General features: G+C 41.1%; 3 protein-coding genes across 4 annotated transcripts; 1 reads left to right on the plus strand and 2 right to left on the minus strand.

Moving 5' to 3' along the window:
• The first annotated feature begins 203 nt into the window (after nucleotides 1–203).
• On the plus strand, nucleotides 204–62480 carry mbd2 (methyl-CpG binding domain protein 2). 2 transcript variants are annotated; one of them, XM_070989813.1, is made up of 7 exons: nucleotides 204–734; nucleotides 8296–8455; nucleotides 22075–22215; nucleotides 24387–24477; nucleotides 24554–24731; nucleotides 38638–38774; nucleotides 62140–62480. In XM_070989813.1, exons 1-6 carry the CDS (start codon nucleotides 622–624, stop codon nucleotides 38753–38755), a joined length of 801 nt encoding a protein of 266 aa, XP_070845914.1. In that variant the 5' UTR covers nucleotides 204–621; the 3' UTR covers nucleotides 38756–38774; nucleotides 62140–62480. The 2 variants fall into 2 exon arrangements, with proteins under 2 accessions (XP_070845914.1, XP_070845913.1); XM_070989812.1 differs by having other exon boundaries at nucleotides 255–734; nucleotides 38638–38765.
• LOC139349219 (E3 SUMO-protein ligase ZBED1-like) lies at nucleotides 26473–28881 on the minus strand. Its single transcript, XM_070989815.1, has 2 exons — nucleotides 27983–28881; nucleotides 26473–27034 (listed from the first exon to the last, which is right to left on the minus strand). Exons 1-2 carry the CDS (start codon nucleotides 28523–28525, stop codon nucleotides 26876–26878), a joined length of 702 nt encoding a protein of 233 aa, XP_070845916.1. The 5' UTR covers nucleotides 28526–28881; the 3' UTR covers nucleotides 26473–26875.
• Nucleotides 62481–79255: 16775 nt separating the features above from the next.
• LOC139349220 (lysozyme C-like) lies at nucleotides 79256–120561 on the minus strand. Its single transcript, XM_070989816.1, has 4 exons — nucleotides 120435–120561; nucleotides 80001–80159; nucleotides 79439–79517; nucleotides 79256–79322 (listed from the first exon to the last, which is right to left on the minus strand). Exons 1-4 carry the CDS (start codon nucleotides 120559–120561, stop codon nucleotides 79256–79258), a joined length of 432 nt encoding a protein of 143 aa, XP_070845917.1.
• Between the last annotated feature and the right edge of the window lie 23618 nt (nucleotides 120562–144179).

A 144179-nucleotide genomic window follows, 5' to 3' on the forward strand; every position in this document is an offset into this window, starting at 1 on the left:
TCAGATGTGCGTGTTTGTGTGTGTATGTGTGTAAATACAAACAAAAAACAAAACGCAGCCTCGACCACTCTCGGCTTCTGTGTAATTGGGACTTAATGGGTCAATTCTTAGACCACCACTGAGTGGATAATCTTTCACAATAGACGATCTAAGAGAGAGAGCGAGAGAGAGAGAGAGAGAGAGAGAGAGAGAGAGAGAGAGAGAGAGAGAGCTTGTGTGTGTGTGTGTGTGTGTGTGTGTGTGTGTGTGTGTATGTATGTGTGTGTGTGATATCGCAGACGTCACAGCCTGCCGTTGATCCACTTCAGTTAAGATCAGATGAGCCGCTGGTTCCCTCCAGAGGAAAAACTGAACTAAATCCGGCAGTTTAACCCGGGACACCAAAGCTCACAGTCTGAACCGGGACACTTTCTATTTTCGATTAACTCTAAATAACCACCATAAACAGACGGGGCGGAGAGAGTGAGAGCAGCCGTTAAGTAACGTCCGTGACGTCGGTCCGCCCGGGCTGCTTCTCCCTGAGTGAACTACCACGCTGTGCTCCAGGAGGGTCGTCATCGGTGTTTACAGAGTGATCAATTGATCCGATCGGAACCTAATCGTGGGGTCGGCAACTGTGTGATGATGGAGAGGAAGAGGACGGACTGTCCCGCTCTGCCGCCCGGCTGGAAGAAGGAAGAAGTAATCAGGAAGTCCGGACTGAGCGCTGGAAAGAGCGACGTCTACTACTACAGGTAACGTTAGACTCTCTGTCACACTTATCGATCAGTCACTGATCAGACCGCTCCCACGGTAAACTGTTGATCGATCAGCCAAACTGTGGTTACATATCCTCACTGTCACTGTCATCATCACTTCTGCACACATTTCTGCAGACAGATATGTTAAGTTTCTCAGTTACATTACTGTCAAACACGTTACAATTTAGCGTTCATTCTATCATTTCTCTGCAGTTGTTGACAGCCTCTATGTGATGGTCAACACCGTGTCAGTGCAAAACAAATATGGTTAAGATAATATACTTACAACCCTCTATTCCAATATTCCATAAATATTTCATCCCCGCAGTCCTGTCGCGGTGTTCATAGTGGCTCTGGTTGGTAACTGACACTGACGGTTCATTCAGGGCCATCGCCAGGATTTCAACTGCTGAGGTCAGGAGTCTCTACCTAATGTTTTATTCCGCTTTTCAGTTATACTGTCTGTAAATTGAATTTTAGATCATAACTGAGTCTATTTCTTAATTGTTCAAAATGAGTGAAGCTGTGCTTGAAAAGTGGCTGATGGTGTGCCACTCTAATATTAGTGTCACATATCAATTCTGATTGGTTTATCATGATTGCGTCTAGGCATGCTGCTGCTGGTCTACAGACTTATGTCACTTGTAGACTGCACATCGCTCGTATTCACTGACAGATACCTTTTCACCAGCATATGTTAATGATATACCACTTTGGGTTTTGTGTCATATTGGTTCTTAGTACTTATCCCCCCATTTACTGTGTTGCTACTACTCAACTGGCATGTACCACTGTTCTCCTGAATGACTCTTCTTATTGACATGTGCCACTGTTGACTATTGTTATGCGACTGTTGTATGCCATATAAAATAGCTTGTTACTCATATTTCACTGACAGAACTTTTCACCCAGGTATTATGTAAAACTGGTAGCTTATAATGTAACAGCGGACACTGGGACTAGCTGTAGCTACATATTAGTCCTGAACAGGTAGCATAGAAAGTGCAGCCTTGGGCAAAATTAAACCATGAAGCTAAAGTATCATGTCTACACTATCATAAAAAAATGTACCACTGTTATTCTAATTATTACGACAGCCTTGAAGACTAGTAGCCTGCTGTAGATATAATAGAAGTGTTCTTTGTTTAACTAATGGCCTAAATGGTAATCATTTAGGATGATTAATCAAGTCAAGAAATTGGACATTGCATTGATTGGAGTTTTCAGTGTTCTTGAATCTCTCTCTCTCTCTCTCTCTCTCTCTCTCTCTCTCTCTCTCTCTCTCTCTCTCTCTATATATATATATGTATATATATATATAAAATTAAGTACACTCAGTTGCCAGTTCATCAGGCACACCAAGCTAAAACTGGTGCAGTCCAACAGTCTAGCAATAAATCCCAACTTCATCAAAGTTATTATATGCAGTGTTTTTTGTAAGCTGTTTCAAAGAGATGTTTATTCAGCTTTGTGCTGCATTTTGGCAGTTGTAGTTTGTGGTGCAGTTGAACTGTATTGTGTTATACTGACCGGTGTTTGATATTTTGTCCACCCTATTCATATCAAAATGTTCTTTTTGAAAATATATATCTAGAAATATATGCATATTTTGATATTGTTTTCTGCAATGCAAGCAATCATAATTATTATCAATATTGTATATAAAAAAGAAAAAAACAATGTACTCATACTATAGACTAAAAGTCAGGGTACCTTGGCCTCTGCTACTTCAATTCTGCTCTTTTTTTCAATCTGTCCCTCTCACGTCCCCCAACTCAATGGAAGTGCAGACCTTAATCACTGGAGTTCTCCTTTATAACATTTGTTTTTCCACTTTTCCTCCACATTACATTTGTCCAGTGAAACTTCGAATAAGTTTAATCTTATTCCATAGGAACAAGAGCTCAGCAGCATGTCAGCTTTTAACTACCTTCTGCCTTTCTGTCTGTTTATCTTTCTCTGCCTCAATAACTTCAACTACTCTGAAGTATTAGCTTGTACATTTCTCCTCATTTTGTTTCTTCACTACCTACTGCTGCGTTAGATCATAAAGGAAATGATGTCAATCTTGATGCCGCAGAGCCGTCGGCTGTTTTTTCACTTCCTGTTGATCAGCAGTGGAGGCATGGCTCAATCAGATTAACAGCTCAGAGTCAGAAACATCTGAGCCCCATCACAGTCTGAACCTAACATGAAGGAGATCAGCAGTTCAGAGCTGAGGCTCGCCTTTACTTTCAGTTTGCTTTGTAATGTGACTCATCAGTTCCAGTAAGGAGACCAGTCAGCAGGTCGACTTACTGGAAGAGCAGCAACACCCTGCTGAGGCCTGTGCTGGCTCCATTTTTACAAACTCATGTTGTTTATCAGGAATATTCTTCAGACACACATTTTATATTCAGTTCTAATTCACATGACATCTAGAATATTCTCAGAATGAGGCATCAGTTTGAGTATTTCACTCACATATGATACGCACATGCACACAGATATGCACACACACACACACACACACACACACACACACACACACACACACACACACACACACACACACACACACACACACACACACACACAGAGCTTCTGATCTTTGCATGGTTGCTGCTGACCTACATGTCAGACACAGTCATGTCTGTTCTTGTACCTCTATCTTTGTGGGGACCAATTACAGTTTTAGAGCTTTAGATATCTTCAAAACGTATTTTTTAAATTGAAGACATTTGAAAGTGACATTAGAAAATGAGGGCTTTTTGTCTGACCCTTACTTCTTCACAAGGTTGTTTGAGGCTTACATAAGGCTTGGCTTTATGGTTAAGGTTAGAATTAGTTGTTGATTAAGGGTAGAGGCTTGGGGATGTATTACTGTATGTCAATGAGTCCTGAATTATGAAAGTACTGAATTATAGATGTGTGTGTCAGTGCAGAGCTCTGGAAGAGGAAGTGTTTGACAGTTGCCGCTGGTGTCAGATGTGATGTCATAGCTGATTGATTCTCAGTACAGAGTAACTTCAAACTTGCATCCTTGGGAGTTTAAAGTTGCAAAGTGGAGCAGTAATTTTCTGGAGCCTCTGCTGGTTGTCTGGCAACTGTTCAGAGCCAAGGTATTGTTTGGCACATAATTGTTTTCTGCACTGGGGTCTTTGCACAGCTTTAACAAATAAGATATAATGTTTTAATTAGTGAGCTTTAGAATTTCTGATAGAAGAATTTTACCTTTGGACAGAGCCAGGATATCTCTATCCCTCTGCCTCTGGTCTTTGTGCTGAGCTAAGTAAGTAGTAAAGCTTAGTAAATTTAACAGACAGATATCAGAATGGTATCAATCTTCTCATCAGACTCTCCACCAGAAAGCAAATAAGTGTTTTTACCAAAATGTTGAACTATTGCTTTAACTGTGCCCTCAGGCAATCCAATTTGGCAACAAAAAAATGTGTGTTCCAAAGGGAATCATGTCTTATGTCAAAAAACTAGAGGTGCCTGAACTTTACTGTCCTTTGTCCACATCAGCCTGCTTGTGCAGCAGAGATGCTGTCCTCTAAGACAGCCTGCAGTGGGAGCATTTCATTTGTACGTGAGTGAAACTTGGAATGTGTGAATATGAAATATGAATTGGCCACACTGGAGCGTCTTTGAATCATGATATCCAGATTGGCAACATACAGATTTCCAAAGGTCTGACTCTAACTCTCTTCTAACTCTCTTTTCATTGTCAAAGAATTGCACTGTACAAAACATTCACCTAGCAGCTTCTCATTTTAGCTGGCCTTGACCATCACTTTCACCCATTAAAATCAGATCAATTTCAGGATTTACATTCTCCCAGTGAAACTTTCATTGGTATCATATCAATAATTGAAGCTGATGAATGTAATAGTTCTGGACCAGGACCTTCAATTTTTGGATTAAGTCAGTTATGAAAAACAAGTTGGCAAAGTCAGTAGGCCACACCTGTTATTTTCATTTGCCAGATGCATATTTAATCAACATTTCATATCTTCTGCTGCTATGTAAATGAGTATCATGTCAGACTTGACAGACACCTAATATTAAAGGACTCAGATCAGGATTGGGCCATTTCTAATCAAAACACTACAGAGACAGAAGAAACAGAAATAAATGGCCAAAGGGCTTACTGAGATGAGACTGTTCTGATCAGGGATGGTGTTGAGAAGCAGGCCATCATTAATACCTCCTGGTGGTAGGTGATATTTCCATCCATCAGATAAGTGGAGATGGTAGCTGTCAGTGTTTATAATCATGAGTTTATTCAAATTTGTATGAGAGTTAACATTAAAAACATCTGAAAATAAAATGCGACTTTAATTCAACTTCACTGGATTCTCCTTATACACATCTGCAGTATACTTATGACTCGTTTGAATACAATACTGTAGGATATGTGCAGTCACAGTTTAATATCTAATTAGTTCTGAGCTGACGGCTGGGATAGGCTGCAGCACCCACCGCAACCCCGAAAGGGATATGGAAAATAGAAAATGGATGGATGGATGGATGGATGGATGGATGGATGGATGGATGGATGGATGGATAGTTCTGAGCTTTAGTTTAAGATTGCTACAGTTCAGTTTGGACTATGTGAAACATGGATTCAAGATATTCCCACTGATTATACTCCACAGTCAACCTCCAAACCTTCTTGTAGTTGTTGTTCTTGCTCTTGTTCTCTTGTTCTTCTTCTTCTTCACCTGTGTGCTAAGTGCATTTTTGCTCATTTGAGACCTAACACACTGCATCTTCAGACTGACCTTCACAAACGATCCAACCAGATTTTTGAATAATTGAGGCCACAGTGCATCAAAATGTTTTGCTGTTAACAGCTACTGCCAATTACCATTAAATAAATCATATATGATATCATGGCAGTGTGGTAATTTTGGAATTGTATCTTAAAAACAGAATTTCTGACAGTGTTTTCTATCCTTGCATCTTTAAGCATCATTTTGTCACTTCTGGAGCAATGATTTTTTTTTTTTACATTGGTTGAAATCACCCTTTATGTGCAACCCTAGTGATTGCTGAGGTCACAGTGTGAGGCCATCTGTGGGATTTCGCTTGTTAGGTAGCTCAAGAAGATCATGACTTGTCTTTGGTATCTGAAATTGTAAATTAGAGCCCTGGTGGATGTAGAATAAACATGCTAATCCCTGTTCAGACATTGTGTGGTGTTCAATGTTTGATTTAAGAAGTTTTAAATAATTATGATCCAGGACGTTCTGCTGATGGACCCTCATGTGTTTGTAATCTGTCTCTTCCTGTTCCTCATTTTCTTCATCCTCCATAGGCTCATTTAGCTTAGCTATTAGCCTTTCCGCACAGTTTGTCTTTCAGAACTTCTGTATCTTATTAGTTTTACTTTGTTGTATTTTACAAATGTATTGCAGTTTCTGTCACTGCAGAAGTTGGAAAACGTGTAGTGCATCTTTAAGCTAGATCAGATCAGCCTGTTTATAATTGGTAGCAGCTACTGTGTCAGTGGTTTTCAAAGTGGGGGCTGCCAGGGGGCACTAGGGCACTAAGAAAATTGGAGGGAAGTTAAAAAAAAGGCAAAAAAGCAAAACATGTTAGTTAATAATATTCTTATGCTAAACGAATGTAATAATTATTGAATAGTAAACACACACTGTTCTTGTCTGTCAGCAGTTTGTTGAGAAGTTCATTATATTAAACAAATGTAATAATTATTGAAAAGTGAATAAAAGTAAGAAAATCATTCTAAAAGTTGATGTTTCTTTACATATTTTGTAGCATTGTTGGTGGGTTTGCAAAGGGGGTCCCTGGCCAGGAGCTAGTGTTGTTTGGGGGGCCATGGCATGGAAAAGTTTGGGAACCCCTGTACTATGTTACTCTTTCTTCATTTTGTTCTTTTTTTTTCTTTTACACTTTTATTGCTTTCATAAATCAATCATGGTCAATAAAATTTGGCTTTTTTAACACAAAAATTTATTGGAAAAAACTCTTTAATGTCAAAGTGGAAACAGATTTCTACAAAGTAATGTTAATGAAAGAAAATTATATAAATGAAAATAATTGTTTGCATAATTATTCACCCCCTTCAAGTCAGTATTTCGTAGATGCACCTTTGGCTGCAATCACAGCAGTGAGTCTGTGTGGATAAGTCTCAATCAGTCTTGTACATCTGCCCACTGCAATTTTTCTCCATTCTTCTTTGCAAAACTGCTCAAACTCTGTCAGGTTGCGCGGGTATCGGGCATGAACAGCCCTTTTCAAGTCCAGCCACAAATTCTCTATAGGATTGAGGTCTGGGCTTTGACTCGGCCACTCCAGAACATTTACCTGGTTCTTTTTTAATCATTCCTGTGTAGCTTTTGCAGTATGCTTTGGATCATTGTCTTGCTGGAAAATAAATCTTCTCCCAAGCCGTAGTTCTCTTGCAGACTGAAGAAGATTGTCCCCCAGGATTTCGGTGTATTTTGCAGCATTCATTCTGCCCTCTATCTTTACAAGCCTTTCAGGTCCGGCTGCTGAGAAACATCCCCACAGCATGATGCTGCCACCACCATGCTTCACAGTGGGGATGGTGTGTTTTTGGTGATGTGCAGTGTTTGGTTTCTGCCAACGTCTTGTCTGATGGCCAAAAAGCTCAATTTTGGTCTCATCAGACCAAAGAATCTTCTTCCACTTGACCATGGAGTCTTCCACATGCTTTTTGGCAAACTCTAGTCGAGATCTAATATGACTTCTCTTCAACAGTGGCTTTCTCATTGCCACTGTCCCATAAAGCTTTGACCGGTGAAGAACCCGGGCAGCAGTTGCTATATGCACAGCCTCTCCCATCTCAGCAACTGAAGCTTGTAACTCCTTCAGAGTAGTCGTAGGGGTCTTGGTGGCTTCTCTCACTAGTCTCCTACTTGCACGGTCACTGATCTGCCTGATCTAGGCAGATTCACACAAGTGCCATATTCCTTCCATTTCTTGATGATTGATTTCACTGAACTCCGGGGGATGTTCAATGCCTTGGAAATTTTTTTGTATCCATCCCCTGAATTGTACTTCTCAATAACCCTTTCCCTGAGTTGCTTGGAGTGTTCTTCTGTCTTCATGGTGTAGTGGTAGCCAGGAATACTGATCAACCAGTCTCTGGACCCTTCAGACACAGGTGTTTCTTACCTCAATCACTTGAAACACACCCACACCACTCAGATCACAGGTGATCTTCATTTCACCAATTGTGAGACTATTGGCAACAATTTGATGGACCTCTAATTAATTAGACCATTAAATTAAAAAGGGGGTGAATAATTATGCAAACAATCATATTTCTTTATATATTTTTATTTCATTGACATTACTTTGTAGAAGTCTGTTTTCACTTTCACATTAAAGAGTTTTTTCCAATAAATTTTTGTGTTAAAAAAGCCAAATTGTTTTGACCATGATTAATTTATGAATGCAATAAAAGTGGAAAACATCCAAGGGGGTGAATACTTATGATACGCACTGTATCTTTAATTATACTATACTATGTTCATCTGTCTGACCATTTCCTGCTTCCGTCCTTCCTCTTTTCTTTCAGTCCATCAGGGAAGAAGTTCAGGAGTAAACCTCAACTGTCCCGTTACCTTGGAAACACAGTGGATTTGGGATGTTTCGACTTTCGGACAGGGAAGATGATGCCTGGAAAACTGCAGAAGAACAAACAGAGACTCCGACATGACCCGCTCAGCTTGGCCAAGGTAACACTGATGGATCACACCTGTGGGGGAGGGCTGCGGCTCTGCTGTGTTGTGTGGTGTGTTCTCAGATTATCAGATTAACACAGCTCTTCTTTGTAGCAGGTTCACAGTTCAGCAGCTCTGTTGACAAACACTCATTCACTACAGTGGAAGTGTGACGCGTGCATGAAACCCTGCCCACCAACTGCTGAACTGTCTGTCTTGTCTCATTATTTATTCAACAGTGTATATATGGTGTAAGATAGCTGTCAAAAAGACGTGTTCATAATGAAAGTTTTGTATTTGTAAAGTTAGCAATTTGTGTGTCATATACGTGAGTCTGTGAAATTGGGTTCGGGTTCCGATTGTTTTTATATGAGTATGAGTCTTAAAGCTGTGAGTGCAAAGTCTTGAGAATACAACTCATTTTTCTACGACTACGAAGTCTTCACTGTGAATACGAATTCAAGTTTACGGGTACGACTCGAAAAGTGCTGAAATGATGTCACTGAGGTCACAGTCAAGTCGCACGGGAAAGTAATCAATCGGCGATTCCTCCAACTACGCATGCGCATGCCCCAGACACAAACATGCATGAGAGACTTCACTGGCAAAGCTCTCAAGTCTCACCCATCGGGCGTGAGACACACACATTTCAACCCATTCACATGCTCACACGCCATATCTTGTATTGCTTACACAGAGAAATTACCAGGATAACGCCCACCAAGTTGCGCCACTATTTTTTAAAACAATGGAACAGGTAGAGGAATTGGTGTTGTGTTGGTTGCGAACGAAATGGCTCATAGAGCCGCTCTTTGAAGTGAACGATCAGAGCCATCTCCTGCCTAGGAGCCGGAGCGGGAGCCGCTTTGTTTTTTTTAAGCACTGAGCAGGATGGGGAAGGGTGGGGGTTACAGACACAGCACGCACGCGCATACACACACACTAGCACTAAGAAATGCTGAATTGAATAAATATTTTTATTTGTACCAATTTATGTGTCATTTGTCAGATCAGACCCCCGTCCCCACCCCAACTCTCAGTGCCACTGCCAAATCTCACTCTGAACTCAGTTCAAAACTTGAGAGCCCTGCACAGGTAATGTCAATAATAGCGTGCATAGCCATTATTTATTTCATAAAATCGAACCATTTTATACAATATACATTTCTTGAACTCACATACTTATTGCTTTAGCTTGCAAGATAAAGATATTTACATGTTGATGAAGCTAGTTTAGTGCTATCGTTACTGGGATTAGAAGTGGGCCAGTGCTAATTAGTTAGCACTAAACAGCATAATATGAAACATATAACGTTACCCCTCAAAAAATGCTCTGTCCTCATAATTTTCGACCAGAGCATTAACAATCAGGTCAGATTTGGGATGAGTTAACGTGAATCAGTAACTTATTGTCTGAAATTTATAATTTCACTCATAAACCGTGCAATAAGCAGGATGATTCATCATGTCCGGGTTTATTTCTCCATATCAACCTTCTCACTTTCCATGTTAACTTTACACAAACTTCATTGGCATGTAAATATCTTTAGCTTGCAAGCTAAAACAATAAGTATGTGAGTCCAAGAAATGTATATTGTATAAAATGGTTCGATTTTATGAAATCAATAATAGCAATGCACGTTATTATTGACGTTACCTGTGAAGTCTCTCCGGGGTTGGCAGCGTTGCCCTGCATGTTTGTGTCTGGGGCATGCGCATGCGCAGTTGGAGGAATCGCTGATCGATTACTTCCCCTGCGACTTGTGACCTCAGTGACGTCATTTCAGCATTTTTTGAGTCGTACCCATAAACTTGAATTCGTATTCACAGTGAAGACTTCGTAGTCGTAGAAAAATGAGTTGTATTCAATTGCTCAAGACTTTGCACTCACAGCTTTTAGACTCATACTCATATAAAAACAATCGTAACCCGAACCCAATTTCACAGACTCACGTATATGACAGCAGAATTTTGTGTAAAACAACTTTTATGACACACAAATTGTTAACTTTACAAATACGAAACTAATTATGGACACGTCTTTTTGACAGCTATCTTACAGCATATGTATACAATACATATGTTGACTGATGATTTGTCTCAGTTTTGTGGGTGTTTTTGACTTTGACTTGTTTCAGTCATGTGGACATTTGACACTCACTTGTTTCATGGGTATTTTGAGTTGGACTCGTGTCCATAGTTTCAGTGTTTTGACTCTGACGTCTGGGGTCCCGTCAGTGTTTTGATATGGAATCATCTCAATGTCGTGGATATTTGATCTCTGACTTGTTCTGTAGGTGTTTTGACTTAGACTTATCTTACTCTTATAGGTGTTTGAGTCAGACTTGTCTTGGACATGGCTTCGGTGGTCTTGACTACAGCATTGGTAAATAGTGTATTTAGTCTACAGTTCTTCAATCAGCTATATCAAATTTAGCTTTTTTAGTTGCATTTTCTGACTTCTGACAAATAAATCTCACTACAAGCAGATGGGCCTCATTAAGTTCTGGAATCCACCTAATTAAATTCGACAATCCCTGCACACACATAGGACCCAACCTGAGTGTGATGATAAATGCCCAAAAGCATCAGTACTGTTGCTTTGGTTATCAGCCTTCTAATGTACTTTGAGCTCTGATTTAGAACTGTGGTTAAACTGATGACCACAGCAATATTTTTTTTGTCCACTTATACGATCTGTTTTAACAGAAACCAGGATTTTCTGTCGCAGTTGTTAGTGCAATAATATGCTCCGCCCACACAGATCAGATTGCTGTGTGCTTTGGTTTGCGCATGTGCATGTGTGTGTGAGAGAGGTCAAGTGTGTGTGCTGGCATGCCTCTGTGCACGCATACATGTCTGTGTGTTGTTTTGTGTTTATGCTGCAGTCTTTGTACCAAAGATAAGAGGTGCAGTGACTCCTCCCACACAGTGTGTAGAAAAAGGAAACTTGTCAATGTTCTTTTTAGGTGAACACACACACACACACACACACACACACACACGCACACACACACACACACACACACACACACACAGTGACAAAAACAGGAACAATAATGGAACAAAGTAAGGAAATAAAGAATGAATGGGAAAAGGAGAAAGTTCAACTGTGAGGAAGGAAGATTTGACCATCAGGTGTATTTTTCTGTTTATCGACACTCACCTGACCCTCATGACCTAAAGGAACATGGAACACCACTGGAGTCCAGCTCCCTGACATACTACAGTGTTCATGACAGCCACAATATGAAAGTCTAGAACAGAACAAACAACACACTGATGATTTAGTTATTCAAAGGGGCTGTGTCCACCAAAGCATTTTTTTTTCCTGCTGAAAGTGCCAGACACTTCTCTGAAAACACCCACCTATGAGCACTTGAAGCACTTGTTTTTTCAGCTGAGACGCTTTGTTTGCTATGCTACGGAACATACATTGAAGTAAAAGTAGTGCTGTCAAAAATAACGCGTTAACACAAATCAATTTTAACGTCGTCATTTTTTTCATCGCGAGATTAACGCTCTTTGTGACCTAGTGAACTTGTTTTTTAGAAGCTGTGGCCACTGCTAGTAACGTAAGAAAAACTACAGGAGCCGATTGTAAACTGGAAACAAAACAATAGGCATGCCTCACGCACGTGTTTGGTCTTGTCTGCTCGCTAGCTGTAAAAGAGTAAGCCACCGGTTTGTGTGGATGTCAGGCGTGAAACACTGAAATGGATGCGAACAAGATTCTGAATGGAAAGTTTAGTTTCAAAAAGTTGCCAGGTGGTTTGACAGACAAGACCAAAGTTATCTGTGTGTATTTGTTTGTATGAAACTTAAGAAAAAAAAGTTTAAGCCATGGTTTAACTGCACTATAGCCTGAGTCCTAGTTTACAAAGATGTGCACTTTGTAACTTTATCTTGGATCACCCTGTTTTGATCCCTTAGAAAGGGTTGTTGAAGGGGCTTTTTTGTAACAAAGTATTTATTTTTTGTCATCTGTTTATTGACAGTGTTAAATTGTGTGAGATTTGATTCATTCAAATGTGAATGACTGCTCAAAGTGTTAGTGTGAAATATAACACTACACGTTGTTGTTTTCAATTAAAAAATATTTGCACAAAGCAAGCCTATCCACTTTTCCATGTTGATAACAGTATTAAAATGATAATTCAGGGGACATTTAGAATAGATGAAAACGTGCAATTAATTTGCGATTAATCGTGAGTTAACTATGACATTCATGAGATTAATCGCGATTAAATATTTTAATCAATTGACAGCACTAAGTAAAAGTAAATTTATGTGTTAAGAGTACCTAATTTTGTGGATAGGTTGTGTTCAAAGAATGTAAAAATGTCGGCACAAGGTAGAGTTCTTGCTCTGGCCCCTTCTTTGGATGAAGGGATGGTTGAACCACACTGGGAGAGAGGACAGGAGAAAGGACCCTGGTCTGTGTGGGTTTGAGTTTGAGATTTTGTGGGGGTGAGGAAACATCAGGCATGGATACTCAGAGATCAGCAGTGTTAATTTGTCCTCCATTGTTGTTGTTGTTCAGCATTTGAATATGTAGGACGTGAAGGTTGGTCTTTGTGGTATTTGTCCCACCGCTCCTCCACTATGAAAGACAGTGATGAGCGCAGCATTTTATCCGAAGTTGACACTTTTTCAACTCTTATTGACAAAAAACAAAAAAAGACAAGGTGCATCAGCAAGTGGTCCAGAATGAATAGAGAGCTTGTGTTGAGAAGGAGAGGTCCAGCAGAGCAGTGGGAATGAGACAGCAAAGCACCAGGACTAGATGGGAGCAAGTTGTGGAGAGGAAGAATTTAGGAACTTACATCTGGAAATGAGAGCCACACTGCATCAAGTTCTTTGTCCAGGCTGTCTATGGTGTCCTTCTCAGCCTATCCAACTTGCATTACTGGCACTTGGTGTGTGTGTGTTAAGAGAAAAGGGACTCTTGAGTACATTTTGAGCTACTGTCCAAAGGCTCTGGAAGAAGGCATTGCTGGTGGCATGCAGAGATCACCTACAGCTGCCAGAGATGAAATCCCTCAAAATGAACCATCAACTTTATCAGAGCCAGAGAGAAACTAAGGGCAACATCAGCACTCAACACTGCACTGGACTTGGGTAGGACAGTGGACCTGAGGAGGCGACTGAAGTTCCCTCAAAACATTGCCAAGACCACCCTCAAACCTGCTATCATTCTGGTGTTAGAGGCATCAAAGAACGTTGTCATGCTACAGCTTACCTTGCCATGGAAACATGGTATGGAGGAGATATTTGAGTGGAAGAGAGAGAAATATGAGAGCTTACTTAGCGGCTGCCCCAGCCTAGCCTGGGAGGCAAGATGCATGCATGTGGAAGCACTGTACTGTATAGAGGCTTTGCAGGACAGTCCCTCTGTAGGGCTTACGCTGCACTCGGCATTACTGGTGACAGCAGCAGGAATGACATCTATAACAACACAGAGGCTGCAGAGAATACCTCCAGGTGGCTCTGGATAAAGAGAGCAGATACAGGAGAGTGCAGCCAGGGTGCAAGCTGGGGCTTGATCAACCTCAGCTGGGTCACCTGAATGAGGGTGTCAGATGTTGTACAGATCTGAAACACCGATAGCCTCAGGATATATCACAGATGATGTGCCGTAGTTTAATCAGAAGAAGTTTAATTCCAACTTCACATTTGTGCTTTTCCCACTGTCAAATATCAAAATGTCTTCTGTGAAAACGTCCTGTTTAATGTCTGTGCGTTAAATTTGAAGCAAGAGTCATGGTGTGGATAGTCTAGCCAGGCGTAAGACTGAATGCAGGGGGAGAGCTAACCTGGCTCTGTCCAAAGTTTAAAAGAATAAGTGAATGATGTGCTTGTATCGCATAAGTACCCCTTGTGTAGACATTTCTGTTTGTGCATGGACTTAACAAACCAGATACAAGGGGTTATTGAGCTTTAAAGGTGTAATGTCAGGCTAGCTGTTTTCTCCTGCTTCCATTCTTTATGTTCAGCTAAACTAATCACCTCAAAACACCAGGGGCCTCATGTACAAAGACTTGCGTGGATTTCCTACTGAGACATGGCGTACGCTCAAATCCAGAAAACGTTGTACGCACAAAAATATCCAGATGTATCTGTGCGCACGCACGAATCTAAACACATTTCCTTTGTACACCCCAATCAACGTGGAATTGAGCACGCATGTTGGAGTACCCGACCCCTCCCTGTCCATGCCCCTCTTTAAATATGCAGATCATATTTAAATGAGACCTGCACCTGGGATTCCCCTTTCTGCATGATATAAAAGAAAGAAATAAAAAAAAGAATTTCATCGAAAGGGAATTGGAGGCGCTACTCGCTGAAGTGGAGGTGCGCAAAAATGTGCTCTTTGGAGTGAGTGGGAGAGTGTGAGAGACTGTCAATGCTGTGGAATCAGAGAAGCGGACACAAGCAGAAGTGAACAAGAAGTGAGTCCGACATCAAGGTGGATGTGAAGCGTCTGGTGGGGGGATATGCTGTCTGGCAGTGGTATGGTGTGCCGGTGTGCCACATAGGACGCCGCACGCCATCACAATGCGACACACCTTCTCGGGACTATACAGCAGCATACCCCCAGTCCTGTACAGGCAGCGCCACCGTCCCTTCAGCAGACCGATTGTCCTCTCAACGACTGACCGAGTGCGGTAATGGAGGTCATTGTACCTCCGCTCTTGGTCAGTCTGAGGGTTGGTGAGAGGGGTCATCAGCGAGCTCTGAAGTGTGTAGCCACGGTCGTCAACTGGATTTACAGTTTCCATTCGTTAATTTTATACACTACATACATGGATCACACACTATTGTTGCAAATTAGTGCAGAAGTGCGCCGAGGAAAAGGTGATTCAATTCAATTTTATTTGTATAGCGCCAAATCACAACAGAAGTTGTCTCAGGACACTTTCCATATAGAGCTGGTACAGACCAAGCTCTTTTTGGTACTCATTAACATGAGTACTTTGCACACAGAGACAATCAGGGGCTTGTTAGAAAGATCTTAAGCTGTAGTTTAACCAGCAACAAACAGCAAGTCACTAACTTTAACCACTGACTAGTAATGATGCTGTGAAGACCGGATCGAATTTGGCGGCGCACATGCTGAATGCGCATCACGGGGATTAATATTAGGACAATCACATGAATAAATTTACGTTTATGCTTAACGTTATGTTACGTGATGCAAAGTATCATTTTAGAGGGCAAGTGCACCTCTGACCTCTTGTGTGTCTTCAAGATTATCAAATTCACCAAATAGGTTAAAGGAAAATATAAAATCACTCACGTTGTCTACTGTCTTGCCGTTGGGATAAATACAATGTAAAATCCATCCATCCATCCATCCATCCATCCATCCATCCATCCATCCATCCATCCATCCATCCATCCATCCATTTTCTATAGCGCCTATCCCTTTCGGGGTTGCGGGGGGCTGGAGCCTGTCCCATCAGTCAACGGGCAAGAGGCGGGGTACACCCTCGACCAGTCGCCAGTCGATTGCAGGGCAAAAAATGTGAAATAAGCCACTAAATCCCCTCTGTCTCTGAACACACGCTTTCTTCGCATTGCACCATTTGCAATATCTTCGAATGCTGCTAAAGCATCCATTGTTTTTAACTGTATTTTTTGCACCACTTTGCACATACTTTTATATCTGCTCATGTAATTGCAGACACGTGGGTGTGTTAATTGTTCATCAGTGTTAATTGTTCATGTGTCTCTGATGTGCACATCCCAGCATCACCTCTAATGTCACCAAAGGATCAACAGCTGTAAATGTGCTTATACCAGCCATGAAGTTGGCGTGAGGCACCGCACATTTCCACGGTCATTTCACTCTTGATACATCTGAACTTTGCCGTGAAAAAGAGTGTACGCCACGTTTTTGTGTGTACGCACCCTTTGTACATGAGGCCCCAGCTCCACCAGAGCAGTAGTTGTTGTTATTATTGTTGATATGTTGTTTTAAATATGACCAAACAACATCCTACAGCAGTGCAGCACGGTAGAAATAATGCAGCAGTGTGTGTGTGTGTGTGTGTGTGTGTGTGTGTGTGTGTGTGTGTGTCTGTGTGTGTGTGTTACATCATTACAATGGAATACACACACACACACACACACACACACACACACACACACACACACACACACACACACACACACACAACACACATAAACAAACAAACCTATGTTAGGTTTTGATAACTTTTGGGGACATTACATAGATCAATGATTTTGTGTTTTTGGTTGTGAGGCAAATCAGCTGGTTCCGCATTAAACAGCTCTGCAACTAGTTTCAGTTCCTTTTATTTACTTTTCTTTTCCTGAAACCTCTCACCAAGGGCCTGAAGGACATTTCACACACAGCAGCATATTCAAATATCACAGCAGCATTTGTTCTTGCAGAGTTGGGAAATGAACAGTGTTACCCCTTTCCAGTTGCACTTGCAGATGCACTGACTGCTAACAGGTGCTCCGTGTGTTGCTTTCAGGGACCACTTGGAAGGACATGGTGGTCCACAATTTTATATTATTTTCTTCATTGTGGAAAAAGATAATTCTCTCCAGATCACAGGGATGGAAAACGCAATTTGACAGCTGAGCTCAAATGGGTAAAATGATTGGTGTAATTTTAAATGTAATGGGTGATTATTGTAATGGTAGGTTTACAACAGTGGAATAATTGCAAAATGAATGTAATGTTAAGTAAAACAATTGCACAATGTAATGGCAAACGGTCTAAACATAACCTTTTTTTGGCAGTTAAACAGTCTGAAATATAGAGTACCCTACAATTCAACAGATTTTGTAATCAAGATGACATTCACCTTTTAAACTGCTATTCTCCATATAAATGGTGAAAAACAAACAAACAAACAAACAAACAAACAAAAGCCAAAAAAACAAAACAAAAAAAAAACAATAGACCTGCAGGCAGATATTAACAGAGTCCACGCCCCCTGTGCAAGTCACACTTGGCCTGCAGAGGAAATGCAGGCTGGACCTGCAGGCCCGCGGGCATGATGCAGGTCACACATTGAGAGCAGTGCAGAGATTGGAAAGATGTAACCAAGGGTGAAATCTTCAGTCAGACATTGGTAGGGACCAAGTGGGTATGGGGTGGTAAGAATTGTCTTGGACAAAGCTATGGCTGCTGTGCCACATGGGTAAATGTGCACAGCACTCGCTCTGTGTAGAGATGGACTTATGGTTTCAGCTGCTGTGTGATGCTGTTTTATAGACTCGGAGGAAGGAATCTGACACAAAATTGTGACTTTTCATGCAGTGACAGTGCTGATGTTTCTGAAATCTAGGATATATTCAGTGACAACGGAAGGACATTATTGTAAGATTTACACATCAGACCTGCCTGGGTCACATTCTGCATTTGGAATTTAATTAGATTATGTTATAGACGCGATACTACAGAAAAGTAAAAGGTGCAGAACACTTGAAAATTGGTTTGTTGGACTTGTGTGCTCACCTCTGCTGACTAAAACCATACAAACTGAGGCCTTTGTGCTCTCCTTCAGTTTTCATGATGCAGCAATCTCCAGTCACTGAAAAAATAACTTGAGTGATCTTATAATAGCTACATCTATGGCCTGCACGATGAAACTTATGTGTTGCATAGTTTTCTTGCCCTTCCTCTGATGGTCCATGTTATGTTCCACTTTGTGACATTAACATACCAGGTCTGAGGACCAGAAATATGCAGGGCTTGGCTCAGAACATGTGGGGCTGAAGCAGCAGCAGCCTGCAAGACCTATAGGATGGCTTTGACACCACTCACAGTTTCTGCGTTTTGGCATGAACTCAAACGAGACACAAGAGGTTTTCTGTGAAATATGCACATTCAGTGCATTTTGGAGTCAGTTTAGCTCTGAATATTGAGCGGAACAAATCAGCTTTCTTTCAGCTTTTTGGGGGAATCTGATTTTATGTCGATTACAAATATTGGGGGGGTGTGATCTCTAGTCTCCCATGGTAATTATGCACATGGATATAGCATCCCTTTGTGTACACAGTGGAAGATATTGCTTTAGTTGACTTGAAAATGGAGCCTCAATAGGTGCTGATGCGAACAAACTGGTAGAGTTCAACATTTGAATTTTGATTTTCTCAACCTCTCATTTAAACATATCAGTACTTCTTTGTTTATAACATCCATCTATCCATCCATTTTCTATGCCGCTTATCCCTTTCGGGGTCGCGGGGGGGCTGGAGCCTATCCCAGCTGTCAACGGGCGAGAGGCGGGGTACACCCTGGACCGGTCGCCAGTTGATCACAGGGCAACATATACACAAACAACACTCACACTCACACTCACACGTAAGGGCAATTTAGAGTCACCAATTAACCTAATGAGCATGTTTTTGGTCTGTGGGAGGAAGCCGGAGTACCCGGAGAGAACCCACGCATGCACAGGAAGAACATGCAAACTTCACACAGAAAGGCCCCGCCCGGGAATCGAACTGGCGACCCTCTTGCTGTGAGGCACGCGCACTACGTGCTGCCCCACCGTGCAGCCCTGTTTATAACATTTACACACAAATTAAATATAATATGCATACAAATTATATAACTTTTAGAACCTTGCTGTCTTGTGCAAAGTCGATAGTCAAGCTGAATAAAAGCACAAAATTATTTAAATACATGATTTCTAAATCAGGGGCTGCACGGTGGCGCAGCAGGTAGTGCGGGTGCCTCACAGCAAGAAGGTTGCCGGTTCGATCCCCGGGTCAGGCGGGGCCTTTCTGTGTGAAGTTTGCATGTTCTTCCCGTGCATGCGTGGGTTCTCTCCGGGTACTCCGGCTTCCTCCCACAGACCAAAAACATGCTCGTTAGGTTGATTGATGACTCTAAAAATTGTCCGTAGGTATGAGTGTGAGTGTGAATGTTTGTCTGTCTTTGCATGTGGCCCTGCAATCGGCTGGCGACCGGTTCAGGGTGTACCCCGCCTCTCGCCCATTGTAGCTGGGATAGGCTCCAGCCCCCCGCAACCCCGAAAGGGATAGGCGGTATAGATAATGGATGGATGGATGGATTTCTAAATCATTTAATTATTTATTACTTCATTAATTTAGCACTAGGAATAATAAGGGCAGATTATGAATGGGTTAAATTCGTGGCTATAAAGGTATGAAATGTCACATCAGCAGCAGCAGCCTCCTCACCAAACCCCTCAATAGAAGCTGTTCAATGTTCCCCATCAGGTAAAACAGAGACTAATTTTGCTTTGCACTGGCCTCTAACAGATATATGAGGTGTGGACAATAATATGGTATGTTGTGATTCCATGTTACATTCTTTATGAATATGGGTTGCTACCATTCAACCGGTTATATTGCAAGGTATGTTTCTGTATGGTGTTTCAAATTCGTGCTCCATGTGCCCCCTTTTAACTTTGAGCACCTGTCCCTCCAAAGGTCTCTGCACGGCCCTGCTCTGAAATGATACTTCACGTAACATAACGTTAAGCAATCCTTTCACTTCCCTCCACTGATTAGGCCTAATATAACAGCTGCGGCCTACCGAGCTGCAGGTTCTGTGGCCAGAGTCGGTTACCTTGGCAACGCATCACAAGGACAGATATTAAACAGTCCACTCAGCCGCTTCTTGTGAAAGACTTACGATTTTAACAATAAAAAACAACATTAACGTTTTAATAATTGATTAAATATTTAATTCTTTCGTAAGTGACCATGGTATAAGGGGGATAATGCCCTTTGAGGTGTCCATTATCAGAAATGAAAGCGAAGTCCATTCATTCGTGTCGGACGCTTTGCGACGGACGGTTCACGCCTCCACGTCGTTCATTAATTTCTGATAATGGACACCTCGTCGGGCATTATCTCTTACGTAATGTTGCACTATTCCTAATGTGAAGAAAATTTTATTTTATTTCTGTGTTCTGTTCTGACTTGAGACTGTAATTCAAGCTACCTCATAGAACTTTACAATACACTGCACTACATGCATGCACAATTGTGCACAAGTGTGACATGTTAATACAAGAGCCATTGGTAAAAAAAAAAATAAAGGGACATCCTGGATCTTATTCTTTGCTCTTAGTTCATTTCATAATGTTTTATTGAAGTATCGGATCGGGACTTGATATCGGCAAATACTCAAAATCAAATGACACGGACTCGGGGGCAAAAAAAAGTGATCAGGACATCCCAAGTTAAAGGTATAACGGTTTAATTTAGTTGTGAACATGCTCTGCATTCAGCAGTGCACTCTTCCATAACATGTACAGATAATTTGCCAGTGTCCCATTAATTAGGAATTTACTCGAATTACAACCCTCTGCAGTGCACATGGGCCGCCTACATACCAACACTACTGCACTGCCTGAGCCAAAGGACTACAGGCTTTCAATCAAACTTGGTTACACAGTATTACCGGAATGAATATATTTTGTATAAACCAACATCTGCTGTTTTTGCTGGCTAGCTGTTACCATGTTGGATGTAGCTTGATTGAGCATGCTAACTGAGGAGTTTTGATTGATCTATTCCTTCTTGTTAAATGCGTCATCTCATGTAACTAAAATTTTTAGATTTTTCCATTTCTATAAGAACACTTTTCAAATATGTCTGTCTATGTTATGGTAAATGTTTTGTTTTTATACCTGCATATATTGTTGACATAAATATAATGTAAATTTCATTGTGTATTGCCACATTTTTCTTTGTTTATATTGTTTATTTTTGTACTACTTAACTTAATGTTCAGTCTTGTTTTTTGTGTCTTTTTTGTTGTTCTTGAGCTGTGTATCTTTTCCTATGCAATGTTTCAACGAGAGTCAAATTCCTTTTTATGTGTACACATACTAGGTCAATAAAGCTGATTCTGATTCTGATTTTGATATGCACAGTAAATAAAGCATCAGCAAATAAGTTCATATTTCCATTTCTTTGCATTACTTCCTGTTCCCATGAAAAATTTACTGCTCAAATATTCCCAGAATTTTGCAATCCTAGTGAGGATACAGAAATTTCAATTTCACAATATGAGTGAAAACATGTATCTACCTATGCACTTTCAACCCATGGAGGTTCAAATGAGACAGCTGTCTGCAGTGTACTTCATTCACTTGAAATGATGGGGAAAGGGCAAGGGTGGAGAGGCGTCAGCAACCTCGCCCATCACTTTAACCTCTCAAATAGAAGTCAGAGAGGGAGATGACACAAAACTTACCAGTTACGAGCAGATTCAGTAGCCGATCCAGTGGTTTGCCAGCCTGTTGTGCTAGTTACTAGCCTCAGCATGTCACCAGGCGAGCCAGTAGCTGATCCATTATTTACACACACGAGTTACCACCTTGATCAAATGTATAGTTGACTTCTCATTTCTGAGTGGTGGCCTCTTGATTACTTGTTTGCTTCAACAGGGCTATAGTTGCCGTGGACTTCTCAGTAGTCTTAATGTTGGGTGTTACCCTGCACCATATATTATTAAGAAGGTAAACCATTAAAAGAAGAAAGTAAGGATGGATGAAAAGAAAAAGGGAAAGAAGGAAGGTAGGAACAAACGAAGGGATCTGGAAAGAAGGAAAGGAGAAAGGAAAGGAAACATGTCACCAACATGTGTTTCTCTCTGTCTCATCCAGGGAGGTAAACCAGACTTGAACACAGCTCTGCCAATCAGACAGACAGCATCCATCTTTAAACAGCCTGTTACCAAGGTTACAAGTCACCCTGGCAACAAGGTGAAGACAGACCCACAGAGAGCGACAGAGCAGCCCAGACAGGTGAGAGGCTGACACACACACACACACACACACACACACACACACACACACACACACACACACACACACACACACACACACACACACACACACACACACACACACACACACACATTCTGGAGTCAGCGTGGTAATGCCTGACGTTGGGCTATTTTACAAGAGATTGTAGAAGAAACCAGGTTGTCATGGAGACTGTGGCCAGTAGAGGGTGCTGAGACATCATGGAAAAAGCAGCATGGCACACACTGCCATCAACAGGGAGGAGTAAATATAGGAGAGAGAGGAAGAGTTGTTGTGAAGAAGAATGAAACAAAGACAAAGAGATGAGAAAGACGCAAAATAGAAAAAATGAAAGAGAATCATGTGACTTGTTGTCATCTTAGTACTTCTTTTATGCATTTGTGACAGCTTTTTTTCTTGCATTATAGTAAAGCTTACAAAGTAGTACAGTAATATAGTGTATAATAGTGTAGCATAATATACTGTATGTAGTTCTTGAGCTTTCTTAAAGGTTATCAGTTTGGAACAAACAGCACGGTGTAAGTTTTTAATTTATTTTTAGCTTGTCGTTGGATTTCAGCTGTTGATATCAGCACTGCTACTATGTGATATGATGATAAAGAGGACATGAAATGTAATATATTTTTTTACGTACAACTCTGACTTTGAAATACTTGGGATACTGTTTAAAAAGTACATAAAACAGAATGTAAACATTTGCAAACAAACTGTTTACTTGCAAAGGTTTTTTTTCCCTAAGCCCATGTAGGAATATCCTTAATAAAATCATGTGTTCACAAAGTGGTGAACCTCGCTCCATCCTTCCCTGTGAGCCTTTCAAGGATGCCCCTTTCATACCCAATCATTAGTACTGTCACGTGTAATGTTCCAAACAGGTGTTCTTATTCTTTTGTTGCTCCCGTCCCAACTTGTCTGAAATGTCTTGCTCACATCAAATGCTGTCTAATTCGGCCTAATGGACTATCAATATGGAAACAGACATCTAAGGGCAATTCTACGCATGTAGTTGCTGTAGGTACAGCGTCTGCTCAACACAGAGGTAGAAATCTAAATTGAAATTGAAGTCTCTTCAACATATCATGTACAGCTTGCTTTGGTTGTATTTATTTGGTCATGTCAATAAAGCAGATATATTGTCTTTTGTCAAATCAGATTTTATGTAAGAATTCTGTATTATTGGGATACTTTTTTCACTTGTTTTCTGTAGGGCTGGATCAGCAGTAAGGGTGTTGTGGTTGTATTTTATTCCGCTGTTTATTCCTACAGTACTGATCCACTGAAAAAAAAAATGTCCAGACCTTGATATTGCTTAATAAACCAGACCTGCTTCAAGTGAGGCAAACCATTGCAGTGATATAGAGGATTTAGAGAGGGGTGCCTGTGTCTATTTCCAAAGTGGCTTTTTTCATTCATTCCTGTTTAGGACAAGTTATGGATCACAGGAAAAATAGCATTTTCCTCCAGTTTTGGGGGATCTATAAATTGGAAATGAAAACGGCAATTGGGTTTGGGCCTTTCTGATGTTAAACAATATCCACATGAATCATCAAACTATTATGGTCTATCATCCATCCATCCATTATCTATACCACCTATCCCTTTCGGGGTTGCGGGGGGCTGGAGCCTATCCCAGCTACAATGGGCGAGAGGCGGGGTACACCCTGAACCGGTCGCCAGCCGATTGCAGATGGTCTATCAGTGGATATAATTATAGTTTTTCACAGACTACTTCATAGACACACCACAGTAACTGGAGTGGAAACATTATTTTGAAAGATTTGTTGACCCTAACCATAACCCTAACCCTTTCAGTACTTTATAGCGTGGTATTGGCAACTGACAGAGTTTGCGGTACGGGCCACACATTCTCACATCACATTCTTTTTTATTCAGCCTGCATGTGTGTGAAAACCAGTGTACGCAGCCTTTTAGTATGTGCACACCATTTATACATGAGGTCCCTGGTCGTTAAACTTGATGAATTAAGCTGTATTTCCTGTGGCTGCTTCACAGTAAAAACCTTCCAGCAGTTGGCATTGGAAAGCTCTTGATGTGAAGCAACAGGAAGTGCTTTGCTGACATTAACATCATACGCACAGCAGCAGACTCCATAGCCAATACTCAACTTTCTGTTGCCTGTCTGTCTGCAGCTGTTTTGGGAGAGGAGATTGAAAGATCTGCGTTCATCAGACATCACAGAGGAAGTACTGCGGACCATGGACCTGCCCAAAGGACTGCAGAGTATGTCTCCAGCCAGAACCTCAACACACACCATACTTCAGTCTCAATGCCTGACCTCTGACTTCTCTCTCTACAGGTGTTGGTCCAGACTCCAGCAATGAAACTCTGCTCTCAGCCATTGCAAGTGCTCTGCATATGAGCTCTGCTCCAATAACAGGACAGACATCTGTAGCTGCTGAGAAGAACCCAGCCATCTGGCTGAACACATCCCAGCCACTCTGCAAGGCCTTCACCATCACTGATGAGCACATCCGGTGAGAGATCTATTTTTTTGTCCCATGGTCACTGTGTCCACAGCTTTATTTGTACAGTCACTATTTCAACACTCAGATCAGCAGGTAGGGATGTATGCTTTGTGACTTTGATAATCAGTTTGACCTGAAACTTCTAACTTTGGGGCAGAAGGACTGCTAACATGCTAATGTAAGCATTTTGGGGACAGTTTTCTGAGTGTGTGTTGACAGATTAAATCACTTATGGAACAAATTGAAATGAATGTTACCTTACCACTTCAACCAGCAGGGGGGGCTGTAGGGTCTGACAGCTGAAACTATGAGCCTTCAGCTCTGAGAATGAATTTAAAACAGGGTTTCAAAAAGTGGCACATGGCTCTCCAGGGGGTCATGGGAGAGTAAGTAGGGGAATGTGGTGTGAGGGACATGAGGCAAAATACTGCGTAAGTGACGGGTGCATGCTGGTGTTGCCCCTGGTCTGCTCCTCTGGACCAAAATAATAGATAATCATTAAAATTATTTACCTATTTATTATTTAACAGGCCTGTTTTTGTTGTTGTTTTTGTTCGACAAAATCTGTATGTTTTTTTTTTTTTTACAGGTGATTTATTCACAGAAGCTGTATGTTTCCTAGTTAACATTCTTACCATCAGCCTTGAACCTTTGTAATGTATGGTTTGGGCAAATCTTCTGTGGTACAGTTGCATTTTAATAATTTTAGTTCAGAACTTCTTGTGTTACTGCTGGGCTGCAAACATGCACAAGCTTTTGCTTTGGTTTACTTAAGCACACAACAGTTGGTGCCAACTTTAGACTGACTCACGTATCTCCTCTTCACCCTTGGCTCTGGCATGTAGCACCTTGCCCCCCTCCCCTTCACAATACACAACTAACCCCATTGTCACTGCCACCTTGAAAACCATCTTTTCTGAACCACTAGAACTGATCTTAGGTTGATGTCCTTGACAAGAAAAGGCCTGCTTTTTCTCGGACGACTTGTCAGTTTTAACCAATTGTGCATCAATTTCAAGCTAGCCAATTCAGATACTTCCAAATGCAGGACTTTGTAAGGACCCATATTTCTGCATTCCCTGAAATCCCACCTGCCACAGGCACAGGTCATATGCATATTTTTCTATTACTTCTATGATCTTTTACAATCAACAAATGAATCCGTTATTGAAAGAAGAATAAACTGCGGACTACCTTCTCTGATCAATTCTGGGAAAAAGTTTTTGAAGCTATTTACTAGGGGTGGGAATCTCTGACTATCGCACGATTCGATTCTGATTTTTGGGTCCACCATTTGCTTCAGAATCGATTTTCGATTCAAAACGATTTACGATTCAAAACAATTTGATTGGTAATGATTTCTGCTTCAATCTGTAGGTGTGCAAAGGATCGTCATGATCTACTCCAGTCTGCTTTTCAAGACAGAATGACAAATGGAGACATTAAATTGTCTTTTTTTTTCTTTTTACATTTATTAAGTTTTGAATTCTAAGGAAAGTGCCTTTTCCACAAAAACAGTCTGTGGACCACAACTGCTACTCTATGTACTGTAGCTAGCTATAAAATAAGCTGAAACAAAAATAAAGTGCTTCTGTATAATAAAAATGGTACAGTTGAACACTCATTTCACAGGAAATTGCAGTACCAAAAATATAATGTGGAACACAACTGTTGCACAAATGAAAAACATTAATATTTCTCAGTAGAAAAGAAAAACAAGTTATGAAAATAACTTTTTCAAATGAAAAATATTACCAATAAGCTAGCTGCCTCTGAATTTTTCATTAAAGTGCCTCTTGCAACAATAGAACTGTCCACAACTGTGCAACTGATTGTATGATTTTCAACAAACCATGAGACAAGAGAACTGGACATGAATTGTGTCCAAGATTACTGTGCATTTGCAGGTGCAACATCCAGATTCTTTTGTAGGAAAAGAAGCTGGTCCACATGTGTTGGTGTAAGACTGCTTCATTGAGCTGTCACTATATCCCCAGTAGTAGAGAATACTCTCTCAGCTGCAATGCTAGTGCCAGGGATGTGCAAGAAGTGTTGAGCCTGTCTAGCCAAGAGAGGGAAATCTGCTTCATGGGTTCTCCACCAGCAGAGGGGGTTCTCTGACAGGGACAGTGGAGGGGCTTCCAAATATTTCTTTAGCTCCTCTTCAGCTCTGGTGCTGGCAGATTTACAGATGACAGTGACTCCAGTAAATGTCTTGCCAAATAGATTAACCAGTGCAGAGGCCCGTCTTTTTGGGGCAGGTCCTTCTTCTGGGTCTGGCTGTGGTCAGCCTCCTCTGAGTTCACATGATGCTACAGGAAAAAAAAACAAAAAACAAAAAATCAACAATCATATTAGTCATTATGTATAATATAATCACACCACCAGTCCCTCATTTTATGGTAAAATAAAATAAAAATGCAAACATAGCGCCATGCAAGATTTAGGCTGAATCCCATTTCACCCCTTGGCCCTCCCCCTTGGCCCTACCCCTCCGTTTTGCGTGTTCACGTGGAGGGGTAGGGATGTCCCAATTCCCATTATGACGGAGGGGTAGGGGGAAGTGGTAGGGCTATGTACCCCTCCAAACGGAGATTTTTCCGAGGCACACTCCAAACGGAGGGATACGACAGATTTCTCAGAATGCCTTGCAAGACCGGTATTTTCTCCATGAATGAAGTTTTAAAATGTACGAAAACCACTTTATTGTCTATTTTAACATTGTTTCAATGTGTAGTGGTCATTTTCCTTATAAAAAAACCCCGAAAAAAATCGATAGTAGTCGAGGCTTCAGTTACGTGGTTACTGTTGCCAGGCTGAATGCCACTGGCAGTGCTCTGTGGGCAGCCTGATAATCTGCAGTGATAACGTTATCAATAATAACTTTGGCAACCTCGCTGCTGGTATTCAGTTACATTGACAGCGTTGTGGGATACAACTTGCAGGAATGTCATACACAAATCGAATGTGACGGTAGCATTAGCTTGTCGCATCTGCCTACGTAAGAGGCAGCGGCGACTACTGATGACGTACGTGATTGTCGAAGGGGTGTCCCAATTCGGAGGGGTTGACTTTCGGCCCTACCCCTTGGCACTCCGTTTCAAGGGGCAAGGGACAAGGGGTAGGGCTAAGGGGTAGGGGTAGAAAAGAGAAGTGGGATTCACCCTTAACTTTGACCTACATTACTATCCATTTTCAACATGTATAAATGTGTTACGCAGTTTACAAATATATATGTTGTTCAAGAACAGGTAATTTACCTCAAGTGCAGCAGCCTCTGCAACTACATTGGCATGGACTTCCAGCTGGTCCTCCTTGGCGAGGAAAGGCAGGGCTTTGAATCTGGGGTCCAAGAAGGAAGCAGTGTAGAGCATGCGCTTATCCTGCACATTACTGTATCTTTTTACCAGATCTTCATGGATTTTCAGATTAATTTCCCGAATAACTTGAGTGCCAGCAGCAACGCCAGCTGCTTCGGTGGCTTGCAGCGACTGAGCATGCAGAGGAGCAATAATTGAGAGTGTAGGTGTAGAATCCTCGGACATTATGTGGGTTGCATCTTTCATTGATTTCAGTGCTGATGCTATTTCCTCAGCAGGGGAGATGTCAATCTCGCTGAGTGTGCAGTCGCTTCCACATCTTCTCACCTGTGGGGACAGGAGCACAGCACAAATAGCAGGCTGCTGCTTTATGAATCGCTCAATCATGTCCAGTGCGCTGTTCCATCGTGTTGCAACATCTGTTTTGAGTTGCACCGGTAACTGCAGAATTTTCTGTTTCTCCTGCAGTTCATGATTTGCCATGGTGCAGCGGTGGAAGAAGCCAGTTATTCGTCTGATCCTCCCCAGCAGTCATGACACCGTAGTGAGCTTCAGAGCTCGTTGAGCAGCCAGGTTGAGAGTATGGGCAAAACATGAAAGTGCCAGGTTGTCAATCTGTGTAGCGGCGAGCATATTGGCAGCATTATCAGCCACAATCACCAGATCCGCGACGGTCAGTCCCCATTCATTAGCAACGGAGTGAAACATTGCATTGACATTCACGGCCGTGGCTTTCGTGCATCACACAAGTTTGCAAAAGACGGGATTCGAGCAGCCACGTATCAGTTATATAGTGAGCTGTGAATGTCACAGAAGACTGGGTTGCTCTCGATGTCCATGCATCATGTCAGTGCCATTCTGGTCATTTTGGTCAAGGCACTGGCGACTTTTCTTTTAGTCTTTTGGTAGACCCCAAAAGTGGCATTCTCCTCCATCGTTAGTGCCCTGCCATGTCTCGTTACCCCTGCTATTGTCTGTGGTGAGAATGTCTGTGTGTCTGTGTGTGTGTGCGTGCGTGTGTGTGTTTGAGTGTGTGTGTGTGTGTGTGTGCGTGTGTGTGTGTGTGTGTGTGTGAGTGTATGTATGTAGTTGAGGGTGGGTGTTTGTACATATGGAGGGTGGGAGGAATAGGTTTTTATTGTTGTTCTATTTTAATTTATATTGTTTTTAACTCTTGTGAAGCACTTTGTGTTGCATTTTATTATGTATGAAAAGTGCTATATAAATAAAGTTTGATTTGATTTTAAAGCTGTGGCACAGCTGTCTCAGTGAAAAACTTATGGGATGGTATAGCGTACCTTGGCTCCGCTGTCTGCAACATGCAGATAAACCCCTCGTTCTCCACCACACTGTAAGGCCGTAAGTCTTTGGCGATGAAGCAGGCAATAGACCTGGTTATTTTTTTGGCCTGCTTGGAGCTGGCAGAGAGTTTGGTGAAGCACTGCAGTGTGTGTTGGTCTGTCACTGGTGGCTGACTCTGCACCATGTCCTTTAACTCTGGGTGATGCCTCGTGATGTGAACCCACACATTTGTGGTGATCCCGAAGTGCTTAATCTTCATTTTGCAAACCTTCCACACTGCAAAGCTCATGCGATCCCCATGTGATCTGACACACCTGGGCTGTCTGTGTCCCCAGTTATTTAGGTTTTGGGGGTTATTCTTCAATATAGGCTTCAAAATCATACAGATTCAGATTTCATCATTTCCTCACAAAACCATCAGTGGAGATCAACAGAAGATAACTTCATAACAAATATTCAAACTAATGTAACTGCCTTAACCTCCCTACTTGCATGCAGAAGAATTCTTCTGTTGTGGAAATCCTCTCTACGCCTGTTTTTAAATCCTGGATATGCAATGTGATGACCTTCAGAAATTTAGAAAAAAAAAAACATTAAAAGGGTGCCTCTCAAAGATTCTGTTCCCACTCGCAATCATTAATCAGTTAGTTTGAGCAGCTGCCTGCTAGTGAAATTTCACAAAAGAGATATGCTTTGGGCTTGTCTGCCTTACTGCCTACTCTCCACCAAGCCCCTCTTTAAGGAGATGTGCGGGCATAGATATGTGTGTTTCAGTCACTGTCCTGTGTCAATGATAATGATGATTGATAAGTTATAGGCCTCATATTCCAAGTTTAGGATTGTCAGTAGTACTGCAACAGTCTTGTGCTATGAAAGACTGATTTTTATACTTCCATAATTTCCATTTCTTGTTTCTTGTTTGTTTCATTTCATTGTTACAATACTTATCATTCTCATCTTTATTTCTATTTTTCTATGGCAAATCATTGTTATTTTATTTATACACTTTTATGGACTTTAACTGCTATCTTTGTTATCTACTTATGCTGTCATTTTAAAATTCAAAGAGGTCAAGTTAGAGAAAATTTCCTCAAGCAAAGGTCCGGGGCATCATAATGTGCAACTTTCATTATGATTTACTGCTAAATATACTGCAGTAGCTTAGTTGTTGTATAAGCGTCCGTCAACAACTGACCAATCAAATAAAGAAAGTAAAATTCAATAATATTTCAACAATTGTTATTTTCACTTTTCATATTGAACTCATAATGATTGAGTACACCATCTGAAATTACTTTTCTCTGACTGTTGTCTCTTGTTTCCTCTCTGCCCTGTGAGTGTGCATCTCACTCACTGACTAGATTGCAGTGCTTATTGGAATGCACAGATTTGATTTACTGAGTACCATCACATGAGATGATTGTGTGGGTTTCCTGGACCACTAAACAGTGTCACAAAGGCTAGAAATAGTGCACCATTTAAAATAGAAATGCTCTGTTAAAATTTAGTAATTCAAAGGTCTTTAGCTGCAGACAGATACAGACAGACACACATGGCACACCTTGTTCCCCTTGTTGTGTTAAAAAGTGATGAGATGTGTGAGCAGAGTAATGTTGCATGTGAAAACAGTTTAATATAACAGAAACAAGGGCGATATCCAAAAATGTCATTTTTTATTTTCATCCTCTGATGAGACCCTCAAATGGGTGAATCCAGCGTCTTCCTCTCTAGCCGGAGACAGATTAGATGAGTGCAAATGACTGATGGATGCTGGATAGTGGGAGTAATAAGTTGTAGGGAGAGAGGAGGATGAGAGGCTAAGGCTAAGAAAGGACAGATGATGAGAGATCAAGACTAATGAAGCATGAAAGACAAGGTGGATGAGGATGAAGAACAGTAGCCATCACCATAGTTACACAGGGAAATTGACATCAAACATGTGATTCAAAATAACATCCAGGTAGCTGCTGAAAGAAAGGAAGCCAGTAATCAGCTAAAAATGAGCATCATCTGAAGATACATCCGGCTCACCTGCTGTAACAGACACCTGGGGCCATGGTTACTAACATTCTGCACTCTTAGTGATAATGGGCATAGAATGGACAGTGAAATTGATTGGCATAATCATATATTAATTCAGTCTCTATTAAGACATGGTGTACTTATGAATATTATTTTATGTAATGAACATAAAATAACATACACACACACTTCCTGTTTCCTGTGCTGGAGCTCTGAATGTTTGGCTCTAACAGTCCATCAAAAATCATGAAAATGACTTGACATCTAAGCAGTTAAGTGAAGTTTATGGCTTTACGTGGTCATTGAGAATCAACTGGTGTGTTTAGTTTCAATTATTTTTGATGTTTTGGGCACTTTTGATAACACGTGTCAAAAGTGTGAAACACCAGCCAAATTTAAAATGGAGGAGGTCAAGAAAGCCTTGAAAGAACTGGCAAAGAAAATTGATGGAATGGCAGAAAATGTGGGCAAAATAAGTGGTTTGGTTGAAGATGTGAGGAAACTAAACAACCTACTCGCACTGAAGGACGAGAAAATTGCAGAACTGGAGAAAAGAGTTGATGAGCTGGAGCAATATACACAAAAAGAAGATGTGATCATTAGCGGCCTGAAAACAACACACCGCTACTACTCGAACGTCATCCGAGGGGAGAGCAGTGGAGTGGACCTAACTGAAGGAGAAAAACAGCCGCTGGAGGAGCAGATGATCCAGTTCTTAAACAGAAACAACACCTCCATACATAAGGAGAGTATCGCTGCTTGCCATACTCTTCCCAAAAGAAATGGACAAATGGAACGAACCATCATTCTGAGATTTGTGAACAGAAAACACAAAATGGAGCTTTTGAAACAAGGAAGGAAACTGTAGGACACACAGATGTATGTGAACGAACATCTTCCGAAAAGGAATGCTGAGATGGTGGTGGTGAGTAGGTGTATGCCTATATGGAACAGCCCTGCTACATACTATGTAGGTTTATTACTTCCTTTTTGGCTAAGGCTGATGTCTGACCTTCTGCTATCCATATTCCTTTTCTACATCCCCCATGGACTCATATTGGACTTCTTCTGTTTATCACTACACCTGCCGATTTTTTATACCACCATTACTCAGTTTTTTTGTTGGATTCAGTTTGGATAAATTGTCTCATTATCTATTTTTGTGGGTGTGTATATGCTCAAATTTGGATGTGTGTGACTGGGAAGGCGACTGTGTGCGACCACACTGAACAATAGATATAGACCCCGAAAGTAATTTTTTTGACTATGTAACTAGTAATTGTTGTTATTACACCGAAAACCAGTTTAAGGAGAAATTCAATTTAGAGCATGGTATATCAATCGTACACTTCAATTGTAGGAGTCTATATGCAAATTTTAATAAGATCAGAGACTATCTACAGCATTACACCATGCAGATTAATTAAGAACGGATGACACCCTGAATACATTCAGAAATGATCTGTTAGTTCAAGACTGGAGGAATGTTTATGAAAAGGAGGATGTTGATTCAGCTTATAACTTCCATCCATCCATTATCTATACCACCTATCCCTTTCGGGGTTGCGGGGGGCTGGAGCCTATCCCAGCTACAATGGGCGAGAGGCGGGGTACAGCCTGAACCGGTCGCCAGCCGATTGCAGGGCCACATTCAAGGACAAACAAACATTCACACTCACTCTCACACCTACGGACAATTTAGAGTCATCAATTAACCTAATGAGCATGTTTTTGGTCTGTGGGAGGAAGCCGGAGTACCCGGAGAGAACCCACGCATGCACGGGAAGAACATGCAAACTTCACACAGAAAGGCCCCGCCTGGCCCGGGGATCGAAGCGGCAACCTTCTTGCTGTGAGGCACGCGCACTACCTGCTGCGCCACCGTGCAGCCTAGCTTATAACTTATTCCTTAATATTTTTTTGACTTTATATCATAAAAACTGTCCAATTCAGCAACCAAAGAAAACATCAAAATGTCCAGATAACCCCAGGTTTACGGGGGTCTGTTGAATGCCTGCAAAAAAAAAAAAAGATTTACACAAAGACTTTATCAAGCACAGAACTGAGGAAAAAGAAATTAAATATAAGACATAAAAATATAAATGGATATTCTAAGAAAATGTAAGAAAGATTATTATAGTAAATTATTGGAAACCAATACAAATAACATAAAGGTCACCTGGAATATTTTAAATTCAATTATTAGAAGAAAAAAAAACAAGTGCTGGATTCCCAAATGAATTTCTTGATAATGGTAAGATAATTAAAAACAGTGATGAAGTGGTGGCAGGCTTCAACAGATTCTTTGTAAATGTCGGGCCCAAGATGGCCGATGAGATAATCCCTCCACAAGGGCGTGGTGTCTCACAAATCTTTGAAGAAAGAAACTCAGCTACTATTTTTCTGAGAGATACAGATAAAACCGAAATAATTGACATTGTTAATAATTTTAAGAAGACATCAAGGGATTGTGATGATATTGATCTATTCTTAATTAAACAAGTAATTGTAGCTATAGCAGATCCCATACCACATATCTGCAATCTCTCACTGAAACTGGGCACCTTTCCCATTAAGATGAAAATAGCCAAAGTCATTCCTATCTTTAAAGCCGGTGAGCAGAATCTTTATACTAACTACAGGCCAATTTCATTGCTTCCCCAATTTTCTAAAATCTTGGAGAAGATATTTGCCACCAGATTGGACAGTTTTAGTGATAAGCATGAGATCTTAACTGATAGTCAGTATGGTTTTAGACCAAATCGATCTACATCTTTGGCTCTAATTGACCTTGTGGAAGAACTAACTACCAGCATTGATGACAAGAAGTTCGCCATAGGGGTATTTATTGACCTTAAAAAGGCCTTTGACACAATTAATCATCATATTTTGCTTCAAAAACTGGAAAGATATGGGATTAGGGGTGTAGGGCTCAGTTGGATAAGAAGTTATTTAGAACATAGACAACAGTTGGTGCAGATGGGAGAGGAAAAGTCAATGCCCCTAAATATAACTTGCGGTGTACCACAAGGATCAATAATGGGACCAAAATTATTAATATTATACATAAATTATATTATTAATACTTCGAATATTTTGAAATTTGTCATTTTTGCAGATGACACAAATATCTTTTGTAAAGGAGAGAACCTCCAACAGCTGTTAAGGATCGTCTCTGAAGAGCTAGCCAAGCTAAAACTGTGGTTTGATACAAATAAATTATCTTTCAATATAAAGAAAACCAAATTCATGATTTTTGGGAAACGCAAAATTCCAGAAGACTTAACCATTGAAGTACTGTGTGATAACACCAGACTAGAAAGAGTTTATGAAAATTCCTTCCTGGGAGTAATAATTGATCACAATCTCAGCTGGAAACCGCAAGTCAAACACATTTGCTCTAAATTGGCAAAGACTAATGGTATACTTTGTAAAGTCAGACACATACTGAATCATACATTCTATACTGCTCGCTTTTTCTTCCTGATCTGTCCTATTGTGCTGAGGTGTGGGGTAATACCTACAAATCCACCCTAAAGACAATATGCACCATGCAGAAAAAGGCAATGAGAATAGTTAGCAATGTTGGCTATAATGCACAAACAAATGATTTATTTTTAAAATTACAAACATTCAATTTTTTTTTAAATTCATGGATATGGTGGATTTCAAGACCACACAAATTATTTACAAAGCCAAAAACAACTTACTCCCTAATAATATACAAAAATGGTTTAAAGATAGAGAGAGTGGTTATAATTTAAGAAGGAGAGGGAATCTCTTACAATCCAAGCTGCGCACCACACTCAAAAGCATGTGCATATCTGTCAATGGGGTGAGGTTGTGGAATAATTTACCAAAGAAAGTGCACACATTGCTCAATTCAAGAGACAGTTTAAAATTCTCACATTAGAAAACTATAACAATTGAGGTGAAGGTGGGCCAAATGTTTCATTTCCACTTTAAGAGGTTGTACTGAATTGTTTAGCAATAAAGTTTTTTTATTTTTTGCATTTTTTTTTTCCTTATTTCAAATATTCTCTTGTATTATATGGAGTATTATATGTATATATTGTTTTTTATTTCCAGTACTAACTACCTCAGATGAATCAAGAGTTTTTCATTTGGACAAATGGCGGTACTTTGATAAAATAAACAGTAGCCGTGTTAGAAAATTAAGATGTATAAAAGGGGAAGGTAAACATAAGTTAGCTTCTTCCTTCTCCTTTTTTGAACATGTAGAGACCTTTATTTATTTTCTGTGAGAAATGTCATGTGAAAAATGCTTCCTTGTTGATTCTCATGTTCAAAAATAAATTTAATTTCATTCATTCATTCATTCATTCATTCATTCATTCATTCATTCAACATCTCTGTTGAATAAATTGAAAGCTATATTAAACAGTAGCCTAAAAAATGTTTGAAAACACAGACCTACTTGTGCAGTAACCCCACATGCTGATAGTTTTATTTGGATACATTTATTTACCATGATGGTATTTGGAAGGCCTTTTAGTGGGAATGTGGCTCAGCTTTCACAAATTTCCAATAGATTCTTTTGTATATTGAGAGATGTGAGTACATCTCTAATGAGATCGAACACAAACATTATCCCTTCATGATCTAATCTGTAGCGTTTCATTAACTTTCTGTCAGTCAGCACTTGTGTATATGTCTCCTACCTCCTTGTCAGTCCCCCATTTTCTCCTCTGCTTAACAAACTCTTCGGTGGGATGTCCCCCTCCTGTTGGAAAGTATGTGCTGACCAGCTGACACCCATCTTCACCCAGATCTTCAATAAATCACTGAAGCTGTGTGAAGTTCCCTCATGCTTCAAACGCTCCTTGACTACTACGGATCACCAAAACAACCAGACACAATAAAAACAGTTACTTCTGACTGCTGAAGGAAGAACCTACAGTATCTCTCCTTCACACACTGTGAGTGAAGCATCCTGTTATTGAAGGAGCTGCTCAGTGCTGTCTGCGTGTCCTGCCTGGGGTGGGACATGATCTCCATCAGGGATGATAGAGAGAGAGAAACAGAGTTGAAAGACCAGATAGAACTTCAACTCTGACTTCAAAATCTGACTTCATGGTTGTTCCCACAAAGGAAAGATAACGGATGACAATCCTGTTGTTGTTGTTTCTGCAGTGCATTCCTCAGATTAGAGTCCCCCAAAACCACGTAGACAATTCCAGCAACCTCACAGGCACTGTCAGGATATGTGTGTGTGTGTTTGTTTGCCTTTGTTTTGCCATCTCCTTCTTCTCCTTCTTTCTCTCATTCCAATTTACCTCTCCTCCTCTTTCTCCTGTCTCCTCCCCTTATATCTCCTCCATAACTATCTCCTCCAGCCCTCGTCCTTCCTCTCCTCCTTCTCTTGTCTCTCTCCTCCATTAATTTCCAATTCTCTCTCTTCCCTCCTCCCTCTCCAGCTGAATGTGCTTATCATCCTAAATCGTTCCTTTCCTCTCCCTCCTCTTCATCTTTTTCCCCATATTCATCCTCTGCTACATCACACTCACACATCTCTCCTCCCTTTTTGCCCTCTTTTCTCTCATTTTTGTTTTTTATTTTTGTTTTTCTTTCACTTTTTCTTTTTAACTGTGTTCATTCTTCATGTTATCCTGAAAATGTAAAAGAAGCAAATGTCATTGTATAGCATGACCACGTCTAGTGGCATCTCTCTTAGGCTGATTCTGTCTTTTCTTTGTGTTTCTTTGTCTTTTGGTTTTGACAAAAGGCATCAGAAATCTTCTCTGTGTTGTGGCAGCAAAGACAATAAATACTCACATCTCCTTTAAAGAACTAATGTTGACTTTGAGGGAGCTGTCTAAATTCACCACAAACTCCTGATATTCTTAGCAGCTTAACATCTAAGTTGCATAAACACTGTTTTTAATCACTGAGATCAACTCGCTTCTTCACTTCCTTTTTATTGTTGGTTGATTTGAGGTGGAGTCTTGGGACAGTGATGTCAGTTCAATAAACGGTTTCATCCTGAGCGAAATAGACTATATGGCCAAAAGTATGTGGACGCCCAACTCTTCTTGGCTTACATAGTAGCTGAATATTTTGTCAAAACTATATAACCTTTGAAAGTAGAAATAACAGACTGGCTAGTGGGTTTAATTTGTAAGAAAGAAGCACGCATTTACTCTGTTCAACACACCGGCAGCCGATGATGACCAATGATAGCTAGTGTGTAGCAAATTTTACTGTCTGACAATTTTCTACTTGTTTTACACAACTATTTAGGTGTCACAAGTACACATTTCAGTGATATTATTATGTAAAGCAAGAAAGAAGTTCACTGTGCCGGTTTGTTTAATGTAATTACCCCCTCTGCCCACTGTGGCTGCTTTTCAGCAAGTCTCCTGGTTGCACCAAATGTTGGAACCTGGCTGCAAAGATTATCTTCCATTCAGACACAAGAGTTTTAGTGTCCAACACTGGTGTTGGTTCGGTATGATCTGACTCACAGTTGTAGTTCCAGTTCATCCCAAAGGTGTTGGGGTTGAGGTCAGGGCTCTGTGCGGACCAATCAATTTCTTCCACACCAAACTAGAAAAATCATTTCTTTATTGAAGGGTGGAGGAAAGGGTCAAACACAAACTGCTGCCACAAAGTTGAATGCACACTGTTGTCTTAAATATCATTGTATATTGCAGAATTAAGATTTCCTTTCATGGACCTGAAGGCACCCAAACCAGGAAAGAGCCCTTTTCACATATATCTGAAAAGCTCCAAGTTGGATTGCCATGAAATTCTCTGTTCCAATTCCTGCTCCACTAAGTATGGACTTTTTATGAGATTGAAATGATGCCATGACATTTCCTTTAGAATCACTCTCAGGATTAACTATACATTTTACAAACAGTATTTGAAAGAACTTCAAACAAAGTAATTAATATTCTAAACAAAGGAGTCATTTTTGGGGTTTGTGTTTCTGTTCAGTTTTAAGGGTCGTAGTATTTTCAGTTGTGAGTGATACAGTACATGCAATGACAGATAGACAACACACACAGGTGCTATGATTTATGTTTTCTCTTCAATCTTGTTCAGGAATATTTGATGTGTCAGGTGCAGTCTTGAATTTGCTGACTGAAAAGTGTTTTAATTGTGCTTGATGTTTGTGTTATATAATTATGTAATAATATAGTGATACATGACATTAAATATGTAATATTTGGACAAATGGTAAACCAGCAGATGTAGATTAGGATTCATAATAAGACATCCTCTCTCGCCTGTGTATGTGTGTGCAGAGAACAGGAGCTGGAAGTTTACCAGGCCAGGAGGAGTCTGGAGGAAGCACTGATGGCCGATGGTTTGGCGCGGGCCGCTGAAAACACTCGAGAGCTGCTAGAGGGGAAAATGGCCTGAAGATGGACAGGTGAGTTAGGTAAATAATATCAGTAATCGTGTTGATAATAAGCAGCAGAAAGAAAAACACTTGTGTGGTCTCATCATGCTTTTAGCATCATAGTTCAAACAGAACCTCTGCACTTTCTTTACCTTTCTTTGGTTCTACTGCAGTTTATTGTCATTAAACTGCCTGCTGAAGGGGCCAGATGGGCAGTATGTAGCCATAGCCCTTCTGTTTATCATGGGATCATCATTACACAGCTGTCAGAAGCACAAGTCTAAACCATTGTGTTGAGATTGCAACATGCTAAGTAGAGGCTTAGCAAAAAATAGCATAAACTGTGAAAGATGAGTCTCGAGCAGCATACTGTATGTTGATAATGAGCTTGGTTTCTGCCCTCTGATTAGAGGGTGTTAACTCTGTTTTTGTATAGATTTCAAAATGTAACAAAATCCCAAATGCTTGAATGCCAGCATTAACCTTGCAAGGCTCAGCAGGATTTTTAAACAGTAGATGGTGTATTGACCCTTTATCAAGACATGGAATGGTGATTTTTATTAATTTGGTAAGAAGTGTCACTCTTAACACCAGCACAGATGTGTTTCATCGCAGTACACTTATGTAATTGAGTTTACAGCTCAAAAACCTGTCTAAGTGTGCAGTACCTCTTTAAACGTGTCAAAGACCCCTTCTCAAATGTGCAGATGAGATGCAGATAGAAGAGATGACAGTGAACATTAACCAGTTGTCATGGTAACACAACCTGCTTTCAGGCAGGCAAGATGAGGCACACATCAGTCTGAAACAGAATCTGTCAGAGTGAGGGAAGAGAAAAGAGGAGGTGGTTTAAAAAGTCTGCATCTATATCTAAAAATGTTAGAAACACAAGTGCTATAGTTTTGGTTTTATCATCACCATTAAAGCTGCAGTAGGTAACTTGTATAAAAGTAATTTTTTGTCATATTTGCTAAAACTGTCCCTATGCCCAGACAGCAGTACATGAAACATGTAAACTGTGAAAAAAATGGCTCCATTGGTCCCACCTACTGCTCCTACTGCGATTTGCAAGAATCCACCGTGCCCAACACAAAACAACCAATCAGAGCCAGAGGAGTGTCTGAGGGAGTGTCTGACATCTGTCAATCACTACTCACACACGCTGCGAACCATCCCCCTCCCTCTGTTCATGCTGCCGGCTGCCGCTCAGTCAAACAGCTCTGTGAGTGGCGTCAAGAGGCCAGTGAAAGCTATGGCGGAGCAACAGCCACCCGCAAAGCTAATGTGGTGATTGTTACAGTAACACTCTGCAGTGCCTACAGTATGTTAGCGACTGTGATGTAGCGGCTGGGCAGAGTTAGCTGCAGCAGAGAGGGAGGGGGAGTGACGTGCAACTTGTGTTGGTTCAAATTTTCAGGCTACTGCAGCTTTAACAGAGTAACCAACAACACAAGTGACAACATGTCACACACATCTCAACCTCTACACAAAGCAGCTTCGTGCACAGACAGATTCAGTAAGTAAAGTAAAGAACTAGAGAATTAGTAAACTAGTAAACTACTCCACTACCAAGGTGCAGAACTACTGAACTACTAATGTTCCACTGATATGACTCAATATCTGTGTTGCGGTTTGAGGAAAGTTACAGATCACACCTTGAAATGTCTTGAACGATGCAGAAGCAGAACCAATCTGCTCTGTCAGAGTCTCTGTCTGTGTGCGTGTGTGTGGTGAGACTTGTGAATGCTGATGGGATTCTTGGCGTATGATTGAAACTCAGTCATGCAGCAGACTGAGTGTGTTAATGTGTGTGTATAGGTCTGCATGTGTGTATGTGTGCCCATGTATTACTCACGTTGTGGGGGCATAAATCTGTTTACATAGTGGGGACTCACCTTACTTGTGGGGACAAAATACAGGTCCCTATAATGCAAATCATTACATTTTAGGGTGAATACTGGGGTTAAGGTTAGGGTTAGGCAAGTAGTGGTTATGGTTGTGGTTCGGGTAAGTCTTCAGGAAATGAATGTAAGTCTGTGTAATGTCTCCAAAAGTGATGAAAACCTAACTTTACTATTTCCCAGCCACTTATCCAGGTCAGGATCGTTGTGGAAACAGGGCAGCACAACAGATCAGAGACTGCTTTCAGTGTCAAAAGGTTTTGCTGCAGAGTTTGAGATCTTAAGGATTTTTTCCCACAAAAGAGGCTTAGAGAAAGTCTGATCCGATGACTGCCATCTGGATCATTTTAACTTAAGTTTGACTCCTGTTCTTGTTATGTCCAGCTTTTGCTCTCAGATGATTTAAGAACAGAGTTCAGTTTGTCCTGAAAGTGAAAGGTCATGGGGCCATTAAATGAAACAGGCTCATTCTCTTGGGAGCAGGAATGTTATCAGTAAATTTCATGTGGATCTATTCTGAGCTCCAGTTGTGAAATGTGCCTAAACTAATCCATGCTAACATTATTTCATCTAGCTAAAATGATCCTGTAATTCTCATGCTGCACAACTGGGTCTTCAAACACAGTTAGAGGACTGATTTATCATTCATTTTGGACATCACCAGAGCATTATTATTTTTGAAAAGGTGAAATATTGGCATACATTTTAAGCCAGCTTTGAAGAATTTAAAAATCCAGCTTTTGGTAAATCATCAACAGTCAAAAGTTAACTCTGTTAGCTATGTAAAGAGAAAAGGTCACTGTAGTTGAGATACCTTGATATGGACAGACTGCCATTGCCACCAGCTATAACTACTATCTGCCAACACATTAATTGTCATTGAAATTAACATTGTTTCCCAAAGCATGCAGCCATATTTTAGCTTTTGTAATGTCTTGCAAATTGTTCTGATTTTAAAAATGAAATGTTTAGGTTATACTCCCATCTTAAAATTCAGTGCTTAACCAATCAAAACACATGTCCGCACTAATAATTCACTGTAATGATGATTTCACTCATCTAATGACTAATTTCCCTGGTGGACATACACTCCCTCTGTGTTGTATTGGTATGAAGGAGTGGTACTGCTTACAAGTACCACTGACCACTGACTGGACAGACTGCTACATGAAGCACACTGCGTTTCTCACCAAAACAATCTAGATGAGAGGGATAAACAACTTTGTCAGCTTTACTGTGTCCTTACAAGAGAGCTGACATCATGATGACTTGGTGGGCGGTATACTGGTTGCGTCACTGTCATCGGTGTCATATTCTGTCATGACATACATTTTGCAATACTGTCATTACTGTGATAAATGTTTCTGTAAACATGTGTTTCACTGTGACTGTGATAACATGCAGGCAGAGGGCTACACATAAAACTGGAGTTATAGCCAGTAACTACCACTTTTCCACGCTTCATCCTGCAACACAAGCTCAGCTGGTTTTGTTGGGACATGAAAGGCTCCTCTACTGCATGCTGCATTGGTATGTGTGTCTGTTGCTGTTGTATGTAAATGTACTTCAGAGACGTGTCCCATGGGAGCGTGATTATTGTACTGATATACTTTGGGCTTTCTGCCACATAAATACTGTTGAGAAGCCTAATCCTAGCCCTTGTCTAACTTTCTCTGAGAATGAATCACATGACATTTACTTATTAACCTACATTATGGGACAGGTCACTCCTTCCGAAACACAGGTAGACCTTTACCTTATTTTCATTCCAGTTTGGAGTCAATAAACACATCTGTTTTTTTTTTCGTAAAATATTTTACCCTACATTGCTAATAGAGTAATAAGAGGTGGAATCATATTTGAGTGGAATATCCCTTTTTTTTAAATACTGTGATAACAACATCACTGTAAAAAACAAACGAACAAAAAATACTCTAAGATTTTATCAGGTGTGTGTGTCTCTGCTCTGTGATGTTTCCTCTAAAAGACAATAGATGAGACATTTTTTAAAGCACATTTGTTTTCTGTGGAGGGAAATTCAGCATTAATGTAGATTTATGCAGATTGGCTGGATGGAAGTTGTTTCGGCGAAAAGAGCTGCTGAGAGTCAAGGAGTGATTACTAATGGGTTTTTATAGATGGACCAGAGAGAGAAAGGGCAACGGCCAGCCAGTGTGTGTGTGTGTGTGTGTGTGTGTGTGTGTGTGTGTGTGTGTGTGTGTGTGTGTATGTGTGTGAGATTGTGAGTATGCCTTAGTGTACTTTCAGGGACATATTTCAGACTCAAGACCAGCTCATTGGGGATGGTTGGGGAGGGCTGGTGCAGCTGAAGACAAAAGCTGTGTCCCCTGTAAGAAAACAACTGATTTTTGGATCAGTGGTTAGGGTTAAGGTTAGGGTAGGGTTAAGGTTAGGCAAGTAGTGGAAGAAGTGACCCAGGTGTGTGTTTCTCTTGGGCTACTGTCAACCCGTTGAAACAGCCATTTTAAATCTTTGCAGTAATCTCAGACTGTTCAGCTTGTTTCCTGAAGCTGTGACTCTTGTTACTGCTTCCTGCTAATTTATTTATGTTGGCTTTATGGCTGAGTTGGTTTCTTCCATTCTCTTTCTCTTCTGTCTATGATCTGCTCTTTCCTGGAAACAATACACAGTAACACACTAATGCCAGTGTTTCCCCTAGAATTTTTTTCAGGCCCGGCGGCACCCACCAAAAAAAACCCCTAAACAGACGAGACACGTGGGATGGTGTATTGGCGCAGTTGGATTAAGTCAGGTGGCACAGCAAGCAGTCTGCAATTCTGCAATTATTATATTTGCATTCAAATTTTTGTTCACCCAGACTGTATTCAAGATCACAAGGAGAGGGTGACTTAATAAGGTGCATTTATTGCATACAAATGGAACATGCTTGATTACACATTGGCACTTCAACCACACAGTGTGCATTGTTCTGTGCTGCACTTGATTTTTCTCAGTTTAGAGAAGAACTTCACCAAGGCATTGTGGTAGGGGAATGTCCTACACATAATTCAATTCAATTCAATTCAATTTTATTTGTATAGCGCCACAGAGCTGGTACAGGCCGAGCTCTTTTATCTACAGAGACCCAACAATTCCCCCATGAGCAAGCACTTGGCGACAGTGGCGAGGAAAAACTTCCTTTTAACAGGCAGAAACCTCGGAAAGAAACAAGTTTTGGGTGGGCGGCCATCTGCCTCGACCGGTTGAGTCGGACAGGGAGATCAAGAGAGAGAGAGTGGGACAGACAGAGAGAGACAGACAGAAATGTAGTCAGAGAGAGAGAGACAGAGAGAGAGAGAGACCGACATGCAGTCACAGTAACAGTGACAGTGGATGTAATAACAGTAGTAGCAGTTGCAGTCGATGTCAGGCAGGGCCAAGGCAGGAGACGCAGCTGCAATCCACAATCCAGATTCAGCCACTGTCCATGGGAATCTGCGAGACGACAAAGCACAGACACTCTGGGGAAGGAGCTAAGTTAGTAACACGCCGTGGTAGGACATGAAAGCGTGCAGATGGAGAGGGAGAGAAAGACAGAGGAGCTCGGTGTATCTTTGGAGGTCCCCCAACAGTCTAATCCTATAACAGCATAACTAGGGGCTGGTCCAGGACAAGCCTGAGCCAGCCCTAACCGTAAGCTTTATCAAAAAGGAAAGGTTTAAGCCTACTCTTAAATGTAGAGACAGTGTCTGCTTCCCGGACAAAGACTGGAAGATGGTTCCACAGGAGAGGAGCTTGATAGCTAAATGCTCTGACTCCTACTTTTTGAGACATTCGGAACCATAAGTAGACCTGCACTCTGAGAATGCAGTGTTCGAGTGGGGTAATAAGGTACTATGAGCTCTTGAAGATAAGAAGGTACCTGGCCATTTATGGCCTTGTAAGTAAGGAGGAGAATTTTAAATTCTCTTCTAAACTTTACAGGGAGCCAGTGCAGAGTGGCTAGGATTGGAGAAATACTCTCTCTTCCTGTTTTTTTGTCAGAACACGTGCTGCAGCGTTCTGGAGCAACTGGAGAATATTCAGCAACGAATTTGGGCAGCCTGATAGTAAGGAATTGCAATAATCCAGCCTGAAAATTACGAATGCATGGACCAGTTTTTCTGCATCATCTTGAGACAAAATATGCCTGATTTTTGCAATATCACGTAGGTGAAAAAAGGCAGTCCTTGAAATTTGTTTTACATGGGAGTGAAAGGACATGTCCTGGTCAAAGATAACTCCCAGATTCTTTACAGTGGTGCTGGAGACCAGCGCAATGCCATCCATAACTGCTATGTCATCAGAAAGTGACTTTCTACTATAACTTACTACTACTACTATAACTTAAGTTTTGTCTGAGTTTAGCATCAGAAAATTGCAGGTCATCCAGGTCTTTATGTCCTGAAGACATGCTTGTAGTCTAGTTAACTGACTGGATTCTTCTGGCTTCATTGATAAATATAGCTGGGTATCATCTGCATAGCAATGAAAATTTTATTGAGTGCTTGCTGATAATCTTACCTAAAGGAAGCATGCTGTATACAAGGTGAATAGAATTGGTCCAAACACAGAACCCTGCGGAACTTTAGCTGTGCTTTTTTTGCTTTTTGTGCTTTAGCGAGCACAGAGGAGTCATCATTAACGTGTACAAACTGAAAGCGATGTGACAAGTGGGGTTTAAACCAGCTTAGCGCAGTTCCCTTAATGCCAATGAAGTGTTCCAGTCTCTGCAATAGGATACCATGGTCAGTGGTGTCAAATGCAGCACTAAGATCCAATAAGACTAGTATAGAGACAAATCCTTTATCAGATGCAATTAGAAGGTCATTTGTAACTTTAACCAGTGCTGTCTCTGTGCTATGATGCACTCTAAATCCTGACTGGATATCCTCAAATAAACTATTATTGTTTAGAAAGTCGCACGGCTTATTGGCAACTGCTTTCTCAAGAGTTTTTATGAGAAAGGGAAGGTGGGATATCGGTCTATAGTTGGCTAAAACCTCTAGATCAAGAGTAGGCTTTTTAAGTCGCAGTTTTATCACAGCTACTTTTAAGGACTGTGGTACGTAGCCTGTAGATAAAGACAGATTGATCATGTCTAATACTGAAGAGTCAATTAAAAGTAATACTTTAAACAGCTTTGTCGGGATAGGATCTAAAATACAGGTTGATGATTTTGATGATGAAATTGAAAAATGAGACAGGCTGAGTAACAGTTTCTACAATATCTGTATTTGAAGACAAAACAGTACCTGTTGTCAGCAGAAGCCAATGAATTCTGTCTCTAATTTTATCATTAAAGAAGCTCATGAAGTCATTACTGTTCAGAGCTAAAGGAATACATGGTTCATTAGAATTATGGCTCTCTGATAGCCTGGCTACAGTGCTGAAGAGAAACCTGGGATTGTTCTTATTTTCCTCTATTAGTGCAGAGTAATAGGCTGCCCTGGCACTGCGGAGGGCTTTCCTGTATATTTTAAGACTGTCTTGCCAGGCAAACTGAAATTCTTCCAAATTGGTAGAACGCCATTTCCTTTCTATTTTCCGTGACGTTTACTTTAATTTGCGGGTTTGAGGAATATACCATGGTGCTAACGTCCTCTGTTTAATTATCTTCTTTTTTAGGGGCGCAACAGAGTCAAGTGTCATATGCAATGAACCTGTAGCACTATCAACCAGGTAGTCAATCTGGGAGGGACTAAGGTTAGCATAGGAATCCTCTGTTGTATTGAGACATGGCATTGAATTAAATACTGTTGGGATTATATCCTTAAATTTAGCTACAGCACTATCAGACAGGAGTCTGGTATAAGAATTTTTGCCTACTGACTGGTAGTCTGGTAATATGAATTCAAAAATTATTAAATGATGGTCTGATAAAAGAGGATTCTTTGAGGAGACTATTAAGTCTTCGATTTCAATGCCATATGTCAGAACAAGGTCGAGGGTGTGGTTAAAACAGTGAGTCGGTTCATGTACATTCTGATGGAAGCCAACTGAGTCTAATACTGAGATAAACGCAGTGCTAAGGCTGTCATTATCAACCTCGACATGTACATTAAAGTCACCTACAATAATTACTTTATCTGCTTTAAGGACTAAACCTGATAGAAACTACTTCTACTATAACAATATTATAACAAATAAAAGTGGCTGCACTGTTTTCCATTTTTCATGAGAAAGAGTGATAACAAGGCTTTCAAATGAGGTATAGTCGAGTTTAGGTTTAGGGTTGATCAAAAGGCTTGAGTCAAAAATCGCTGCAACTCCACCTCCTCTGCCGCTGCCTCAAGGAATGTGAGTATTAATATGGCTCGGAGGAGTAGCTTCATTTAGGCTCACAAACTCTTCAGGACACAGCCAGGTTTCAGTCAGACAAAATAAATCAATATTATGGTCTGATATTAACTCATTTACTAAAACAGCTTTTTAATTAGATTTTTATGTTTCACTCCTCTTCTCTGTACTTTTGGTTCACTTAGTTTATGTGGTCGGGGGGCAGACACAGTCTCTATGGAGTGTTGGGTGGGTAACTGCTCTAATGGAGGCGCAGAGAAGCATGTAGGACTGCAGCTCTGCCTCCTTGTCTCAACTCTGAGTTGTCAGGGGTTAGGTTCATCAATAAAATCGGTCAGATTTCTAGAGATGAGAGCTGCTCCCTCCAAAGTGGGATGGATGCCGTCTCTCCTAATTAGACCAGGTCTTCCCCAGAAAGTCTGCCAATTATCAATGAAGCCCACACCGTTTGCTGGACACCATCTCGACAGCCAGTGATTGAACGATGACATGCGGCTAAACATATCATCACTGGTCAGATTTGGCAGGGGTCCAGAGAAAACTACAGAGTCCGACATCGTTTTTGCATGTGTATACACCGATTCCACATTAATTTTGACCTCTGATTGGCGTAACCGGGTGTCATTACCGCCGACGTGAATAACAATCTTACTATATTTACGCTTATCCTTAGCCAGCAGTTTCAAATTTGAGTCGACGTCAACCGCTCTGGCCCTCGGCAGGCATTTGACTATGGTCGCTGATGTCGCTAACTTCATGGTTCTCAAAATGGAGCTGTCAATAATCAGAGTTGGTTTCTCAATGGGTGTGTGGCTCAGTGGGGAGAACCTGTTAGAAACATGAAGTTGTTGCTGGTGACCCGTGGGCTTCAGCTTGGGACTATGCTTCCTTTGAACAATCACCCAGCCTCCCTGGTTTCCCCGCTGCTCTGGAGCTGTCGAGGGACGGCTAGCCGGAGCTGCACTTGGTCGGTCTGCACAGGCTACGGGGGCCTGGCTAACTACAGCTAATGGTTTGGTTTCCATGGTGTGGAGCCGAGCTTCCAATTCACTAAGCCTCGCCTCCAGCTCACTAAATAAAGTACATTTATTACACATACCAGTATCACTAAAGGAGGCATAGCTAAACATGTGACACGCCAAGCAGGAGAGAGCTGGAGAGGGACTGAGACAAGCCATCGCTAGCTGCTAGGCTAAGATGGTGTAGCTAGCAAAGCAGACAAGCACGTAGACATATAAAATTAACGGTCGCTAAATAAACAGACTTATGGGTGCTTGAGCAGAACTAATGTTACTTTAGAGCAGTCCTTCTCAAATAGTGGGGCGCGCCCCCCTGGGGGGGTGCAGTGCAATGCCAGGGGGGGCACGTGTGACCTTGGGGAACATGCTTTGAGTGTGCGCAGGGAGTATTAGCTCTATGATGTAGGGGGTTTTTTTGCACCGAGCAGGCGATATGAAGTGCAGTAAACAAACCCTCAAGAGACAACATGAAAAAATTTTTAACAGGGATGAAAAGAAAGGCGGAGAGAGACGAAGATAATGAGACAAAAGAAAGTCACCCGAAAGCTAAGACGAGGAAATATGACGAAGCGTATGTAGCGCTTGGCTTCACTGTGACTATAGTGGGAGACGAGGAAAGACCGGTGTGTTTACTGTGTCTAAAAATGCTGGCAGCGGACAGCATGAAGCCAAAAAAATTAAGGCGCCACTTAAAGACATTACACCCCAATCACGCTGATAAGCCGCTGGAGTTTTTTCAGCGAAAACGTGCTGAATATTGCCAACAATCATCCCGCTTTGTGAATGCTACTTCAGTAAACTAGCGAGCACTGTTAGCATCATAGAAGGTGGCGTACCACATTCTCAGTGCAAAAAACCCTACACCATAGCAGAAGAGCTGATACTGCCTGCAGAATTAGACATGGTCTCTGTCATGCTGGATGACGCAAGTGCTGCGAAACTAAAAACTATCCCTGTGTCCAATGACACTGTCGCCAGACGTATAGATGACATTGCTAACGATCTTCAAGAACAGCTGGTAGATAAACTCAAAGACAAACGTTTTGCCTCACAATTTGATGAAGCAACTGACAGCAACAAAGACTGTTTGTTTATTGCTTATGTACATTTTGACTTGACAAACTCCCTGTGTGAGGATCTACTTTTTTGTAAATATGTCAGAGACAGAGCCACAGCTGAAGAGCTATTCAAAATGCTGGACTGCTTCTTGACTGAGAATGGGCTAAAGTGGGAGAACTGCATTGGTGTTTGCAGTGATGGTGCACAAACCATGGCAGGGAAGAGAAAAGGACTTCGGGCACTCATCAAGAAGGCCTCACCTAATGCTGAGTGGACACGCTGTATTATACACAGAGAAGCACTTGCATCAAGGCAACTTTCCCCTGAATTAAGTGAGGTTATGACTGACATTATAGGTGTAGTCAATTTTATAAAGACCAGACCACTAAAAACAAGAGTCTTCTCTGCTATCTGTGAGGAGATGGGAGCTGAACATCAAGCTGTGCTCTATCACAGTGAAGCAAGGTGGCTGTCACGAGGAAAAGTCTTGTCCCAAGTTTTTGAGCTCAGAGAGCAGATAAGAGTGTTTTTGGAGCAGGAACACAAGTATGAAGTCGCAGAAAAATTTAGTGATGAGAACTTCCTGGGAAAACCGGCCTACCTGAGTGACATATTTGGAAAGCTAAATGAACTAAATCTACAGCTTCAAGGGAAAGATAAACACCTCCCTCAGGTCACAGACAAGATCAGCTCTTTCACTCGAAAGCTTGCAATGTGGGGCAGGCAACTTGATGAAGGAAACACTGATTCATTCGAGAACCTGCATGAATTTGTGGACACTACTGACTATGATGCTACCTCAGTGATTCCACACATTAAGCAGCATATTTCATCACTGATGGGATTCTTTAAAAAGTACTTCCCTGAAAACAGTTCCCAGTATGACTGGGTGAGAGATCCTTTCAGTGCACCAGGTCCAACTGGTTTCAGCTCTGGAGGACCACCATTGACATGACGTCTGACTCCACATTGAGACTGAGGTTCACATCACAGACACTGAGTGAATTCTGGCTGAGTGTAGAGAGGCAGTATCCACTCTTAGGGCAGAGGACTATAGGCATTCTGCTTCCTTTTGCAACATCTTACCTTTGTGAGACTGGCTTCTCTGCTGTTGCTGCACTGAAGACCAAGTACAGGTCCCAGCTAAACATTGAGCAGGAGCTGAGAGTTGCAGTATCATGCTTCAAACCTCACTTTGAAAAGCTGTGCACTGCAAAACGTGCTCATTGTAGCCATTAATCCTGACTTCCTCATTTTGATAAAAAAAGAAAGAAAAAATCAGCACAAATTGTTTTATTCATTTTTGTTTTGTAGGTTAAAGTGTTTTATATATTGTGCTCCTGAATTTGAATTTGTTATCATTTATTGATTTTATTTAATTTTATTTTTCAGTATCAAATGGTGCAATAAGTCAGTCAAAAATGTTTACAGTTTAAACAAGGATTTTTTTTTTATTTCAGGCAAATTGATGCACTTAAAATCTTTTCTGTTACAGACCAAAAAACAATGTTAATAAAGTTATTCTTTGTTGTAAGTTGAACTATATTTCTTTCTTTTTTCTTTTTTGTTTTCTTTAATGTTAATAAGGATACAATGTTATGCAGAGGTGTACTTATAACAATTTTATAGACAAATGATATTATTTATAGTCGCGGCGGAGGGTGGGGGGGCGCGAATTGTTTTCTTCTTGCTAGGGGGGGTGTAACAGAAAATAATTGAGAAGCACTGCTTTAGAGCGCGGACAATAGGCCACTGTAACAAAACACAGAGCAAATTACACTCAGAGGAGCAGGAGCGACAAACGCACGTTACTACTACGCAGCAACCGGAAACAGGAAGTGAGACGATACGCTTACCTCAGCACATCACCCTGTTAATTCAATTCAATTCAATTCAATTCAATTCAATTCAATTCAATTCAATTCAATTCAATTCAATTCAATTCAATTTTATTTGTATAGTGCCAAATCACAACAAAAGTTGTCTCAGGATGCTTTCCATACAGAGCTGGTACAGACAGAGCTCTTTTTTCTACAGAGACCCAACAATTCCCTCATGAGCAAGCGCTTGGTTACAACCTTCATCCCGTTACAACCTTCATCTAATTGAGATTCTATCAGTTACAAAGAATTTAAACATTTAACAAACATTAAACATAGAAGTTTTTTATTCGTTTAATTATAACAGAGTTACATTCAATGCCTGGGGAAAAATGACCCCTCAGTGGTTCTAGTGGAAAACTAGCTTATTGTCTGTGTTATTTTCATCATTATTGCTAAAAAGAAAGAAGCTCAATCAGAACAAAAATATAAGCTAAACGACAATTTGGAAACTTACCATGGGGAGTGTGGTACAACCAAGGGCTGTATTTATGGTTGTTAAGCCATTCGGGATCCCAGCCAGATGTTCTGTGTTTAGCTGTATCTTTTTTTTTTTTTTTTTTGGACCGGGTTACCAGTTGAACCGGGCCCACGGTCACCCGTCGGACGGGGGTTGGCAATCGGAGCGGGGTCACCTGTCGGACAGGTGTCAGCAGCAGTAATGGTCCTTGAGCAGCCCCCCTCTCCACTGCAATCTGCCCCCCTTTCTTCCGTCTCACCTGCACCTGTCATTTTTTTTAGAGTTGCGTCTGTTACTCTGCCTTCATCTATTTTCCTTGGCACTGGAGTCTGGCAGAAAAACTTCTTTATATTAAGACCCCATTTACACTTAGGGAAAACGCATATGTTTTCATGTGGTTTACACGCAAACAGAGTTTTTTTTTTTGTTGTCCCAATTGCAGAATGAGGGTCCTGCGTCCTCCCGTCCTGGAGAGACTGTACTCCCAAGTCGAACTTGCTAAGTCCGAACTGCCAAGTTCGTAAGTCCGAACTTGACGTACTTGGTATTGAGAAACGGCCAAGCTGTGTTCCAATTCAGCGGCTGCATCCTTCGGAGGATGCAATTGAAGGCCGATTACGTCATAACACTGCACGAAGGCTGTCCCAATTCATCCAAATTTGAAGGGTCCTCCAAATGCAGCTGACAAATCCATCCTCCTTTTCCTGTTTTTGGAGGATGCATTGCTACTATCCTTCGCGGCCTGCCATATCCTAAGATGCGTTGCGCACCAATCGTTTTTTTTTAACAATGGCAACCAACAGCACCAGCAGCACCATTATTATTGTTAATGTTGTTATTATATCGAACAATAATGTTGTCTGTTGACGTAACAGAAAATATGCTTTACATGTCATTTTGTGAGCAAGGAGTAGACGGAGGAGTTTATTAAACTCTGTGGTCAAAACGACCATCTGTTTACAGGGGCCAAAAACACGGCCACACTCGGATGGAGGTAACTGTTGTGGCATAAATAAATAGCCCATTTGTTCTCTATACATACTGTAATTGTATGTAAAAGTTATACATAAATGAACCCAAATCCTGTACAAAGACCATGAATGTTATTTTTGGGTGGGGGTAGGAATTGTATGTCTGTCCTGATGTTACTTTTTGTGAATATGTACAGTACATATCTGTGATAATGTGATCTTGTGTGTTTACCTTTTGTCATGCTCCACTAATGTTTAGAACAATCCTGCAAAAAATGGGATTGACAAAAAATGATTGACAGGCATTGATTTTTTAAAGATTTTTTTCTGTTTGATTACATTCTGTGTTGTTAGATTTAAATTGTTAATTAAAAATATTGTGTTATAAATTAAAATCTTATAACCTCATTACATTATCTATTCCATTTCTTATTTACAATATAAGTAGACTTTTGAACTAATTTTCAGTGACAACACAATTAGTTTATTTTTTCTGTGATATTTACAGATATTTACAAAGATACAATATGAATATTTCTATTTACAAGTGGGCATTCTTAAAATGTACAACTACTTACAAAAGATCAGCAGGAATGACTATTTACAGAGATTTGCAGATTTACAGAGAACATACAGTTGAGGCTGAGCAGGAGTCCCTGGTGGTCCTGCAAGATTATTGAAGCAAACAGTTTCCTGTTCTGATAACAGTGACCATCAGGTCCGCTTGGAGGCTTGATCCTCACATGGCAGCTGTTGATTGCTCCAGCAGCTTTTCGAAAAGCTCTGTGTCTTGCCAGCCCTGCAAACCCCTGAGTTACTGCCACCAGGTCTTCTGTGGTCTTGGGGAGATAGATGACCCTGTGGCAAATGGCCACCTCCTCCTCAGTAACTCGATGGATGATGCGGTGAACAGTGGAGCAAGGCATCCCAAACACCCTTGCCACCACAACTGTAGGATGTCCCACTCGCCAGCCAGAAGAGAAAGACCAAGGTCTCTATTGTGGCACCCCTTCCATGTCGCCTTTCCTGGTGGAGCAGCTCCAGCAGCACCGCCAGGGACTCTCTGCTCAGCCTAAAATCTGACCCGAAAAAAAATTGCAGAACAGGAACACTGATGTTTATGCAGCAGTACATCGGCCTTGCCTGGATGGAGAAAGAAGGGTAAGAACAGGAGGATTAAACAAGAGCAACTGAATTTTAGTTGATACGACAACTCTAGTGAAAGTTAAAGCTTAGACCAATAATGCTTACTTTCTCCATCTATTACACTTTGGCTCCTCAATATGGTTCTGATGTTTAATACGCAACATTTTAATAGGCTATTGAATTAAGTCAGGGTTATTTACAGGGTTTGTACACATTGAACTATTCAATTCAAGCACTTTTCAGATCTTGAAAACATAGCATTAAAATTACAGCATACAGAACCCTGCATCAAGACTCCTGGTTAAATGACATATATGTCAGTCCATAGTTTATATGGCAAGCCTTTGTCACTAAATGGTATCGTTTATTATCCCGTTTATTATCCCTGAACTGGGACACAGCTATTGTTATCAATCAATCAGTCAATCAATCAAACTTTATTTATCGAGCACTTTTCATACGAAGGAGCAGCCCCAAGTGCTTTACATAAAAGCAATACAACAAATAATAGACACAAGAGATACACATACATACGCATGCACGCACACACACACACACACACACAAATTTAAAAACACTGAGGAATTAAGAAAAACTGAGGAAAAGTGAGGAAACGTTATGATGCGCTCGACGGCGGATTTATCCGGGTTCATGTAAACGACAACATTTTTGAAAACGATGTTGTGTGCACGATCTTATTTTTGAAAACGGAGGGGTCAAAATGTCTGTTTTCCAGAATACCTTGCTATGTGTAAATGTAGGGTAAGTTGTCTGTCGCCCGCAATATTTTTTCTTTTCTTCAGCAGCGCCATAGTTGGCTAGCTACAAACCTTAAACATCCCATAAAATATGCCTGCGCTCTCAGCAGCGGTACTCGCATCGTTACTAGGCAACGAAGCAGGTTGACTTGCATTGCGCTGGACAGAGGCGCTCCTAAATGTAAATGATTATTGATTTATGAATGAATGGATAGGTGGCTTATTTTTGGCATATTGATTTTTTAATTTTTTTGGCCTGGCGGGGGGTCTCCTTGGCCTGTACAATGGTAGGGGAAACACTGAATGCTGTTTCACTATTTTGTTGTTAAAACTTTTGTTTTCAGTTTTTGTAAGTAGTAGAACTGTTTAGAGCCTACTAAAGCAAAAATTGAAGTACAACAGTGCTGATATACTGTCATAAAATCCTGTAGTTAAAATTCTACTTAATTTTTTTTTTATAAAAGTACTGTCAGCTAAATATACTACATTTTCAGGAAGAAAATCTCTCATTGTATCAGTTGATATTTATTTTTTGACATAAACACACAACATAAACAACCATGTTTTATAAGGATCCATTTAGTTATTTAAGAATTGTGACCAAGATATGTATTGAGCTGGACATGTGTATGAACGTGCAGTACCAGTCCTGTGTGTGTGTGTGTGTGTGTGTGTGTGTGTGTGTGTGTGTGTGTGTGTGTGTGTGTGTGTGTGTGTGTGTGTGTGTGTGTGTGTGTGTGTGTTTGGGGGGGGGGGGGGGGGGTAGATCTCACACAGGGCTAAAGAAGTTGTCATTTTAAGCCAAACTATGATCTTTTCCTAAACCTAACCAAGAAGTTTTGGTGCCTAGCTTGGTCTGAAATATCTCCCCTAAGACATCACTTAACACCTAGTGAAATGACACACAAGTAATGAATTTGTTCAGTCATAAAACATCCACCTTTCTCTGTTGCTCTTGTGTGTAGGCCATGCCCACTCTGTGGAAGAAGAGGATTTCACAAATGTTGGACTGTTTCTTTAAATGTGTAAAACGGTGTTTTAATCTGATCAAGACTAAAGATTCACAATGCTGACTGAGAAAAGACTGTGACACAGACACACAAACACAGCTGCCTGTGTGTGTGTGTGTGTGTGTGTGTGTGTGTGTGTGTGTGTGGGTGGGTGTGTGTGTGTGTGTGTGTGTGTGTGTGTGTGATTATTAGCTGTGTTTATTGTAATTTCCAGAGGAGCTGATTCAGACTCCTGCAGAATTTTTCAGCGGCTGGTAATTAGTGGATGCTGAGACACAGACAATTATCTGCTTCAAAGTCATTCACAAAGCTGATAACTGCTGAATGTGTGTGTGTGCTGTCAGTCAGCTGAATTGCCCTGATTAAGCAGCAGATTATCAGGATTTTCTAATTATTAGGGAATAATTGACTGAGCTGAGGATTATCAGACTGAAACATGAAAATGCTAAAACTGTGAAGGAAGCAAACATTCAGATACAGACACATTAACACGTGAAACGGTAAAACAATGAAAACTAAAACACAGAGTTTATCATAAAGACTGTTTCATGTATTTAGCAGCACCTGCAATCTCTGTGTGCAAGACTGAGGGATTCACAATGGAGTGGGTGGGTGGGTTTAGCAACAAGGGATTCAAAGAAGTACAATGAAGGATGATCAAAGTGGGGATTCAAAGGATTTGATTATCAAGAATCAATGCAAAAATGTCCCAATGAAGTATTCAAAATGCACAGAAAGGATTTTAAATGTAAATAAAGGTGTTGAAATGAAACAATGAATTCAAAATGACACATGGAAGGACATTGAATAAAAAAGTTATTCAAAATAAGGACTTCAAGTTGAATGAAAAGAATGAGGGTTTGAAAATGGAAATGAAATTGAAACAGGTTAAACAGAAAAAATAAAGGATCAGATGGCACAATGAAGGATTCAAAATAAAAAGGAGAGATTAAAAATGGCACTGTGAAAATGAAAAGAGGTTAATCACATCTGAAAAAACAGAATTTCCCACCAGTTTTTCTGACATTTTAACCATGGTTAGACCAAGTGTTAACTGTGGTCATAGCAACTATGTGTAAGAAAACAAATAGTGAAGCCACTTCGTCAGACAAACTTGAGGACAACATATCTTTGTGCGAGAAAGGCTTTAGGACGTCCGGTGATGTAGTATAAAGAGCATATGCCCAGGGACGAGGTTGTAGTGGATGAATGGGTCAAACACAGGACTTTCATCAAGGAGACTATGGTGCGAAACCTAAAGTCAGTTTTGACTTACTTTTAGACTTGGTTGTTCCATTCATTTTTATTTCTAGTCACAGTTTGGTTAGGTTTAAGAAACTAAACTACTTTGGTAAGATTAGAAAAAGATCATGGTTTGGGTTAAAATAGACCCTTTTACAACATTAACCACTTGTAAGAAAGGTCATCTGGCAGAAGGCCCTAAAGGCAAACTTCTCCCATGTGCAAACAGCTCAGTGCCACTGCTAACAGACAGTGACAGGCAGACGGTCACAAGCTGTCAAGCTGTTGCCGTCTGCCTGTTGTTGTTCATCATCGGTGTTGCTCAGCGCTGACAGGCCAGGTGCACTGACTCAGTACAATGTCTTTCTTACACAGGAATAACATAAAATAGAGACAGAGATGTACAACATTATATAAGCCTTATTCAAAAGCAGGCAGTCTGCATCACCATAGGACAAGTGCTGCGATATCGTAAACATGGAGTTAAACAACAGATCAACATTCTGATTGATTTCCTCATAACCAAAATTTTACTTAATGAACTAATTTAATTATGGATGTTTCACTCACCAGTTGTTGTCCCTGCTCACAACAGGTTCACAGATTTTGTACATGTCACGGCCCCTTTTTAAAACTTCATCCTCCTTTCCTTTATGCTGGCAAACTTTCCAACCACTATGTTTTTGTCAATGTTTATGCCCTGCTCAACACACAGTAGAATGTAGGATAGTTTGGCCTCATCCATACACCAACACAAATAGCTCTTAATGAACCTCATATGGTTGAAACTTCATTTAGCACTAACGCTGCTAATGGGAACATTTTTGTCAATTTTATGGAGAATAGTCAGATGTTGATATGTCCATTCCGTGTCGTTGACAGCGAGGAATGATAGGCCTCCATCAGTGTCAAGATCAATGGCTAATAATGTAGGACCCCGATTCCAAAAAAGTTGGGAGGCTGTGTAAAACATTAAATAAACATCCATCCATCCATCCATTTTCTCCCGCTTATCCGGGGCCGAGTCACGGGGGGAGCAGTCTGAGCAGGGACGCCTAGACTTCCCTCTCCCCGGACACTTCCCCCAGCTCTTCTGGGTGGATCCCGAGGCGTTCCCAGGCCAGCCGAATGACATGGTCACCCCAGTGTGGCCTGGGTCTTCCCTGGGGCCTCCTCCCGGTGGGACATGCCTGGAACACCTCCCTAGGGAGGCGTCCAGGGGGCATCCGATGATGCCCGAGCCACCTCAGCTGACTCCTCTCCTCTCCTGCGGAGGAAACTCATTTCAGCCACTTGTATCCGGGACCTCGTTCTTTCGGTCATGACCCAAAGTTCATGACCATAGGTGAGGGTAGGAACGTAGATTGACCGGTAAATCGAGAGCTTCACCTTTTGGCTCAGCTCCTTCTTCACCATGACAGACCGGTACAGCTACTGCATTACTGCAGCTGCTGCACCGATCTGCCTGTCAATCTCATGCTCCATCCTTCCCTCACTCGTGAACAGGATGCCAAGATACTTAAACTCCTCCACTTGAGACAGGAACTCTCCCCCAACCTGAAGGGAGCAAGCCACCTTTTTCGGTCGAGAACCATGGCCTCGGACTTGGAGGCGCTGACTCTCATCCCATCTGCTTCACACTCGGCTGCGCACCACCCCAGTGCATGCTGAAGGTCCTGGTTGAGGGAGCCAACAAGACATCATCATCCGCATCCAGTACCCTGGAATAGACTTTCCCAGGGAGGCTGAGGAGTGTGATCCCCCAATAGTTGGAACACACCCTCCGGTCCCCCTTTTTAAAAAGAGGGACCACCACCCCAGTCTGCCAGTCCAGAGGCACTGTCCCCGTCTGCCACGCAATGTTGCAGAGGCATGTCAACCAAGACAAACCTACAACATCCAGAGACTTGAGGTAATCAGGGCAGATCTCATCCACCCCCGGTGCTTTGCCGCCGAGGAGCTTGCGAACTACCTCAGTGACTTCAGCCCTGGTGATGGATGAATCGACCTCCAAGTCCCCAGTCTCTGCTTCCTCTACAGAAGACATGACAGTGGGATTGAGGAGATCCTCGAAGTATTCCTTCCACCGCCGGACAGTATCCCCAGTCGAGGTCAACAGCTCCCCATCTCCACTGTAAACAGTGTTGACAGAAAGCTGCTTCCCCTTCCTGAGGCGCTGAATGGTTTGCCAGAATTTCCTCAAGGCCGACCGAAAGTCCTCCTCCATGGCCTCCCCGAACTCCTCCCAGACCAGACTCCCAGAGTTTTTGCTTCTACAACCGCCTGAGCTGCCGTGCGCTTGGCCTGCCGGTACCTGTCAGCTGCCTCAGGAGTCCTATGAGCCAGCCAGGCCCTTCTTCAGCTTGACGGCATCCCTTACTTCTGGTGTCCACCACCGGGTTCGGGGGTTGCCGCCATGACAGGCACCGCTGACTTTACGGCCACAGCTACGGACGGCTGCATCAACAATGGAAGTGGAGAACATGGTCCATTCGGACTCAATGTCTCCAACCTCCCTTGGAATCTGGTTGAAGCTCTCCTGGAGGTGGGCGTTGAAAACCTCCCTGACAGCGGGTTCCGCCAGACGTTCCCAACAGACCCTCACGGTACATTTGGGTCTGCCAAGTCTGTCCCGCTTCCTCCCCTGCCAGCGAATCCAACTCACCACCAGGTGGTGATCAGTTGACAGCTCAGCCCCTCTCTTTACCCGAGTATCCAAGACATACTGCCAAAAGTCAGATGATACGACTACAAAGTCGATCATTGACCTCCGGCCTAGGGTGTCCTGGTGCCACGTCCACTGATGGACACCCTTATGCTTGAACATGGTGTTCGTTATGGACAAACTGTGACTAGCACAGAAATCCAATAACAGAACACCACTCGGGTTCAGATTGGGGAGGCCGTTCCTCCCAGTCACACCCCTCCAGGTATCACTGTCGCTACCCACGTGAGCATTGAAGTCCCCCAGCAGAACAATGGAGTTCCCGGATGGAGCGCTTCCCGTTCCAGGGACTCCAAGAAGGCCAGGTACTCTGCACTGCTGTTCGGCCTATAGGCCGAAAAAACAGTGAGAGACCTATCCCCGACCTGAAGGCGCAGGGAAGCGACCCTCTCGCTCAGCGGGGAGAACTCCAACACATGGCGGCTGAGCTGGGGGGCTATAAGCAAGCCCAAACCAGCTCGCTGCCTCTCACCGCGGGCAACTCCAGAGTAGAAGAGAGTCCAGTCTCTCTCAAGGAGTTGGGTTCCAGAGCCCAGACTGTGCGTGGAGGTGAGCCCGACTATCTCTAGCTGGTACCGCTCAACCTCCCGCACTAGCTCAGGCTCTTTCCCCCACAGTGAGGTGACATTCCATGTCCCCATAGCCAGAGTCGTTGTCCAGGGTTTGGGTCGTCGGGGCCCCCGCCCACAACTGCCACCCATATCACATAGCACCAGCCCCTTCTGATCCTTCCTGCAGGTGGTGGGCCTATGGGAAGGCGGGCCCACGTCGCTCCTTCGGGCTGGTCCCGGCCAGGTCCCGTGGGCTAATACCCGTCCACCAGGCGCTCGCCTGCGAGCCCCAACCCCAGGCCTGGCTCCAGGGTGGGGCCCTGGTGACGCCAATCCAGGCGACGTACGCTTCCTTGATTTTTTCTCTTTCATAAGGGGCTTTTGAACTGCTCTTAGTCTGACCCGTCACCTAGAACCTGTTTGCCTTGGGAGATCCTACCAGGGGCATTAAGCCCCGGACAACATAGCCTCTAGGATCATTCGGGTGCTCAAACTCCTCCACCACAATAAGGTGTCGGTTCAAGGAGGAGCATTAAATAAACAGAATGTGATAATTTGGTAATTCTTTTTGACATTTACTCAATTTAAAACAGTACAAAGATAATATATTGAATGTTTTACTTCATCAACTTCCTTGCTTTCTGTAAATATATGCTCTTTCTGATTTGATGCTGGTATGCTTTTCAAAAGTTGGAAAAGGGGCAGCAATAGACTGGGAAAGTTGTGGAATTCTCCAAAAACACTTGTTTGGAACATTCCACAGGTAAACAGGTTCATTGATAACAGGTGATAGTATCGTGATGGGTATTAAAAGTGCATTCTCAACATGTTTAGCCGTTCACAAGCAACGATGAGGCGAGGTTCTCTACTTTGTGGAATGTATGATTTTATAAATGATAACAATCCATTGTCATGGGAACACTTTGTAAAATTGTTAAAGGTAAACACAGTTTCTTTGCAAATGATTGCGTTATGTTTTTTATTTTCATTTTACACAGTGTCTCAACTTTTTTGGAATTGAGGTTGTACAAAAAGAACTCATCCACAACTTGTTCTGGCTTGGATATGTCTTCTGAATAGAAAAGTGCAAGCTCCAGCACTTTCTTGTTAGCATCAGGGTGTTTAAAGCACTTTGGATTGAGTAACGTGAACAGTTCAGCTTCTTTGAAGTCTGAAAATCGATTCTTAAACTATTCACAAAAATATTGAGGATTTAAAAATAAACCTCAATTTCAAAGTAACTTTTCGGTTGCATTGCTTTCTCGTGCTGTCTTTTTAGTGGTGCTCTCCAGTGAGTTACTTAGTCATGGACAGACATTTGCTTTTGTGTCCAACCAAAATGTATCTCAGTAGGAGCCACCTACTGCCACCTACTGTAGCAAGAGTAATGTTTGATATCACTCCTGTTCTCTTGCTGTGTGAATGCTTCAGTCTGATGTTTCTTGTGTGATTAAAATGTGTTCTGTGTAGGAGAAAGGCCTCCGCATATGATCTTTTCTAATTGTAGCCATGCCCCCCTCGTTAATGCAGCAGAAAGGAGGAGGTGCTGAGGGGTTAATGGAGAATCTAATGATGAGCATGGAGGCCTCCCACATTAATTGGACTTTTTTTCCCTTGGTCTGATGTTGGCTGTTCTGCAGGAGCTAGTAGAAGACCGTATGTTCTTTAGAGTTTTATTAAGTAGGTTTTATAAAACAAGCTTAGCCAATTTGAGTTAAATAAAAGAAGAAGGTAGGAGATGGGTTTTTGTTCAGAGGTCTCTGCAGGGAGTGTCACAATTATAATAACACTTAACCTGTTAGTAGAAGACTTCACTGTAGATGTGTGCTCATTAATATTTTAGTCCTTCTATTCTTGTGAGGGCCCTTTTTGACATAATTCATTCCTAGCACCTAACCCTAATTCAAACCAACTCTTAACCCTAAAAAAGTTTCTCTTTTTCCAAAATTGTAGTCATAATCTGGCATAAGCTTGGACAAAGGAGGTGAGACTACCACTTGAATCGTAAAGTAAGAAATTTGAATAAGACAAACCAAACACAACAAACAATCCTAAAAGTTATAAACCAGGGGAGAGAGACCAGTTGACTGCCACAAGTCTATGTAGGGTTGCATTTATAGCAGGTGAGCTGAATTCTCCTGCTGACTTGACTCTACCCACTATGCTCCAGCGGGGAGAAGACAAGGAGTCCTGTCAAGACAGGTTGTTGTCACTTCAAAAAGGTCAATACTTTCCAAAAATGTCATCTAAATTAAAAGGATGCTAAAAGTGTCCCCGGTTTTTGCTGTTACAGCAAACTGTAAATCTGTAAACTAAACCATTACAATGACAATAATATTTCTCTCTCTCTCTCTCTCTCTCTCTCTCTCTCTCTCTCTCCAGAATCCCTCTGTTCACCAGCCTCAGGTTTATCATCTTCTTCATCCTAACACAGACAACAATTAAAAAACAGATCACCCAAAGATTGAGGACGCATAGGGCGACTGCTTCAACGTTTCTCTGAAGGAAACCAATTTCAGGTTGACATTACACTGAACATCTTTCAACATCTGGAAGCTAAAGTGATTTTCCAGAGCAACAGCAGCAACATTGGGAGCAGCAACCACAGCAATAATGGCATCAGCACTGACAAAAACACCAGCAACAACTACAATATGACAAGAAGCAACTGCAGCAGCAACAGAATGTGCAACATGGGAACATGGGGAGCTACAGCAGCTATAGGAGTATCTGCCATCAAAAAGCAACAACCAAAGCCTTTATTCCTGTCTGTGATTTACAATCTTTACAACACACGCTTATCTCACTGTCTCACTTTTCTTTTTAATATAAAGGTCATGAAATATAATTTTAAAAAATCAAATAAATAAAAAAATTTAAAATATACTGAAGAGCAACACCCTCACCGAACCCAAAGTCAGGCTGCAAACTGCTGGACAGCTTTTGCTGACTCTACTAACTCTTATTGAGCTCTTTGATGATTTTGGTTGTTTGGTTGTTTGTTTGGTTTTAAAGAGGTTAAAGAGGGGTTTTGATTAAATAGTAAGAATTTACATGAATATGAAATAGAACAATTACTTATTTAAGACAAATTTTATACCTTGAGAGACCATACGGGTATATTTCTTGGACTGTAGTAAATAAATGAATATATTCACAATTGTTAATTGGTGCTTTTTTAGAATTTGCTGATAGATGTTTCTGATGTTGTTGATGTTGATAAGCAATATTCTACACACAGCTGACAGCTTAACCTTTAAAGGAATGGTACAATGGTAAATGGACTGTATTTGTATAGCGCTTTTCTAGTCTGAAGACCAACTCAAGTGTTCATTCACACATTCATACAGCAGCTAAGCCACCTGCTCATTACGAGTGTTATCCATTCAAACACACTCATACACTGATGGCACAGCATCAGGGGCAGTTTTGGGGTTCAGTATCTTGCCTAAGGATAATTCGGCATGTGGACTGCCGAGGCCAGGGATTGAACCACCTTCTGATAGGTGAACGACTGCTCTACCTCCTGAGCCACAGCCGCCCCTGTATTTTGAAGATCAATATTAGTCTCATGTCTGTGTTTCTGGTATGGGTAGGGGGAAATGACTAGCCTTGCTCTGTCCAAAATTAAAAAATACACCTGTCCACATCTCTGAAGTTTCCAAGAGTGACCTGGCCAAGAATGCAGCCCAACAACATTATCACAAAAAAAAACAAATATAAAACAACTGTTAAACACAAGGGTACAGGTCAATAACAATAATCAAATAATAATAACAGCAATGATAGGGGGTATTAGAAGCAGAAGAGTTCAAAAACAGTTACATTGATCAAGGGAGTTTTCCTCTCAATCCCTCATTATGTTCTTGAATTCCCTCAGAGAGATCAGCTCTGATAATTTTTATCTGATTATATTTTAATTTGCTGACAGACAGAAATGTAAAAACAGTTTGATAGTTTGTGGTTTTATATGGAGTTACATTGTGAAACTATTTTTTGTCAAATGACAACTGGGTGCAGTGAGTGTGCAGAGGTACCTGACCTTTTAGTTTGCCAGTGAGGTACATAGTGTTGATAAGTGAATTTTAGAAGTCTGGACCGGTAGTTTTGAAGTTATTAAGTTTGAGTTATTACAGTCAAAAAGAGATGTAGCATAACTCAACATGCTCTTCTGAAAAGCTGTTGAGTGTGAAGAGCTGCAAAGCTCAACCTGTCCTAGAATCACCACACCCTGCACTCTTCAAGCAGGAGGATGTCAGGCTAAGGTGCTGCAAACCAGGCAAGTTCCCAGGACCTGGTGAGGGTGCTGAAGGCCTGCACTTTAGACTTCAGACTGCTTCTTTATTGATCCCAATTTGGAAAATTATTTTGTTGCAGTAGCACAATGGAGCTCTCACCTGCTCTCCACTCACTCTTTTGAAAATCCTATATATCTCAACCATGCCACCCTCTGGAAAACGTCCAATATCATACAGGTGCCAAAGAAATCCCAGCCCCAGCCCTCAGAACTCAACTGAGCTTACCTCAATAGTCATAAACTTTCTTCTTTTTTTCTTTCTTTGCACTGGATTCTTCTCATTGCTTTTATACGTTGTCTTCTCTGTCTTTTCTTCTTCCAAGAAAGAACTTCATGGTTTTGAAATGACAAGTTCAATAGTAACATTTGGCTGGACTTGTCAGCTGTCCTTATGCTTTTGGGCATCTCAACATCTACTGTCCAGACTGGAAATTTTTTTGTCTTATTCCTGTTCCCCAGAGGATGAACCTTTTAGATTTTGATGACTCCATGATTGCTCCTTCAGTGCCATGCTCAGAATAAAGTTTATATTTTTAGCTCCACAACTGATAAGACTGTTAGAACAGCAAAATTTCCAGTATATTGCTTGCTCAACCAGATACTTGGCACAAACAGCTCTTAGTCCAGATCTTGGATTCTGTATGTATGACTGCATGTGTGTGTGTGTGTGTGTGTGTGTGTGTGTGTGTGTGTGTGTGTGTGTGTGTGTGTGTGTGTGTGTGTGTGTGTGTGTGTGTGTGTCAAAGACAGTGAGACAAACCAGTCTGCCAGCTCTGCCCTCATTTGCATCTGCTAATGGCTCTATGATGCCAGTTTCTGATCATTGCAACTACACATTTAAATTCCTGCCCCCCTGCCAGATGCTTCTCGCTCTCTCTCTTTCTTTCTCTCTCATCCAGGGATTCCTGTTTCCATCAAATAACAGCGGCTCTGTTCGTGCTCTGCATAAGAAAACTCCAGCTGAGGTTAAACTGGAGACATGAAGCTGCTGCTGGTCATGATGCTTTAGAGGAGAGCTCATAGATTTACACTCAAACATTACAGCCATGGATGTGTCATTCCAAAACCATGGGCATTAATTAGCTACAGTAACAATCTTCTATTATATATCTAGATTCAGGCTTTCTACCAATTTTTTGGAACTGGCTATAAGTATTTGCTCCCACTCAGTCGACAGTCAGAGAAATTTACATCAAGGAATTGATAGTTATACAGTTATAGTAAAAAGTAGAAAGGCTGAACTCTTTCACGGAGCTCTTAGAGTCAATCAAACATAAAATATCAAGAATGTAATGCCATACTTAAAGAGGAGGTCAAAGGAGGTGCTTGGCTGTTATAAGCAAAATAGCAAAGTACCCAGTAAGTGTTAGGTTATAATCAATTGCCTACCTCAAACACTATACAGTAAATAATGTACTGTACTCTGGTTGTAAGCCTAGATATCAGGACAGCCAAAAAGCCTTGGTCAGAATGCCTCAGTGATCCCACGTTGGACAGGGAACACAGTAAATCAGAAATATAGTGGGACCAGCCAGTGAAGTGCTTTATAAGTGATTTAAAAGAATTTAAAAATCTATTCTGCATTTTATGGGTAACCAATGTAGATTGGCCAGCGCTGATGTAATGTGTGACCTATGTTGTGTATTAGTTAAAAGTCTGTGGGCTGCATTTTGGACCAACTGGAGCCAAGACAATGAAGAACAATTCAGGGTGGTAAATAGTGATTTACAATAACAATCAACATGGGAGGAGACAAAAAGGATGATTTTTTTCCAGATCATTGACAGGATATTACAGTTTCAATTATGGCAAGGTTTCTTAGTTGGATGAAACAGGATTTGACATTTGCAGACATTTGCTGAGCTCGAAACTCTTGAAAAACTTAAAATCCAGATAGCTGATGATGAAAGTAGTTAAATTAAACAGTTAAACAACAGTTAACTAGACAAAAGTGATGGAGGAACTGAAGAATGGAGAACAGGATAGGAACAGTGCAGGAGACCTCAGGCACATAGCCTTAGAGCTGAGCTGATGGGGGAATGGCACAGGAGATCTAACCAGAGGCTGGCAACCAAGGCAACACCACTCTGGAGGTCTAGCAGGTGGTGTACATGAAGGCGAAGTCCATTTGGAGGTCTAGCAGGCACATTTGCTTCTGAAATGATTTGCCTCAACTTTTCCATTCCAGCAAGGGAGAAGTTGCTTTCATCTACCTTCTGGCTTACAGCTGGAAAGTCCACTGACTTGTACCGGGAATGGACAAATGAACTGAATCTGTCAACAGATTTGATTCTACACCCGTTCCTGCCCCAACCCACCTGAGCACAGACCTTACGCTGTTTGACTTTGTTTTTTTGTATGTAACAGATGTCAAGTCTACCTCAGTTTCTGCTATGTTTATAAAACACTGCACATATTTGAAAACATTTTATTCACCAGAAAGTGAATCAGCTCGTGAACTTCCTGGCACTAAACCTGCAGAAAAGAAGTTCTAAGGTTTCTCTCTGTTTACATTTTTACACTTTTATTTACATTTATTGTTTGAGTGTTTTTCATGGTTGTGTTGACATTTCCTTTCCTGTCTGCCTTGATAGCTGAGGAGATTATAATCAGAGGAAGGTTAAATTTAAAATGAAAATGTTTAAATTTAATGTATTTTTCTCCTGGTCCTTATTTTAAATAGGTCATAAAAAATATCAATAATTATCGATATCGACTGATATAAAACACTTATATCGTGATACAGTTTTCAGCCATATCGCCCAGCCCTAGAACCACCTACATCACCTGGTGGGAAGCGAGCTGGAACTCGTTGAAGTTTGCATATCGTCCAAGCATCGGCTTGGAGGACACGGTCATCTACCTGCTCCATCGATCTCTTTCCCATCTGGAGCATACTGGAAGCACGATGAGGCTCATGTTCTTCTACTTCTCCAGTGCTTTCAATGCAATCCAACTATCACTGCTCAAGGGTAAGCTGGAAGGAGACGGCATAGCCTGCCACCTGGCTGCGTGGACCATTGACCACCTCATTAACAGACCACAGTATGTGAGGATTCACAACTGTGTGTCTGATGTGGTAGTTTGCAGCACGGGGCTCCTCAGGGGACAGTGCTTTACCCTTTCCTCTTCACCCTCTACACTTCAGACTTCAGACAACACTGACGGCTGCCACATTCAGAAGTTATCCAATGATACAACCATTGTTGGATGTGTATCACAGGGGAACGAACTGGAATACACAGAGATTGTAACCAGCTTCGTTGACGGGTGTGGACTGCACCACCTTCAAATAAATGCCAGCAAGACGAAGGAGATAGTGAATTGATTTCCGAAGGAATGCACCACAGACTACACCAGGCAACCATGGTGGGAAGCTCCTCTCCCGGTCATATCTAGACCAAGACCTGGTTACAGTCAGCCTGCTCCTCTCGCAATGTGGTTTTAATTGACAATTTTAACCTCTTCTGGAACCGCGGGCCATTTTTTAGCAGAGATGGAATTCACGCCAGTCCACATGGTTCCCGTGCCCTGGCTGCAAATATCTTCCATGCCGTTACTGCAAACAGTCGAAACAGTGACGCATGACAAATTATTCCTGAATTGCACCTGGACACCACAACAGTCACTGGACACAACTCTTCCTCTCTGTTGCCGTTCTGCCCCAGTCACCACTAGACACACCATCAAATGGACTTCTAGAATAAATCGTAATAATCTCAAGACTCTACACAGATATAAACCACCAATAATGAATCCACCCCTCAACACCACACTTCTTATCAATGACCTGATTTTAGATAACAATATCCAATGCATGTTTTTAACTGAGACATGGCTCAGCACAGATGGTCCAACAACACTTATGGAAGCATCCCCACCCAACTATAGTTTTTTATACTCTTCCAGGACTGATAGAAAAGGTGGGGGAACAGCAACCATCCTTTCCAAAGCAATAGATTTTAAGGACTGTATATTTGATAAATATCCATCTTGCATTTGTTTTTAACTGCCCTCCAATTCTATGTATGACTGTTTACAGGCCACCTAAAAGATGTTCCTCTTTTATTTCTGATTTTTCCGAAGTTCTTTCAATCATCCACACCAACTATGATAAGAGTATTATCTTAGGCGATTTCAACATTCATGTAGACAATCAATCAGACTCTTTTACCTCAGACTTCGTAAAGATTTTGCACTGTATGAATTTTAACCAACACATCATCTTGCCAACTCACAACAGAGGCCATACATTAGTTCTTGTAATAACCCATGGCTTATCTGTCAGTGTCTCCTCTGTTGTGGATGTTGGCATATCTGATCATTACTGTGTATATTTTACGGTCAGTTGTTTTATAATCAAATCAAATCAAATCAAACTTTATTTATATAGCACTTTTCATACATATTAAAATGCAAAACAAAGTGCTTCACAGGATTTAAAAACAATATAAATCAAAATAAAGCAACAATAAAAACCCATCCCTCCCACCCTCCGTATGTACAAACACCCACCCTCAACTACATGCATACACACACGCACATGCGTGCACACACGTGCACATATACGCACATACACACATACACACACACACACACACACACACACACACACACACACACACACACACACACACACACATACACATTCTTACTGCAGACGATAGCAGGGGTAACGAGACATGGCAGGGCACTAATGACTGAGGAAAATGCCACCTTTGGGGTCGTCCACACCGAGAGACATCAGGGACTGTTAGCACAGGGGGCACCCGCACCCAGGCCCACCCGAGCCTGACAGACCAGTGGACCCCACACCAAGGTAGGGAGTCCCCCAACCAGCCGGGCCAAGAGGGCCCGAGGACAGCGCCCCCTGCAACAGATCAGACACATCTCTCAGTGTGGAGGACCCGCCGAGGAAACACTGGAATTAAAAATAAATAAATAAATAAATAAATAAATAAAATAAACATTTAAAAGAAGAAAAGTTCATAAGACAATAAGTAAAGTAAATAAAATAGAGTAAAATAATACAACATATAAAACATGAACATTGAATGAAATAAGATGAGTAAAGGAAATAAATAGTAAATAAACTATAAATGAAAGCTATAGATAAACTATAAATAAACTGAGTAAATGAAATAAATAGTAAATAGTCATGTCGTTAAAAAATACAACTAAAATATGATAAGATAAGAAGCCTGATTAAAGGAATGAGTCTTGAGCCTCTTTTTAAAAACATCAACAGTCTCTGCGGCCCTGAGGTTCTCCGGCAGGCTGTTCCACAGTCGGGGGCCATAATGACTAAAAGCCGCCTCCCCGTGTGTTTTAGTTCTTACTTTTGGTATGGTTAAGAGGCCGGAGCCGGAGGACCTCAGGGTCCGTGAGGGTTGATATGGTAAAAGTAGGTCAGATAAATAAGAAGGCCCGAGACCGTTAAGACATTTGAAAACTAATAAAAGAACCTTAAAATCTATCCTGAAACGCACGGGGAGCCAATGCAGTGATTTTAAAAACTGGTGTAATGTGCTCCCGCCCTCTGGTCCTCATCAGCATGCGAGCGGCTGAGTTCTGTAGTAATTGAAAATTTGAGATACTCTTTTTGGGAAGACCAGAGAGCAGGGCATTACAATAATCTAAGCGACAAGAGATAAAGGCATGCATCAGCACCTCCGTGCTGGCCTGAGAGAGAAATGGGCGGACCCTGGCTATATTCTTAGATGGTAAAAACCTATCTTTGTTATGTTTTTGATGTGTGGAATAAAAGTAAGCTCAGAGTCAAAAATCACGCCCAGACTTTTTACAGAATGTGTTGGTTTCAGATCTTGTAGTTTTGGTAAAAGTTTCTCTCTCTGGCCTTCAGGACCAATGACTAAGACCTCTGTTTTGTCATGATTGAGCTGAAGGAAATTTTCTGCCATCCATGACTTGATGTCTAAAATACAGTTAAAAAGGTCATCAATAGGCCCTGTGTCATCAGGAGACACGGCAATGTACAATTGCGTATCATCAGCATAACTATGGAAGCTGATGCCGTGCCTCCTGATGACGTCCCCGAGGGGTAGCATGTACAGATTAAAAAGAGTTGGACCTAAAATTGACCCCTGGGGAACCCCACACTTGATCTCATGGGTACCTGAGGAACATGCATCCCAACTTACAAAGAAGTGTCGGTCAGTGAGGTATGAGACGAACCAGTTAAAAGCAGTACCTGAGAGGCTGACCAGTTGCCTCAGTCTGTTAAATAAAATGTGATGGTCTACTGTATCGAAGGTGGCAGTTAGATCCAGTAGTACCAAGACTGTGAGCTTGTGTTTATCTAAGTTGCATCTGATATCATTTAGAATCTTTAATAGGGCTGTCTCAGTACTGTGGTTCATCCTAAAACCAGACTGATACCTTTCTAAAATGTTCTTTTTGTTTAAAAAATCATTTACTTGGTGAAAAACCAGTTTTTCAAAAATTTTACTTAAAAAAGGTAAGTTGGATACAGGTCGGTAGTTAGTAGAATATTGGGGTCTAAATTGCTCTTCTTCAGAAGGTGCTTCACCACCGCCCTTTTTAAAGGGGAAGACACCCGTCTGAAGAGAGCAATTCACCATGTATAGCAGCTGTTCCTCAAAGAACCCATAGAGCGTTTTAAAAAATGGTGTGGGAATTGGGTCTAAAAGGCAGGTTCTGGGGTTTACCTGGGAGAAAACTTGACCAAGTGTCCTTGCGTCAACCAGGGCAAAACTCTCCAGTGTTTCCTCAGGTAATACCTGTGATCCAGACGTATTGGTAGTTAAAACCTGTTGAGATAAAAGACTGGATCTGATGTTATCAATTTTGCGCCTGAAGTGGTCTGCAAAGTCTTCACACAGGGTATTTGTTATTGTCTTATGAGGTCTGTTAAAATTACTGTTTATTATAAGATCAATTGTGGAGAAGAGAAATTTGGGATTATTTTTATGGTCAGAGATTAGTTTTTTGAAGTGAGAAATTCTTGCCTGTTATTGTAAGTTTTGAGGTGATGACGTAAAATTTCATAGTGGACTGTCAGTTTTGATTTTCTCCATTTCCTCTCAGCACTCCTGCAGTTTCTTCTCAGATGCTTAATATCTTAATTTCTCCACGGAGGTGTAGGTTTTTTCCGAATTGTTTTTGTTAAAAAGGAGCCACTGAGTCCAGCGTTGACTTAAAATTGTCAACGATAAAATCACAGGGTGCTGGTAAAATCTCTGCAGGAGTGCTCTGTAAAATCTGGATAAAATTTGTAGCCACTTCAGGAGTTAGGTAGTGTTTCCTCACTGTTCTCACTGGTGCAGGATAAAACAGGATATTCCACAACAAACTGTGAGGAAACACTATCTTACCTTGGAAATGGCTGCAAATTTTATTCACCTTTTACATGACATTCCGGCCGATATTTTACCCTCCTCCTGTGACTTTATGGTTGACATTTTTAACAGTAAACTCAGGTCCACTCTTGATTCAATTGCCCCTTTAAAACTGAAAAAAATAGTCTCTAATCCAACACCTCTTTGGATAAATGAAGAAATCAAAAAATATAAGGTCAAACCTATCCCACTGTCAAACCTCGGATTTTAACACCCATGAACCTCTCTTTGCAGGTGGGGAAACACTAGGGAAATTTGTCCTTTTTTACATCCTTTTTTAAATCATTTTATGGCTCTTTGGATGAAGATTTGCTCAACATTATTAACTGTTCTCTTCAGACAGGTGTTTTCCCATCCTTTCTTAAAACTGCAATAGTCAAACCCCTTCTGAGGAGAAACAAGCTAGATTCATCTGTTCTCAGTAATTACAGGCCTGTATTGAATCTGACATTTTAAAGTAAGATTTTAGAGGTAGGTAGGTAGTTTTTAATCAGCTGAATGATTTTTTAAACTCTCATGATATTTTGGAAAAATATCAATATCAATCGTGCCAAGCACAGCACAGAGACGGCATTAACGAAAGTTGTGAATGACCTAAGGTGCAATATGGATATGAAGAAACTCTCTGTTCTTGTTCTGCTTGACTTAAGTGCAGCATTTGACACAGATGACCATGCAGTTCTCCTGGACAGACTTGATACCCTGATTGGCCTCTCTGGTACTGTTTTTAATTGGTTTAATATCTTCTTCATATCTTACTGGCAGAGAATTTTTCATAAGCATGGACGAATATTCCTCCAAAAGCTATGAACTGAAGTGTGGTCATCCTAACCATGCATGAGACGGTGGGGGGCTTAAGCAGCTCCTTCAGTAACAGACTGCTACATCCAATCTGTAAGAGAGAACACTACTACTCCTTCATCCCTACATCTGTCAGACTGTTGAATTCCAGCATCATGTAATGTAGCACTGTGTTGATGCTGTCTTTCTCAACTCTACATCATAAACCCGCTTTTGATTTGCACTACTGTTATCAAGGCTAATATATGCTCTAATGCTAATATATGCACACATTTATCCATTTCACCTGATGCAATTTCTAAGATGTATTGTTCTGTCAACTGCACAATAACACTATTTATTATCCATATTGGCAATTGTATTTTTATAAAGTGTATATATTGTGCATATACATAGACCTAGTATTTCTCACGTGAAATAGTATTTCTCAAGTGCAAAACAATACTTTCATGTCAGTAGTTATTTTTTCTCATAAGACTACTAGCAACAGTACTTTTTTATGGCAGTAGGATTCTTTGGCATTTACTATTTTTTATAATCTGTACAAATGAACATACACATGGTTGTTTTTTTCTGTTCTGTATCTGGTGTACTTTTATGCCACTGTGCCTGCTTTTTGTAACTTCCTGGCTGTAAAAAAGGGGGCAAACAAGAAGGAAACTGATTGATCTATAAAGTCTCATGATAATCCACTGATCCATAATAGTCCAACAAAAACAGTTGTTACATCAGCAAAGGTCCAGTTCATCCAATCCAGCAAAATATTTAGTTCAAATCCCATTATTATAGCCATAAAACAGCCATAAGATGACCTTCATGAAACCTTAAGTAAAGTTTAACTACCTTAAAGCTGATGGCTAGAATTGTTGGTCCCCATGCAGGAACATGTTTCATCCTTAACCTCTCTTTTTTCTGTTTCAAGTCAAAGTCAACAAAATCAGTTCACTGCACAAACATATTGTAAATAGCAAGAATGGTTTGATATGAAGTTACATGCTAAAGCACATTTAGAAATCCAGTAAAAAGTTGTTGTATGCAACAAATGTACATTAACAATTGAACTGCTTTTCACCCCACATATGCTGATTGTGGTGGAAATTCTTGTGAGCTGAAGGAGGGAGTTCACCAGGAGACTTCAGATGTGTTATGCAGAGGTATTTATTGCAGGCTTGATGCATCAAGGAGAAGTTGATGAGCAACACAATGTCCACAAGTGAACCAAGGTAGTGCCACACCAAACTCTGAAGATGTCCGATCTAATGGGGTGTATTAATACCCCCAATATCACATGTTTTCCCTTCTATTCCTTTAACTATTTCCTTATTATGGATATTCTGCACCCTCCTTCTACATTTCTGGTACTCTATTGGATAGTCAAAGCCCAAACAATAGCTCATACCATACTTACGTATGCCCTGACATCCATCCCTCTAACTGAGGACACTTTTGACCTAATTCTCTTAAAATGTCTCCTCGAGCATTCCTCCTTAAATGGTCTTCCCATGGATGTAATCTCACTGTGGGCCTTATCTGCCAACAGGGCGCAACCCAGAGTTGCCCCAGAGACCACCGTATTCACTAATATTTATTCACTGTCACCAACTGATCACTGACATTATCATTTTCAATTCAAGGAGCTTCTTCAAACCTTGTACGACTCCTTAGAAATTTAAAACCACATTGAATCCAGTCACATCAGCTCACCTAATCTTTACAATTCAGAACCTTTTAGCACTATTGATTAAACATCTACTGGGAAGTTTGTATGGCACATTCGCTCCAAACAACACTCCCAGACAAATTAGCCAGGTGTCCGGCTTAACTCACAGTCCAGCTGATACTGCACAGACACTGATTTTTGACCTTGTAAAGGCTCGGAGGTTCACAGATTAGTTCGAATCAAAATACAGTTTCTTTTTAATCTCGTCAAACACAGACATGGCAAGGCAAAGCAAAGAAAACTTTAATTTGCACTTACCAGTCCTGTTATGTTGAGATCCTGTTCGTGACGCCAAAATTGTGGTGGAAATTCTTGTGAGCAGAAGGAGGGAGTTCACCAGGAGACTTCAGATGTGTTACGCAGAGGTATTTATTGCAGGCTTGATGCATCAAGGAGAAGTTGATGAGCAACACAATGTCCACAAGTGAACCAAGGTAGTGCCACACCATATTAATACCCGTATTAATACCCCCAATGTCACATGTTTTCCCTTCTATTCCTTGAACTATTTCCTTATTATGGATATTCTGCACCCTCCTTCTACATTTCTGGTACTCTATTGGTACTCTATACTCTGTCTCCTCGAGCATTCCTCCTTGAATTGGTCCGATATCAGTCTATACAGTTTATCTGTAAGACCTTGGCTACCTCACGAGGAGAGACTTTCTATCTACTGTCTGCTAGAATGGCCTCCAAATATTATGTTAATGTGTCTGTGTCTGAGGCCTCTGTGTTGTCCAACCCTGAGACTTTTGGGCGCCTTACCATAGAAAATTCCCTCACACTGATAGTTGAAGATGATGTCACGCTTTAGCTGAATTTGGGCTTCTGGAAACACTGAAAAGTGTTTCAGTGTTTCCTGCATAAATTCACCTGTACTATAAAAACAGATGCCTGTGCAATAAGGCAACAAATAGAGTAACTTAATGTGCAGTTAACTGTATTTACATTATTACAGGCACTTCCCTTTATTATTTACTTAAGTATTTTGTTTGAGTGCATTCAGAGTCATATCTTGAATTCCCATGTGCACAGAAATATTTCTATAACTACTGTGTATGATCACAGTTAAGCAGCAAGAATGAAAAGACGGGGGCTTGTAGTGATGGGAATTCCGTCTCTTTTAAGAGAGCACTTGCCTACGCACAAAACGGGGCATAAAAGTTGCGTAGGCAACTTCCTACGCAAAGGTTGTGATTTATAAAAATAAACTTAGCGTGAGAATGTGCGCGCCGGTACGCCAACTTTGATGCTTGCTTACGAACATTTTGGAGCCAGGGAGAACTGGCGGTGCAGATGGTGAGGTGGTGAATTGAAGCCAGATTGATCTCATACATTTAATGTAATCACATATCAGACTTATAGACCCGCGTAATCTTAAACACCCAAGTCTGCAGTGTTATACATGTGTTCCTTTAGTGAGCCGTTAGGCCTACTACTGTATGCACAATGTTCATATATCATACTTCCATCTTCAAATGATACAGAACGGTGGATGGCACTGATTGATTAGTAGTAATTGTGACAAGGTGCGTAACAATCATTCAATTTGCTGAGTAAGCATATAAACAGTGCGGTGACACTCGTGCGTAATGCTGCACAATGGATGCGCTGGCACTGCTGGAAGATCACGCAAATGGTAGGATCAGGATGGAGAGAAGTTTTAGGGACCACGGAGATTTCCTGGCCCGTGATGATGACTGGCTAATAAACCGATTTAGATTCCCTAGAGCGGTGCTCTTGGATCTATGTGCTGAACTGGGCCCAGTGTTAGATAGACCCACCCGCCATCCTAGTGCATATCCAGGTGCTGACCACTCTGGGGTTCATGGCGACTGGCTCCTTTCAGCGGGAATTAGCCGACAGGTAAGTGTTTGATATGATTAATATTATATAATGTTACATTGTCTGTCTAAAGCCCCTTTTGGGTATGATATAATTCACTTAAATTATGTCCTCAGGTCTGGGATATCGCAGCCATCCCTCAGCGCCATAATGCCAGCCGTTTTGGATGGCATTATAAAAATGACCAGTCGATACATCAGGTTTCTTTACACTGTGGGTGAACAGGCCGACATTAAAAGGCAATTTGCAGCAATGTCCGGTTTCCCAAATGTAATCGGCGCAATTGACTGTACTCGCATTGCTATAAGGGCTCAGAGTGAAAATGAATTTGCTTATGTGAACCGAAAAAATGTGCATTCACTCAATGTACAAATTATTTGTACCTCGGACATGATCTTGACGAATGTAGTGGCACGATGGCCTGGTTCAACACATGACTCATTCATCCTGACGCACAGTAGTGTAGGGAGCAGGCTGCAGGCAGGTGCCGCGCGTGATGGCTGGCTCCTGGGTAAGTACATAAACACCATTGTATAGATTCTACCCATTAAAGCCTGATGTATAATTACTCTTCTGTTGTACCTTGCAGGTGACAGTGGCTACCCCCTAAAGCGCTGGCTCCTCACCCCCTTCACCAACCCGCAGAGCGCAGAGGAGGTGCGCTTCAATGTGGCACACTCTCGCGCGCGCTCCGTCGTGGAGAGAGCCATCGGTCTCCTCAAAGCTCGGTGGAGGTGTTTGGATGCCTCGGGGGGCAGACTGCTTTATCACCCTACAAAGGTGTGTAAAATAATAATGGCTTGTGGAGTTCTGCGCAATGTGGCACTGGGGAATGCTGTTCCCCTCCCGCATGTCCTCCCTCCCCCACACCACGAGGACCCGGATCCACAACCACCTCCCCGACATGAGGAATTTCAGCAGGGAGCAAGGCTCCGTGAAGGTGTCATGCGGCGTTTTAAATAGGACTGCAAGTATGTTTCATTTTTTAACAAGATCTTTAATGGAGCTGGCAATGTCAGACATGACCTCACACATGTTGCTCATCACTGTGCGTATTTGCTGGAGCTCGTCACGGACTTCATTAATGGCACTGATGGTGTCCCTTTGTGTTTGAAGGACAGCGTCTGTCAGGATCCGACCACTTCTAGGTGCGCCATACGGTCGGGACGCACTGGTGCTGGGGACAGCCAGGCCTTCAGCCACGGTGCCAGGACACGCCGTGCCCGGAACCTCCGCGTCACCCACCGCTTCCAATTCCACAATGACTGGGGACACAAAGAAGTCAACTACCTTTTCACAAGTCTTAAAATATTTACTTTAATAAACAGATAAAACTGTACTTTACCAGTCTCCTCTGTGGTCTCTGCCAAATCGGTGTCTCCTTCCTTCTCTGACACTATACACGCTGGCCGTACCAAGGATCGAGGCTATCTGGGTGTCCAGCGGTGTGGGCTCGGGTGCGCCCTTGCCCCCACCAGTAGCAGATGCGCTTCGACGGTGCCATGCCACTTTCTTCTTGGCCTCCACCTTCAAATCCGACCACTTCTTTTTAATTTCTGCCACAGATCGCTCTGTGGCACTGTAACTGTTCACTGCGGTGACGACGTGCTGCCACTCATTTCTTTTTATTTTATTCGTGACGCCACTACTGTGACCAAAACAAAACATCTTTTCTGGCCATCACCTCACCCACAAGCACCTCGATTTCACCCTCCGTAAAATTTATTTTTCTTTTTTCTGCCATGATCGTACGTAAAATGCCATTGATCAGCAGGCATATTTATATGCAAAGACATTCATGAGGTACTTTGCATTGACCATTCATGGTAAAATGTAGGTGTGTCGGGGGCGGGATGTGAGGTGAATCCACCTGCGCAATCTTCCAGGTGGAGTGTGATTTATAAAGGGAAAATTGCGTGCAGGTGTGAGTACGCACGGTTTTATAAATCCGAATATTTTTTTTGACGTACGCCATTTCCAGCTTTTGGGCGTATGCACACTTTTAGTATGGATTCCACGCCATGTTTTATAAACGAGGCCCCTGGTTCTTATGGCTTGGCTCTCTTAAAAGAGCTAGCTCTTTCGGCTCCCAAGTGGCTCCTCAGAATTTTGTTGCTTAAATTAATTTATTACCAAAAATGATGTTAAATTATGTGTGAAATTGATTACTAATGTACAAAACCTACATTATATCACAAGTTTATTATTTATATGGCAAACAAAGACGGGCATGGCCAGACATGTGAGGTCAGTTCAGTATAGAGATGGTGAGTTGCAGAGTGCACATCTCCAATTTGCAGCATGCAAAAATGACGATTTTCAGTGAGCCAACCTATACAAGCTGACTGCCACCTACACTTGCCAGTGAATGACCAGGAGATGGCCAGTGGTTGTGTTTTACAACATCCTTGATGCCTCGGCATGTAATGCATTTGTGTTGTGGACCCACATCCACCAAGAATGGAACTCCACAAAAAACAAGCAGAGAATGTTTCTTGAGGAGCTGGGAAATTCCCTTGTCACACATTGAGCGAAGGGAACGGGTGCCCCGAGACCCAGATGCTGCAGCCTTGATCAGACAGCTGCAGAGCTCTCCTAGCACTCCGTCCACTCCATCAGGAACACAAAGAGCATCCGCTCCAGCATCCTCCTCAGCCAGCCCTGCCTCAATATCAACCAGCCCAGCCTCAACCACAACCCCACTCAGGCCACCTGATTATAAGAGAAAGAGTTGTCAGGTCGGCCCAAGCAGTAAAGACAGAAATACAAACATATTGTGCTTCAGCTGCAAGAAATATCTCTGCAAAGAACACACTGAAAGTGTCACTTTTTGCCCCACATGTATCTAAACACACACACACACACACACACACACACACACACACACACACACACACACACACACACACACACACACACACACACATACACATATGATTCTCTTGAGGTTCATTTTAAAAATTTTTAAAATTGAAATCGAGGGGTATACTGACAAAAAAAAGGCCCAGAGCCCCATAACAAAAATATTAAAACCAATATTTTCATGGATAAGGAAGCCTAACAAGGTAACCAAGAGATGAAAAACAAATTGGATGATAGATAATTGTTTTTGGTTTATTTTACAGCTGATTTAAGACACGGGTCTAAACCGACCCGTTAACACAAGAGATGGTAACAAAAAGCTGACACAAGGAAGGTTAAGAAGGTCTCTGACCAAAAAGCTTGCTTATTAAATGTTTTTTTCTTTGCATAGATTTGAGTGTGCAGATGCTGTTTTCATTCAGTTCGATAGCTTGTTGATCCAGCACCTCAGATAAGTCTGATACTAGGAGAGTGATGTGTTTTTTTTCTGTATTTTTGATTTCCTTGGATACAATTGAAATGTTTTAATCCACAGCAGTTGAAGATGGGAGGATTTTATAATGCTGATGACACTGTCCTGCTTCCATGTGTGCATTAAACACCGCATCCTGACACATAGGAGCGCAGGTCACGGTTCTGGCAGTGACGACGCCAGGCCACCCTGAAACCAGATAGTAGGACTTCTAAGTGCTTTAAAAATAAAATCTTCACCAACAGATAGCATGATCTCAGTCATTTCTTCACATGTGAAGGTTTGTGTAGGCAATACAATCTTACCATGCTCCAATGCCGCTGGGATCCCTAACGACACGTTTGGCACAACTGATTGCCACTGTGACATCATCTATCAGAAGCTCTGTGAAAAAGAAAGAAAATCTGGATTTGAATGTTAGTTTACATTAATTGACATTAATGGAATGGCATGTACAACATTATAAGTAAAATAAAAAAACAAAAACAACCCTCTCAAAGGCTCAGTTCTGATCATATCACCTGGTACCTATCTGGCTTTATAGCTGCTAAACACACTATGTTCCCATCTAATCACTAACTTTGTATGCCTGCTGTTTGGTGGGAGCAGGTTTTTTTTGTTGTTGTTGAAAACAACATTGAGAATGAGGAGATTTAAGCATACTATCAGAGACACATTTACATAATACAGAGTCGTTTGATTCACTGTTAATACTAGAAAGTGCTAGTATTGATTTATTGGTGGTAGAGCAGGACATAATGGGATGTGTGAATAGAACTTGCACAACAACATAGGAAGTAAGGAAATAGGAGGAAAATGCTCCTGTGTAGATAAAGTCTTGCTTGTGCGTGGTGGTTCATCACTGACCACTGCACTTGATGTTGCATGCATTTGATGAAGGAGTGAGGCCGTCGTCACACCACCAGTGGCTGTTGATCTGGAAGATGCCGTAGTCAGTGGATCCATCAGTGTTGTGGTTGATGGCGCTGGTGTTGTAGCTCGACTCCCACTTGGACAGACAAACCCCTGCAGAGAAAAAGAGAACAGACTGATACATAGACCACCTGAAAGATCAACTTCAGTTATTAAGCCCACATGGTAACAGTAAGCCATCTCCATGCCTCATCTACTAATCAAGACTGGTAGATGTGGTTGAATGCTCTAGAAAAGGATAGTAGCTTAGGACCTTGAAATTATTAATTATTTTAATGACCATTTAAGAGCAATTAACACACTACTTTTAAAATTAAAAACTACCTTGACTCATGTAAGCTATCAGCCTCAGTTTTCTCGTTGCCTCTTTGGTGTAACTCTGCATGCACTATTTCGCCATCAACGTCTACTCTATCATAGTAATGAAATGCAGACACGGTCTGTCTTAAGAGTGTGCACAAGAGTGTGAAGTGCCAGTAGTCCTCATGTTCTAGCATTTTTTGTGTAGCAGCTTTCAAACAACACCACCAAGTAGGACACAATGCTCATAGCCCATGACACAGCCATGTATGATATTAACGCCTGGCAACAGAGACAGCACTGAGGGCCCTTAATGCCCATTACAGGTGTGGACATCTCCAGTGCACTTTCAGCAAACTTCATGGTTTGAAAGTCATATTTTGTTTTGAAAAGATAAAATCTTGTCTGCTCTTGTCCCTTTTCTACCATGACTGGTTTGGCAAGGGATTCACTGACTAGTACCAAAGGAAAAACTTGAGTTTTGTATTTTTCATGTCCAACTGATCATTTAAAGACAAACGGTTGAAAGTTAACACATTCTTTGACAGAAGTCTTTGGAGGTGCAAGTGCAATACTATGTGCACAAATTTTGTCATTGCGTATTACGTTTCTGAGCTGGGCTTCCAGGGGCAGTGCAATAAAAAAGCTACCCACTCTCTGTATTTCTTCAAGCTGTGTTTGTCCCCACAATTTTTATATTTTGCAATTTTCTCATCAGACTGCATCACAATGGAGCACTGTTTACAAACTTAATGAAATTGAAAATGGTTTCTAATGTCACCAAAAGTGTTGTAGAAACTGTATTTTGATGTGGATGTTTTTGACTGAATGCAATGATTACCTTAAACTTGCCCTCAATAACTGTGATTATGTTTTCAACTTCAATGCCAACATCAGTAATTCATGCTGCTTCCTCCTTTGGTCAACATCACCTGGACTGATACATTGCTCAAGGCTCAGTCCCGTTGCTAGTGGGATGCACCCTCCTCAGCTTAATGTCTTGCTCCATTCCTTCCCTGGCTGCCTCTTCTTTTGCAGTAGGGATAGATTCAGCTGGATAGCCCTATTACAGAAGAACATCCCTATACTGCTAAGTACAGTCACACTTAAAAAATGGTGTGGCAGTGCACAGCAACCGAAAAAATGTAATGATTTTTGTTTGCTGGGCAATAGCTTTTATTTTTTAAGAGATTGCTGAATCCAGGCTTAATTTTCAATTCAATTCAATTTTATTTGTATAGCGCCAAATCACAACAGAAGTTGTCTCAGGACACTTTCCATATAGAGCTGGTACAGACCAAGCTCTTAATCTTATCACTATCCCCCCGACCCTCTCTTTTCAATTCAAATACATTCTGATATGTTACAGGCAGGCAATTTAATACAAAGGAAGAATGACAGAGAAATGCCATGGATATGTTGACCTTTTTTAAGTCTACTTCGAAAGAGTATTCATATGAGTAGTGTTAAGCCTGCTGGGAGAATGGAGGCATGGTGACTGGGAGGACAGTGACTAATGATAACTGCCCTGTTCTTGAACTCATATGCCTCCTCCGTTCTGGATTACATCAATATGTGTTGACAACGTCACACTGTAAAATCCAATAGCTGTAGGTTATCAACAGTATGCACTTATGACTTGTATTTATGAAGTAACAATCACTTGCATGGTGAAAAACGCAAAATACTTAGGGCTCTATTTTTGACTCCGCCACCGGTGCGGCGCAGGCGCGGCACAGCCGCGACGCAAAGTCAGGTCCGCTGTGCCAATGGGGCGTGGCGCAGACTTTGGTATTTTCGTGCTCTGCGTCGCCACCGGCGCATCTCCTCCTCCTTTTCATCTCAGTCCCACCCAGCGGCGCAACTCGGAAAGAGGGAGGGGAGAAGGCGTGGAGTGGGTTTGACACAGCCGAGTCAAATTTTCACCAATCACAGCAGCTCCTCGCCTCACCTTTAAGAACACCACTGGCCAGACGCATGGCAAGTTGAGGATGACTGAGACCCCACAGGAACGCCCAAACTTCTCCCAGGAGGAGACTGACATCACTCATGTCTCATGACATGCGTTTGTATTACTTTGCAGACCCGTTTGTATATATGGTTTATTTTTTCTCAGTATATATATTGTTTTATATTCTGTTCTATATTTTGTGGTATATTTTATTTATATATATTCTCAATTTAAATATTTTGTTTTTATATTTGCTGTAGTTTTCTCTCTTTTCTTTCTTTTCTAATTTTAATTCTAATTCTATTCTTGTAAGGAGCACTGCAACAAAAACAATTTCCCCTCAGGGATAAATAAAAGATTTCTGATTCTGATTCTGATGTCTAAATATGAGGTCCTTAGATGGTAAATCTTCCTCCTCCTCCTCATCCTCCTCAAAGCAATGATGTACTCCATCTTTGTAGATAACGTTAAGCATTACTATGATTACATTTGTACTTGGAATGAAATGACGTGGGTAACAGCAGACAACGATCATCACTTACGTTTTTTCCCATGTGTCTGTCTCTGTGCTCTGAGATGGATGCAGTATATATGCTCTGGATAGCCGTTATCACCTAGCAGCCATCCATCCAGAGGGGTGTCTCCCTGAAAGACTGTAGCGATGCTATAATTCGCCCTGATGAACGAGTCATGTGCAGACACGGGGAAAGTGGCATACATGTTTGTCTCCAGGCAATTTAAGTCACAGATCACCAGACATCCCTGTTTCATCTGTGTACATTCGGTCAGGTTGTATGACCATTACGCGTGCCGAACGCGCTTTCGATGTGGTCAGATGAGATACTGATCAAAATATTTAATTTAGGTCTGACTGTATGTGCTGACTCAGATAGTTGCATTGAATTGCAGCTGTTGCTAATGATTACAGTGAAATGCCAGACACTGTGGAAACCTGACTGTAAGTTGACATGAGCGCAGACTCCGCCGGTTTACGAAAATCCACTTGCGCCGCTGGCGCACAGAGTTGACCAGGTCTGAAGTGGCGAGCTTTCAGCGCACTTTTACGCCGCCAGCGCAGACCGAAATGGTCGAAAATTCCACTGCACCGGCTCATTATGCTGACACCTCCCCCCTACAGCGCCACAACGCCCATCCTTGTACACCTCTGTCAAAAGTTATTTTAAATCATGACCTCCACCTCTCATATTTAAAAGAAATCTTAAGACATCTTTATAGCCTGAATTTTAAGCAAGGTGACTGCTTTTTGTTTTGTTTTGTTTTGTTTGTTTTGTTGCAGTGTATTTCTAGCATGTGTAGAAATGTGCTATATAAATAAAGATTGATTAATTACATGACCACCTTTAAGGTCTAATGAAATTAAAATGTTACATTTCACATTTTCATGTTTTTCCATCCACTCCCATTCTAAGCTGCTGTGCCAATGTGAGGACAGAGATAACTACTGCGTAATAGGAGCAATGAAAAACAAATCCAGATAATCCTTTTTGACCAAAATTATTAGGAAACTATAGCCCCAAGTTGAATTTGCCTGAAATTGTACTTTATTATTAAAAACACATACCTGTGTGAAGCATGCACATATTATGGAATATGTCAGTAATTTACAAACCACCATATCAGTGGAACTTCCTTTTAACTACAACATTATTTGTCTTTCTCAGAACAAGTGCTCAGAGAGCAGCTTTGTCAACACGGGTGGAGTGAGGATAGCCTAGAGGCTAACAGAAAATTCCTGGTTGAAGAAATGAAAAAACAGAACCCCAGTGGAGCTGTCATCGCTTCAAAGATGGACCAGACCTTCCCATTGCGGAGAAGAGAGATTGTAGAGGCTGGACCTCCAGTGAAAACTGGAGGAGCGGTGGCCAGCTCTTTTTACGGAGAGACAAGTACTGAAATTATGGTAATAGTCCATCTATCCATTTTCTATACCGACTATCCCTTTTTGGGGTTGCGGGGGGCTGGAACCTATCCCAGCTGTCAGCGGGTGAGAGGCGGGCTACACCCTGAGCCAGTCGGCAGTCGATTGCAGGGCAACATATAAAGACAGACAACCATTCACACTCACACTCATACCTACTGCCCGGAGAGAGCCCACACATGCACGGGAAGAACATGCAAACTCCACGCAGAAAGGCCCTGCCCAACCCGGGGACCGAACTGGTGACCTTCTTGCTGTGAGGCACGCGCGCTACCTGCTGCGCCACCATGCTGCCCTATAATAATAATAATAATAATAATAATAATAATAATAATAATAATAATAATAATAATAATAATAATAATAATAATAATAGTTTTTGCTTTGTGAGCCTGCAGTACTACACCCCCTCTTCTGAGTTCCGAGAAAAAAGTCAGACATCTGAGAAATTCTGACTCTTTTCCTCAGAATTCTGACTTTTTCTGATTTAATTTTTTTAACCTCTGTATTATTGTTTTTTTTTTTCAGTGGCCCTAATACTCTTCACGTCTTCCGTAGTTCTGTCATTGTGCATCGTGACTAAATGCTTATCATTGAAATGAGGTTTATGCATGTGTTGGTGTGTCTCTCCACCAAACATCTTTCAAAAATTTTAAGCAACATTTTTATGGCATACTTTTTAGATCTTGTTTCTTTTTAACTACTCCTCCTAATCTGAGAAACAATTTTAGTAATCAGACGCCTCGATCTCAAGCAAACTAAACTAGCAGAGCACAGCTCAGTTAGCCATGGCTCCACTTACCTCGCCATCCAGCTGTCAAAGCTGTTTCGCCTTCGGCAAGAAAATCGCTGAGCTGGAGCAGAGGATTTCGACTCTGTACAAAATCCAGGAAGCTGAGAGACACCTGGACACTATCCTCTTCGGCCCTGCACAAGTCTCTGCCTCCAGTAAAGAGCTTGAGGCCACGGCTCCCTACTTGGCTGCTGCTTATCTTCCTCCGGCTACTGACCCCACACAGCGCGCTACGATGGCCCCGGCCGCAGGTTCCAGTCCACCCACTGCTGCTTCTGCTCTGGCAGCTACTACTGCTGCCTCGATACTCGGCCCCGCTCCATCCGCCTTTCCTGAGGACCCCTCGGGGCTAAACCCAAGGTCCCAGTCAGCTCTACCCCTTTACACCGGGACACCTGGGTGGTTGTCAGCGATCGCAAAAGGAGGGGGAGGCTGTCACTTCATACTCCCACAACCAGTGACATCAAGCTTCAAAATCGCTTCGACATCCTTAACTCACATGAATTTCCACCACTGGCTGGGAACCTGGGGCCTTCTTCCTCACCTGCCAGGATTTTAAATGATTTCAGCGAATCTCCACCGTTTCCACCTGTTCAGGTGAATGCACCTAGGTGAACAACTTACCCCACACCCCACCGAGCACAGCAGAACTTCACCCCGGCTCCACGGGGCTCTTCTCAACGGTCGATCCCGGTCCACGACCTTTTCTGCCCGACGTCGGATCCTAAAGGAGGCCGTGCTCCGGCGCTCCGGTGGTCTTCCTCGTCCGGGGCCAGCGGGGAATCCCTTCCCCAGGTTCGAAAAAACATCCCCCACACCGCATCTGTCTGTCCGGACGCACAGCGCTGACCACGGATCATCCAGCCACGGGACCTCACAACCTCCACCACTTCGTCCCCTCTTCCCTCCAACCACTTTAGTAGTGGGCGATTCAATAATCCAGGGAAATCCCTTTTATCAAAGCAGCCACTCTCTGCTGTCCAGGAACCACAGTGTCAGTTATCCTGGTGAAACTTCCCGATCTGCTGCGGTCACTACAAACCTCCATAAGCCGTGTCTTAGTACACATGGGCTGCGTTGACACCGCTCAGAAGCTGTCTGAGCTGATCAAAAGGGATTTTAACAACCTTTTTAGCTTTTTAAACAACTGTGGTAAGTCTGTTTTTATTAGCGGTCCTCTCCCTATACTATCCCATCACGGAGCATGGCATTTCAGCAAGCTATTCTACTTAAACACTTGGCTACAGTCTGCCTGCAGAGCTTTTAACGTTTGTTTTATTGACAATTTTAACCTGTTTTGGAACCGTCCCTCCTTTTATAGGGCCGACAGAGTTCACCCCAACAGGCTTGGCAGCCGAATGCTAACGGCTAATATTCACCACGCCGTCCAGTATACTCCGTATACGAGACTGAGGGTGCTTTTCATTACGTTGAATTGTGCCTCCTCGTCTCCTTTCTCCTTCAGCGACCCGGAAGTTGTTTCCGGGTGAGGACGGACGAGACGAAACTCCGAAATGAAAAATCCTCGCTCCACAGCGTCAGTCTGAAGCGACGTCAATTACTGATGACGTTTACCTGCTCCCGCCATGATTCAAGCATGTGACACATTCAACACACCCCTTAAATAATAAAAGACTTCTGCGTAGGCTACACCAGTGTATCCTCACTCTGATCTCCTTCAGAAGCCTCCTCTCTCCTCGCTCCTCGTCTCCTTCAGGTGCATTTAAGCAATTGGAAGATCCTTCATCATGGCGACTGGGGGAAACGACTTCCAGGTCGATGAAGGAGAGAGGAGACGAGGAGGCACAATTCAACGTAATGAAAAGCACCCACGGTTTACCTGTCACACCCCCTTCCCAGATTCTCCTTCTCCATCCACACCAGCTGTTCACAGTACTATCACACTCACTAGCCCCCCCTACAGTCCACAGTTGTCACTACCACCTAAACTGGACATCTTTACTATACAAACCATTACAGGCAGACGTTTTCCCCGGACTCACAGGCGGAGTGCTTTTAACAGAGATAATCTCATACACCTGAACATTTTATCTCCCTGTGGTCATGAGCGCACGTTCAGCACGAACATCCCTGGCTGTGCTGAACGTGCGCTCTCTTTTAAACAAATCTTTTATCATATATGACCTGATTTTAGACAACAAGTTAGATGGGTTACTTTTAACAGAAACATGGCTTGGCACAGAGGCACCAGTTGTTCTCACTGAGGCTTGCCCACCAAATTTTAACTTTTTATTCTCCATCGGGGGGGCAAGAGAGGAGGCGGGACTGCATCCATTTTTAATAATATTTTACTGTCAAAGGAAGTCTATTTTAACAGTTACTCATCTTTTGAGCATCACGCCTTTGTTTTTAGCAGTCTTCCTGTTCTGTGCATCACTGTTTATAGACCACCCCACCATTCCACTGCTTTTATCAGTGAATTTTCAGAGCTTTTATCAATCATACACACCTTTTATAACAGAATTTTAATAACTGGCGATTTTAACCTGCACGCGGATAACACTCAATGTCCAGAGAATTCTTAAACCTTTTAAATTGCATAGATTTTAATCAGCACGTCACACAGCCAACTCACAACAGAGGACACACCCTGGACCTGGTCATAACCTGTGGCCTCTCCACTGGGGTGCCCTCTGTTTTTGACCTGGCTGTGTACGACCATTATTGTGTGTATTTTAACATCGCCAGTTTTAACCATCAGGGCGCCCTGGTGAGAACAGTGAGGAAACGCCACCTAACTTCTGAAGTGGCTGCAAATTTTATCGAGATTTTACAGAGCACTCCTGCAGAAGTCTTGCCTGCACCCTGCGATTTTATTGTTGACAATTTTAACAGGAAACTGCGAGTAACTTTAGACTCTGTGGCTCCACTTTTAACAAAAATGGTAAAAACAAAACCTATACCCCCGTGGAGAAGTAAAGATGAAATTAAAAAAATCAAAATGACTATGCAGGATTGCGGAGAGAAGGTGGAGGAAAAACAAACTCACAGTTCACTGTGGAATATTCCGTGAACAACTCAAATTGTACAATAAAACAGTCAAACAGGCAAGAATATCCCATTTCTCAAACCTCATCTCAGATAAAAAAAAACAACCCAAAATTACCAACGGACGCCCTCTGCGAGGACTTTCAGACCACTTCAGAAGTAAAATCGACGACATCAGATCCAGTCTTTTATCACATCAGAACGTAACTTTTAACACACCTGGACAGTCTATTTTACCCGAGGAAACGCTGGAGAGTTTGCAAGGACACTTGGTCAAGTTTTCTCCCAGGTAAATCCAACAACCTGCCTTTTAGATCCAATTCCCACATCACTTGTAAAGACATTTTATGGATTCTTCGAGGAACAGATTTCAAATATAGTGAATTGCTCTCTTCAGACGGGTGTCTTCCCTGCCGCCTTCAAAATGGCAGTGGTGAGGCCCCTTCTGAAGAAGAGCAATTTAGACCCCAGCATTCTTAATAACTACAGACCTGTATCCAACTTACCCTTTTTAAGTAAGAATTTAGAAAAGCTGGTTTTTAACCAACTAAATTATTTTTTAAATACTAACAACATTTTAGAGAAATATCAGTGTGGTTTTAGAGTGAACCACAGTACCGAGACAGCCCTTTTAAAGATTTTAAATGATATCAGGTGTAATGCGGACTCACAGAAACTCACAGTCCTGGTGCTACTGGATCTAAGTGCTGCCTTTGATACAGTAGATCACCACATTTTATTAAACAGACTAAGAAACCTGGTGGGCCTTTCTGGTACTGTTTTTAATTGGTTTTACCCCTCACAGATTTGTATTTGGATACAAGTTCCTCCGGAACCCGTGAAATGTAGTGTGGGGTGCCCCAAGGGTCAATTTTAGGTCCAGTACTAATCTTCACATGCTTCCCCTTGGGGATGTCATCAGGAGACACGGCATCAGCTTCCACAGCTACGCTGATGATACACAGCTTTACATTGCCATGTCTCCTGATGACATGGGGCCTACTGATACCCTTTCCAACTGTATTTTAGACATTAAGCCATGGATGACAGAGAACTTCCTACAGCTCAACCAGGATAAAACAGAGGTTTTAGTTATTGGTCCTGAAGGCAAGAGAGAGACACTTTTACCAAAACCAAAGGTTTTACACCATCACAATCTGTTAAGAATCTGGATGTCATTTTTGACTCTGAGCTCAGTTTTATTCCTCACATTAAAAATGTAACAAAGATAGGTTTTCACCATCTTAAAAATATAGCCAGAGTCCGCCCGTTTCTCTCTCAGGTCAGCACGGAGGTACTGATGCATGCTTTTATCTCCTGCCATCTAGATTATTGTAATGCCCTGCTCTCTGGTCTTCCCAAAAAGACTATCTATAACTTAATCTATAATTACTCCAGAACCTAGTGTGCTGATGAGGACCAGAGGGTGGGAGCACATTACACCGGTTTTAGAATCACTGCATTGGCTCCCCGTGTGTTTCAGGATCGACTTTAAGGTGCTTTTATTCATTTTTAAGTGTCTTAACGGTCTTGGGCCATCTTATTTATCTCACCTGTTTTTATCATATCAGCCCTCGTGGATCCTGAGGTCCTCTGGCACCGGCCTTTTGATTGTTCCAAGGGCCCACGGGGAGGCAGCATTCAGCCATTATGGTCCAAAGCTTTGGAACAGCCTGCCAGAATGCATCAGGACCGCAGAGACCATTGGTGTTTTTAAAAGGAGGCTCAAGACTCACCTTTTTAGTTTGGCTTTCAATTGATTTCTTATACTCTCTTAATTCAGACATGTTTTACCCTAGCCCATTGTCTTTTGGCTTTTAGGTCCTTTTAGTTTATTCAATTTTAGGTTCTAGGTCTTTTGTTCTATTGTCTTTTAGGTTTTGGCTCCAGTGTTTCCTAGTGAGGATGAAATACTTTCTGGTGCGCACCAGAAAGTATCTCGTGAGCACCAGAAAGTATCTCGTGCTCACCAGAAAGTATCTTGTTCGCACTATAAAGTATCTCGTATGCACTAGAAAGTATTGCACACGTGCATGATGTCTGGGAGACCATCCACTGTATTTCGGTTTATGTTTCTGTGTGAAAATGGCAGTACAGGAGTTAGTTCGGCTATATTTTAACTTGGGACTTCATTATAAGGACATTGCTGCTTTACTTACTTACTTGCAAGTCGTCACAGTCATGTTGTGTCTAAAAGACATTTAAAATGAATTTTGAAGTCTTGTAGTCTGTTTTGGCGCAAGGGATACATCACTTCGCGTAGTAAATTTCATTCATGGACAGTTACAAACATCTGGCCAACTCTGTGGGTATAGGTGGATGTACACAAAATGCAAGGATAACTGATTACACGTCAAGAAAGAAGAGGTATGCTTAATTCTAAAAGAACTTGACCCGAGGGGTGTTGAACTCAGAAGAAGGAGATAGCTCCATTGCCGAAGCTATTTTGCAAAAGGGCTCAATTATATTTGGCACTTGGACTCTTATGACAAAGTGAAGCCATTTGGTATCTGTATCAATGGCTGCATTGACGGCTTTTCCTGGAAAATTATCTGGATGAATGTATTTACCACCAGCAGTGACCCAAAAATCATCGGAAGCTACTACTTGGAGGCAGTCCAGAGATTAGGTGGTTGTCCAAGGATTGTCAGAGGCGACCAGGGCGCAGAGAGTCACAGACTTTCAGTGTTTTCTCCGTCGCAATATTCACAACGGCTCCGGCATTGACAGCTACATTGAAGGGGCAAGCACAGCAAATCAGCAAATAGAGAGTTGGTGGTCAGTTGTGTCAGAGTAACTGCACATTTCGACCAGCAGTGCCATGTGACACAGACATCTACAACATCTGCAACATTCTGATGGTGGAGTCACAGCTGCATCTTCCAGCTGATGCTTATCAAGCATTAGATTTGTACCTGCATTTGAGGAATGAAATATGATCCGCTCTCTAATTTGAGATGGAACTACATTTGTATCCATCTAAACTGAACACGTGATCAGACAATTCGTCTGCAGTCCGCCATGCTTTATTCCGCCAATGGTTTGTATTCGGTTGGAAAGTTTTTCCAGGAACTATGTAGAAGCTTTATTTTGAATTTTGGATTATTTCTCCTCGGAAAAAGGATTGATCTATCACTATGTGCACACTGACTGTTACAGACATTAAGAACATTTGCAGTGATATTGTACACACAGTTTTTCAAGGTACTTGGCAGATAGGTTTTGCCTGTCATGGATAACTTTTAGCAGTTCTTGTGTGGATTTAGGTTGTCTCAGTATCTTCTGTCTCCTCAGGTAATGAAGCACAGGCTTCATTGAATCAGTCTGGGATTACCTGGGATTTTTCAAATGACAGAATATTACCTCTTCTCAGTAATTTGTGCTGGAATTAGATTTGTTATACAGCATATAGGAGTATTGTCATAGATGTTTTACTTTGCCTTTACATCAGTCATGAACAGGAAACAAAAAAAATCACAATAAAGAAAAACAACATGGCAGGACATGAAAGAATTACATGTTTATTCAACAATGTTGTGCTCTTGACAGTTACTGTCTGTATGTTTACCATATGAGGCTCCAACAAAAACAGCCATGGGAAGCCATTTGAAATGGTACTGTATGTGCATCGAACAGCTATTATTTTGTTGAATGCTGAACTTCTTTCTTAATAACAATTGCATAAAACATGCAAATAATAACATGAAAGTGAAAAGGAATGTTCACCTATGAGAGCAGACTTTTCTGACATATCAAAATGATTAAACTTAAACTGTCTTCTGGACTTAAACAAAATGTAAAACTCAGCGTGCTCACAAATACTACAGCAAAATGATTAACAATAATAAAATAACAAGACCAAAGCAAAAAAATGTCAAAGCTGTTTTTTCAGTTTTAAGTGTAATAAAGCAGTGTCATCAGATTATGCATCTGATTTTATCTCCTCTCCTTGTTTTTATCTCCTCTCCTTGTTTTAATTTTTTCTTAGTTGTAATACATTAATGAACAATAAAGTTTTTTAAATGCAAATCTGTAGAAACAGTTTGTTTCAGACAAATGCCATAAAAATGTCAGTAGAAAAGGAACATGTGTGAAATCCATTACATTCACTACACAATATCCATTGTAAAGCAACCGCCAGACAGGACATTGTCAAACTCTTGACGAAACTCAGGGTATGAGTTGTAGGTGCATGATAACTCAAGAACTGCTCCACATGTGTGTGCTACAGGCCTACGACTTAAACCACACAATCTATTAAAAGTTACTTCTGTCATGACCAGGAAATTATGTTAAGTTATGTTTAGTTTTTGTCTTGTGTCTATGTTGTCTTGTAGCTTTTATTTTGACATCCCTCTCTCCTCTTGTTTCACGTAACTTGCCTTTCCCTCGTGTGTCTCTGATTGTCTGCCCCGCCCCTATTATCTCCACCTGTTTCCCATTACCTTGTATGTGCGTGTATATATAGTCCTTGTCTCCCTTTGTCCTGCGCCAGTTCATCTTGTCTTGTTGAGTCGGAGAACCACGCCAGTCCCATGCCATGCTTCATGTCTTTTCAGGTTTTGTATTACTTTGATACTTTGTCTAGCATTCGCTTTTTGCCTTGAGTTATTTTGATACTTTGTCCAGCTTTTGCCATAGCCTGAGTCACTTTCCTCATATGGGTGTTTTTTGTTCTTGTTTTTCCTCATAGTGAGAGATTCCTTATTTTGTGCTTTTTGTGATTTTCCTGGACAGAGTGAATTTCTGTTGTTACTTTGTCTTTAATAAATTGTTCGGATCGAGCCTTGTCTCCAGAGTTGTGCATATGGGTTCAGGTCCAGAATAAATACCATAAAGCTCAATCATGAACCATTTTCCCTAGATAACATCTTATATAAATCCAGGGTCCATCATCACCATGGTCATATTCAAATAGAGTTAAAGCTGCCCATTCCATTGACAACAAATCCAGAAAGTATTTTAACCAATTATCTATACTGAAACAATTTGGTTTGTGTGATTTCCAATTCATCATAATGATACGCTTAACTGACATAAAGGCTAGAGCAATAATACGGTGTGTAAGCTTTGATTGTACACTTTCTATCTTTGTGCCTAAAATGGTGATGGACACAAAGGTATTTTCACATCTAGAATAGTGGACAAATTTAATATCACCATGTCCCAAAAACATCTCACTGGGGGACAATGCCACAGCATATGCATAAGTGATCCTGCCTCACCACAGCCATGCCAACATAAATGGGAAAGAGATGGATCAATTTTTTGTAGTCTACATGGTGTAATGTATGCCCTATGCACCACTTTCATTTGCAAAATTTTATATCGAACACATTTAGATATCATAGTTGTGTTTCTTAAAGCAGACTCCCATTGGGCAGAGGTCAGGGATACACCCAGATCCCTCTCCCACTGATGTTTGATGGAAGCTAGGCTGTCTGAATAGGTGAGGCACAACAACCCATACATTGCTGAAACTACCCTCCTACCTAAGGCAAACCATCTCAATTTATTATCAAGTTCTCTATTAAGCCCCATGTGCTTATTCTTGGACATGTGTGACTTTAAAATTGATCTTAACTGTAGATATGACAAAAATTCAGCATCTCTTAAACTGTACAACTTTTTTAACTCGTTAAAAGGTACCATATCTCCATCCTTCTACCACTGGCCAGTAGGAGGGGGTTGTTCCATATGGGACATGATGACAAAAATCCCCCATCAAAGGCTAAACGATTTTGTAAAAGTTTTACTACCTCACAGGAAAATCGTATTAAAAGATTGTCCATTTTCCGGGTGATTTTAGGATGATACCATAACGCTGATAAAGAGACAGACTTGTCATATTCAGACATAATCTTCTCTTCGATCCATTTCCAACTACCAATGTCACTCTTGCATGTATAAGCCCATGACAGAGGAAATCTTACATTATAAGCCAAATAATATGAATACACATCTGGTATTGCTAAACCACCAGAACTTCTTGGTCTCATCAATCTTTTGTGACTTATTCTGGGTTTCTTATCCCTCCACAAGAAACCAGTAAGAATCTTATTAATTTCTTTAAACCACCAAGGGGGAAATTTAAGTGGTATAGCTGAAATTAGAAATGTTAATCTTGGTAAAATATTCATTTTAATCACTTCTGCTCTACCCCATAATGAAATGGGAAGACCTGTCCATCTCTATATGTCTTCCCTAATTGACTTTAGGAGGTGTGGTCCATTTAAGTCGAAAATCTTATCTATAGGGGTTTGGATGTTTATACCAAGATATTTTATACCTTGTGATTTCCACTGAAAAGGGGAAGTGCCAAGATGTGAAGGATAGGTCAGATGGTTTAGGGGTATGGCCTCACTCTTATTAAAATTCACCTTGTAACCAGAAAAACACCCAAATGCATCAATCAAATTCATCACTTGTGGGATTGACTGAGATGGTTTGGATAATGTTAATAAAACATCATCTGCGAACAGGTTAGCTTTAAAATCACATCCCCCAATGTCAATACCATTAATGCTCTTCTGAGTTCGTATGGCGCAAGCCAGAGGTTCAAGGGCAAGGATAAAGAAGGATGGTGAGGCTGGACAGCCCTGTAGAGTAGACCTCAAGAGATGGAAAGGTTCAGAAATTATACCATTAGTTTTGATCGATGCAGTTGGTTTGTTATACAGTGCCATCACCCAGTTAATAATAAGGGGCCCAAAACCAAACTTAGATAGAGCATAAAACAAATAATGCCACTCTATTCTGTCAAAAGCTTTCTCAGCATCCAGTGAAATAGCTATCGCTGGATGCTGAAGTGAGCCTGCTTTTGCCTTTACATGGAGGAGTCTCCTCATATTGTTGGAGACCAGTCGGCCTTTAATGAACCCAACTTGATCGAGATGTATCAATGAAGAAATGACTGTCTCCATACACATTGCTAAAATCTTAGCAAACAACTTGTAATCATTATTTAACAAACTTAAAGGGCCAAAGTTACTCATTTGTGAATGGTCCATACCAGGTTTAGGTAACAAAGAGATTGTGGCTTGGTGCATGGTCAATGGCATAGACTGATTAGTTATTATGTCATTAAATAATAAAGTAAGAAGTGGAGATAGATCACGTTGGAAGCATTTATAAAATTCTATAGTATACCCATCAAATTATCTCAGATTCGCAGACAGGTACCTCCAAATGTTCTCTCTCCTCCTCTTTTAATGTTGGTAAATGTACATCCTTAAAGAAGGCTTCCATATCCTTCTCATTCTTAGAACTTTCAGATTGATAGAGTTTAAAATAAAATTCTCTAAAGGCATTATTGATTTGTGTTTGCTCATAAATGGGTGTTCCAGTACTGTCACATATAAATGGTATCGATTGATGATTTTCAAGTTGTTTTAACCTTAATGATAGCATTTTACCTGCTTTGTCACCTGCTTCAAAATACTGACTACGAAGTCTGAACAGTGCAAAGGCTGTTTCTTCATGAATAATTGATTGCAGATCTGCCTTTAGAGTCAACATTTCATTTTTGAGTCTTAAATTGTTGGGATCTAACATATGCTGTGCTTCTCATGTTTTAAGATCTGAAATTAGACTGTTTTTCTTCATCATCATTCTTTTCTTTTTGGCTGTAGAGTAGCTTATTATCCATCCTCTACATGTTACTTTAAATGCCTCCCATACTGTCTGTATTGAGGGCACAGATCTTAAATTATCATTTATATACTCTGTTATTCTCTCTCCTATCAAAGACACAAACACCTCATCTTTAAGCAAAGAGTTGTTAAATCTCCACTGCTTACTTTTATGATTATTAACTGATAAAGAGAGAAGGACTGATATGGGGGCATGATCTGAAATAATAATATTATGAATTTTACAATCAATCACGTTCTCCACAATAGATTGTGATAAAAGTAAATAATCAATCCTAGAATAGGAATTATGAGCATGAGAATAAAATGTATACTCTCGTGCCTGAGGATTTACTACACGCCATATGTCAGTCAACGCTAAGGACTTCTGCAATTCTTTGAGTGCTATTGAAGATGCACCATCAGATATAAGCGGGTGGCCAGACCTGTCCATTGCCGGATCACTAACTAAATTTAAATCTCCTCCTATAAAGACTGGATCTCCCGCAAATTCTGAGAGAATCACATTCAACTTAGATATAAATTCAGCTTGACCTATATTGGGAGCGTAAACATTGACTAAGGTACACTTTTCATTTTGTAGCAGACCTGAAATAATTATATATCTACCATCTTTATCAACAATTTTCTGTAACAGTCTGAAAGATATTCGTTTTGCAATTAGGATACTGACACCCCTAGAGGCCCCAGTACCTGGTGCTGAAAAGACCTGGCCAACCCACCTTTGTCTTAGCTTGACAGATTCAACATCCTTCAAATGTGTCTCTTGTAACATTGCCAAATCACATTCAAGGGATTTCAGATGAGTAATAATTTTATATTTTTTTGTTTTATTTGAAATCCCTTTTACATTCCAGCTAATCAGTTTAATAGTAGCCATATCACATTTTTAACATGAAAAACATCACTTCACTATAACGAAAGAGCAAGCAAGAGAAGGCTAAGAAATAAAAATATAACCAGGAGCTAACCATGTTCTGCACCAACATGAAGGGAAAGTGTACACAAAACACACACCAACAAACACAAAATAAACCAAAAGGCAGATACATACTAAACAAAAAAGAGATAGAAGCTATGTCCATCCCCTGTCCGTGAGCAAACTAAAAGGCACAGCTGTCCGCAATAAACCGACCATATGTTTAAACTTAATGCAGGATCTGTGCGTCCAAAACAAGAGGGAAGCAAGAAAATGTAAACATATAAACATATCTAAAAAACCTTTTAAATGTTTAACTTAACTTCGAATGCCATGGAACGCACAAGATCCTGCCAATAACTCGCACCATAATCAATTTATACACACAAAAAATGAGTGTGTAAAAGAAAGTAGGGGAGAGTGAGGTAAAGTGAGACACTTTTTACATTTGCTCCCCTCTAAGTGAGATGAAATGATATATCAGTAAAATTTACACATTTCCCATTAATTCAGGATGTTTCCTCGCAATGGAAATTGTCAGAACGTATTCAGGACGAAGGGAAGTGAAAATATGATTGTTTTTAAAAAAGTGGTCTTGTGTCTCACTTTACCCCAGCCCAGGGGTAAACTGAGACGAACCCGAAAAAAAAAAAGTGAACCAGCTGGGGGTAAAGTGATCCACTTACTTTTTCCACTCTGAAACTACCATAACAATACATATTGTAACATTTACAATCCTGACAGCTCGCTTGACAACCACACGTTCCAGAACTAATGTCGGACTTGTAACAGAATAATGGGGATTGGTAAATTAAACACATTTTTTCTAAACACTTCAAAGTAACTCTGAACAAAATTGTCAGGACGTACTAGGTTTGTTTAGTGGTATGTTCTGTTCTGTCTTGTCTCTTGTTTATCTCCTGTTTTATTTTGATAAGCTGTCTATGTCATATCCCTCTTCCTGTCGAGTTTCTGTCATTGTCTCCCCACCCCTCGTGTTCCTAAGCAGTGCTCTCCCTCCCTTCTTTGCCAGATCGCCTCATCTGTTTCAGTGAATGTATCCAGCATTTCTTTGTGTATTCTGTGACCTTGACCCAGTTTCAGTTTGCCTACAAGTTTAGCTTAGTGATTTTAATACTTCTGCCTGTGTGGACTGATCTTCTGGTTTCGACTCTGGTAATAAACTAACTTGCCCACTTGCAAATTGTTTGTCTGTGCCTCTGCTTTGTGCATCACCTTGCTCTGATCGTTACAAAAATCAAAATACAACATATTATAATTCAAAATGTTTTAATTAACATTTCAATGACAATCAGTTAGATTAGAACACAGTCAGAACCAGCTATTAACAGCCTGAGACTCGAACACTTAACCAGACCCATCTGGGTCGAAACATCAGCCTATAACCAGGCCTAGCCTACTCTACATAAATGGCAAAGATGAGGAGTTGCTCACTCCATGTGGTTCTTCCAGGCCTTTTAGGCATCACTTTTAGGAACATGTGCAAAGTCATAACCAGCTATTAACAGCCTGGGACTCGAACACTGGACTTGACCCACATGGGTTAAAACATCAGCCTATAACCAGGCCTAGCCTACACGACGTTCCATCCCTGCAAGTTACAGGGAAAGATGAAGAGTTGCTCTCTCCTTGTGGTTCCTCCAGGCCTTTTAGGTTCAGGCAGCTTCCTCACGACATCACTTTTAGGAACATGTGCCACATCATTTTCCTTTATAGCAAATTTGGGTCTCTCCCACACTTTCGTGTTTCCCTGGATTTTTCTGAGAAATTGCACAAGTATTTCGTGATCCTCAACATTCTCAACTATGCCAATGTAACGAACACTCCTGGTTTTGGTTGCAAAGTTAACTAGGACAAAGTCACCCACGGACAGATCTTTGTTTCCTGGATCACTTCTCTCATCCTCAGAGCCCTCTTGGTCAGACACATTGTCAGGTGGGACAGGGACATCACTCTCATCTGAGCTGCTTACTACGATCTTCTTTTTGGTTGCTTTCTTTCTCACTTTTCCCTTTTCTTTGGTTTTTAGCTTTGTTCTGTTGAAGGCTGTTGCCCTTCCCAGGGATGTTGCCTCTGGAGTTCGGACAGAGAGATGGCGACGCGCTAAAAAGCTGCCAAACCAAGCTTCATCTAGACAGTTCATTATTATAAGATTTAGCTTTGTGGCAAGATCAGTTGGCCTTTGTTAATCTACCAGAATCATGTGATGCACACCCTAGCCTACCTGCACATTGTGCCTTTGTCCAATTGGCAGGGACAGGGACATTGTTTTTAACTGCATATTCAAATGCTAGTTGACGGCACTTAGATGGAGAAAGACCGTGGAACTGTTCCGCTAATTGTTTTAAGTGTTTTGCAAGCTCCTCCTCCATCTCATCTGTGAGAATTCTTTTAGCCTCGGCTACTGCACCCCAGGCCACTGCTGTTGTTTCTCCTTTCTTCTCTTTCTTTATAAATCGCAGGAGGCTTGATTTATCAATGTTTCTGTCCCTTGCAACAGCTCTTAAGGATTTTTTTCCCTCCTTGACCTCAGCGGCTGCACTCTTCATCTCTGTGAGGGGTGTTTGACCCCAGGCTGTCTTCCTCATATATTTCCTTGGCATGATGACTTCTCTACAATGTTAATGACATTAAAAAATAAAACATACATAATGTAATATTACATTAGAATATGTCCAGGACTAAACTTAACTTGTGCTTCATGGTGGGGTAAAGTGAGACACTGTCTCACTTTACCCCACAGCATTTGTCTCACTTTACCCCACCCCCACCATTTTCGGAAAAACAACCTCTCTTAGCAATTCAGGCTAATCTTCAGCTTGCATCATCACATGGTTTCATATGTTGGTAGTTCATCAACATGTGTGATATAAGTTTTTCTTCCTAAATTTATTTGCTTTGGCAGAACAGTTGATTAAGTTGAGCGCATATTTTTTTTTACTTTTAACTGCAAAAAATATATTTTTGTGAAAAAAACATGCTTACCACAGCACCATGAGGTCCTTTCCTTCATGACCATGGGGAAATGGGAGGGGCTTGAAAACATAATGGTCACATGACCACAAATGTGTACCATTGCCTAGATACAGGGGGTGTCTCACATTACCCGGTATCTCACATTACCCCTCTCTCCCCTAGCTTAGCTGCTGTTCAGACTATTGGGCAATTGCCGGTGCGACCAAACCTCATTCGATTCTCCTTAACCAAAAACTGAAGGAAGCCTAATCCTCAAATCCCTCATGGCGTCCGCAGGATTATTATAAATATGTTTATCCCCCTCTATGGAGACTATCAGCCTCGCGGGGTATAGCAGTCCATATCGTAGTCCTGTGCCTCGCAGTTTCTTCTTGATTTCCACGTATTCTGCGCACTGCCTCTTAATATCAACAGGTAAATCCTGGAATACGGAAAGTGGTTTACCTTTCCAGATCAACCGCTTTTTCTTCCCCGCTGCTCTCATAGCAGCGGGATATTTTGCCTGTCATTCCACCCCACCTCACCTCGCACAAGGTACGGGCGAGGTGGTTCGGATGGACCCGGGCGGGGACGTAAACTCCGATGATGTCTCTCCACCTCCGGTGTCATGTCGGAATCTTTCAAATCCAAAATATACCTCAGGTTATCGTTTATCAACTTGTTCGGATCACCTGCTTCCAACCCTTCTTCAAGGCCCACCAAAACAACATTATTCCTCTTACTGTGAGCTTCAAAACTGGTTAATTTGGCTTTCAATGAGTCCATGTCTTTGGTCAGGTCTTTTAAAGTTTTGCAGTCCACAGCCATCTGGTCCTCCAAAGCTCCAATCCACTTCTCCGCGTTGGTGACTCTGTTTAAAGTGGCCCGTGTATCCTTTTTCAGACTGCTGATCGATGCATTGAGCTCATCAAACCTTTGTTGGAATGATTCTTTGATACTCGAGACCTCCGCGATCAGGTGTAGGGTCCAGGCCGGCGTGTCTTCCTCTGACATGATTTGTTTGGCAGCACACCAACCAATATCACGCTTCTTTGCAATTTGTCTTGTCTCTTTACGATTTCTAGCACCTGACATTCACACTTCAATATGTTACACACCTTTTCCGTGGTTCCGTGGGCTGTATATAAATATTCAGAGGTAAAATACTAACTTAAAAGGTCTGTCACATGCGGGAGCGACTAGCGTGCCATGCCTAAATAGTCACGTGACCTGTAATGCTTTTTCAAGTGATGCACGGTCATTCTCTGAAAGAAATCTGGCAGATGACATCATCAAGAGTTCTTGACATCATCAACTATGTTTACTCGTCTTAATTTTACAAGAAGGAATTCTTTTTCAAGTGGGTCTGGTGATGCTGGAAGACTGCTTGATGATACAGGTCCGTCATTCAGTGTAGAGTGCTGCAAGATTTTTTAAAAAGGTAATTAGTTGTGATTTGACAATCAATATATCAATTAGCATGCAGAAATGAATTATGTTGTGGTTCTAGATTTGCTGCTTTTCTGTTTTATATCACAATACATGGAATATCTTTTGGTTTTGGAATGTTTGGATGAAAAAGTGAGAGAACTTGGGATGACAATATGTCACTGTTTTTGTACATTTTATAGACAGAATAATGAATAGGGAAAACTCTTTAAAAGAATCAATAATAGCAGTAATATTTTTTTTGCAGCACTGTGAAATGACTCAGTTCTACACTATACCTGCATACTGTTGAAGTCATGTGGATTCCAGGGAAGGGTGGAGTCTTGATTATCACCACCATCACCAAAAACGGGTCCAAAGTTTACTCCTCAAGAGATGCTTGGATGGCAAGGGCAAGAGGGGAATCCGACCCGTCACTTAACAACTGGTCTGCATCTTGATTTGACACAGGCATTAAACAGTCGTCTTCAGATCCATGCCTGCTTGTCGATTGCCGACTATGATTGCCAACATCATCCGAAAATGGTGGATGCAGGACCTCTGTGTTGCTCATCTCAGGAGTTGCTGGTCTTGATTGACTGATTGGTTCTCCTCTCTGTTGATAATTAAATGAAAAAAATAAAACAAACATATAATTATTACCTTATCTTTGTTTTTGCATCATCTGATCAAAGCTGTCATGTGTACTAGCACATCTATGTGATTAAAACATCTTGCACCTGAGCAGATGGTTTTGGTATATGCATATTGAGTTAACGTGGCATTGAACTGAAAACCTTTTGCCCACTTCCATCATCTTAGCTGCATTTAAAATTTGAGATGCATTTACATTTGATGTTTGCAACAAAATCATCTCTTAACAAGTTCTCAAGTTTTGAATTTTATCTTTCACATATTTTTTTTTGTTTCAATTTTGTATTGATATTTTGATTGATCAATTTTTGTTTCAATTTTAAAAAGTATTGTTTGAACATTTTGGCAAAAATTAATCTCCATGCAACACAAGTTCCATACTGTATATTACAAACTGGGTCCATAAAAATGCAATACTGGGGCTTACTTTTTCATGGTTTTCCTGCATTGAGCCACTGGGTTCTGGATCTAAATCAGAGGAGCTCTCTAGATGATCCACTCGATGATCAGCTCCAGTCCTCCATTGATGATGTCTCCTGGTTTTGTTCCTCAATTATCGTCTCTGCCTTGTCCTAGTCTATAAAGAAATCAGCAGATCAGAAAATTATAGGCTTATACAGCCATGATTGTCCAACTGTTCAAAACAAGTCTTTCTGAACTTATTGTGATTAAACATGCACATGAGTGGAGAGAGAAGTGGAGCAAATATATTTAGAAATTTGTATTTACATCTCTTGACCTCTTGCAACTCAGCTATCGCCCCTGATTCAGCAGATAAATATTATAAAATATCTAAATAATATATATTTTGCAGGCTTCATGTTCATTGAGTTAATACAATAGATTTATCCTAAAAAAATACTAATTCTACTTGTTGAATTTCATGAGAGGAAAGACAGATAAACAACATGGCTGTAAGACTAAGATTATTCTGACCAGATCCACAGAGAATGAACTGCACCTGCTAATTGCACCAGAACTGTGCAGCATTTGCACCCACAATCTGCACCGTTTAATGCCATGTAATTGAGAAAGCCATATGTAAGAACACAGATTGGTCTATAATAAACATTGAAAAGAGCACAAATGCCTTACATTGCATGTCTTTAATTAGCAGAAGTGTGCACAAACAAAGCTTGAGATTTTCTTTCATAAGTACAGCTATTAATATGACTCAGGCAAGTTTGATAAATGTTAGATTAATGTCTGAATCATACAATACTGTTGTTCAGGTGTCACTAAATGTATGGATTTCACAAAAACATCACGACTGATATTCTGTTTGTTGCCCACAGCTGGCTACAGCATCACGAGGCAGCTGAAACTATATGTGCGTCTCCAAACTAAGAAAGGCTAACGTGTACTTTATGCATGGTGCTGAGGTAGCTACATTAACATGATTGGCCAGGATTTGATGATAGTTAATGTTCTGTGTTCTACTATACATCTATACAGGTCAGTTGTTACACATTGTGTCAAGATAAATTTTAAGCCTCATCCCATCCGTTATTTTTATTTTAAAATCTGATATACATGTTAGTCCCGATCCCACTCGACAGAAATGTGGCAGAAGATAGATTACCTTCACTGGCCTCTCATCTGTGGGCTCGAAGTCAGATGATGCATCAGAGAGAAGTATTACGTCTTTAGCCTTGGAGGTTGTGTAGATGCGCAGCATTCTGCTTAGTCTGCTCGTACAGCTGGCTCACTGTGATTTCAGGGGGTACTGCATTGTGACTGTAATCACGAATATCAAACTCAAAGTCGTCCACCGGTCCTTTGGATGAATATCCGTTTGGAAAAAACAAGCCCTTGCCCGTCTCCAGCAGTTCACCCATAGTTACTGATTTCTGGACTGACAGGTGTCGTGTTCCACCTCCATTTCTTGTTTTGATCTGGCGATAAGTGCTGTTATCAAAATGAAGCAATCCCATTTCAACCCGCCGTGGCTTTGACTACATTTTTATTGCCAACAATACCAGAGCCTTCCATGTCTCTGTTGGCGGGAGTTTTCCGATGTTCCCAGAGCCTGTCTCTTACTCTCTGCATGAGAGCAGACTTCACTGTCTCCACTCCTCCTGACTTTTCTTTTGTCACAGTTCTTTGATGACAAAATGCTCTGAGTGCAAGTCTGTCCCCATATGGTTTGATATACTGTCCTAACTCCTCATCTGTCATAACATCTATGACATTGATGTTGATCTGTAATAAGCAAGGCACACATCAAAAATGTTTGAAAAATTACATTAGCATAGCAGGTAGAGAAAACTAGCATCATTAGGCTAGACATGTATTGCTTACTTTATGTCACTAAAGTTAACATTTATCTTTACCTTATCATCTTTTAGTTGGTTGATGACACTATCAGGTATATTTTGCATGTTCAGGAAAGAGAATAAGTCCATTTCTGCAGCCATTCTTTTAATGACTTCTTTAAGTCTTCTAGTATGGCTGCTGTCGCCGTATGCGCTATCGACGTAATTCTGACGGATTCTGAAAGCTGAGAAGCAGAGCTTTGCGCTGATATGCGACACATTATGGTAATGGCAGGGAGCACTGAGAGGGAGGGAAGGATAATTGACAGAGTTGACAAGCAGTGGATGAGTGAGGGGCTTTAGAGGTTTTAGAGGTATTTTAGCATTTTTTTCTTTGTAAATAATAGTTTAATCTTGTAAATAATACATTAGTATTGTGTCTGTACTGTCATTTTCACACAGAAACACAAACCAAAATGCAGTGGATGGTCTCCCAGACATCATGCACGCATGCAATACTTTCTAGTGCGCACGAGATACTTTCTAGTGCGCACGAGATACTTTCTGGTGCGCATCAGAAAGTATTTTGTGCTAGAAACGTTTATTTATTTATTTATTTTCTCTCCCATGTCCCTTTAGAGGCTCCATATGCACCCGACCCTGTACTGAGCAAAAAGTGTGATTTGTCTGGTGTTGTGTCGAAACGTGATTTTGTTCAACTGTCCCCCTGGGCCAACTTATCCCTCTGAAGCTGAAAAAAAAGCAGAGAAAAGAAAAGGAGGAAAAAAGAAAGAGAGACAGTGTTAAGTGCATTGTTGCCTACTGACTTACTGTATTATCACGGACACCATAGGGGCTAACACAGCTAGCTAAGGTAATAATTAAGCCATGATGAATGCTATGAAAACAGAACACAACAACATTAGCAGGCTGGCTAGCAGCAGCCATTAGCCTGATGCTGGTAAGTCCCACTAGATTTGCTTCACTCACCACCAGCAAAAAACAACAACAAAACTTCTACTGAGTGTCTAGACAGACAGGCAGACTGACAGTCAAATAACAATGATAATAACAATAGCCTAATAATAATAATAATAATAATAATAAATTGCACCTTGTATGAAAAAGCTATGCATAATGATGGCTATTTGAGTACTCTGAGGAGAACATGTTGAATTATAGTGTGAAGTCATTTTGAACTGACTTAATAAATATGTTATTGAAATATTTCTTTCTTATCTCTCCTCAGGATCACTACTAACATTTTTAAAACCAACAAAACCGGGGAGGGATAACATGCCTGCTCCCAACACTGACAATGAAAACTGTAAGTTCAGTATTCCACTTTAATTGATAATATATGCTATGCCCTCTAAATATTCTTTATGACAGTAGCATAAAGCTGTAATAGTAGTAGAAAGTGCTGTGTATGTTACTTATTTACTCAGGTTTGTATTTTTTATATTTTAAGTGCTACAACTATATTTCCTTTGGTGTCAGATTATTTACAATAATGATTATTGATTGGCCTGGGCTTTCAGGGACCTCTGTTGGTCCCTGGACCTCACTTTAAGAACCAATAATCTTTTTTTGTCACCATGCATCTCATATGTCCCGGAAATTGTGTATTTATGTGTGCACCCAGACAACATGTCCCCCTGGGTACCATATGGGCTCAATGTGTGTTACCTGGGTACCAAAGTGGGCATGGGCTAGAAGTGGGCAATTGTTCTGGGTTCCATATAGGTTCCATATGGGCTAAGTGGGCATGGGTTACAACTGGGCAACCATGGTTGGGTCCCAATAGGGGTATGTATGGGTGAAGTTGGCATGGGTTTGAACTGGTCAACCATATCTGGGTGCCGTATGGGTTATGTGTGGGCTGAGTGGGCCTAGGTTAGAACTGGTCAACCGCATCTGGGTCTGGTAAGAGTTTTATATGGGCTAAGTGGGCATGGGCTGGAACTGGTCACCCATGTCGGGCTCCCATATGGGCAATCTATGGGCTAAGTGGGCATGGGTAAGAACTGGGCAACCATAGTTGGGTCCCATTAGGGTTATGTATGGGCTATGAGCCTTTTTGGTTTCTCATGACAGTAGTGCAAAACAGAAGGACAAAATAACAAACCACAAGGAAAAATACAACTCATGTAATTATTTTACCATACCCCTGGCCAGTGGTGAATTTAGCCATTTGGGGGCTCCTGCATCTACCAGTCTAATGTACCTTATATTGCATAAAGACATACTCTACAAGGGAGGAACAAAAGTCACTATCCTTCCTTTCTTCCATCACACTCGGTCAGTGTTATCCATTTTGGATTAAACATCCTTTGCTATGGATATTGCAAACTCTAATATTGTGCCAAAAGACCTCAGCTTTCTGAGCAGATAGAGTCTGCTCTGTCCTTTTTTATAAAGTGCAGTGATGTTGTGAATCCAGTCAAGTTTTGTTGTTCCCACCCAACACCCAGGTACTTATAAGATGTCACCATCTCAATGTCCCTTCCCTGGATGTTCACTGGAGTACAGGCGCCAACGGAAGTCCACAAAATAAATAGGCTTTAGTGGTCACACGGCATATTTATGCCAATTGTCCTTAAACAAGTAGTAAATTAAAATTATGGAATACAGTGATAGCTCTTGGACCAAGCGACGGCAAATTAATGCCAAAGTTCAGGAGCACTTGCGGGTGGTGGAAACCTTCAAATGAGGACATAGTTGCTTTTGAAACGAGCAGCAAAAGTTCCGAGAATCAAAATGAACAGTTGACGTCTCGTACAGTTTGCGATACAGCGGACAGTCAGGTCTTTGGGAATCTGAATGAAGAGTTGGACTGTTGTGCAGAAAGGGACCAAGAATCAGATTCTGAGGAAAGGCGCCAAATATCAGATTCTGAGGAAAGGGACCAAGATTCAGATTCCGAGGAAAGGTGCCAAATATCAGATTCAGATGAAAGAGATGAAGAATCAGATACCAAGATGGTTTATGATTATTGCAGTGAGGCAAAACATTGTCAGAATAATTCAGACATTGTTGAAGGATCTCATCTGTGTAGTGAGCTTAAAGATAAGTTGTCTGATTGGGCAGCAAAACGCAATATTTCACATAGTGCCTTGTCAGAACTATTAACTATTTTAAGGCATTGTGGCCTTGACTTGCCAAAAGATCCAAGAACCCTTATGTCAACAAGATTAAAAAAATTCTAATATCTGATGTATTTATCATTGGTCTGTATGCAGGCCCCTCAAAGCCCCCTTCTACTGGTGAATACTTGAAGGATTTTATTCAGGACCTCAAGCTAGTAACTTCCGAGGGTTTAGATTATAATGGGAAACATTATAATGTTGCTCTTCATCTGTGATGCACCTGCCTGTGCCTTCTTAAAAGGTATCAGGGGCCATACAGGCTACAGTGCCTGTGAGCACTGTGTAGAGCATGGGGTTTATCTAAATGGCAAGGTTGTTTTTCCTGACTTTAATGAACCACTCAGAACTGATATAACATTTGAAAGTAGGTGTGATGAGGACACATCACCATTGTGACTCACCTTTACTAGAGCTGGGAATAGGGATGGTTTCAAGTTTTGTACTTGACTACATACATTTAGTTTGCTTGGGAAATGTTAGGAGACTTATAAGTCTGTGGATCCATGGGCCATTAAAGTGTCGGCTTTCATTGTCCACCATCACAACTATCTCGAGCCACTTCGAATCAATTAGAGAATATATCCCGAGGAATTTTTCGAGAAAACCACGGTCTCTTTGTGAATTCAAACAATGGAAGGCCACTGAATTTAGGCAGTTCTTGTTGTACACTGGACCTGTGGTCCTGAAAGGATGCCTATCTACACGGATGTACAAAAACTTCATACTTTTGTCTATAGCGATGATAATTCTTCTCGGTCCAGGTTTGTGTTCAGAGTATTGTGACTATGCTGACAAACTATTAAAATGTTATGTCCAGAACTTTGCAAAGATATATGGACCTTACCAGGTAGTTTACAACACACATTCTCTTATACATCTGGCTGATGATGCACAGATGTTTGGTGCCCTAGACAGTGTTTCGTGTTTCCCATTTGAAAATCATTTGAAGGCAAAGTTAGTAAGAAGGCCACACGGCACTGTTCAACAACTCGTAAGGCATGTAGGTGAAAAACTTGGGCCTATCTCTCGAGAGGAAAGGAGGAATGGCCCGAAACAACCACATTTATGTGGTCCTTCTCTCCCACATATACCAGCTCATATGCAGTACAAGAAGTACAGGCAAGGGGGACAAATGATTTCCTGCTCTCATGCTAGTAACTGTTATAATGTTGAGGGAAGAGTTGCTGTTGTGAAGAACATTGTGGAGTTGTCAGCAGGAGCTTTATACGCTGTGTGCCAGTTTCACAAGAGACGAGGGTACTTCTACAATTACCCTATAGATTCATCTGTTGTGGGGATCAAACACAGTGGAGGATGTTGAGGCCATGTGCGAATTTCCTTCCTGTGACTTTTATCATACTCAGGTTGCCATGGTTGCAGACATTGGTGGAACTTCATTGGATGACAGTATCAGAAGGATGATGGCGTTCATCATGACCAATGCTCTGTCTCTCCAATACAATCTCTTTGGACATCGTGGCAAGAAGAAGTTCCAAGACCTGCCTCTTTTTAATGTTATATACGGTAAATTTGAGGTTTTTTTGCCTTTATTTACATAGTATATAGTGGAGATTAACAGGAGAGATGTGGTGGCGATACCTGCAGTTATGTTCATCAGGAAAGGTAGATTGTTACCGACATCTGAATCATCTGTGTGGTGGCAGGTGTGGCCATCACACACCTTGTTTACCTTATTGTTACCTTACTGTTTATGGTTTCCATCTATGCTTTGTGTGTTTAGGTGCAATACATTTATCACTGAGATAGTTCTCTTTTTCCATCTGTACAAATTTCTAGATTTTCAGTACAATACTAGAACAAGATAGAATCTGCATCTTGTGAGCCCTGTCGGCAATGGCAGTGGATGTTAACTTCAGATGGAGACGGGAAACTGCTATAGACGAGATGATTAAAGTTCTTACTGGCCTAGTTTAGATGAAATTGGAACAGAGATATAAACAGAAAATCAGAACATATGTTGGATGTGACAGTTAGGTTATGAAGAGGAACGATTTTTCACCTGAATTCAAAGTTTTGCCCACTATTAAGGCAGTAGATATAACCAACTACTTTGCCAGTCTACTGTAGAAACCAAATGAAAGCATACAAAAGAGTATGGAGACATACAACTTTCTGCGTGGTCGGGTCCATGACCTCGGTACCAAGGCGCTCCCGGATGATGTGTTTTTGTTTTTTCAAGGGTGTGTGCCTCATGGATTAACCAAGCAACAAACTTGTGAATGTGGAAGTTTATGTTATGGTTGTTTAGGCAAGGCAAGGCAAATTTATTTGTATAGCACAATTCATACTCTAGGCAATTCAAAGTGCTTTACCAAAGCATAAAAATACATTAAAATCATACATTTCAAAGAAAGAAAGAGATTAGAAGAGAATTGAAAAATAAAAAGAGAATACAATTAAAGGAAAACTGAAAACAGAAGCCAGTAAAAGACAATAATTTAGCATTTAGAATTATTAAAATCCATCCATTATCTATACCGCCTATCCCTTTCGGGGTTGCGGGGGGCTGGAGCCTATCCCAGCTACAATGGGCGAGAGACGGGTACACCCTGAACCGGTCGCCAGCCGATTGCAGGGCCACATGCAAGGACAAACAAACATTCACACTCACACCCACGGACAATTTAGAGTCATCAATTAACCTAATGAGCATGTCTTTGGTCTGTGGGAGGAAGCCGGAGTACCCGGAGAGAACCAACGCATGCACGGGAAGAACATGCAAACCTCATACAGAAAGGCCCCGCCTGACCCGGGGATCGAACCAGCAACCTTCTTGCTGTGAGGCACGCGCACTACCTGCTGCGCCACCGTGCAGCCCAGAATTATTAAAATCATTGAGCAAATACATTTACTTTGAGTAAAAGCTGTAGCAAATAATAATGTTTTCAACCCTGATTTAAATGAGTTGACAGTTGGTGCAGACCTCAGGTGTGCAGGGAGAATGTTCCACAGGTGAGGAGCATAATAACTGAAAGCTGCTTCACTTTGTTGTTTGTTTGGTTCTCATTCTGGGAACACACAATAGACCTGTCCCTGATGACCTGAGAGGTCTGGATACTTCATATGGAGCTAATAATTCTAGAATAGATTTTGGTCCTAGACCATTTAATGCTTTGTAGACCAACAGTAAGATTTTAAAGTCTACTCTTTGACTCACAGGAAGCCAATGTAGTGATCTGAGGACTGGTGTGATATGGTCCATTTTTCTGGTGTTTGTAAGGACTCGTGCAGCAGCATTTTGAATCAGCTGTAGTTGCCTAATTGATTTTTTTGTTTAGGCCAGTAAAGACTCCATTGCAATAGTCCAACCTACTGAAAATGAATGCATGAACAAGTTTTTCCATGTCTTCTTTGGACAGACATATAAAGTTGTGTATCATCTGCGTAGGTATGATAAGAAATATTATGATGCTCCATAATTTGAGCTAGGGGCAACATTTGGATATTGAAAAGAAGTGGTTCGAAAATGGACCCTTGTGGCACCCCACACATAATCTTTTTTCATTCGGACACATGCTTGCCAATTGATACAAAGTAGTCTCTATCTTGTAGATAGGATTTGAACCAGTGTAGTACAGTGCCAGTAAGTCCCGAACACTTTTCCAGTCTGTTAAGAAGTATGTCATGATCAACTGTATCAAAGGCAGCACTGAGATTTAATAGTACTAAGACTGAGGTTTTGGAAGCATCATTATTTAGATTTAGACTTATTACTGAAGCATCCGGATTAGTTTTTTTAGGAGAGGTTTTATTACTGCAGTTTTCAAGGCCTGGAGAATTATTTATTATCTGCAACACATCTGGAGCTATGCAATTAAAAACATTTTTGAAAAAGTCTGTTGGCAGAGTATCAAGGCAGCATGTTGTGGATTTTAACTGTGATCTGTCAGCCTTGTATGATCTAGAAGTTTGAAATGTGCTAGATTAACTGGAGAACAAGATGGCACAGACTTATCATTTTGCCTGAGCTGGAGCTGCACAGAGCTGAGAGCTGTTTGTCTTATCCTTGAAATTTTATTTGTAAAAAAGGCTGCAAAATCATTGCATGACTTGTTGGATAGCAGCTCAGGAGGGACTGATGCTGTGGGGTTTGTCAGTCTATCCACAACAGAAAACAAAGTGCGGACAAAGTCCGAGAAGTTATCCAGGTTTTCAGTTGGAGATCCAGGGTCCTGCAGTAGTGGAGCAAACCGATTTTGTAATTGAACACTAGCTGGTTTGGGAGCTTTGTTGCTCATCCTCCCTTTAGCTTTTATCCACGGCTGTGTCTTACTCTGCACAGGTGTTGAGGAGGTGTGATAAAGCAGGCCAGCCTGTCGCATCACAGATCTCTGGGCGCTGGGTTCTATCTGTTGAACATCTCTCCATATCAGCTGATTTACTCTTGGGCTTTGCCCCGAGAGCATTCCAGGGAGGACTAATACTGGGAGATTTATTACCCGGTACACAGCCCTTTAGTTTCGAGGGAGCTGTATCAGAACTAATTAGCTGGATGTTAGCATTCTCCAGTCCGCTGTTTTGAGTCAGTGGCAAAGTGCTCTCATTTCCACAAAGTCCGTTCACTTCTGCGTTTATTTCCAGACGCTGAACTTTAGTTTCCAACACTGCAACCTGCTGCAGAAGTTTGTAGAGGTCATCTGTGGAGAAAGGAGGCATCTTGGTGTTAGTTAGCTTTAGCTGCCAGCAGGCTTTTTCTGTTGGTAGGCTGAAGCAGGCTTTTTCAGTCAGTAGGCCAGAGCAGATTTATCCGTGAAATATCAGAGGTTGCAAGGGTCATCCACAACTTTTAAATATTTGTCCATAAAATATGTCTTTAGATGTCCAATTCAGCCAAAAATGAAAACTTTCAAGTTTAAGGAAAATCAAAATAAATACAGAAAACAAAATGGGAAATCACGAGCACAGACAGAAACCAGCTCCCAGAGGAGGAGGAGGAGTCCACTTTTTACTAGGTTAACCACTCTCAAAGGTCTGGTGAAATGCCACTAAAGGTGTGGAATGTTGCAAAAAAAAAAAAAAAGGGTAAGTTATTTACATTCACCTGTCTTATGTGAAACTGTTATCACTGATTTAATGTTGATTAACCTAGCAGCAAACGTTCAGTGCCACAGTACTGAATGTTGATGTTTATGTCATGGTTGTTTGGTAGGTTAACTTCTTGCAAAGGTCTGGTGAAACACCACTAAAGATGTGGATCATCACCATTTTGTGGTGTGGGGCAAGAAACCCATGAGTGGCTGGCTGGCTGGTTTGCAAGCCAAAATTATCAAGTTTTTTTTTTTTTTTTTTTTTTTTTAATGTTTTTTAATTCAGCAATAGCTGAAAGCAATCTCTTGTAAAATATTAATGTAATGAAAATGTCAGCTATCTAATATTAACAGATACTCCTTTGTTTTACCTTATTGTTGGTTAAACTAAGCTAACTGTAAATCTGACTTTGCCGTTGCTCTAAAATTAAACATGAAGACTTGTAATCAATTTGTTATGTCAATATGTGTATATTACGCAGTTGTTAGTGTTCTTAATTGGATCCACGGCAGAGGCATCCTTGCAGAGGTTGCAGAAGGAAGACAAGGATCAGAATCAGAATCAGAATCAGAATCAGAGTCAGAGTCAGAATCAGAATCAGAAAAAGCTTTATTGCCAAGTTTGATTTTACACATACAAGGAGTTTGTTTTGGTGATGTTGGTGCATGACAAAACTTCTAAAAATAAACTATTAAAAAGTTAAAAAAACAAACAAACAAAAAACCCAATATAAATATATATACACGTCTGTTTTATCAGAAGCACAGTCTGTTTTTGGTTTTTTTCAGAAACACAGTCTGTTTTTTCAGAAACCCTCCTAAATGAGGCCTACTGTTCAAATGGAAAATGAGAATCGAAATAAAAGGGGAAAAAGCACCCCTAAGCCCCCTAAGCCCCTAAGCCCCTAAGCTAACAACAACAATATAACTAAATGTACATGAAAATCAGTACCCGTCTAAACCTAGCTCAGTTCGAGTCTGGTTGCCAAAATGATACAAAGAGCGGAACTCTGACAAATCTGTCACATGACCAAGTGGATCTCTCCTGTGCCGAGGACTGGTCACCAAAGGTGCCAGCCACAGAGTGCCAGGCTGAGACATCTCTTGTAGCCGGCAGGAGATAACTGCTTGCAGTGGATTGGACACTGGCTGGCTGCTCCCCAGTTGCTGTCCTCGTCTGGAGAAGGAGTCCTGTTCCACTCACATACACACAGGGCACAAGAAAACACACAAACACACACAAACACCCCCAAGAACGGTGGCAGCCGTAGCAAACAGAATATGTGTTATATTTTAGATTATTCAAAGTAGCCATCATTTGCTTTGATGACAGCTTTGCCCACTCCTGGCATGCTTCATGAGGTAGTCACCTGGAATGGTTTTCCAGCAGTCTTGAAGGAGCTCCCACTGAGCACTTGTTGGCTGCTTGCACTCTGCGGTCCAACTAATCCGAAACCATCTCAATTGGGTTTAGGTCAGGCGATTGTGGAGGCCAGGTCATCTGACGCTGATTGCTCTCTTTCCTGGTCGAATAGCCCTTACATAGCCCGGGGGTGTGTTTGAGGTCACTGTTCTGTTGAAAAACAAATGATGGTCCCACAAAGCGCAAACCAGGTGGGATGGCATATTGCTGCAGAATGCTGTGGTAGCCATGTTGGTTAAGTGTGCCTTGAACTGTGAATAAATCACCAACAGTGTCACCAGCAAAGCACCTGCACACCATCACACCTCCTCTTCCATGCTTCACGGTGGGAACCACACATATAGAAACCATCCGCTCACCTTTTCTACGTCTCACAAAGACATGGCAGGTGGAACCAAAAATCTCAAATTTGGAATCATCAGACCCAAGGACACATTTCCACTAGTCTAATGTCCATTCCTTTTGTTTCTTGGCCCAAGCAATTCTTTTCTTCTTGTTCTTCCCCAGAAGTGGTTTCTTTTCAGCAATCCGACCATGGAGGCCTGATTCACACAGTCTCCTCTGAACAGTTGATGTTGAAATGTGTCTGCTAATTTGCAGTTTCTGAGGCTGGTAACTCTGATGAACTTATCCTCTGCAGTAAAGGTAACTCTTGGTTTTCCATTCCTGTGGCGGTCCTCATGAGAGCCAGTTTCATTGTAGCACTTAATGGTTTTTGCGACTGCACATGAGGATACACTCAAAGTTCTTGAAATTTTCCAGATTGACTGACCTTCATGTCGTAAAGTCCTGACCTTACAGTGTTATGACTTTGAGCTAATTCACACACCAGGAAAATACATCATGCTGGCGGATGCTCTGTCTCTGGTACCTGCACCAAGCAGTGACATGTCTAGCAGCTCCACAGATGATGATGCTGAAACGCACATCAACATGGTGACTGCTTCACTCCCTGCATCTGATGTCATGCTACAGCAAATTGTGCAGGAGACAGCAAATGACCCTCTGCTGCAGAAAGTGTCCCGCCATATACCAAGTGGTTACCCACGGTTCAATCCTGTACGTGCAGATCTTCGTATGGCTAATGGCCTCCTGCTGAGACAAAACAGGATTATCATCCCACAATCCATGGCCAGGCATCAACAAGGATATTGAGTGCGTATCAGACATCACTACAAACAAACAAACAAAAAAGCAAGTGGGCACAGATTTAATTCAACTGCATGGCTAGGATTATCTTCTGGTGATAGATTATTACTCTAGCTATCCAGAAGTGGCACAAGTTTCAAGTACATCAGGACAGTCTGTCTGTAGTGGCTATTTGTCAAAAATGGTTTTCAAAATAAAACTTACAACAAAAGGCCACTGATGCACCAGTCTAGTTGGGTTGTACTCAGGCAAGAAAAGAGGTCGATTGTACAGGCAAGATCCACTTTGTTTAGTTGATTTAATTTCCAGTTATAAACAAACACAGAAAATCATGCAGTCTCTCCCTTGCTCTGGTAAAAAAAAAACATGTCCCTTCTCAGTGCATCACCTGACTTGCACCCCTCCTACCATTATCACTAATCCTGCTCAACAAATGCTTGGTATGGTGTTCAGTGCCCCACAGTATCTACAAAAGGAAAATACAAACAAATGCAAAAATAACAAACAATAAAGAGATAATCAAACTAATGAAATAACTCCTACACTGTCATCACACACATGAAAGGGTTTTTTACATGGACTTACTGTTGTGTCTTGCCATTGCCATTGTTTAACATTCCCATCGGCATTGAGGACATTACATGTAATCATTGACACATAAATCATTCAAAACATTACAGTTTTTGCCCATTGCTAGAGCACTATTGACACATGCTTAGACCGAAGTTACAAAACTTGAGGTTTTGTTACACTAAACAAAAGTAGTTTGATTTCATGAAATCAATAATAGCTATGCACGTTATTATTGACATTACCTGTGAAGTCTCTCCGGGGCTGGTGGCGTTGCCCTGCATGTTTACGTTTGGGGCATGCCATGCGCAGTTGGAGGAATTGCCAATCCATTACTTTCCCCTGCGACTTGACTGTGACCTCAGTGACGTCATTTCAGCACTTTTTGAGTCGTACCCGTAAACTTGAATTCGTATTCACAGTGAAGACTTCGTAGTCGTAGAAAAATGAGTTGTATTCTCAAGACTTTGCACTCACAGCTTTTAGACTCATACTCATATAAAAACAATCGTAACCCAGACTCAATTTCACAGACTCACGTATATGACAGCAGAATTTTGTGTGAAACAACTTTTATGACACACAAATAGTTACTTTTACAAATATGAAACTCTAATTATGGACACGTCTTTTTGACAGCGATCTTACACCACACCAATCAGCCACAAATAAGCCTCAGCTAAGCAATAGTTAGCTAATGCTCCTTTTGCAACAAAAAATGGTAGTTCTGTGAAACATACAGTACAGTGTAGTACATAATACTGCACCATTGAGATGTTACAGTACTGTGTACAGTATAGAGTACAGTACTGTAAATACAATAAAGTTCTGTGAAACACACAGTGATTAGTATAGTATACTATATACATTACTGTAAAAAAATTAACCAAACCAATAACAATTCGTGGTTGCATTTTCCTACAGAATGGCTAGAAGACCTTCTGGGGGTGGACGGCAGCGCCTGTTCACCCAACAGCAGGAACTTGCCATTGTGGAAATAGTCAGAGCAAACAATGCAATCCATCTCCACCAGCTACGAAAACAAATACTTGCAGATAGGCAAATATTTATCAACATAAATCAAGTAAGCATTATTGGGGTAAGGGTTATTTTTGTTTTATTTTCTCTTTACTGCATGTACTGTACTGTAAAGTACAGTACTATAATGCACAGTATTGAGTTGATGTAATTTGTAACCTTACAGTAATTTTATTACAGTACTTTTCATTTTTGGTTGTTGTGAAAACCTTTGTTAGGAAAAAACATAACAAAAACTGTGGAACAAACACTGTTGCATTGAGCTTCACAGAATGCTCTGAGAAACTGAATAAAAACAGTGAAAATGAAAGACTGCAGAGTTTTATATAAAGTACACTAGTGTGTTGCTGCTAATCTGAAAGTGTATTCGTATGATGAAAGTGTGTATTATTTTGTCATCAGAGTGACATTTTGACAAAGGATTGTTAGGTTTTGGTTTTAGTTTCAGTTTGACATAGATGTGAATGATTTATTCTTTTGCTTGTGTGTAGAGTTTTGACATAGTGAGCCAAGTTTTGCAAAAAGTGTTCAAGCAACGGGCAAAAACTGTAACTGTAAAAACGGAAGTGGAGACATTTTATAGTTTAGCACATTTAATGAGGTATTTGCATGTTAACGCTTACCCCTTTGTATGTTTGTCTTCACTTAAACTTACTAGTTCCAGTTCAGTCCTAGCCTATGAAACTGAGGCGGAGGAGTCCGTCCTCATTTATGGAGAGGGTGGCAGTGGACTGTGCCAAGTGTGATTGAGAAGAGGGGGGTCCAAATTGATTAGCGTGTATGTGTATTCTTTTATGCATCTATCAACGGTTCATAGGGCCATTGCAATTTATTATGTTCTGTTACATATTTGATAAGGTTAGTATGGCTATATTGAATGGAACCTATGATGTATTGGGGTGTTAATTGAAAATTAATTATTTTTTGTCTCTTTAGGAGGGGCAAAGAGAATATAGGTGGCCCGCACCCATGGGTGCGAGGCACTGCCAGACTCCAGCCAGTTGCTAGGAGCAGGACTGCTGGCCTAGTGCATAGGGCCCCTCCAAGGGCTTAGCCTTTGCTTTGGTTTGTAGCTTAGTTCTGTTTTTTCATTGTTTATGTAGTCTTCTTGAACCATTATTATTCCTTTACTTTTCTTTTTTTATCTTTTTTTAGTTTTTTGAAGACATTTTTTGCCTTTTTGTATATTTTTCTTCAACTCAACCTGTAAATAGTCCTGGTTTCTGCACTATAAACTACAGCCTGTGCCCTCCCTTTCTTCCCTCTTGCCATCTTAACAGTCCCCAATATGACTGTCGTTAATTGAAAAGCAGTATGGATTTCAGCATCCATATTACCTCAAGCCTTTTGTACCCACAGGCTAACGGACAGGCTGAAAAAGGGGTCCAAATTGTTAAGAGACTGTTAAAAATGGCAAAGGACAGTCAAACAGACCCATTCCTGGCTTTGCTAAGCTACAGGGCTGCACCTCTGGAGTGTGGAGCATTCCCTGCTACTCGTGCATCACAAACTGTGCACCACAATTCCACACATTCCAAAAGAGAATAATGACAAAACCAGCAACGATGAACTGACTAATAAATGGATGACTGGATGGAACAGACAGAAAATGATCTATGATAGAGCGACAAGACATCTGGAACCTCCTCAAGAAAAGGGCACTGTAAGGATTGAGGGCCCTGATTGCTGAGACAGGAAAACTACAGATCTCAGTGAAGTAGGATTCAGGTCTTTTGTCAAAAAGACAGATAATGGGCAAATGTTAAGAAGAAAGAGGGGCAGTCTGTTGAAGACTCAGGAGGACTTGGAGATCCAAGTCAAGGACGCTGGATTGGACCGTCCCACATCTGCAATGGCTGAGACACTCAGAAGGTCTAATCTGAACAAATCTGAGCAAATCTGAACCGGGAACTGCTGAAGTTTTTTTTTTTTTAAAAAAAAGAAAGAAAGAAAGAAAGAAAGAAAGAAAAAAAAGAAGTTTTGTAATGTAACATGATGTTGAATATTGAGACTTATTTGGTTTGGCCAGGTATATTCAAAGTATTTTGGAATATAGACAGATAAAAGCTACAATACATTTTTTCATACTGTGTTAAGATATTTTGGTGGTGATGTAATGATAGGGGCTAACAAAGATGTGACCAGTAGGTGGCAATTTAACAACAGACACAGACCTCTGCATGTATAAGGGAAGTAAAAATAAACAGCTAGCTCAAGCAAGCACAAAGTATTCATGATAGAATAAGAACATTACAACTTGTGTTTTCGCTATGTTAGAATGAGCTCTTTATAGAGCCAGCAGGTCCTCTTCCACAGAGTCCACCACGTTGTACCACCATGTTTGTACAGTAACTCAGATCAAACAAACCCAGCACTGCCTCCAGAGAGGCCTTTTTTAGGGACCGTTTTAGCAGCTGCTGTGGTGGAGGATGAGGTAAGGAATAGTCAGTTGGTTGCAATCCACAACCTCAGACAACCACTAGATATCACTAAATCCTACAGACTGGTCCTTTAAGATATGACCTTGTCAAGGTTTAGGTATGTTTTCATTTCTTTAACAAATCTTACTCACACCCTTGATGCTAAGTATCTTGCCTTTTAGGAATGGTAGACATAAGAGTCACTTTGTGGAATTCACCACCATGTTGAAGAGCTCAAAAACATGGTGTCTGGGCCATACCTAGTACCATTCAAAGAAAACCCAAACAACACAAGTTTAAGTTTCTCAGACATCAAATAGTAATTACGCAACTTTAATTCTTTGCCCTTATGTGTATTTTTGGCCAAAAAAAAAAATTCCTTGCTTTTCATCATTTAAAGCATTCTCATACCTTCACCTTCTCAGCTTGCTAAACGTAAGTCTAACCCTGACGTGTGTTCTCTTTCAGTGCAGATAACAAGAACAACAAACCCATTTTTGGATGAGATGTCTCCAGGTCTTGAATAGTAACAGTGAGATTGGTCTCCTCAAGGTATCTTAAATATGCCATGAATAAAAGTCAAAAATAGATTTTCTTATGTACTGTTCACCATGGTTACCTTCTAGATTAATAAAAACAACAACAACAACAACAACAACAGCAGCAAAACTAGAATCACTCTGACCCAAACAGCCGAAATTTCACAGGGACAGGGCTTACGCAAGACATATTTATGATTCCCTTTGACCCTAAAATTAAACCAGTGGCCTCCATAAATGAGCAGACAGGCTTGTCTTAGCAGGTCTCCTTCAGCTATGCTTTATGTCAATTTTAGTGCTGTATTCACAATATACACAAACCATACATATATGGATGCTGTGATCAGGAGATGTTCTATTTTTAGCTATGATTGACATGAGGCCATATTCACAAACATTCTGGGACTCAAATCTGGGAGTCAAATAATCTAGAACTGTACATGTTTTTGCACATTTTTGATTGTCTATTTGTTCTGTTTACTACCTCTCCTTTTTGTGCTGCTGCTGTAACCAGTGCATTTCCCCGGTGTGAGATAAATAAAGTCTTATCTTATCTTATCTTATCTTATCTTATCTTATCTTATCTTATCTTATCTTATCATTGCATTAAAAAGGTAGTAAAACATAATGTGGACTCAAAGTTCATTCAGATCAGTAAGACAATTTTAGCATGAATGTGCTAATTGATTTCAATACGGTACCAAAATTAAACCAAATTTCCATTTTTTAATTTAAAAGTGAAAACATACATGCTTTAGTATGTATGTAGTATGTATGTTCTCATTTTGGATTGGCTCTGCATGCTTGGTGTTTTACATTGCTATATTTGTTTTTTCCAGTGCTATGCCCAGTATATTTGTAGCTTCCTCTTGGATGTGTGCTGTTTATGGTCTGATATCCCAACTTCACATGTTTGCTGTTATTGGTTGGGGACTACACATCCACTGTCCCAAGGGTTGCAGTCCAGAAACGAAACATAAAATAAGAGGAAAAGAAAGAAAATACAGGCACCGTATAGGGTCTCTGCTGGTGGGCCATTGCATTGCTATTGTTACATTGTTACTTTGCATTGCTATTTAGGAATACAAATGCATGTAAATTAGTATTTTTTTCTGCTCCCCATACAGTATCTGCAGGCTGACGGTCTAGTACTCACAGTTGGCCAGGCTGTAGCCATGGTAGCCATCCATCCCATTATTCTTCAGTGTTCGGGCCCATTCACAGCGCTGGAAGACTTTAGCACTGGCCAAAGCCACCAAGAGAAGAAAAACTAGACTCCTCATAATGGACTCTCTGCTGGACAGGATGTTTCCACAGCTGCAGCTAAATGTCCTTTTATCATCAAGAAGCTAATCTGAAACTGCTGTGACTGCTTTGATCACAGTAACGCCTTATTTTCTTTGACTACATCCCAGTTTCAACAAAGCTGTTGAAAGAGGTGGAGATTTAACTTTTCACTCAGTTTGAGTCAGGGTTTTTGTGTTTGAACTTTGATTTGTTTGTTTTCAGGTGGAATGGGTTATCGTGTGATAGACAGACTGATTTGAAAGACAAGGACAAGGTTATGTTCAGGTGGAGCTCTGCACAAATTAATCTGCATTGGTAAAATGGCTATAAAAAGAAATAAAGGCAGATGGAAAATAAAATGATAACAAAAGGCCATGACAATTTGTTATTGGTCTAAGTGTCTGACTTGACTTTAAAGGGCTAATGCAGACATGTTTTATGAGCTGTTTACTAGTTAAATAGACCACCCACTGTTTTAACATTTCCTGATCTTTGCGAGGCCAAGGCCAACATAGAGTCAACCATTTGGGACTTATTTATGGAAGCCAAGAGGGGACTTTCAACATAGTAATGTTAGAATGAAAATGCAAACAATGAAACTGTAATCCCATAAAAGCATTAGAATTTTCGATTTCCATTCCATTCCATTCCATTCCATTCATTGACATGTACATTCACCACTCACTGTCACTGTCAACATAAATATCCTCAGCTTGCAAATTTCATTGTATATATTATTTATTGCCTTATCATTCTTTTTATATGTTATTTATTGTTTATTTTATATTTTTGCACTTCTTAACTTATTGTTCAGTCTTATATTTTATGTGTCTTTTGTCCTCGTAGAGAGAAAATGTCCTTTTTTCCTATGCAAGTACCTTGAGTGTAATGTTGAAAGTGGAGTGAGCAGCATTATGATTTGTTACTGTATTACAGAAATTATAGAAGATATAAAAATGATGGGATGAAGAGTGTATGTAACATGATATGTGTGTGTAGTGTTTGTATTTCAATTGTATTACTATACAGCTGTTTACTGGGGGAGAGCAACACAGTGGTAGCAAAACACCGATCCAGCCTCTCATGTGCAGCTGTGATGCACCAGCTCAGCATGGGTTGAGTCCTTCAGCCCTGTAAGAAAAGAAAGTAAATCAAATCACTTTTCTTTTCAGTTTGCTTTGTATGAATTCTATCAGGGTCAAATTTTGGTTTGATGACGTGCTATTTTAAGGAGTAAACCTGTCAACCTTCTCCTACTAATTTCAATAATTTCGTCATCGAAATTGCCAACCTGTATTTTAAACCCCATCCCAAATAAGCTGCTTAAAGAAGTTTTACTCTTAATTGGTTCTTCTTTGTTAGACATGATCAAGCTGTCTTTATCAACAGGCTATGTACCACAGTTCTTTAAAGTAGTTTTAATAAAACCTCTACTTAAAAAGCCTACTCTTGATCCAGGAGTTTTTAGCCAACTTTAGATATGTACTAGATACCTAACCTCCCATTTCTCTCAAAAATTCTTGAGAAAGCAGTTGCTAATCAGCTGTGTGACTTTCTATGCAACATTAGTTTATTTGAGGATTTTTTAGTTAAACCACAGAGACAGCACTGGGTAAAGTTACAAATGACCTTCTAATTGCATCAAACAAAGGACTTGTGGCTATACTAGTCTTATTAGATCTGAGTGCAGCATTTGACACCATTGACCATGGTATCCTTTTGCAGAGACTGCAAACACTTCAGACCGACACTTCATTGGCATTAAGGGAACTGCACTAAGCTGGTTTGAATCCTACTTTTCAGATTGCTCTCAGCTTCTACATGTTAATGATTCTTCTGTGCGTGCTAAAGCCAGTGATGGAGTTCTGCAGGGTTCTGTGCTTGGACCAATTCTATTCACCTTATATATGTTTCCTTTAGGGAACATTATCAGGAAGCACTCAATAAATTGTCATTTCTATGCAGATGATACCGAGCTATATTTATCAATGAAGCCAGAAGAGACCAATCAGTTAACTAGACTACAAGCGTGTCTTCAGGACATAAAGACCTGGATGACCTGTAAATTTCTGTTGCTAAACTCTGACAAAACTGAAGTTATAGTAGTAGACCCTAAACATCTTAGAAACTCACTTCCTGATGATACAGCAGTTATGGATGCCATTGCGCTGCGCTGGCCCCCAGCACCACTGTAAAGAACCTGGGAGATATCTTTGATCAGGATATGATTTAACTCCCATGTAAAACAAATTTCAAGGATTTTTTTTTTTTTTTTTTTTACCCACATAACGTGAGTGCAAATTCTGGCTTAAAATGATGCAGAAAAACTAGTCCATGCATTCCTAACTTCTAGTTTGGATTATTGCAATTCTTTACTATCAGGCTGCCTTACTTCATTGCTGAATATTCTCCAGTTGCTCCAGAACACTGCAGCACGTGTTCTGACAAAAATGAGGAAGAGAGATCGGGGACCCACTGGTAAAAACATTGCTTGTCTACAATAAACGGTCAGAAACTGCACAGGGTACCTTAAGTGATCCCTTATCGTATTGTTGGTTTCTTTGTAGATAAAAGAGCTTGGTCTGTACCAGCTCTATATGGAAAGTGTCCTGAGACAACTTCTGTTGTGATTTGGCGCTATACAAATAAAATTGAATTGAAATTGAATTGAATTATCTTTCACTGAGTGCAGGGCTGTGCAGAGACCTTAGGAGGGGCAGGTGCTCAAAGTTAAAAGGGGGCACATGGAGCATGAATTTGAAACACCATACAGAAACATACCTTGCAATATAACTCGTTGAATGGTAGCAACCCATATTCATAAAGAATGTAACATGGAATCACAACATACCATATCATTGTCCACACCTCATATATTTGTTAGAGGCCAGTGCAAAGCAAATTTAGTCTCTGTTTTACCTAATGGGGTACATTGAACAGCTTCTGCCTTTCGCAGCCTCATGCAGCTCCTTTTGTTTTTGCTTCAATTTCAATTCAATTTATTTTCAATTCAATTTTATTTGTATAGCGCCAAATCACAACAGAAGTTGTCTCAGGACACTTTCCATATAGAGCTGGTACAGACCAAGCTCTTTTATCTACAAAGAAACCAACAATTCCCCCATGAGCAAGCACTTGGCGACAGTGGCGAGGAAAAACTTCCTTTTAACAGGCAGAAACCTCGAGCAGAACCAGACTCTGGGTGGGCGGCCATCTGCCTCGACCGGTTGGGTGAGAGAGGAAGAGCAAGAGAGGGAGAGTGAGACAGACAGACAGACAGACAGACAGACAGACAGACAGACAGACAGACAGACAGACAGAAATGCAGTCAGAGAGAGAGAGACAGAGACAGAGACAGAGAGACAGACATGCAGTCACAGTAACAGTGACAGTGGATGTAATAACAGCAGTAGCAGTTGCAGTGGATGTCAGGCAGGGCCAAGGCAGGAGATGCAGCTGAAATCCACAATCCAGATTCAGCCACTGTCCTTGGGAACCTGCAAGACGACAAAGCACAGAGACTCCGGGGAAGGAGCTAAGTTAGTAACACGCCGTGGTAGGACATGAGAGCATGCGGATGGAGAGGGACAGAAGGACAGAGGAGCTCGGTGTATCTTTGGATGTCCCCCGACAGTCTAATCCTATAGCAGCATAACTAGGGGCTGGTCCAGGACAAGCCTGAGCCAGCCCTAACTATAAGCTTTATCAAAAAGGAAAGTTTTAAGCCTACTCTTAAATGTAGAAACAGTGTCTGCCTCCCGGACAAAGACTGGAAGATGGTTCCACAGGAAAGGAGCTTGATAGCTAAATGCTCTGACTCCTGTTCTGCTTTTTGAGACTTTAGGAACCATAAGTAGACCTGCATTCTGGGAACGCAGTGTTCGAGTAGGGCAATAAGGTACTATGAGCTCTTTAAGATAAGAAGGTGCCTGGCCATTTATGGCTTTGTAAGTAAGGAGGAGAATTTTAAACTCTATTCTAAACTTTACAGGGAGCCAGTGCAAAGTGGCGAGTATTGGAGAAATATGATCTCGCTTCCTGGTTTTTGTCAGAACACGTGCTGCAGCGTTCTGGAGCAACTGGAGAATATTCAGCAATGAATTTGGGCAGCCTGATAGTAAAGAATTGCAATAATCCAGCCTGGAAGTTACCAATGCATGGACTAGTTTTTCTGCATCATTTTGAGACAAAATATGCCTGATTTTTGCGATATTACGTAGGTGAAAAAAGGCAGTCCTTGAAATTTGTTTTACATGGGAGTGAAAGGACATGTCTTGGTCAAAGATAACTCCCAGATTCTTTACGGTGGTGCTGGAGGCCAGCGCAATGCCATCCATAACTGCTATGTCATCAGAAAGTGACTTTCTAAGATGTTTAGGGCCTACTACTATAACTTCAGTTTTGTCCGAGTTTAGCATCAGAAAATTGCAGGTCATTCAGGTCTTTATGTCATGAAGATATGCTTGTAGTCTAGTTAACTGACTGGTTTCTTCCGGTTTCATTGATAAATATAGCTGGGTATCATCTGCATAGCAATGAAAATTTATTGAGTGCTTCCTGATAATCTTACCTAAAGGAAGCATATGTAAGGTGAATAGAATTGGTCCAAGCACAGAACCCTGCGGAACTCCATAGCTGACTTTAGTGAGCACAGAGGAGTCGTCATTAACGCGTACAAACTGAGAGCGATCTGACAAGTAGGATTTCCTCTCCTTAGGAGGCATCTCTGCTGAATGAAATATGATTGTTAAACTACAATCTGATGCACATAAAACACACACACACACACACACACACACACACACACACACACACACACACACACACACACACACAGAGTGACATCTCATACCTTTTCAAAAATTGTACTGCATAGCCACAAATTTAATTCATTCATAATCTGTCTTTTTTTTATTCCTAGTGCTAAATTAATAAAGTAAAAAAAAATTAAATAGTATAGAAATCATGCATTTAATTTTTTGTGCTTTTATTCAGTTGGACTATCGACTTTGTGCAAGACAGTGAGGTTCTCAAAATAATTTGAATTTGAGATTCATATCTAGAATTTCAAAATCAAATTCTTCTATTATTGTTGTATTTATACTGTAATAGTCCAACAGCACGCTGTGTGTGCTTAACTAACGGCTATAACTTGTGAGAGGTGTGTGTGCAGAGTTGGACAACACAGAGGATGCTCATTGCTCACTTCACTTCGTCAGTCATCTTGCAAGAATACACCATGCTCAAACGAATACCGCTGTAAAACCTACTCACCGGACCAGCTGTTTACTCGGGTGTTCTTCGGTTTCGTGAGACTTGCAGTGGCCGTCTCCAGCAGCTTAGCAATTAGCAGCAGGGACCATCAGGGCAGTGACAGCAGAGTGAGGGCACGTTGCGGATCATGTGACCGACCTAGGTAGATCTAAATTATTGTTATTTTGTTTTATTTATTATAATTTTGGGCCAACACAGATGGACTTTCACACACTCACTCACACACACACACACGCACGCACACGCACACACACACACACACACACACACACACACACACACACACACACACACACACACACACATCACCCCCCCACCCCCCCGGACGTGCCAGATTGAATGTAAAGACTAATGACATTCCCATCAGCCTCAGTAAAAGTTAGCATGCTAGAAAGAAAATTGAGATGGTGATCATGGCTTATCGCTGCAGTTTCAAGACTGTAGGTTGATTTTCATATAAAGTCTATGAGTCTTAAAACTTATGTTTGTAGGATTTATGGTTTATGGGTTAAAGTATGCAAAAAAAAAAAACCCAAAACAAAACAAAACAAAACAAAAAAAAAAAACACACACACCAGTATGATCCTTTAAACTGCAAAAGCAATTTTGATGAAGCAGCACTTTTTTGTGCCAGTTTGCTATGGTAAAACTCATCTTAAAACAAAGTTGCTGTTGAAAGTTGAATGAACATGACTCAGACTGATACTGAGAGAAATGACTCTTACATAATGCTTGTTCAAGCTGGCTGAGTAAAAACAAACAAAAAACAGCACAGTGAGTAAATATCATAAATATTAAGTTACATTGAAGTCTGGAGAACAGGAACCTGAATCTGCTTTTTCATTAACTGTGTACTATTATCATTAAGACTATTTGTGTTTTTATGTTAGTATTTACTTTTCATGTTACTACTATTACTATTTTGTTATTAGCAGGATAAAGTTATTTTTGCTGTTGGTCACTTTGGAGGAATTTGTTGTACAACATTGGAATACTTTAAATGTAAAATAATCTAACCATATCCTTTAATGTCTCCTTAATGGAATATTGACACTGAAAGTTTCCCCTCAGAATCATATTAGAAGAATATACTGTAGCTGATCTCCAGAGAGCTCAACTGGTTGTGTAAAACTGAATTACATTTGTATTTGTCGTAAGATTTTGAGATTTTTCTCATTTCAACACTCAGTTTTCTTGGATCAGTATCTAGATGATAAAGAGCTATTGGCCATTAAACTATCGTGATGACAGAATGGCAGTTTTGCAAGGACGGGACATGAAATTGAGGACATTTTGGAAACTGAGGACTTTTTTTGAAACTGAGGACAATTTCAACAGTGAAGACATCTGGTGGATGTAAAGACATTTTTTTTAAGAGTGCAGAGGCTGAGAAATTAGAAGTTCGTACCTAGATGTGCAAAGGTTTGTGTGTGTGTGTGTGTGTGTGTGTGTGTGTGTGTGTGTGTGTGTGTGTGTGTGTGTTTGTGTGTGTGTGTACAAACATTGACTGACAAACACTGTACAAAGTGATGTCAGTGTTTACCGAATGAATATGATGTTTTTATTAGGTATTTTTGTGAGTCTGCTCATTCTCCTGTGTGCCTATTGGCATCTACACTACATAGAGAAGAACAGGAGCTGCCTGTCACTGCTGGTTCCATTCTAAGACATTTTATCATAAGGGGCTGTAATCACTCATAATGGAGTTCCTGAACTCCATTTGCTGCACTAACTTTCTCCATTCTATTGCTGCACTGTGTGTTACAGATTTTCCTTCATCAAAATGCCCTTGCTTGCTCTTCTCTCTCTCCATCTCATCTCAAACCTGAAACACAGGCAGAGAATGTAATTAATTAACCAGCCAAGCAAAGGCAGTCTGATCAATTAAACTGCAAAAAGAGGGGAAAGATGAGAATGGGTCCATGAGTCGAAGAGAGAGCCGAAGGATATGCTCGAAACAGCATAAACAATGATGAAGCAGGGATGCAGGTCATAGATATAGTTGTGAATTTCTAAAACGTTTCATGCTGATTTAGCTGCTGTTGAATTACTCACCTTATTTAGTTATCTTTCCAACTATAACTAGTCAAGTTATATTGCAAGAGCCCAGAATCGCAGGTTCCTCTCTCTTTACAGTATGCACATTGTGAGACACTTTCCATCCTTATACCCTCAATTCAGATAAGCCCCTTTCATTAGAGAAAAAAATGGAGAAACTTCATTGCATCATTATGTAATTATATGGCCAGATGTATAAATTAAATTCAAATCTGCAGCTGTGAGTCCCATTCTCAAGAAACCTGGATCAGACCCCATTGACTTCAATAACCTCCGCCCCATTTCTCACCTTCCTCCAAAATTTTAGAAAAAACTGTTGCTTCTCAACTCCACTCCCATCTCACCAACAATAGTCTTTATGAGCAATTCTAGTCTGGTTTCCATCCCCGTCACAGCACAGAAACGGCCCTCATAAAAATCACAGACGACATCCTCATGGCAGTTGACTCTGGTTTAATCTCCATCCTCATCCTCCTCGATCTGAGTGCGGCCTCCGACACCGTTTCTCACCTCATTCTCCTCAACAGACTTTCCTCCATAGGCATCACCAACACCCCACTGCACTGGTTTCACTCCTACCTCACAGGCCGCAATCAGTTCATCCAACTCAAATCCTTCACTTCCCAGCCCTCCCCCGTCTCTTCTAGTGTGCCGCAGGGCTCTGTCCTGGGGCCCCTTCTCTTCATCATTTGTCTTCTCCCTCTTGGCAATATCTTCCGTAAATTTGGCATCCATTTCCACTGCTTCGCGGATGACACCCAGTTCTATCTTTCCAATAAACCAACCTCCACTCTCCCAACCTCCCGCCTTGACTACTGTAACTCACTCCTTTTCGGTGTCCCTCACAAGTCCCTCTTTAAACTTCAACTGCTTCAAAACTCTGCAGCCCGCATTATTACCAGAACCCCCTCCTCGCACCATTTTACCCCCATCCTGCAGCAGCTTCACTGGCTCCCGGTCAAATTTCGAATCACTTTCAAAATCCTGCTGTATACATTTAAGGCCATCCACAACCTCGCCCCTCCATATCTATTCAATTCAATTCAATTCAATTCAATTCTCCGGGCAAGGAGCTAAGTTAGTAACACGCTGTGGTAGGACATGAGAGCGTGCGGATGGATCTGACCTCATCTCCATTGCCACCCCCTCTCGCTCCCTCAGATCTCCCTCCTCTCTCCACCTCTCTGTGCCCTCCGCCCGTCTCAGCCCCATGGGAAGCAGAGCTTTCAGTCGCTCTCCTTTTAGCTTGTTTTTAACTTGATGTGTTTTTAATTATTGTGCTCTTATTTATTCTGTATATTTTGCATGTGTTTTTACCCACTCTGTAAAGTGTCCTTGAGTGTTTTGAAAGGCACTTCTAAATAAAATGTATTATTATTATTATTATTATTATTATTATCTAAATTCATAAAATCCATGGATGTGTAATGTGTGGAGAGTCTTCCAAAATGCCCCAAAAGAGTGAAGAGGTTTGGGTGGTTGGATGGGTCAACAAAATGTGAAACTTCAGTCCACTGTTTGTTTCCTGTTTCCAAAAATTAAAAGTTAGTTTCTTTTAATCATGACAGCATGCTGTCTTTAAACTTAAGCAAGTAGTTATTTTAACCACAACAGCTACATTTACATGCATGAAATATTCTGGTTTTTGCCTTTTTTCTGAAAAAGACAATAATCTTATTACAATGTTTATATGGTTAATACAAATGAGTAATCTACTAATATTCCTGTTTACAGACAGTGGTGCATACTCTGATAAACAAACCCAGCCTCCCTCTTTCATTCATTCTACCAACTTGAGTAATTCAATTTATAACTTAGCATACCAGCCTAGCTTGATGTCTATAAATGTTTTCTTCATAGAGTTTGGCTAGGTTGAAGGACAGATGGTGGACAGTATGTACAGTACATTGTATCACTGTCAGTCATTGTATGTTTTCTCAGTATCCAAGAAAGACCAAGACACAGGTGTAGTTTGTCTGAGCACATTATGCTAATGTTAACATTACAGGTCCACGAAGAAGTTAGACAGGTCCAATGTATGAGAGTAGGATGAAGATACCGGGCTCTATTTTCGACTCCGAAAACTCACTCACTGCACCACTGGCGCAGTAGTATTTTCGAGCGGTGCAGACAGGCACACGGCGCACTTGGTATTTTGGTAAACCAAGGCGTACAGAAGTGCGCCAGGATGGGCATTGCGGCGCAGTAGAGGGGAGGTGTCAGCATCATGAGCCGGCGCATTGGAATTTTCGACCATTTCGGTCTGCGCCGGCGGCGTAAAAGTGCGCTGAAAGCTCGCCACCTCAGACCTGCAACTCTGTGCACCAGCGGCGCAAGTGGATTTTCGTAAACCGGCGGAGTCGTGCGCTCACTTCACCAACTCCTCACACTCAGGTTTCCACAGTGTCTGGCATTTCATGGCGATCAATTATTAGCAACAGCCGCAATTCAATGCAACTGCAATCTGAGTCAGCACATACAGTCAGACCTAAATTTATATATTTTGATCAGTATCTCATCTGACCACATCTCAGATCTGGTGATCTGTGACTCAAATTGCCTGGTGACAAACGTATATGCCACTTTCCCCGGGTCGGCACATGACTCGTTCATCGTGGTGAATTCTAGCATCCCTACAGTCTTTCAGGGGGACACCCCTCTGGATGGGTGGCTGCTAGGTGATAAAGGCTATCCACTGTAAACGTGGTTGATGACGCCATATATCACACCGTCAACAAGACGGCAGCGTGGTTTTAACGGTGTTTTCAGCAGTGCTCGGTCAGTCATCAAACGCACACTGCGATCAATAAGGATCGCGAGGAGGAGGCCGAGGATTTACCATCTAAGGACCTCATATTTAGACATCAGAATCAGAATCAGAAATCCTTTATTTATCAACAAGGGGAAATTGTTTTTGTTGCAGTGCTCCTTACAAGAATAGAATTAGAATAAAATTAGAAAAGAGAGAGAACTATATATATAAAAAGCAAACAAAATATTTAAATTGAGAATTTATATATAAACAAAATATGCCACAAAATATAGAACAGAATATAAAACTATATATATATATATATATACACACCATTGACCATGGCATCCTATTGCAGACACTGGAGCACTTCATTGGCATTAAGGGAACTGCGCTAAGTTGGTTTGAATCCTACTTGTCAGATCGCTCTCAGTTTGTACACGTTAATGACTCCTCTGTGCTCACTAAAGTCAGCTATTTAGTTAGCGTTCTGTGCTTGGACCAATTCTATTCATTCAATTCATTCAGGCTGCCTAAATTCATTGCTGAATATTCTCCAGTTGCTCCAGAACGCTGCAGCACATGTTCTGACAAAAACCAGGAAGTGAGATCATATTTCTCCAATACTCGCCACTTTGCACTGGCTCCCTGTAAAGTTTAGAATAGAATTTAAAATTCTCCTCCTTACTTACAAAGCCATAAATGGCCAGGTACCTTCTTATCTTAAAGAGCTCATAGTACCTTATTGCCCCACTCGAACACTGCGTTCCCTGAATGCAGGTCTACTTATGGTTCCTAAAGTCTCAAAAAGCAGAACCGGAGTCAGAGCATTTAGCTATCAAGCTCCTCTCCTGTGGAACCATCTTCCAGTCTTTGTCCGGGAGGCAGACACTGTCTCTACATTTAAGAGTAGGCTTAAAACTTTCCTTTTTGAAAAAACTTACAGTTAGGGCTGGCTCAGGCTTGTCCTGGACCAGCCCCTAGTTATGCTGCTATAGGATTAGACTGTCGGGGGACCTCCAAAGATACATCAAGCTCCTCTGTCCTTCTGTCCCTCTCCATCTGCACGCTTTCATGTCCTACCATGGCGTGTTACTAACTTAGCTCCTTCCCCGGAGTCTCTGTGCTTGGTCGTCTTGCAGGTTCCACAGTGGCTTAATCTGGATTGTGGATTGCAGCTGCATCTCCTGCCTTGGCCCTGCCTGACATCCACTGCAACTGCTACTGCTATTATTACATCCACTGTCACTGTTACTGTGATTGCATGTCTCTCTCTCTGTCTGTCTGTCTGTCTGTCTGTCTGTCTGTCTGTCTGTCTGTCTGTCTGTCTGTCTGTCTGTCTGTCTCACTCTCCCTTTCTCTCTCTGACTGCATTTCTGTCTGTCTGTCTCTGTCTGTCTGTCTGTCTGTCTGTCTGTCTGTCTGTCTGTCTGTCTGTGTCTGTCTCACTCTCCCTCTCTTGCTCTCCCTCTCTCACCCAACCGGTCGAGGCAGATGGCCGCCCAACCAGAGTCTGGTCCTGCCCAAGGTTTCTGCCTGTTAAAAGGAAGTTCTTCCTCGCCACTGTCGCCAAGTGCTTGCTTATGGGGGAATTGTTGGTTCTCTGTAGATAAAAGAGCTTGGTCTGTACCAGCTCTATATGGAAAGTGTCCTGAGACAACTTCTGTTGTGATTTGGCGCTATACAAATAAAATTGAATTGAATTGAATTGAATACTAAGAAAAATAAACTATATACAAATGGGTGTGCAAAGTAATACAAACGGATGTCAGGAGATATGAGTGATGTCAGTCTCCTGGAAATTTGCCATGCGCCTGGCCAGCGGCGTTCTTAAAGGTGAGGCGAGGAGCTGCTGTGATTGGTGAAGATTTGACTCGGCTGTGCCAAACCCACTCCATGCCTTCTCCCCTTCCTCTCTCCGAGTTGCACCTCTGGGTGTGACTGAAATGAGAAGGAGGAGGAGATACGCCGGCGATGCAGCGCACGAAAATACCAAAGTCTGCGCCGCCACGCCCCATCGGCGCAGTGGACCTGACTTTGCGCCGCGCCTGCGCCGCGCCAGTGGCGGAGTCGAAAATAAAGCCACCACTGACACGTGCAGTTTAGTGAATTCATGTTTACATTCTGGGCACTATTCTAATGATACTTAATTGGTTTTATTAAATATTACTATAATGTATTATCCTTTTTGTGGATTTAGCCTTCATTCTGAAACGGCATTCTGCAGTTTGTGTGTCAAAAACATCATTGTTATTATGTTATTCTTGGATAATACAGATATGCCTGCACAACTGAAGGTAACGCGTTACTTATTTTTTAAATTAGGCTGAGACTATCCACATTCTATAATGTACGAGTATAGATCAGAAAACCAGGTGAGTGGACAACAGGATTACCAATCATAATGATATTTGATTGGACTCTGAAGCAGGAAATGGGAAAACAAGAAAGAGTGGGAGGGACAATCATGTTTTAAAAAGAAAAAGAACCACTGAAAGAAAACCACGTGACTTCTCTTTGCTGATAACAGCTGATCATTTTGCTGGAAGTGTATTTTTTCATGTATTTGTAGTGTATCAAGGCAAGGCAAGGCAAGGCAAATTTATTTGTATAGCAATTCAAAGTGCTTTACAGAAGCATAAAAATACATTAAAATCATACATTTCAAAGAAAGAAAGAAAGAAATTAGAAGAGAATTGAAAAATCTAAATAAAATACAATTAAAGGAAAATTAAAAACAGAAGCCAGTAAAAGACAATAATTTAGCATTTAGAATGATTAAAATCATTGAGCAAATATATTTACTTAAAAAAAAAAAGCTGTAGCAAATAATAATGTTTTCAACCCTGATTTAAATGAGCTGACACTTGGTGCAGACCTCAGGTGTGCAGGGAGAGTGTTTCCCAGGTGAGGAGCATAATAACTGAAAGCTGCTTCACTTTGTTTGGCTCTCATTCTGGGACACACAATAGACCTGTCCCTGATGACCTGAGAGGTCTGGATACTTCATATGGAGTTAATAAATCTAGAATAGATTTTGGTCCTAGATCATTTAATGCTTTGTAGACCAACAGTAAGATTTTAAAGTCTACTCTTTGACTCACAGGAAGCCAATGTAGTGATCTGAGGACTGGTGAGATATGGTCCATTTTTCTGGTGTTTGTAAGGACTCGCGCAGCAGCATTTTAAATCAGCTGTAGTTGCCTAATTGATTTTTCGTTTAGGCCAGTAAAGACTCCATTGCAATAGTCCAACCTACTGAAAATGAATGCAATGAACTTGTTTAGAGAATTTTACTTCTTCTTCTCTGTAGATTTCAGCAGGCGTTATAAGGATGAGGAAAAGAGTGCTGAGATCAATCAGAGGAATGGTACTGTAGGGGAACAAACTTAATTTGATGTTGCATTCATTGATAAACTATCGGGGCACCACCTTCCTCAGCTAAGAAGGACTGCAGAAATTAACTGCTAAACCAGTCTGATAATCTGAAGTGTAAACTCTGGATACAGGGATCGTATATATTCAGCTCAAAGGACACCATCTAACCACGACTTAAATCAAAATCTCATTTATTAAGCACAATTATGGGTAATGAATAATGTATCATGAATAGTACGACAGAAGATATGAGGTGATATGACATAACACAAAAGAAACCTATGGCAACACAATGGCAAAACAAGTTGGCGATAGGGAGAAGCAGTTGAAAGGGGATAATAGGCACGCGAACGTAAAGTTAAGTGATTAAACGAATAGTTGAGAGAATATGGATAAATTGACCGTATCGTAACCTCACGGACCAACTCTTATGCAAACCCGCTTAGCATGCCTACTTGGTTAATGACGTCCTGGCAAGTTCTGCTTCAAACTAACTCGAAGATGCCCAGGTGCTCGTCCGTGGCTCGATCTGCTCGGTGGTCCGGTGGAAGGCCCAGGCACACCAGGGTGAAGAGCTAATGTTGGATGGTGATGTCTTCCGAACTGGGTTCTACAGTGTCGGTTACAGATGAGGGATGGCTCCGGATGGTTGTAATCTCAGACCAAGGATCAACAGCTGGCTGCGGGGTTTTGGTTCAGTTGAGTCCATGAAGGATTATTTTAGACTGATAACAACAAAATTGATAGTCTCTTCGATGGCTGGTCGAAAAGGGTCTACAAAATTATTATTTGACTAAAATTGACTGATACTAAAACAAAACCTGTGGCTTAGAAAAATGAAAGTTTACGGCAAAACTATTGAAACGCGTCGTCTGAAAAATAAATCATGCTACTTGGTATGGCTTTTGAGTAGCGTGAAGACAGGAAAAACTTAAAGAGCAAAACGACCATACAAGACTAAGACAACTAAGAAGTAACAGACAAAACTAAAACGTAACGTAACAAACTTAACAAAGACTAAAACATAACATAACTGAGTAACGCGCACTGAGTTCATGCTGCGGCCACAGACATTTAAATCTCACCCCAGGGCGTGTCTAATGGCCAGGCTGTTGCTCACGTGGGAGGGTTTGTGGTGCACGATGTAATCTCGCCTTATGGAGCTCGAATTAATTAATGATTCATACGAGGGGCTCATCTGCTTCTCACTATGGTCAACCACATATAATTGAAATGACAAGTTTTCAAAAGCATTCCAACATTGTTCACGTGTGTTAGACAAGTATTATGAATAGATGATGACATTCAACAATAATCAAAATAACAATTTTTAATACTCATCCTAAAACATATACGATGGCAAAAGGTATAATTACCACAAAAGCAAAGAAATAAGAAACAGACAACTTATATATGTGTCCAAAGTGATTATTGCGAGTATAACTACTTATTAATAAATGTATCATGTCAAGTGTATTGTTATGAACCTCTAGATGGCAGTATGGTTCCATGGTAGAAATTCAGACAAACTTTATAAAACAGTTAAAATCACAACTTTGTCATTCTTCAAGTTAGAGAAACTGGAAAAACATCAATATTATACATATTGTGGGTCCTGTAAGGTGAAAACATCAAAAGTTAAGTTCAACATAGAAGTTTGGTTATCCTGGAGTATTAGGAAAAAACACACAAACATACAGCACAGTTTGCTTCATTAATGTCTAATTTACAACCCATCAGCATTATCTGATTTTGGAGGTTCGTCTGGAGCCTGGCCCCTTTCATTCGGACAGTTTTATTGTGTTGATCTCTCATGGGGCTATCAGGAAAGAATTAGCGTAGCATGAGAACCATAGTGAGGAGAAATCTGAAACCACATTTCCTTGTAAGCAAACCAGGTGGTCTATAACTCAACCAGTTAGGCTGGTTTACAACTCCATTTCTCTTGAGTATTGCAGAGAAAAATCCGGGTAAAGAAGAGGTCAGTTAGAGGCCAGTTCTGCTACAGTACTATCCCTTGTAGTGCAACCAATGTCAGAAGCTACACAGAGCTGCTGAGCAAAAACAAAAAATTAAACAACAATTTATAAGGTGGCCTACCCTAATGGTATGAAAATAATTAATATATCAGGATCAGAAACAACCTTCTCTCTTAAACTCTACAACCTGTACCTTTGTACAGCTGAAGATTTTCTTATCAATTGTGTTAGGATCCTGCTTTCCTGTCTCTCCTTTTGTGTCTCCTTGCCCTTTTTCCCTTTGGGTGTCTGTCTGTTCACCCCTGTTGGTGTGGCTGGGCATCCCCTTACCTGCAGCCAGCTCCGCCTCCTGCACTCACCTGGGAGCACACTTCCTCATTGTGTGGAGTATTTAAGAAGCATGCATGTCTTCTCCTCTTTGCCGGATTATTCCTTCGTCCTCTCATGATGGTGTCTGGTCTACTGATTGTAAGTACTGTGTCTTTTGTCCTCCTCTCCTCCTGAGAAATAGTTAATGTTCCACTGTTTGTCTCAGCCACTTATTGTGTGCTTGTTTTTTCATTTTTTTCAGTGCCTACCCGCCGCTTCCAGGCGTGCCTGTTGTATTTATACCCGCCTCGTCGGAGCTCCTTTTGTTCTTCCACTTCTTTTGAGTGCGCCTTTAGTTGTTTTTGTCCACTCGTTTGAGTGTGCCTTTTGTTTGCCGTTTGTTAATAAACTGTGTTTTACTTTCATAAGTCCTGTCTCCGGGTCTGCATCTTTGGGTCCCACCAGTTAGTGGCACACTGCTTAACGAATTGTAAGTGATTCTGAAATTAATAACCAAACAAGACACACTCTCATAAATTGATTAGTATCTAAGTTATTTGGTCCATTGTTCATTCATTCAAAATCTTTTTCATATCTTATCTTGTATTTCACAGTCCAGCAATTCAAATCAGACTTGTCTGATTCAGAGATGATCAAGCAGCACAACCAGTCTGGATCAGGATGAAAGATAGTGACATTGCTTATATTGTACAATCAAATCTTAGGTGTAACTTTAATATTTTTTCTTCTTCCAGCTATTTGAACCTATCTGGACCAGTGATGACGTTGATGATTCATTGATTCTGATTCTGATTCAGCAGCTTCAGTAACATGTGGCTCCTTAAACTTAATGTGTGTTGTTCATATGCAGTTTTGTCATAAAATATTGTTGCAAAAATACGGTACATAAAGTAATGAGTGACACTGACATAAAAACCCACATGATGTTTGTTTTCATTAAAGTGGAACCCCTAACTTTACATTGTTAAGTACTTCCACTCATCATTACAATCTCTCTTATGGTTTGTTGTACAGATGTCATTCTCTTATGCAGAATTTATGTTCTGACTGATATTTACAGGACCAAAAGTGCCAGGCTTGGACAAATGAGGCAGGAGATTAGTTTCAGTAGTTTAATTAAAAAAAGCTCCTGATAGTCCCTTGGCGAGAGTAGGTATACAGGTCCAAGTCCTCAGTGAGAACAGACTGACTGATCCAAGCTCTTCTGTGCGAGCAGACCAGCAGGGCACAGACAATACAGGTGTGGGCTAGGCACTACACAGCAAGGCAGATGATATGACGAATACTGGCTTTAATCTGGGTGCTTATATACGGAGTGAGCAGGTGGGTCTTGATTGATGACTACGTAGGTATGTTCAGGAAGTCGTTCCCAGCCTGCCGGCCATGCCTTGCAGCAACACAGACACAGACTAGACAGACAGGGGAGAGACAAACAGGAGACTCCAGGAAGGGGAAACATTGGAGTACAGAGGAAAAAAAGGAAGGGAGACTGCAGATCTCCACAGAAGAGGGCCCACCAGTGTCAACAGGTGCAAAAGAAACTACATTCTTTAGGTACTATGCTTACCCTCCAAATTTTTAATGATTGATTTGGAAAAATCAACGATCAAATATGTGTGTTAATCTCTAATACACACAACTGTATATGCCCATTACAACAAAGAATGAGGAGGACTCAAGTTGTGATGAAGAGGATGAGGAGGACTCAGGCAGCGATGCAGATGGTCATGATATTCCAAATGATACAGAGTAAGAAATTAATAACTAACTTAATTAACTGTTTTTTTCTGGTCCAATTCAATTTTATTTACACAGCACCAAATCACAACAGAAGTTATCTCAGGAAACTTTCCATAAAGAGCTGGTACAGAACAAACTCTTTATCTACAGAGACCCAACAATTCCCTCATGAGCAAGAACTTGGCAACAGTAGTGAGGAAAAACATAATTTTAACAAGCAGAAACCCCAGACAGAACCAGGATCTGGATGAGCATAAAGCCATTATACGTGACTTGTAAAAGCTGAAATCTACCAACAGTCTGGGCTTCACTATTTTCACAAACACAGGAACCATATCAACATTCAAAGCTTCCTCCACCTTCCTCCTCTGGCTCACATACACTGTTACATCTTTCTATCCTAGAACAATGTTCAGTAGCTGCTGACATTTGTTCCTCTATTGGCGAGTGTACTTAAAACCAAAGATAAAAACCTGCTGCATAAGAACTTCTCCACACCAACTAAAAATGTGTCACAAACAGAGCTGTGACACGACTGCACTCTGAGCAGTGAAACACCGTCTCTCTATGGCTGCAGAAGCGATATTTGTCCTCTACGGCAACGTTAACCACAGAGATGAAGGAGTTCACTGCCATGATGCCATGGAGGAACCTCCATGCAGGTTTAAAGTCAGGACTTAAGTTCCAATAAGTCCTCCACGGGGTGTCACTGCACCCGTTCAGTTTGCTCTGGTCTTAACCATCAGTTTATACAGTGTCTTCCCTGCGGCGTCCTCCAAGGAAACAGGGTATGGGGTCAACAGGCTTGAGTGAAAAGGCCTAGAACAGTTTTTACCAGGAAACCGTCTGATGGATATGGGTCAGTACAATTTGGCAGCAGTGCACCATCACAAAAAGTCAGCAAAAATAGAGCATTCACATCCTGTCATCTGATGTTTCAGCAGCTGGTTTACGACTGTAGGGGAATCAGTTTATTAAACCTCTAATTTAATGTTGCGTTCGTTAATAAAATACAGGAACACCAACCTTCCTCAGCTCAGAAAGATTTTATTTATCATTTCTTTTAATGCTGATGTAATGAGAACGAATGAACCAATAGTAGACTAGTCTGATAATCTGAAGCGTAAACTCTTGATACAGGGATTGTTTATATCCAGCTCAAAAGGACACTGTCTGGCCATGACTTGAATGAAAAGTCTTATTTATTAAACACAAAAAGAATAATGAATAATGAATAGTACGACAGAGGATATGGGTGATATGACATAACACAAACAACTGCATGGAGAAACTTATGGCAAAACAATGGCAGAATAAGTTTGCCGATAGTGAGAAGTAGTTTTAAGGGAGAAATGGGGACGCGAATGTGAAGTTAATTTCTTGAATGAATGGTTGAGACAATTTAAGAAAACTGACAGTATCATAACCTCACGGACCAACTCTTATCAAACCTGCTTAAGCATGCCTACTTTGCAAGCGACACTCCTGTGGACGTCTGCTCCGAACTGACATGAAGGGGCTCTGGCTGTCGTCCGTGGCTCTGAACTGTGCTGCGGTCCAGTGGAAGAACCAAGCAAACCAAGGTTGAGAGCCAATGTTGGACAGGGATGTTTCAGGAGCTGGAAGGCCTCCGGTGTCGGTTGCAGACGAGGAATGGCTTCTGATGGTTATTTAACCCGAACCAGCGGGTCAGCAGCTGGCTGCAGGTCTTCGGTTGAGTTGGCGACTGTATGGCAAGACTTTAGATTAATAATAAGATTGAGAGTCTCTTCGATGGCCGGTCAAAAATTTAACTAAATAATAAAAAAAAATCATGTGGCTTAACGTGGCGAGCAAAAATTAAACTTTCATGTAGAGGAAAAACGAGAAAAGTACATTCTGAAAAACGAAATCAAGCTACTCGGCGTGACTATGAGCAGCAACAAAAAGACTGAGAAAATGATGGAATGGAAAAACAAGTGAACAACACTAAATCAAATCAAATCAAATCAACTTTATTTATATGGCACTTTTCATACTTTATAGTAATACAAAGTGCCTCACAGGGGGTAAAAACAACAACATTACAGAACAGTGTGACCCCAAACCTACACACAATTACAGATACACAATTACATACAGTCACGCACATACATGGACAGACATACATACCCACACACATCAACTTACACACACCCACATACATACATACATACTAACTGTCGCCGAGGAGACATGGCTGGGCACCGAGAACCGAGGTGAGGAAGAAGCTACCTTTGGGGGCCATGCACACCGAGAGGAATCATGGTCCATGACTGCGGGGGCGCTGACACAGGGACCACCCCAGCCCAGGCAGGCAGGAGGCTCCACACCAAGGTGTAAAGCTCTCTAGCTACCCGGGCCAGGGCCATCCACGGAACAGCACCCCCATCGGTGAACCAGAATCAAATCCCGGTGTGGTAGGCCCCCAGGAGGAAACACTGGAAAATGAGGGGCTAGAACAGTAAAATAAGATAAAAGGTATAAAAGCTAAAACTGAGAATAAAACAATAGAATGTATAAAATAGACCATAAGTAATGACTAAAACAATGGAAATAAAACATTGAGGTAACACAATAAAAAATAAAAATATATATAATATTAGAAAATGTAAGAATAAAGGTCAGCTTATGAAATTATAAATAGCTAAATGAATCAGTTAAAAGCCTGATTAAAAAGATGGGTCTTGAGCCTCTTTTTAAAAACATCAACATTCTCTGCGGCCCTGAGGCTCTCCGGCAGGTTGTTCCACAATCGGGGGCTATAATAACTGAATGCCGCCTCCCCGTGTGTTCTAGTTCTAATTTGTGGTATCGTTAAAAGGCCAGCACCAGAGGACCTCAGGGTCCGCGAGGGCTGATACGGTAAAAGTAATGCAGATAAATAAGAAGGCCCAAGATCGTTAAGACACTTAAAAACTAGTAAAAGAACCTTAAAATCGATCCTGAAGTGCACGGGGAGCCAATGCAGCGATTTTAAAACAGGTGTTATATGCTCCCGCCCTCTGGTCCTCGTCAGCACTCGTGCGGCTGAGTTTTGTAATAATTGTAAGTTATACATGCTCTTTTTGGGAAGACCAGAGAGAAGGGCATTACAGTAATCTAAACGACAAGAGATAAAAGCATGCATCAGCACCTCCGTACTGGCCTGAGAGAGGAACGGGCAGACTCTGGCTATATTCTTAAGATGGTAAAAACCTATCTTTGTTATGTTTTTGATGTGTGGAATAAAAGTGAGCTCAGAGTCAAAAATCACGCCCAGATTTTTTTACTGATTTTGAGGGTTTAAAATCCTGTAACTTTGGTAAAAGTTTCTCTCTCTGGCCTTCAGGACCAATGACTAAAACCTCAGTTTTGTCCTGGTTGAGCTCTAGGAAGTTTGCTGCCATCCATGACTTGATGTCTAAAATACAGTTAAAAAGGGCATCAATTGGCCCTGGGTCATCAGGAGACACGGCGATGTACAGTTGCGTATCATCAGCATAACTATGGAAGTTGATGCCATGCCTCCCGATGACGTCCCCAAGGGGCAGCATGTAAAGATTAAAAAGAGTTGGACCTAAAATTGAACCTTGGGGAACCCCACACTTTATCTTATGGGTTCCTGAGGAACATGTATCCATACTTACAAAGAAACTTCGATCAGTGAGGTAGGACGTGAACCAGTTAAAAACAGTACCAGAGAGGCCAACCAGGTTCCTCAGTCTATTTAATAAAATGTGATGGTCTACTGTATCGAAGGTGGCGGTTAGATCCAGTAGAACCAAGACTGTGAGTTTATGATTATCTTAATTACACCTGATGTCGTTTAAAATCTTTAAAAGTGCTGTCTCTGTACTGTGGTTCATCCTAAAACCAGACTGATGAGTCTCTAAAATATGTTTCGAGTGTAAAAATTCATTTACTTGATGAAAAACAAGTTTTTCTAAAATTTTACTTAAAAATGGTATGTTGGATACAGGCCGGTAGTTATTTAAAACATTGGGGTCTAAATCACTCTTCTTCAGAAGGGGCCCCACCACCGCTGTTTTAAAGGAGGTGGGGAAGACACCCGTCTGGAGAGAGCAATTGACCAAATACAGCAGCTGCTCCTCAAAGAATCCATAGAGTGTTTTAAAAAAAAGGTGTGGGAATTGGGTCTAAAAGGCAGGTTGTGGGCTTTACCTGGGAGAAAACTCGACTCAGTGTCCTTGCATCAACCAGGGCAAAACTCTCCAGTGTTTCCACAGGTCCAAGCAATGATCCAGGTGTTAAAAGCTGTTGAGATAAAAGACTGGATCTTATGTCATTGATTTTTCTTCTGAAATGGTCTGCAAAATCCTCGCAAAGGGCGTTATCTGGTGTCTTGGAGGAGCTTTTAAAATTTTTGTTTGTTAAAAGATCAATTGTGGAGAATAAGAATTTGGGATTATTTTTATGGTCATGGATTAGGTTTTGGAAGTGAGAGATTCTTGCTTGTTTGACTGTGTTATTGTAGATTTTGAGGTGTTGACGTAGTATTTCATAGTGAACTGTCAATTTTGATTTCCTCCATCTCCTTTCAGCACTCCTGCATTCCCTTTTGACTTTTTTAATTTCCTCAGTTTTCCATGGAGGTGTGGGTCTTGTTTTGATTGTTTTGATTACAAGTGGAGCCACTGAGTCCAATGTTGACTTTATTTTATTGTTAAAGTTGTCAGTGATAAAATCGCAGGGTGCTGGTAAAATTTCGGCAGGAGTGCTCTGTAAGATCTGGATAAAATTTGCAGCCACTTCAGAAGTTAGGTAGCATTTCCTCACTGTTCTCACAGGGACCTCCCGCTGATTAAAACTGGTGATTGTAAAAAACACACAGAAGTGGTCAGACACAGCCAGGTCCACAACAGAGGGCGCACCAACCGACAGACCATAAGATATAACGAGGTCCAAGGTGCGCCCCCTGATGTGGGTCGGCTGCGTCACGTGTTGCTTACAATCAAGGCAGTGTAAAAGGTTTAAAAATTCTCTGGACATTGAATCTGAGGGAAAGTCCATGTGTAGATTAAAATCACCGGATATTAAAATTCTGTTAAAAGAGGTATGAATAATTGATAAGAGCTCAGAAAACTCACTAATAAAAGAAGTAGAATACTGGGGTGGTCGGTACACAGTTATACAGAGGATCGGTGGGCTGCTAAAAATGAAGGCATGGTATTCAAATGATGAGTAGCTGTTAAAATTGACTTTGTTCATGTGCATGTTGGTTTTTGTGACTGAAGCAGTACCGCCCCCTCTTTTACACCCCCTGGTTGAAAATAAAAAGTTAAAATTGGGTGGGGAAGCCTCGGTGAGAACAGCAGGTGCGTCAGTGCCAAGCCACGTCTCCGTAAGGAGAATGCTGTCCAGGTTATTATCTAAAATTATGTCATTTATAATAAAAGATTTGTTTAAAAGAGAGCGCACGTTCAGCACAGCCATTTTAACATCTGTGCTGAACTTGCGCTCATCATGTTTTTCCAGTGGAATGTTAAAAACACATTTTGATCTAAAAGTAGTCCTGGGTCTCCTATGTCTGTGTGAAATTATGGTTTTGATTGTGTAAAGTGAGGGAGGGGCGTGTATGATGTAGGTGGGGGTGGGTGAAGGTGAGTGTGAGTGTGGGTGAGGTGCAGAGGGCGTGTGTATGGGTGTAGTGAGTCAGGAGGTGACTAAAGGCAAAGAGAAGACTAGAGAGAAGACTAAGAATGAGACTAGATTAAGAATGACTACCTGCTGCACACTGCAGACGGTATATACGCTTCAGGGTGTGTCTATTGACCAATAGGCTATCGCACATGAGAGATGGTTTGCAGGCTAGCGATGTGATTTCACCTTATAGAGTGACATAGACATATAAAACAGTTTGCTTCAGGAATGTCTAATTTACAACCCATTATCATTATCTGAGTTTGTAGGTTCCTCTGGGACCTGGCACTTTTCATTCAGATGGTTTTACTGTCTATATCTATCATAGGGCTATCAAGAGAAAAATTAGCATCTCTATGAGAAACATCCTGGGTGAAAGGTAACCTTTGAAGTGGAAGTGTCAATAGCTGCATTTCCATTACAGTTGTTCGCAAAATAAAAG

The sequence above is a fragment of the Chaetodon trifascialis genome, chromosome 20 (assembly GCF_039877785.1).
Source record: "Chaetodon trifascialis isolate fChaTrf1 chromosome 20, fChaTrf1.hap1, whole genome shotgun sequence".
Classification (NCBI taxonomy): Eukaryota; Metazoa; Chordata; class Actinopteri; order Chaetodontiformes; family Chaetodontidae; genus Chaetodon; species Chaetodon trifascialis.

Excerpts from the sequence above, each read along its gene's own strand:
- LOC139349219 (XM_070989815.1), bottom strand. The coding sequence starts at position 28,525 with ATGGCAAATCATGAACTGCAGGAGAAACAGAAAATTCTGCAGTTACCG. Across the intron at positions 27,035-27,982 it reads CAGAGGCTGCTGCACTTGAG|CATCATGTGAACTCAGAGGA; the intron begins GTAAATTACCTG and ends TTTTTCCTGTAG.
- mbd2 (XM_070989813.1), top strand. The coding sequence starts at position 622 with ATGATGGAGAGGAAGAGGACGGACTGTCCCGCTCTGCCGCCCGGCTGG. Across the intron at positions 735-8,295 it reads AGCGACGTCTACTACTACAG|TCCATCAGGGAAGAAGTTCA; the intron begins GTAACGTTAGAC and ends CTTTTCTTTCAG. Across the intron at positions 24,732-38,637 it reads ATCACTGATGAGCACATCCG|AGAACAGGAGCTGGAAGTTT; the intron begins GTGAGAGATCTA and ends ATGTGTGTGCAG.
- LOC139349220 (XM_070989816.1), bottom strand. The coding sequence starts at position 120,561 with ATGAGGAGTCTAGTTTTTCTTCTCTTGGTGGCTTTGGCCAGTGCTAAA. Across the intron at positions 80,160-120,434 it reads TGGCTACAGCCTGGCCAACT|GGGTTTGTCTGTCCAAGTGG; the intron begins GTGAGTACTAGA and ends TTTTCTCTGCAG. Across the intron at positions 79,518-80,000 it reads ATGCAACATCAAGTGCAGTG|AGCTTCTGATAGATGATGTC; the intron begins GTCAGTGATGAA and ends TCTTTTTCACAG.